At 39.1% G+C, this 144179-nt stretch overlaps 2 protein-coding genes across 4 annotated transcripts; one reads left to right on the top strand and one right to left on the bottom strand.

Moving 5' to 3' along the window:
• Positions 1–25275: 25275 nt before the first annotated feature.
• On the bottom strand, positions 25276–59740 carry KLHL15 (kelch like family member 15). 2 transcript variants are annotated; one of them, XM_082718260.1, is made up of 4 exons: positions 59261–59740; positions 46294–47005; positions 29554–30645; positions 25276–29237 (listed from the first exon to the last, which is right to left on the bottom strand). In XM_082718260.1, the coding sequence occupies exons 2-4, from the start codon at positions 46996–46998 to the stop codon at positions 29226–29228; spliced, it is 1809 nt and encodes a 602-aa protein (XP_082574386.1). In that variant the 5' UTR covers positions 46999–47005; positions 59261–59740; the 3' UTR covers positions 25276–29225. The 2 variants fall into 2 exon arrangements, with proteins under 2 accessions (XP_082574386.1, XP_082574385.1); XM_082718259.1 differs by having other exon boundaries at positions 25276–30645; positions 59261–59397.
• Positions 59741–59826: 86 nt separating this feature from the next.
• EIF2S3 (eukaryotic translation initiation factor 2 subunit gamma) lies at positions 59827–89981 on the top strand. 2 transcript variants are annotated; one of them, XM_082718262.1, is made up of 12 exons: positions 59827–59916; positions 72649–72712; positions 73662–73789; positions 73874–73995; positions 75827–75921; positions 77418–77576; positions 79701–79835; positions 81807–81901; positions 82434–82578; positions 83970–84139; positions 84414–84586; positions 89560–89981. In XM_082718262.1, exons 5-12 carry the CDS (start codon positions 75867–75869, stop codon positions 89621–89623), a joined length of 996 nt encoding a protein of 331 aa, XP_082574388.1. In that variant the 5' UTR covers positions 59827–59916; positions 72649–72712; positions 73662–73789; positions 73874–73995; positions 75827–75866; the 3' UTR covers positions 89624–89981. The 2 variants fall into 2 exon arrangements, with proteins under 2 accessions (XP_082574388.1, XP_082574387.1); XM_082718261.1 differs by lacking the exon at positions 59827–59916 and adding an exon at positions 71840–72098.
• The last annotated feature ends 54198 nt before the right edge of the window (positions 89982–144179 follow it).

Raw genomic sequence — 144179 nt, 5'->3', positions numbered from 1 at the left:
TGGCTTATTCTTTCCTCCAAATTTGGACTCCGTTGTCATGTCCTGATTTTATAGGGCAGTGGAGAGAGCAAATGTCAACTTAGTTAGGAAATGACTCTTCCACTCCTTCTGACCAACCGGTTTTCTTTTTACACACGTCATGGATAGTCAATGTAATTCCTTTGCTCCAGGGTATAGATCTCTACAATTGAATTTGGCGGGGGGGGGGGGGGGGGGGGGGCGGGGGGGGCGGGGGGGCGGTTGTGTTGTTCTCTATAGTCAAATCAATGTCCCAGTCAGGACTTGGTGATTTCATGAGTGTCTTCCACATTTAAAATTCTGTGAGTTTTGGCACCAATTCTATGGAAACTATTTCAGAAAATTGAAAAGGAGGGAATACTTCCCAACTCATTTTGAGTACAATATAGTACCCAAACCAGACAAAAGGAGTACAAAAAAGAAAACTACACAAAAGTATCACTCCTGAGTTTAGACACAAAAAATCCACAAGAAAAATTCAGCAAATCAAATCCAGTAATATATAAAAAGAAGTATCTACCATGACCAAGTGGAGTTTATTCCAGGATGTAAAGGTTCAATATTTAAAAATCAACTAGTGTAGGGTGCCTGGATGGCTCAGTTGTTAAGCATCTGCCTTTGGCTCAGGTCATGATCCCAGTGTCATGGGATCAAGTCCCACATCAGGCTCTGCTCAGCAGGGAGCCTGCTTCTCCCTCTCCCTCTGCCGCTCCCACTGTGTGTGCTCCCTCACTCTCTCTCTGTCAAATAAATAAATAGAATCTTTAAAAAATCAGTTAGTATAATCATCATATCAACATGCTGAAGTACAATAATCACGTGATGATATAAGTGATGCAGAAAAAGCATTTAGCAAAGTTAAACACTCATAATAAACACTCTCAGCAAATTGGGAATTAGGGGAACTTCCTCAATTTGATAAAGAGCATCTAAAAAAAAATTCTATAGCTAACCTCAGACATAATGGTAAAAGACCAAATGCTTTCCTCCTAAGATTAGGGAGAAGGCAAGAATGTCCACTTTCACTACTATTTTTTTTTTTAGTTTTTATTTAAATTTCATTTAGTTAACAAACCGTGTCATATTAGTTTCAGGTGTACAATCTAGTGATTCAGCACTTCCGTACATCAGCTGGTGCTCATCAGGACAAGTGCCCTCCTTCATCCCCATCACCTGTCTCACCCATCCCCCACCCCCACCCACCTCCACTCTGGTAACCGTAAGTGTGCTCGCTATCATTAAGAGTCTGTTTTTTGGTTTCTCTCTCTCTCTCTCTCTCTCTCTCTCTTGTTTTCCCCTTTGTTTATTTTGTTTCTTAAATTCCACATATGAGTAGAATCATATTTATCTTTCTCTGACTGACTTATTACACTTAGTGTAATCCTCTAGTTTCATCCATGTCACTGCAAATGACAAGATTTCATTTTATTTTACAACTGAATAATATTCCATTATATATATATGCCACATCTTTATTCATTCATCAATCGATGGACACTTGGGTTGCTTGCATATCTTGTCTATTGTAAATAATGCTATAAATATAGAAGTACATGTATCACTTTGCATTAGTGTTTTTGTATTCTTTGGGTAAATACCTAGGAGTATGATTGCTAGATCATAGGGTAGTTCTATTTTGAACTTCTTGAGGAACTCCATACTGTTTTCCACAGTGGCTGCACCCGTTTGCATTCCCACTGACAGTGTCCAAGTGTTCCTTTGTTCTCTCCAGCACCTGTTGTTTCTTGTGTTGTTGATTTTAGCCATTCTGACAGGTGTGAGGTGATATCTCATTCTGGGTTTGATTTGCGTTTCCCTGTGGTAAGTGATGTTGAACATCTTTCCATATGTCTGATGACCATCTGAATGTCTTGTTTGGAGAAATGTCTGTTCATGTTTTCTGCTCAATTTTTTGGGATTATTTGTTTTTTGAGTGTTGACTTGTGTAAGTTCTTTATATATTTTGGATACTAGCCCTTTATCCAATGTGTTATTTGCAAATACCTTCTCCCATTCTGTAGGCTGCCTTTAGTTTTGTTGATTGTTTCCTTTCCTGTGCAGAAGCTTTTTATTTTGATGTAGTCCCAGTGGTTTATTTTTGTTTTTGTTTCCCTTGACTCAGGAGACATATCTGGACAAATGTTGCTATGGCCAATGTCAGAGAAGTTGCTGCCTATGTTCTCTTCTAGAATTTTTATAATTTCAGGTCTCACCTTTAGGTCTTTCATCCATTTTGAGTTTATTTTTGTGAAGGGTGTGAAAAAGTGGTCCAGTTTCTTTCTTTTGCATGTTGCTGTTCAGTTTTCCCAACATCGTTTATTGAAGAGACTGTTGTTTTTCCATTGGATATTCTTTCTTCCTTTGTCAAAGATTAATTGACCATATAGTTGGGAGCTTATGTCTGGATTTTCTATTCCGTACTTTTGATCTATGTTTCTATTTTTGTGCTAGTGCCATACTGTTTTGATAACTGCTGCTTTGATATATAACCCGAAGTTCGAAATTGTGATGCCTCCAGCTTTGCTTTGCTTTTTCAAGATTTCTTTGGCTATTTGAGGTCTTTTGTGGTTCCATACAAATTTTAGGATTATCTGTCCTAGTTCTGTGAAAAATGCTGTTGGTATTTTGATAGGGATTGCATGAAATATGTAGCCTGCTCTGGGTATTACAGACATTTTAACAATGTTTGTTCTTCCAATCCATGAGCATGGAATGTCTTTCCATGTCTCTGTGTCCTCTTCAGTTTCTTTCATCAGAGCTTTATAGTTCTCAGAGTACAGGTCTCTCAGCTCTTTGGTTAGGTTTATTCCTAGGTATCCTATTATTTTGATACATTTATAAATGGGATTGTTTTCTTAATTTGTCTTTCTGCTGCTTCATTTTTTGGTGTATAGAAATGCAACAGATTTCTGTACACTGAGTTTGTATCCTGCGACTTTACTAAATTTGTTTATCAGTTATAGCAGTTTTTTTGTGGAGTCTTTAGCGTTTTCTATACATATGGTATCATGTCATCTGCAAATAGTGAAAATCTTACTTCTTTCTTACCAGTTTGGATGGCTTTTATTTCTTTTTCTTGTCTGACTGCTGTGGATGGGACCTCCAGTACTATGTTGAGTAGAAGTAATGGGAATAGACATCCTTGTCTTGTTCCTGTCCATAGGGGGAAATCTCAGTTTTTCCCCAGTAAGGATGACGTTAGCTGTGAGTTTTTCATAGATGGGCTTTATTATGTTGAGGTATGGTCCCTCTAAACCTACTTTGTTGTGGATTTTTATCACGAATGGATTACTTTCAACACTCTTATTCAGCATAGTACTGCAAGTCTTAGCCAGTGCTTTATTGAAAAAAAAAGAAAAGAAAAAGAAAAGGGGGGAAAAAGGAAATAAGATCAGAAAGAAAGATTGTATACTAACCCTATTTGCAGATGGCATTATTGTCTACATAAAACATCCCAAGGAATCTACCAAAAAAAAAAACCCACAAAACTTGTAGCACTAGTAAGTTCAGCAAGGATGCGGAGTACAAGATAAATACACAAAAATCCATCAATTCCTGTAAACAGCAATAAACATGTGGAAACTGAAATTTAAAACAATACCATTTAAAATCATTACCTCCCCCAAAGAAACCCAAAACTAGGTAGGAATCTAAAAAAACACATAAAGGATCTGTATGCTGAAAAAATTTTAATGTTGCTGAAGGAAACCAAAGATTTAAATAAATGGAGAACCATACTGTGTTCATGAATTGGCAGACAATATAGTAAAGATGTCAGCTCTCTCCAAATTGATATACAGGTTTAACACAATTCCTATCAAAATCCCAGCAAGACTTTTTTTTAGAGATATAGACAGGCTTATGCTAAAAGTTATATGGAAAGGCAAAGGAATTCAAATTGCTAACACAATTTTGAAAAAGAGGAATAAAGTGGGAACTCTCACTCTATCAGATGTTGGTACACTCTGTGGCTGCAGTCTAAATGGCACTGTGATATTGGTGGAGAAAGAGACACAGAGCTCAACAGAACAGGATGGAACCCAGAAATAGACCAAAACAAATACACCAAATTGATCTTCAACAAACATGCATAAGCAATTCAGTAGAGGAAGAATAGTTTTTTTCAACAAATGGTGCTTCAATAATTGGACATCCATAGACAAAAGAAGAAGGAGAAGGAAGGAAGAAGGAGAAGGGGGGAAGGAAAGGGAGAAGCAGATTTAATCTCACACCAATGTTTCTCATCTTTGGAACTTACCTCATTTTGGTTAATTTTTTTTAATACTACGTTATGTTAGTGACCAGTGGTTAATTTTTCATATGCCATTAACAGTGTTTCCCGTTATCTTTTCTGAAAGGGCCATGACTACCTTAAATATCTGAAAATATTTGCCCTTGCACACGATGAAGAGCTGGAACAGAGGCTGAATTACAGATTCGCATTCCTTTTCGGACAGAACTGCATTTTTTTCTCTCCTTTGGTTCCAGACTTGAGGTTCTATGCTGGTGAAATTAATAATATTTAATAGCATTTTGGTCAGATTGAAATGAGAGATCAACAATGATAACAGGCAAAGCAGCATGAACAGATTTTTTAAATTCAAGTTTTATGTTTTCTTGCCTTTTATTTACATCCTCCCTGACTTGACTAAAATAGTTCACATTTTAGCCAAATGTTTAAATGCATTGATTGAAGAATTTTAACTCTGCAAGTAAAAAGATGAATAATTTTCAAAGAAGAGAAACATAACAGCCTTCTTAATCCCTGTTTTTTTGCTTCTGATAACTAATATACGGTAGGTGCCTTGTCAAGCATGACCATGATTACAATCTTCACATAGAAAATTGGGGCAGGGAAAAATATTCTCAACACACAATACACAAAACACAAATCTTAATTTAAAAAATTTTGACTGCTTTGTCAAGGTATGATTGACATATAGTGAATTGCACATATTGAAAGGACCATTTGATAAGTTTTAACATATATACATACCCATAAAACCATCACCACAATCAAAATAGTGAACATATCCTTCATCATCCAAAGAAGTGTGTGTCCCTGTGCCACTTTAGTCCCTCCCTTCTGCCTTACCCAGCCCCCATCTCCAAGCAACCACTGATCTGCTTTCTGTCAGGATAAATGAGTTTGCATTTTCTAGAGTTCTGTAATAAATGGAATCAAATACCATGTGCTCTCTTTTGGTCTGGCTTCTTTCACTCAGCGTAATTATTTGGAAACTCATCATGTTGTCGCATGTATCACTAGTTCATGTGAGTAGCATTCCATTGTTTGGATAGACCACATTTTATTTATCCATTCGTCAGTTGATGGACGTTTGGATAGTTTTTACTTTTTGACTCTTAAGAATAATGCTGCTAGGAATATTTGTGTGCAACCTTTACTCCCTACCTCTGGAAACCACTGATTTCTATTTTGCCTTTATAATTTTGCCTTTTTCCAGACTGCCGTATAAATGGAATCACACAGTACGTAGCTTTTTGAGACTTGCTTCTTTCACTTATCATAATGCATTTGACATTCTTCCATGTTGTTGCATGCATCAGTAACTCATTCCTTTGAAGTTTTTTTTAAAGAGAGAGAGAAGGGACAAGAGCCAGGTGGGGGTGGGGAGGCAGAGGGAGAGAGAGAATCTTAAGCAGACTCCACACCATCTCAGGGCTTGATCTCACTACCCTGAGATCATAAACCGAGCACAAATCAAGAGTTGGATACTTAACCAATTGAGCCACCCAGGCACCTGGAATTCATTCTTTCTGAATGGTAATATTCCATCTTATTGATGTGCCACCGTTTGCTTACCCACTCTCCAGCTGAAGGATATCTGGGTTGTGTCCCATTTTTTACAATTCTGAATAAAGCTCCCATATACATTAGCATGCAGAGTTTTGTCTAAATGGATGTTTTCACTTCTCTTGGGTAAACAGGAGTGGGATCGCTGAGTGGTATGGCAAGTTGTACCAGTTTCCTATTGCTGCTAAAACAAATTTCCACAAACTTAGTGGCTTAAAACAACACAAATGTATTCTCTTATAGTTCTGGAGGTCAGATGTCCAGCATGACTCTTAAGTGGCTAAAATCAAGGTGCCACTAGGGCTGATTCCTTCTGGAAGCTCTGAGTAGAGAACCCTTTTCCTTGCCTTTTTCAGCTTCTAGTGGCCCCTTGTATTCCTTCTTCAGGTGGAATACAGGAGGATGGATGGAGGCCTTTTCTTCCATCTTCAAAGTGTATCACTCCAATCTCTACTTCCATCATCACATCACCTTCCCCTCTTACTCTGAATCCTTGCGTCCCTCTTAGAAGGACCATTGTGATTACATCAGTCCCACTCAGATAATTCAAAATAACGCTCTCATTTCAGTATTCTTAATTGAATCACATCTGCAGTTTGTTCTTTTTGCCATATAAAGGACCTTTAACAATGACAAGGACTGTGATGCGGGCATTTGGCGGGGGGGGGGGGCTACTATTTAGCCTATGTATATTTAACTTTTCAAGAAACTGCCCAACTGATTTCCAAAGTGGCTATAACGTTTTACATTCCCACCAGCAACTATGAAAGTTCTAGTTGCCCCATGCTTGCTTTGCCCTTGATACTATCAGTCTTTCTAATCTTAGCCATTTTAGAGGGAATAGAGTGGTATTTCATTATGGTTTTAATTTGCATTTCCCTAATGACTAATGATGTCGAGCAACTTTCCTTGTGCTTTTGTTGTTGTTGTTGCCCATACCTCTTATTCAGTGAAGTGTCTGTTAAAATTTTTTTACTATTTTCTTTTTAGTTGGGTTGTTTGTGTTCTTATTATTGAGCTTTGAGAGTTCATCATGTATTCTGCTTACAATATTTTTTATCAGATGTGTGTTGCAAAGATTTTTCTCAGGCTGTGATTTGTCTCTTACCTTTTCTTATGTTTTTCTTTTTCCTTTTCCTAACAGTGTTTTTCCAAGAGCAGAATTTTGATGAAGTCCAATTAATCGATTTTCTATGGATTGTCCTTATAGTGTCAGAGATAAGAAACCCTTGTCCAACCCAGGTCACAAAGATTTTCTTCTGTGTTTTCATCTAAAAGTTTTATTGTCTTAGGTTTTACATCTAGGTCTATGATCTATACTTAGTTCATTTTTGTATGTGATGTGAGGTATCCAGTGAGGTTTTTTTGTTTGTTTTGCACATGAACAGTGAGTGGTTCCAGCAACATCTGTTGAAGATATTATATTTCTAAAAATTGCTTTTTCACCTTTGTCAAAATTCAGTTCATATGTGGGTTTTTCTCTGGACTCTCTGTTCTAGTCCACATACCTATGAGTCTACCTTTTTGCCAATACCACAATGTCTTGATTACTCTAGCTTTGTATCAAGTCTTAAAATCAGTCTTCCAGTCTTCCAGCTTTGTTCCTTTTCAAAATTGTTTTGACTATTCTAGTTCCTCTGCTTTACCATATAAATTTCAGAGTCCACTTGACAATTTCTACAAAAAAAAAGTCTTCCTGGGATTTGGGCTGGGATTGCATGGAATCTGCCTGTCAAATTAGGGAGGATTAACATTGTGTTATCTATTACTGCATAGCAAATTAACCCCCCATTAAACAGTCAACAACACCGAATACTTTTCATCTCACAGATTCTGTGGGTCAGGAATCAGGATGTGGCTTAGCTGGGGTACCTCTGCCTGAAGACTTTTCACAAGGTTGTGATCAAGTTATCATCCCGGATTGAGGTGAAGGCTCAACTAGGGGAAGTTCTGCTTCTGAACTCACGTGGTTATTGGCAAGGCTACTGGCTGGAATCCTACATTAGTTCCTTGACCTATGGGCCTCTCTATAGAGCCGCTCACAACATGGCAGCTAGTTTTCCTCAGAGCAGGAGAGTGAGAGACTGCTCAAGACCAGAGCCACAGACTCTTTACCGTCTCCTCTGGGAAGTAACATCATTTTTGCCATTTTTTTTTAAATTAAAGGTGCATGACTAGGTATTGCCCACACTCAAGAGAAGGGAGTTATGCAAGGCTGTGAATACCAGAAGTTGGGAACCATTAAGGGCCATCTTGAAGGCTGCCTGCCACAGGCATCTTATCAACGAGTTTTCCAATTTATGAAGATATTATTTATCGGGGCGCCTGGGTGGCTCAGTGGGTTGAGCCTCTGCCTTCGGCTAGGGTCATGGTCTCAGGGTCCTGGGATCGAGCCCCGCATCAGGCTCTCTGCTCAGCGGGAACCTGTTTCCCTTCCTCTCTCTCTCTCTGCCTGCTTCTCTGTGATCTCTATCTGTCAAATAAATAAGTAAAATCTTTAAAAAAAAAGATTCTTTAAAAAAAAAGATATTATTTATCTAGGTCTTCTTTTTTTTCACTGAGGTTTTGTAAATCTCAACATACACATCTTGCACACATTTTATAAGAATCATACCTAAGGATCTCATGTTTCTGGTGCTTTGGTAAATAGCAGTATTTAAAACTTTAAATTTCAGGGGTGCCTGGGTGGCTCAGTGGATTAAAGCCTCTGCCTTCGGCTCAGGTCATGATCTCAGGGTCCTGGGATCGAGCCCTGCATCAGGCTGTCTGCTCAGCAGGCAGCCTGCTTCCCCCCTACCCCACTCTCTCTCTGCCTGCCTCTCTGCTTACTTGTGATCTCTGTCAAATAAATAAATAAAATCTTTCTTAAAAGATTAAAAAAATAAAATAAAAATTTAAATTTCAAATTGTTTATTGCTGGTATACAGAAATACAGTTGTATATGTATATTGTATATTGACCTCATGTTCTATGACCTCGGTAAAGCCACTTATTAGTTCTAGTAGTTTTTGGTAGGCTCCTCAGGTTTTTCTACATAGGCAAGTTGTTTTATTTTTCCTTTCCTGATATGCGTGCCTTTCTTTCCCTGGCCTTTTTCACTGGCTAGGACTTCCAATACAAGGTTGAATACTGCTCCCTATTCTTTCTTACATCCCAGATGTTCTTCTTAGAATCATTTTTGTCCTTCTGGGATATATTTTTTAAAAGTTCCCTTAATGATATCTGTTAATGTCTGAAAATACCTTTATTTCACCCTCATTCATAAAAGTTTATTTGCTGGGTATAAAATTCTAGGTTGACAGTTATTTCTCTTGCCACTTCAGAGGTATTATTCCACTGCCTTCTGGCTACTGTTATTGGAAAGTCTTCTGCTTGTCTTTGTTATCCTGCAGTTTTATTACTATGTGCTTAAGTGTGGATTTATTTTAATTACTCTGCTTGGAATTCTTGGGTTTCTGCATCAGAAGATTGGTGTCTTTCATAATTTCTGAAACCTTATCTCTTTGTATATTGTCTTTCCTCTATTATTGTTCTTAACTCCTGGAGCATACATTGGACCTTCTCTAGGCTGTATTTCCCTTAACCCTTAGTTAATACTTTCTATCATTCTGTCCTTTTGTCCTATATTGGTTATTTATTAGATCTACCTTCTAATTCTTTAATTCTGCCCTTAGTTCTATCTGCTATTTATAGCATCCTTTGAGTTTCTAATAAATTATTACTTTTTATTGTATAAACTCCTATTTGATTTTCTTCCAAATCTGTCCAGTCTGTTGTCACACTGTGTGCACCCTTATCCTAGCACTGCTATCTTTAATTCTTTATACACAATTAACATCATAGTTTTATACTCTGTATTTGAACATCCCACAATCTGTAGTTTGGGGTGGGTGTGTGTGTGCAAGGCACACAAACATGCCTGATCTTGAAGTTTGATGTGTATGCTGATCCTTGGGGATTTAGTGATTTTTTAAAAAATTCTGAATTTGTAACTTTATGGTAATTCTTTGAAGTCTATAAACATATTCCTCCAAAGAAAAATTTTTGTTTTCTTCAAGCAGTTTTCTATGGGTACTACCGAGGTCTGCTTTGAACTCTATTTTTGGCACAGGGTTTATTTTGAGTCACAGAGATTCAGGTTTAGATCTGGCCCACACTCACGCGAATTTGCTTGTACTTTGCCATTCCCAGGGAGTTCACTTCTTCCAGCCCTGTCTGCAGGGTGGGCCTTTTCTAGTTGAACTTCTTGAGGCTGTTGCTCTTGGGCCCTCCTGCCTTTATAAAAGGGTCCAAGCTGACCTCTCACTCTGCTTGGGCTCTAAGCTTTGTCTCCTGTCCCGCACAGCAAGGGCTGATTAGAACCTGGCTCTAGGCTGTCAGGAGCCAGCAGATACCTCCACAGAAAATATGATTTCTAGCTCATGTAGATTTGTGCTTTCCTATCATTTCTGCCCCTCACCCCATTACTTACCTACCACTTCTCTACATATCAAAATATTAAAACCTCTTTCTTGGCCATTTACTGCTTTCTGAACTAGAGGGAGTTTCTCTAGACATCTAGCCAGCATATTCTTGGAAACACAAGTCCTGCTGTTAAAATATTAGTGTTTTTCCTTTGCAGAAATTTTTCCTATGCAGATGTATAATCTGTGTAATAGGAAAACACCATGCATAGTGCTTTCTAACCTGTCGTTATCATTTAGCAACATATTTGGAACCACTTTTTACGTGAATAAATGTAACAGGGATGCTGTGGGTGTAGGAAACAGACACCAAGACCAAGATTTGAGTGCAGGAAGTTCATTAGGGAGTGCTTTGAAGATCAACACCATTGTGGAATGGAGTTAAGTAGGTTTAGGCAGAAGGGGGACATTTGGCAGAGTGCAGTTGTTAGTCACCTGTGGAGTTTGATGTGGGCTGCCTTTGGGAAGGAGATGTGACATTGGGCAAGTCAGCCAACTTGAAGTGAGTGCAATTCCTAGAGCTAGCTGGCAGTTGAAGACTGTCAGCCTATTGCATTCCCAATATCTGCAAGTCCTGAAGGGGGATTGTGGGAAGTGAATCACAGTATCCACCATAGTGAGGGACATTTGGGGCTCCAACTAACAGAAGTCCAACCAACTCTTTTTTTTTTTAAATACGGAATGCTTCACGAATTTGCATATCATCCATGCACAGGGGCCATGCTAATCTTCTCTGTATTGTTCCAATTTTAGTATATGTGTTGCTGAAGCGAGCCCCAACCAACTCTTGCTTAACGAATGGTTAATTCATGGTTAATGGTTAATATAAGGTCTGCAGTAGATGATTTTTTTTCCATCAACAGCATCTTTCCCTTTTATTAGGACAGCAAAACAAAAACAAAACAAAAAAACAAAAACCGCTTTCTCAAAGCCTCCAGTAGACTTTTCCTGATATTTCATGGACTGGAACCAGATCCTGTGGCCTCTTCTAGGTATAAGAGAAGCTGGGGAAATGAGAACTAGATATTCATGATTTTGTGCCTGGAGCAGTGAACACTGATGCCCCGAACAGTATCTGGATTCTGTTAGCAGAGAAAAAGGGAGAAAGGATTTTAGACATGCATCTCACACAGCCTGCCACAAATAGACCTCTACAAGATTATTTTGAATAATATATGGATATAACTTACTGAAATAGACCCCGTATTGCTGGAAATTTTGAATGTTGCCAACCTTTTGCTATTATCCACTGTGCTGCAATAAACATCCATGTTTGCCCAAATCCTCAATTCTTTGCTCAGGATGAAGAGACAAATATGTAATTTCTGGGCCAAAAAAATGTACCTTTTTAAGGATTTTGATACAGATTACCATGATATACCAGGAATAGTTCTCTAAATGTATGTTTACAGGAGCAGTGAATGAAGAGGCCTACTTCCCCTAGATCCTTGCTGGCACTGGATATTAACATTCTTATTAATTTTCATCAGACTTATATTCTCTAAAAAGTAGCTTGCTTTAATTTGCATTTTGATTACGTTGTATTCACCACATTGATTCATTTTTTGAATTGTGGTCCAAAAATAGGATTTGTGTGGTTTCAGCATTTTGAAAATTATTGAAATATACTTAGGGTTTTGTTACTGTGCTATAAAGGTTAATCACAGCAGGTCTGTAATTAGCTTGAGCTGTTTGCTTGAATTAAAACTCCTGCTGGAGGGCGCCTGGGTGGCTCAGTGGGTTAAGCCGCTGCCTTCGGCTCGGGTCATGGTCTCAGGGTCCTGGGATCCAGTCCCGTATTGGGCTCTCTGCTCAGCGGGGAGCCTGCTTCTCTCTCTCTCTCTCTCTCTCTACCTGCCTCTCCGTCTACTTGTGATTTCTCTCTGTCAAGTAAATAAATAAAATCTTTAAAAAACAAAACAAAACAAAACTCCTGCTTGACACTGACTCCTGGTCAAAGCATGAAACACTGATATATAATGTCTCTGTAATCATGAGTCCAAAGGGTCTCAGAGCAGTTTGACCCAGCTCGTCGGCACTGTTTACTAATAACCATGAGATTAAAGACTCACACCTGTATCACTTGGGGTGATAACCCCCAGGCCTCGCCCCCACAGTTCTGTTGGTTCTGCACCCGGGATATGCGTAAGTGACCACTAAAATATGTACAACTTCTGCAAACAGGTCATTTTAGTCTCCCTGATTCGGAAGGCTGCACTGTGCGCACGCCGGTGGTTCTGGATCCAGGAGCCATCTGGGCTGGCCCTTACAGAAACGGGACATCAGGGGGCACCTGGGTGGCTCAGTAGGTTAAGCCTCTGCCTTTGGCTCAGGGTCCTGAGATCGAGCCCCGAATAGGGCTCTCTGCTCAGCAGGGAGTCTGCTTTCCTTCCTCTCTTTCTGCCTGCCTCTCTGCCTACTTGTGAACTCTCCCTGTCAGATAAATAAATAAATAAATAAATCTTTAAAGAAAAAAAAAAAAAACAAAAAAGAAACAGGACATTAGGAGCCTGCCCCTGGCTTCCGCAGACACCTACCGCAAGTCATAGGCTGTGATGTATATTTGGACGTTTGGGCTCTTACAGTAGGTGTCACTTCCCTGTGACAAACGGTACATTGGTAGGCTTTGTCATTCAGGGCCCTGTGAGTCTTCTTCAGCAGTGGATCCCTGATTATATGGCACTCTTAGTGCAGCCCAAAGTCAAGATTTGTAAGGGTTCTGTGGGCACTAGGAAAAAAGCCAGACTGTCTATAATACATCTACATGTTTCTTTCCAGGAAGCTATTAGGTAAGACATTAATTATATCATTAAGGGAACCTCTGTCCTTCATATTTTGATTGTACATATTTCAGCGCCATTTTGTTTCATTTTCTTGTCTCAAATTCTACTCACTTAAGCATTTTGATCTTTGGTTTTCCTTCATTTCTGTCTGCTTCTTGTATTTCTTGCCATTCTCTTTATTGATTTTTTGTGCAATTGTGGGGTTGTTTTTAATTAACACAGAATTGATTTTTAAAAACCCAGTCTGGGAAATTTTATTTGTAAATAAGGGAATACGTTCCATTTATATTTCTCATTATAATGAATGCATTTAATATACTGTGGTTCATCTTCTATGCTATTTTTAAATGCTTCTTTGCCATTTCCTTTGTTTTATGATTTCTCTCTTACGAGTATTCGTTTTTATCTTCTTCATTGCTTTGGAGGGCATATGTACTCCTTTTACTCCTTTTAGGACTGGTATGTATGAATGGCCTTCAGGCATTCTGTGGGTCTTGTTTTGATAGCAATATATCTAATGAGACACATTAGGACATGACAAAAGGACTCAGGGGCCAACTCAAAGCTCCCCCTGCCCACAGCTGGGATAATTTGATGTGAACGTAAACATAATTGCAGGGGCTTGAAACATGTCAAGTAAGTGTGAATCTGAGTTCATATTACAAAAACACTCTTACTATTTACCCTTTTTTAAAAAAAAAGATAAAAATCTTTTTGTTGTCCTTTAGAGGAGTTTATGGCACCATCTGTTTTTGGGAAACTGCTAAATAAAATATTGAAGCAGGACAACCATAAAAAGCATTCTGTGGCCTGTATTTTTTAAATGATCAGAATTTTTTAAATGAAATGGTAATCTTTTAGTACCTCCTGATTTGGCCAAGTTGAATTTACTTTTAGTATCCTCCCTCTTCTTTGCTACTAAAATCTAAGATTTAGAGAGAGAGTCATCATTTAAACTTTTAAAAACTGATTTTCACAGTTTTCTCATTTTTGAACTCCTTTTTATCTCTCGTTATTATGGCGTATATTGAATTTTTTTCAGGAAGTGTGTGTTGACGATATGGATTTGAGCCCTGAAAGTCTGGAAGAACAGTTCACAGCAAGGCTCAGAAAATCCAGTCGCCTTGGCCCCATCCTACCTCTTAGAGAAGTTACCTAAACTCTCGGTTTCTCTCATCTTTAAAATGGGGGGGGGGGGTAGAGTGAATGAGTCAGTCCATACAAAGCATTTAGAACTGTTCCTGTCACACCGTGTGTGCTTACTATTTGTTAGCTATTATTGTAAAAGACGATTTGGCAGAGCTTATAAGTCTTCAGTTAGCAATCCTTTTCTCTAAAAAACTCTTGCTGTTGCTTCATTTTGTTCTGAAAGCTGATGTTGCAGAGAAGTCTGAACTCAGACCGACTCTGTTGTCTTATAGCACAGTGGTCAAGAGCTCTAGGTGTGTGACTTTGGGCGACTTGGTTGACCTCTCCAGTCCTTGCTGTCATCATCTGTAAAGTGGGGCAACTCATAGACCTCCCTGTGTTGGACCCACGATATTTGCTGGCCAAGCCCCCCTCCTCTCTTTCATTTGTTTATTTTTTTCTCACTCCAACCTTTTAATTCTGCCAGGCCTTATAATCATAGTACCCTCTTTCCTGAGCGCCTCTCTGGGCTGGGAGCAGCGGGTACCTGTCCCCCTCGGCGCCGGCCGTCCGATCTCTGCGGGCCCCGTCCCTCTCCTCCACCTGCGCACGTTGGGTCCCGGGGTGGGGGGGCGCGGGCGCGGGGGCCGGTCCTCCCCTCCCCTCCCCCGCGGTTGCCCCCCTGCCCTTCCCTCAGCCCTCCTGGGCCGCGTGTGAGGCTCGGAGGGAATAAAGGACTCTGAGCCCCCGGCTGCCCCCCGCCCGGCGGCGCAGGCCGTGGGTTCCCGCCCCTTCCCGCTGCCACCGTCCTTCTAGCGGCAGCGCGGGCGGCTGCGTGCGTGTGCTGCGTGGCTTGCGGGCCACCGGCTGGAAGCCGAGCCCGCGGGAGGAGCCCCCGCGCGGCCCCGGGATCCCGGGAACCCCCGCTGCTCGGCGCCGAGGCCTGGCCCGGGAGCTGGTTGGAAATGCAGAGTCTCGGGCCGTCCTGGCCCCGCCGCTGCCGCAGAAGAGCCTGTTCACAGCACCCCCGGGGGGCGGGGGGCGGGGGGCGGGGGTTGTGCGCGCATGAAGTTCCAGAAGCTCTGCTCCAGAGCCCGGCCCTGTAGCCCTTGTATAACGAATCCGTCGGTTGTGGCTGCTCACGGCGCCATTCTTTACAGCGAAGAGCGTCCCAGGCTCCTCAGCAGACCACCTCGCGCCAGGCTCCGGCTCGACCTCTCACTTCATCTTCATGTGAATTTTCCTCGACGTCGTGTCTTCACCGTCGAGTGGGGACCGCATTGCCGGCCACCTGAGTTCTTACGCGCACACCTCGGAATTTCACTCGGTCAGATTCCTGCTGTGTCCTTGGCTTACTTCACCTTTGAGAGAATCCCAAACTTGCCATAGTTGTGTCAGCAGCTTCTGTTTTGCTTTTCTCTCCATAAGAGCTCAGTGGTTTCGGTTACCTTTTCCTGAGTTTAGAAACCTGTTTCCACCCAGGAACCTTGCTGTGTTTTGGATCAATATCGCCCACTCAACAATAAAAATATGAATGGCTTACATTGGTTACCACATACTGTTGACATGATTAATCTCTTTTAGTGTCACCAGAACTCCCTGAGGTGGGTTGGAATATTCTCATTTTTCAGATGAGGGAGCAGACTGGAGTAAGCAGTGGGAATTGGGATCTTTCTCTTTCTCCTCAGGGGAATTCCTATTCTCGTGGCAAAATAGTATGGGTACTGTGACGGGTAACGATTCAATATATTATTTAGTCTACTTTCATGTATCTTTGAATATTTCCATAAGGAAAAGCGACATAAAGTCAAAATAATTAAGTACTATCAAAAATATTGAGTACTCAAAAATATTAAGTGCTAAAATAATTAAGTAATGGCAGGTGACTGGCCGATGTATCTCTTTAATTCTGACCTTTCTTCTCCATTTCATCCAGATTGACGTATCTGGCAGACATTTTTGATCTCTTCATCCTTGAACACCTCACAAGCTTCTGAGAGCTAATGGGCCTGGACCTGCGGTCCTGTCATTCCCTCCCCAAATTGCTCTTCCACCGTCTTTCCCATTGGAGCAAAGGACACCATCATATGCCCTGTGTCCAAGATGGACCCAGGAGTCTTTCGGTGGCCATCTCTTCTCCGCTACCTCATAGAACCATTTCATCACCAGGTTGTGTCAGTCGATACCTCCAGAGCTTGTCCACATGCCATTCACTCCTCTGTCTGCACTGTCAGCCATCACCCTTGTCCTAGTGGTCATCACCCTTCGCACTGCCCTGGCCCCTTTGGTGAGCTTTCCAATCCCATGCTTCCCCCTTCCAGGGACCAGACAACCTTTGAAAATGTAAGTCACATCAGCCGCCTAAACTTAGAACCCTTTGATGACTTCCCATTTTCCTTAGAATAAAACACAGATTTCTCACCCAGCCTCTGGAGGCCTCGTGCGATCTGGCCTTAGTATTTGTCCGTCGTGTTCCTCGCCTCCCTCTCCCCAGCCAGACACCCTGGTCTTGTTTCCGTCTTTCTGATGCCCCACATGCTGTCCTGTTGCAGGGCTACACACACCTGCCCACATTGTGTTTCTTGGTTTTCTCTTACTGATCCTTCCTATCTCCAGCTCTAGCTTCCTTCTTTAGAGAGATGCTCCCTAACCACACAGTCAGAACTAGCTTCTCCCAGGCAAGGATTTTAGGATCAGTTTTTAGTTGTAGCACACATCATCGTTCGCAGTTGTATGTTAATTTGTGTTTAAGTGTTTACTGGCTGCCTGTCTCAGTCTGATGATAATGTGAGGGCCTGTAGATCCAATACCTAGAAGTGCTGGGCACGTAGTAGGTGATCATGAAGCCCGTGGTGAAGAACTAACTGTCAGAGTCACCTGCATTCTGGGAAAGTATCTCAAGGATGTCCTTCTTGTCAGCAGGTGAATTTCCTATATAGGCTTTCTATTCTTTACTGACTGCATATGGATTTTAATTCTGTTGTTGCCGTAGGAAATTCCTTACAGTCTTCTTTGCGTCAACTACCTTTTCAACTTTTGCTCATCTGCCTATGCCCTTTTGCTCCTTGTGCAGAGAGGTTATGGTTATTTGCAATCATTTGAAGATACCAAATAGTTTGGGCTTTTTCTTCTGGCTCTGAAAGCCAGTAATTTCCCAGAAGTATTTCCTTTTTTAAAAAAATATTTTATTTATTTATTTGACAGACAGATCACAAGTAGGCAGAGGGGCAGGCAGAGAGAGAGAGAGGAAGGGAAGCAGGCTTCCCGCTGAGCAGGGAGCCAGATGCGGGGCTCGATCCCAGGACCCTGGAGTCATGACCTGAGCCGAAGGCAGAGGCCTTAACCCACTGAGCCACCCAGGCGCCCCAGTATTTCCTTTCTTTGAGTCTTCCAACTATTTCTTTTACACCATAGTCTCTGTTTGTAGACCCCAATTTGTTTTTTCTTTTAACCAAACCTGAACAGGGGAAGACCCTCCCAGACTCAGTGTGTCACCAGAACGTGTGTGTTGCCTTTAACCCCAGCTTGTATGCGTTTGGGTAGTGTTTCCACCTCCTCGACAAATCCACAGCAGGAAAGTGGGATAGTTGTTGGGCATGGCTTCCTGTCCGTGTTCCAGCTTCTAACAGGCATTCGCTTATTGTACCTCTTTGTGCTCTCGTGGTTATCACCTTCCTCTTGTCATCTTTGTCTTTGGTACTGGAAGCCAATGACAGTAAGTGAAACAGTTCTCCCTACGTCTGTGGTCGCCTACAGTGAGTGAATAATGGGAGAACATACATTTGATACCCCGGCCAGTCTGCCCTTACTTCCTGCCTCCTTGATTAACAGGGCTGTTCTCTTTCAGTGTAAATATGTAAAAAGGCAGTGGGGAGCCTAGAAGGGGGGGGCTGGGAGGCTAGAGTGGGCAGAGGGGATGGGGACTAGAGAGGGGCAGAGGACACAGATGCGTTTCAAGCAAGGGCAAAACTCAGGAATAAAACCTCCTGCTTCACAGTATAGCTTCTTGGGATCAAGAGCTATGAATGCCCAGTCTTCTGGCTAGTAAGGGCCTGAATTTCCACACCAGAACGCAGTTGGTGTAGCAAGAACAATGTCTCTTAAAAAAAAAAAAAAAAAAAGTTCTTTCTACGGATGCTCTCTTTCGTGAAGGGAAGCCTGAGTATTCCATAGGAGGTGAAGTATACATCTGTTTTTCTCAGTCTAACTCTATTTGCCTCAAAATTATTTCCAAGGCTATTCACAAGTTGATACTATGTTGTCTGTCAATCTCTCATTTTAATGAATTTTTATTATTTTTCTATAAGGTCATGGGACGTTTTAATGAAAAGTTGTGAGGAGTTTTACTGGCAGACTGTAAGATCCAATTTTTCTCTTATCCTCCTTCAACAAAGAAATCTGCAGATCCTCAGAATATTCATGAATATGATTTTTTTTTTTTTGCTTAACATCTGCTCCCATAGCTCTGTCAGTAAGGAATTCATCATTCCCAAAGCATTCCATATGCTTTTCCACTCTGCATTTACCCATGCAATTTCCCCTGGCACAAAACCTCTTCATTTTTTGGCCTCTAGTAGCTCAAGAACAGGATGTTTCGATCCTCTTCTTGTTTTGAGCCCGAGGACACTGTGACTCCATGTTTGTTAGTACAAACATTCTAATCAGAATCATGCCAACATTGAAGAAATTTTATGAAGAACATATTTTCCCAAGCAAACTCAAATCATTTTAATTCCTTGATATCAATTTTCTATATAAGGCAGATAAAATGTTTCTAGTACTTTCATTTGTATTTGAATGCAATTATTTTCATCTGGAAAATTCTTATTCATAAAAATGTCATAATGATTTGTTTTAAAATTTGTCCAAATAAAAATTTTTATGTTTTAACCTCTTATAAGTGAGTTTACTTTTATGGCAATTAGGTCTGCCGGTTTCCTGTGTTGCAGATTCTGTGGGCCTAAATTTTGTCAAGAAAATGTGATTTTTTCAATTGTTTTCAATCACTAATAAACATAGTAGAGTAGTGGTGACCCACCAATACACCCCAGCGCTCACCCTTCAGTACTCAAGAATGGTAATTGGCGGGGCGCCTGGGTGGCTCAGTGGGTTAAGCCGCTGCCTTCGGCTCAGGTCATGATCTCAGAGTCCTGGGATCGAGTCCCACATCGGGCTCTCTGCTCAGCAGGGGGCCTGCTTCCCTTCCTCTCTATCTGCCTGCCTCTGTCTACTTGTGTTCTCTGTCTGTCAAGTAAATAAATAAAATCTTAAAAAAAAAAAAAAAAAGAATGGTAGTTGGCTCCTGAGTGCAAATACCTGCAACTCCCCACAATTCTAAGCCAATGAAGTTGGAGGGTAAATACCCCAGCTTCCATAGCATCTGGTGGGATGACTCTCGGCTGTGTTCTACATGGTTTTACTTAGTTCCCTGGGCTGTGCGGGGGAGGATCAAACCCAGTTACTTCCGGTGGAAAACTGCTTGAAGACGTACCCTTTACTAGTTCATCCCCATCCCTGTCTTACTTCCCCTTCCCTAATTGATGATGCTTTCTGGAATGAATGACCTCTTAAGTAAATCACTTGTATTCTCATTCTCCTCTAGGAGTAAGCATCCAGGGACTCCCACCTTAAGGCTACAAATATATAAAGTTTTGCCGTTGCCGTGTGTCATTTTTTGTGGAGTCTGAATTTTCCATGGTCAGTGTCTTTTTTTCTTTATTATTCTCAGAGTTAAAAAATTTTTTAAGGAGTTAAAATAAGTCTTTGGCCTTTTTTTTTCATTCATGACAAATATCCAGTTTTACGTTGATCATTTCTACCAGCACTAGAATCCGCGTGGAGACAGATCGGATCTCGTTGCCTGCTTCATGTGACCTCCTGTGCTTTTTCTGCCCATCCTTTCTTGAAACCCTTATGTGTGTTCTCCACCGACAGAGATCTTAATTGCCATGACCAAGTAGAAATGCCAGTCCCTCCGGGAACCTTTCCTTGATTCTCACCAACAGTAATTGTAACTTGGAGCTCCCACAGCATCCTGCTTTTCCCTCTGTTTAGCACCTTTTCTTGCCTTCAGTGATTTTGAATCGTTTTCCTACTAGACTGAGAGCAGAGTGGATCTTGTTTGTTTTCACTTCCACCTAACTACGCTCCCACTAGCACACATTCAATAAAAGTTTGAAAGTAGGGATGCCTGGGTGGCTCAGTCAGTCAAGTGTCTGCCTTCGGCCTAAGTCGTGATCCCAGGGTCCTAGGATGGAGTCCTGCATCGGTCTCCTTGCTCAGCAGGGACTCTGCCTCTCCCTCTCTCTCTGCAGCTCCCCCTGCTTGTGCTCTGTCAAATACATAAACAAAATCTTTTTTAAAAGGTTTGAATGTATATCTCTATTACAGAAGATGGAACCCTAACTAAGAAACCTCTCATACTCCACATCTAAGAATGCTGTTAACTTTTGAATAGGTTTTTTTTAAAATCTGTAATGTATACCATGCCTTTCTTTTTCGCCTCTATCTCTTAAATGTATTCAATTGTTAATCTTTTTGCTCTGTCAATTAACTCCCATATTTTCTCTAAATTGTTTTGCTTTTCACATTCACTGACATTTGATTATATAGTTTTTTTAAATTGTTCCAGTATTTAAAGATACTGGTCATCATTTGGAATAGCATGCTCAAGCGTGGCAAAGCATAGCTGATGAGGAATCCTTCCAAATCCATAATGAAACACCGAAATACCATTGAAAGCTACATAAACACCATGTACAGGAATTCACAGGACACACATAGCAAACAGATGTGAAAAATTAATCAATGTTCTAGAACCAAAGAAACTAAAAATACAATTTTCACCTAAATTGCTTATGATTGAATGCTTTTAGTACAGGGTGTAATAAACTCATATTCACTGCAGATGTGAGTGGGGCGCCTGGGTGGCTCAGTGGGTTAAGCCGCTGCCTTCGGCTCAGGTCATGATCTCAGGGTCCTGGGATCGAGTCCCGCATCGGGCTCTCTGCTCAGCGGGGAGCCTGCTTCCTCCTCTCTCTCTCTCTCTCTCTGCCTGCCTCTCTGCCTGCTTGTGATTTCTGTCAAATAAATAAATAAAATCTTTAAAAAAAAAAAAAAGATGTGAGTGGGCTATGTTGTACAACTTTCCTGGAACTTAATCTAGTACTATTTCTCAGGGACTTTAAATAGTTCATTTTTAAGTTTCATCCTTAGGAAATTACAGCAAGGAAATAATCAGAAATTGGGACACTCTATATGCATGTGCAAGCGTGCATACATGCGTGTGTATAATCAAAGAACTTTAAAAATGTAGTTACGTCTCACAATAGAGGCATGGTTAGATAAGTTATGGTATAGCCATATTATAGAACACTAAACAATCACTAAAAATATTTTCAAAGAAATTTTCATGAGCTTTGAAATTATTCCCAATAAAATTTTATGTGAAATACAGGCTACAGAACTGTGATTGTGCTGATTTCCACGAACACTCTGATCCCCTAGAGCTAGTTTTCCATTGACTCCTTATCTTCCTGGGTATGAGTCACACTCTCTTGTTTCTTTGCAGGTCTCCTAATTTTTTGTTGGAAACTTGATATATTTTAGATAATATATGGTAGCAACTCTGAATTCCATGTGATGTTTTTGCTATTTTCTGGTTTGTAGTGTGTTTTGTGATTTGCCTTGAGGAATTCTGCTGATTCTGTTCCCACCCATTCCCCTCTCCCCAACTAGTACTATACAGCCATTGATGTCTCTGCTCAGTTGTTTGTTTTTTAAAATTTTTTTCTTTTTAAGTTTGGATTTCCGGGGATCACCCAAGTCAGCAAAGCTTGTCATCAGCCAATGATTAATCAGAAGTTACACTTTAACACCTTGAGCCAATAAGGCTTCCACCCTTTGCTAAAGAATGTGTGCAGCCCGGGGAATGCATTCAAAGCCTGAGTAGTTTCCAAGCTTGTTCCAGCTTTTATTCTGTGTTTGCAAGACCTCACATCCATTCAGGGACAAGAAGCTTGCTAGGGTCCTCTAAGGTCTCCCCTTAGGTGCACGCAGCCTTGTCCATGAACACAGCCTTTTGGACCACCAAGGGATAAAGTAGGCTCATTCCCAAGGTCTGTTCAATTTCTGGCTGGTCTGTCTGCCAGTCTATTGCTAAAACCAAGCACTATTGAGACTTCAGGCTGGCTGCGGTGGTGTCAGCAATGACACGGGCTTGTTCATGCTCCAGATAAAGGCAGGCCCCCCTAAGGGCCCCGGGAGAACCTTTGTGCCGTGTAGCTAGGGGAAGGGGAGCGGAGATGGGACTTCCCTGGCTGAAATACCACAGACTCCCATCATAACACCACTTAGAGCAGTTCTGCCCATCTCCTTGAATAAATGCGCCTCCCATTTGTTGTATGCTTTTGACCAATTTCCCAAGTCTCCATTTTTTGGGACAGGTTTGTTTAGTTTTGATTTTTAGGGATAGGATCTGCTGAGCTCCTTAACTGGCCACTCCGGAAGTCCTGCTCTGTAAACCACATAAGTTGTACAGATTAATTATACAAATTCATCTTACTCCTTGGGGGAGACAGTGGGACCTTCCTTGGGCTGTCAAATCCCCAGGGTAATGTCACCTTGGCAAAATGTTGACTTCAGCCTGGAAACTAACTGGATCTGCAGGAAGAAGTCCAATTGTACAGACAAGAGCACCTGAACTAGTGGCCCTCTGTACTTATTTTCTTCCAGTTAGTTTTTAGGCAAGCTTTTTCAAGAATATTCAATGATCATATACATTCCATGAAAAAAAAAAACCACCAAAAAGAGCTCTGTGGCCAACATTTGGTTCACACTAAGCTAAACAAAATCAAAAGAAGTTAACGTCAGGACTTCTCAGAGCTTTTAATATGCTGTTTGTTGAGACTCTCTAGGAAAGAAAAAATATACATAGTGTTTTCTCAACATAATTGTGACCAACGAACACATTTTTCCTCCACAGAGAATTTCAAAGTATTAGTGATCTTTGAGACACCCTTTGGTGTGTTTTACTTGAAAATTTCCACTTGGATCAGACATACTGAGATGTTAAGGGAAGAAGTATGTTCACAACTATGAAAGCTATATGCATTAACCTTCTAAAGGGACCGGTGCTAGTGGAAATGAATGGAGGAAATCCCTCAGGGAGGTCTATTTCAGCAGACAATCAAGCTAATACAGCTGCCCCTCCTCACCAGGAGCATTTCATTGGTAACCTTCCAACTTCGTTTTTGTTTTTGTTTTTTTAAGGAGGCCTTCCCATGTGCCTGGCTTAAGTCAGACTTTTGAAAAATAAAGACACCATCAAGGAGTACAGTTAAGGGTGAGACAGAAAAGAGTTACAAGCCGGATGTGTCAGAAGAGGCAGGCTGGGGGTGTCCACAAGGTGCTGTGGTAAGGCCAATGGCACAGTTAACCTGGACCAGGGTGTACAAGGAGACCTGACAAAGGCCGTGATGTCCAGGCTGGTTCTTGCAGGCCAAAGAAGGCGTGGCCAGGACAGGCAAAGGAGAAGAGCATGTGCAGAGGCAGAGAGCCACAGGGAACAGTGTATTCTGGGGACTCCAAGTTGCTTACGTAGCTAGAATGTGGGGTGTAGAAGACTGGACAGGTACAAAGGTAGCAAAACACGAAGGGTTTTGTGTGGCACCCTGCGGAGTTTGGATCTTATTCTCAGAGTGAAGGGAGATTATGAAAGGCTGTTGAATCTCAGGATGGTCTATGCTTCAGAAGCTCCCTCTGGCAGCAGTGTAGAAAAGGGATCCTGGAGGTAGATCAGAAAGCCAGCTCCAGGCGGCCAGCAAGAATAATGAGGGCCTGAATGAGCCAAGATGCTGGGGCGAAGCGGACAGAGGGAGTGGTAGACCATTCCTAGGCTTCTGACTTGAACAATACCAGGCAATGGTACAGCCACATAACCGAGGGAACACAGGACAAGGGGCAGGTGTTTGGGAAGGAGTTAATGCATTCAGGTTTGCACTTGTTGGGTTTGAAATTCTGACAGAACGTGTACAAGATGTTCAGGAGATGGGTGGGACTCTGGGTTGAGACACAGATTTGACAGGTTTCAGGATAGAAGGTTGTTGAAGCCATAGGTGTGGAGGGCAAGGGCAAGGGCTGCGGAGACTAAGCAACAGACAAAACTGGCGGGAACTGCATCTCCCTCTTCCAAACGCCTACAGCACATGCCTGGAGCTCAGACGGCATCTGTCATGCGCTGCAACATTTATTTAGCTCTGCGCCTGTGGGCCACAGAAAGTGTCACGCTAGATGTGAACGTATGAAGAGAAATAAAAGATCCTTTCGTCCACGGAGGCTATGATGTCATTGGGGGGGAAGGAATTCTACCCAACTATTATGAAAATGAAATGAAGAGTTATGAATATGCTGAGTGTAGAAGAGGCAATTAATCCAATGGAAGATATAACCCAGGCTTCGGGAAAAGAGGAGAGCATCTGAGTTGAGGTGGGAAAAGAAGTGGATTTCACAAGCAGGGAAGGGGAAAGAAGGCAAGTAATTTGAGGCTGGAAACTAACAGATCACAAGAGAATGGAGTGCGGGAAGTGACAGAGAGAAAGAAGCTGGAAGGGTGGCATGAGGCCAGGATCCAGGGAATCCTGCTGAGATTTCTCAGGAGTCCATTTTAAAGAAGGCACACACGGGCCTATGCACACCCAAGGGCCTGTGATGTAGCTCGCTTCGTTTCTGCCTATTCACTAACCTCAGAAACACATTTAAGAACGATCAATCACAAATGCTAAAGGAAACCTACAAAACCACCACACTACATTTCCATTCTGCAAAACCGCGTTAGTGGAACTTTAATTACTTGGCTTCATTATAAAATTTCCACTGCATGTAAGTGTAAATAATTTCACTCTAATGCACTCATTTGAATCTGTGGCTGAAAGCATTGGTAGAAATCCCATTTTTGTGGCACTTCCTTGGCACACTGAAGGAAAACAAAATGTATACTGTTAATCAAGTCCTGAGTGACTCTGAAAGTGATGGGTTGCATAAAGATAGCAAATAATAAGAGAAAAATCTATTTTAAAGATTAAAAATATTTTATTTAAACTTTTCTTCATAAACACTTTTAACATTTTTTTTTTCAATTTAAAAACAGAATGGATAGCATAAACATGTTTGAATAGATTATATTCACGGCTTGGGAAAAATTACCTGACAAAAATGTAAAGGCTTTCAAAACAGGTATAAAAGGCAAACCTTAAATTATTCTAAGATTTTTAAATCGGCCCTAGGATTATTTGACTACTGGCCCAAAATGTACCTAAAGGTCAAAATATTTTTCTATAGACAAAGGATGCCCAAGAGGTAGAGGGCATATACAAGTTAGGTAGAAAATAACCTCTCTGACCACCTCACTGTAACTCTCCTTCAGAAAGCGAACACCTAATCCTTACTGACACACTGATAGATAAGGTTTTTAATGCAGTTGTTCCCAAAGATGTAAAAAGAAAATCCAAGAATATCGAGGGGGAACAAAGCAAGCTGATGGCATTCTCTCGGTGTTGCTCACGTAACACCGAAGTTACACGGGTACATGTACTAAAAGGCTAGGACTTCCACGAGCTTACTGATTCCAGTCTATGTCTATTGAATATTTGACTTTATAAACTCTCAATAAACTAATTTTTCAGGACTTTCATTTTAAAGATAAATCTCTTTTTAGAAGATATTTATTCCCAAACCAACTCTAATCTGATTGAACAAACATATGTTCCCTAAAAATGTTCAGAGTACAAAAAAAAAAAATCAAAAATGTGTAATAGGCAAAAAAGAAAAATGGCACTAGCAGTTTTACTGCCATATAGCCCTCAGTTATATCTAATTTACACTATTATCTATGTTGTGTTTTACTTCAGTCTAAAACTTTAAATTATGTATTCTCAAAAGAGCTAGTCTTTTCTGAGATAGCTTATAAACTGAAATATCAATTTATATTATAAACTGAAATGTTATGACCTACAACCACATATACATATATAAAAATAGTCCCACTGAACGTTTGACATGTTTAGATTATGCAGCTCAAATAATTTGTTATAAAATATTTTAAAGCTTAGTTTCATGTAATTAAGACAAAACTCTCCATTTTTACCACTTCTCCTCACACAAATGTGTGTGTCCTTTACTATGACTCGAGCAGGCTTCCCAGAATGAGGTGTCCAAAGGTGCTGCTTTAGAAAAGATAAGTGAAGGGCTCAGTCAATATTTCACAAATTAGAGTAACACACACACAGAGCAGAGTAATGAGGACACACAGAATGCTGTCTCAAGAAAAGCTAATAGTTCTATTAATTAAGCTTTGCTTTTTTTAAAAACCAGTAGTATTTCTTCCAATATAAAACCTTCAATGTGAGAATCTTGGATTTTATGAAATGGCTGTAGTGCAAGGATTTTCTTTAAGCAGACTAAAATCGAAACTGAGAGGGTCAAAGATATGGAGAACAAACATTTCTAATTAAGATGTAATTAATGAAAATCGGCTATTTTTGTAAAGTCTGCCGTTTAAAATGTAAAGTGAAAACACACAAGGATCACAACAGTTACACTGTATAGTTTCCAATCTGACTGAATTAAAAAAAAAACTATTTTGAGCACATACAATGTAGATTAACAAAAATGGTTCCAAATGAAGCACACAAAAAATAAACTTGAAAAAAATTCTATGGAAAATTTTTCCATAGTTTAGTATAACAAAAATAAATCTCTTTCAACAATTAAACCACAATTTTAAAAGGGAATGTAAGTTAATCATGGATTTAAAATAACCTATATTAGCACTACATATAAACAGGTGAGTTTTCTCAATACATTCAGAACCCAAGCAATAGCAACTATTCTTAAAGCTCAAAACTGATTACAGCTAACATCAGGTCAGACATGACTTATGTGTGAAGCTGAACCCAGAGTTAGTTCAAGTTAAGATTTCAGAAATTTTCTAAAATGTGAACTTTGATCTTGGTCTTGTGTCTTGAGAATGGAGACCAAGAATATGCAACTGTTCGCCCAGACTTTACCCTAACTGGGGCTATGAAGTCATACCTAAGCAATTAAAGAGAACCACCACTGGTGTGTGACGTATAAAAGCCTGATGGGGTACCCTGTCTCGATTTTTTCCAGCAAAAGACAACGATGAGGAAAATAATGAAGACGTTATTATTGTTATTTTCTTTAAAGCAAGACAGCACACACACAAAACATTAAACCAACTAATGTATTAGAAAAAGAATTAAATGGCTAACCTAATGCCTAACTTTCAAAAGTAAAATGATTAAAAATGCTTTTTAAAAGGTAGAAAAAGACTTTTACTCATATTACTATGGCCAACAAGATACTGAATTCCGTTTTAAGAAAGTGAAAGTAAATGACAGAACCACTTAATAAAAATTTAAGTCTCATATACAAAAGAATATCATTAACTTGATTTCTAAAACCAACGCCAATGTTTCTCTTTCTCAAAAACTACTTGTGTACCTGACTGTTTCTTAAACTCAAATGTCTCCGGTTTTGGAGTTTTAAAATCAGGCGTTCTTTTCATAGTTATCTAATTGCAAAAAAACAAAAACAAAAAAAAAAAAACAAAAAAAAACAAAAAAAACAAAAAAAAACAAAAAGTCTTCACATTTCCGTGACTTCACCCTTCCATTTTGTGTTCAGTGGTGGCAGCAGCAAAAAAAAAAAAAAAAAAAAAAAAAAAGAAACTAGAAAATTTATACAACAGCCATAGAAGAAGGCATTGCAATATTGCACCAATATCCTAAGACCTGGCAAGTTTTGCCAGTGTAGAACTAGTCTGTATCAGATATAGACTCTACTCAGGAGAAAATGGCATCCATGTGAATGATCCACTCCCTGGTTATTCTTGCTTAATCTTGTTCTTCCTTCTGAGTTTAAAGAGTTGAAAGGTGCGCGGCTAATCCTACAACACTTACTATAAATGCTTTTAAACAGTTATTCTTGATCTGTTCTGAACTTTGAGGTTACTATCCTTCATGCTAGTAGCTTTCAGTAAATAAAACAAAGGCTGGGGGCTTACATCCCCGGTGCCACTAAGTATTCTGTACTAAATAAACAAGTAGATATGACCAGTAAGATTATAATTCTGTTTCTTACCTCTACATCAAAAATGAGCTCAAATTTTCCACGAGTTGCTACTTTCCATTCAATAACAGACGCAGTGGCCTTACTGAGTGTAAAGAATGGGAGTTGCACTTACTTTTAAGGGGCCTCTATTTAGGAGTCTGGTATGACCTAAATGCTCTTTAAAAGTGCTTGCACGCCGCAAGGCCCGGGCTGCGTCTACCACTCCGACTCTCACTAAAAACAGGGTAACATTAAACAGACTGCAAAGAAAAACATTTTCAAAAAGAAGACATACATTGAATAAGGAACACTAACGTTTACTTTTGAAAAGAAAATATAAAATGTTAGTTTTCAGAAATCCATACATGTTTCAGGAATACACGAGTTCCAGTATTACTGAATCAGTATGGACTGAAGATAGGCTACTTTGATACCAATGAGGACTCCAGTTATTTTAACTTTCTAAAAATGTTAATACACGAAAAGACGTTACATCTAAAATTCAACAAGTATGGCAAACCGTGTGTGCAAGTGCACTAGCTTAAAAATATAGAATCCTAACCACGCATAAAAGGAGATGTGCCTTATATGTTCATAAGATGTATGCAAGTATGGATATGCTTTCACTAACACAATGCAGATAAGAGAAGGCAGCTTAGAAATAGTGTTTTGAATATAAAAAAGTTAATTTTGTAGAAAATTTATATTTTTGCATTTTCAGCAAAAAGCCATGCAAAAAGGTCAAGAGTTTTAAACTTAAATTATAAAACCAAAAGGTCTAACAGACTGTAATACACTGAAACGTTCCAAAAGATTTCAGATCGAGATAGGAACTGAAATTACATCCAGTGACACTTATCAGGTCTTCTCTTAGAAGATGCAGGACTCCTATGCTGACATCTGAAAGAAATGTTTAAAGCACAAAATCAACTTCCCAGATAAGTGGATCACTCTATTAAACTGCTTCTGGAAGTAGTTTCAAGAGCTAGCGCTTAGAATGAACTTATTGCATGAGTCTGAGGCCACTAAAAAGAAAAAAAAAAACGGATGCTAGCACAGAATGAAAATTTTTTTACGATACTAGACCAATGGCTTTGATAGTAAAACTGGTGAGGTTTTTCTTCACTTTTTTTTAATTAACTACTTCGTCACAAACAAATCTTTTGTTTGGCTTTTTTTTAAAGGGAGAAAGATGTCATTAGTTGCAACGCCTGACCTCGTCCAGTATATATTCCGGGAAGTGCAGGTTGCACACTTGTAAACCATCCAGCTTGCAGGGCATCCGCGGGTACTCATCTTCCTTCCACTTGTTTTCTTCTGGATCAAAAGTAAGGATGGAATCGCTGTAATGACCGTTGTAGCAAAGGCCTCCGAGAACCATTATTTGTTTGTCCAGCACAGTCACACCATGGCCACTTCTGCCAATTGGCATGGATGCCAAGATGGTCCACTGATCAGTCTCTGGGTTGTACACTTCTGTGGAAGGGCATCCCTGAGACTCAAAAGAGGCCCTCAAGATCACACAGACACCACCGAAGACATAAAGCTTGCCGTTGTAAGAAATCATCTTGTGAAAGCATCTTGCGTAATTCATTTTGCTCTTATTCTCCCAACAGTTGGTAACCACTTGCGTTCTTCTGGTCCGCTGTTCTATGGTCCCTTCTTTACTGGGGTCGAACACGCACACTTGTTTGGAGGTGGAAGATGAGGTGATCCCACCGGTGATAAACAACTTGTTGTTGAGCACTGTCCCTTCATGTCCGTATTTGTTAACTGGATAAGGATCCACGAATTCCCATTTATCATTGGTGATGTCGTATCTCTCGGTTGAATAGAAAGTCTCATCTCTGGTTCTGCCAGCTACGGCATAAATAAACTTCCCAATAACACCAACTGCAAACTCTGAACGTGGCACTGACATGTCTGCCATCCGGAGCCAAGAGTTCTGCCTCGGGTCATACCTGAACACTTTGGAAGAAGCATGGAATTCGCCATCTGGGCCCAGTTCTTCCCCGCCCAACAAGAACACGAAGTTATTGACGATAGCAAGGCAGTCCGGGCGCAGAGGAACCTGCGGGCCTTCCAGCTCCCACCAGACTCTTGGCTTCTTTAAGAGAAGGATTTTACTGTTAACCATGCTATGTCCAATCATTCCTCGGAATACTGTAGTTTGGGGTTTGGCAGAGCGGATGCGGCTGGATTTCATGTCCAACAAAGGCTGCTGGTGAACGTTCTGAAAGTAATTCAATGCTTGGTCAACTTCATAGCGCAGCTGTCGGGAGTATCTATAAAATTCGGATGTCTTAACCTAAGAATACAAGTAAAATAATTTAACCAAAAGAAAGAACATCAATGGCAAAAAAAAAAAAATATATCAAAGCCAACTAAGGAGACTAGTGTATGATCTAAGGCTTGCTGTACTAAAACTGCTTTTCTTGTTAAGATCACATACTTTTTTTTAAACAAAGCTATTATATATTTGTTTTTATAATCTATGCACAGTCCCAAGCCTTTCAAAGTAAACAAGCTATTTTCCAGGCACAAGCTAAATTCCTCTAGCAAAATATACTGATCATCTATTCTGTATCAGGCCCTGGGATATAAGTGGTGATTATGAGGACAAACAGAGGTTTCACAGTAGAGGGAGTCACGGCCATGGTTTCCTTAACCACAAGGAACACTGTAAGAGCAACCATGACTGAATAACTTGGGCAATCAAGTTAGTGAGTTAGTAGAAATTTTAGAAGATGCAAAATTCTCAGTAGGTTTTTCCTATAAAGACTTGGTCAGATATCAGCAGCTCCTACAACCATCAAGCAGGTGACAAGGTCCAATTTTTTTCCTTTTTGTTTTTGGAGCTGGAACTACCTCATTGTGAGGATTTTCTTTTTTAACCAAAATCTTATGAAGCACTTTTAAGTACTGTGCTAAGTTCCATAGGGAGACAAAAATGTTAAGTATAAGATGGGGTCTGTTTCCTCAAAGAACTTCGAATATGTTTGGGGAAATGAAAACAGACACAGATTTGCCAACAAGCGAACGAGGCGGTTGGCGGCTGGGAACGAGAGCACACAGTCCATCTGTGAGTGCTGCAGATGTGAAGACAGGGAACATACCAAACCGGCCCAAAAGACAGGCTGCCTCGTGGAAGAGGTAGGAAGCTGGACAACCACGAAGAAAAAGCCCGTGTCATAATGACAAGGATGAGGTGAGAGTCTCCCATGTCGACGGGAAAATCAGATATTGAGAGAGGAAACGGGCACAAGTGCATGACTGACGTGAAGTAGGGATAGGTTCCCAAAGCGAGGACTCTGACTGATCGGACTTGAGGTGCTCTGGAGAGTGCGGTCACTAAGGGACACGGGAGAGGCATTCCACCTCACTGGTGATCCATCTGAGCTGCTGAGAGGACACGGACATGGCGAGGTCCAGGCACCCGTGGGGGATCCAGGGGGACTGCTTGGGAGGGAGCCAGCACCAGGCATTTACTTAGAGCTTCCTTTTCCTCCCTCTGCCCTGTCTTTCTCATTCATTCCCCACCTCGGTCCAAAGAAAGTCTGAAACAGAAAGGACCACAAATGTGTTTTAAGTATTTTGGTCACTGCCTTTCAATATAATTGGCTTCCTTTGTAATCCCAATCACTGAACTTTATGGCTTTAGTATCATTATTCTGAGAAGGGGTCCTTCCGTGGGTTTCACCAGGGTAGCGAAAGAGTAAACAGCACAAAAAAAGGTTGAGAATTCCTTGTCTTACTGCGTAAAAGAGACAAAATGGATATCAATACTTCACTGAGGCTTTACATGTAATATCTCAAGTTAAATTATTCCTCCCATAAGAGAGTAACAATCATCACTATTTTTCTAAAAAAATGAGGATCAATTGTAAGATGAAAAAACTGAGGCGTAGACCCTTAAGTGACGTGCCCAAATTGTTCACATGACTAAAACTGATAGAGCAGGGATCCGAAACTTGCACCAGGACAGTCTTGCTCCAAAGCTATTTCCAAGAGGTTACTGCACAGCTTCCACTACTCATTAGAAAACTCTTTAAATGACAAACTCATTTATTAAAACACTTAACATACATGTTCAACAAGTTATCCTAATGACCCTTCTCAAAGAAAAGATAGTATAATGGTTCTTGAAACCAAGAATCAATTGCGTGGATCACAATGACTGGACATCCAACCCAACTCTTCCTAGCAAAACACCTAATGTAGAAGAGATCAAATAATGAATGGTAAAGAAGTAATTTCAATAAACAGTCTAATAATAAAAAATATAGATCTGAAGTCTCATCCTCTACTTTTGCTTCACATATAAAAACGTACAGAACAAAGGAAATGAAGTGAGCTTCAATCACTTATGAGAAACAATGGAAACCTATATCGCCATCATCACCGAGTGTTTATTTACATGGAACGATGTTCACAATAGATTCAGTTTTTTAAAAAAGCAATTGTACACTGGTAGCTCAACTGAATAAGATTTTGTGTATGCCCGCTTGCGTTAATAATGATTATCTCTGAAACTTCACAAACATCTCTGCATTCTTTTTTATGTATCATATTTATAAACAAAAAGAATCTTGCCATTTAAAAACTGGGTCTCTTAAAACCATCAAATACACATTTGCTTAGGAAAAACGAGCATCTTTTTTTGTCTTTCCATTTCTTCTATGAATTGCCTAATGGTGTATCTCACCCATTTTTCCTCACCTTTTTCTTAATTGCAAGAGCTAAAAGGCAATACCCTGGAAATCAACAAGAAACAGAAACCTCAAATTAAATATTTAAGTGCCTACTGTGCACAGCCAGTGGCCTGAGAGCTACACAGGTTTTGAAGTAACAGAATCCCTTCCAGCAATGTAATTAAGCACCACGTCAAGCTGCCCAGGATAGCCGATTAAGAATCCAGTAGAGGAAAATATCCAACCTTGGCACTCAGGAGTTGTGGGATCTTGGGCAAGTAACTCAACATCCTTATAGTCATTTCCTCATCTGTATTACTGGGAAAACAATACTAGTACCTATGGCTCATAACCCTAAGGCAGGAGACAAGCAAGATCATCTATGTGAAAAGGAGACTATGGTACCTGTCATGTGGCAATGTACAATGAACAGCCATTCTTAGCTACCATCACTGACCAGCGGACATCTGTAAAAGTGTCAGCTTAAGTCAGTGCGTCTGATGATGTACTTTTGGTCTGCATAAAAATTCAGTCTTTCCAAAGTAAGAGGAGAAAGGAGAGAAACTGTTACTCTGGACCTAATTCTCCCCAATAAAACATGATTGGTAAGATGCAAGGAGGAGGAAGCTTTATAGAAAGCAGCCATGTCATTTGGAAATCGAGAAGGGAAGGGGAATGTTGCACATATTGGATAGGCAGATTTCAAGTTTTTTAAAGGAAAATTAGGATCAATTCCAAGATCGGAAACTGTGTAAAGAAGCTCAAGAAGGCTTGGAGGCTCTCAAAAGCATAATGCTGACTGCATAATTGCAAAACACACTGATGAGGGGAAGAAAAGGGGAAAGTATCTAAAAAATCTGATGTGCTGCACAGAGAACTTTCTGGAATTCAGATGTTAAAAAACCACTTACAACAGATGGTAAAAAAAAAAAAAAACAACCCACAAAAAACAAGTATTACAAAGGGTGAAATGGAGCTGTAAGCATATTGTAAACGAGGCTAAAGCCTCAGGATGAACTGTGACTTTACAAAGCGCCAGATAATGAATAAACGGCGTCTTAGAGGTTAGAGTAAAAAGAAGTAGAGGTAAAAGGGAAGCCCCTCCTGGATGGGGTGGTTAATGTAATAGTAACAGAGACAAATAGCCTTCTCCTATTTTATTTCCATTCTTGGCTAAGGATGTTTTCTTCTTTCTAATCTGAAGATCAAACACAATGACTAAGAAGAAACTTAAATCCAAGATGGCTGAGGAAAAAAAAAAAGAAAAACTAGATAGATATTCTCATTAAATTCAAGTCATTTGATCTCAAAATCACATCCTGGGATCCTGAGAGGCTTCACAGATAAGGCTGCTTAATTGCTTTTCGTAATCTGTGTGGAATCATGAATGGGAAAGTACTAGAAGCCAGACTTCCAAACTACGGACTGGTTAGCCTGAGGCTGATCTGTATTGTTAAAAAACATCACTTGCGATAAGAAAGCGCTCCACGCTGGGAGGCAGCATGGACTCACCCAGCAATGCCAAACCTTGACCACTTCCAGTTGAATGAGGACGTAACAGAACTGGCAGAGAATGAGAGAACCTATGAATGTGGCAAAGTAATCAACAAGTCCAATGATAAAGAGAAACACCAGGGACCCATGAACCACATAAAACTACAGAAATACTTGTGTTAATGCATTCTAGGAGCAGGGGGTGGGGGCACAGTAAAGTGAGAGGGTGGGAAGTCCACAGCTTTTGTCAAATACTCCAGGGATCCATAAACTCCAATGGAAAGCTATAACTGACTACCCTCAATACAGACTAACAATGCGATAGGGGAGAAGAAAATCATGGACTGAATTAAAACAGACAATCCCACCCTCTCCATTTGGTGAAACCACAGCTAAGAGGGCTGAGTTCCATCACTACAATTTAGACATCACAAAGCGGACCACATCCCGGACAGCAAAGGGATCCAAACCATATGAAAAAATGGTAAAACTGACAAGGAATGTTTAAACTCAAGAGAAAACTTGCGAGAAAGATGGCAACCGTTTTCAGGACCAGTCAGTGGAAGTTAGAAGGAAGATTTGGGGGCCAGCATAGGGAAAAGCTTTCTAACTAGAACTGTCAAGATAATGGATGTTCATTACATTATTTTAGGAGCACAGAAACCAGGACAACTCAAATATCTCACAAATAAGACACTGGTTGGCTGAACTCTCGTATGCAGTCTTTACCATATGCAGTCATTAAAAAGGAGGAGGTTAATCCACACGCATGAACACAGCTGTTCAAATGTCAAGTGACAAAAACTGCAGAAGAGTGTAACATTCTCAAAAAATAAAAATGGACTCTTTTATACAGCTGGCAGTATATTCAGAGGAAAACATATGTATACACATACAAAATGCAGTTGCCCCTTTTCGGGTTCTATATAGGTCTGTACTTGGCTTTTTTTTTCTTTTTTTAACAAGGACTATGGTAAGAAGGGTATGGGTACCTATTCTCCCCAAGTCAGGACTGCCACCTCTGGAGTCAGCATTCCTGCCAGTGGAGGTAGTCCAGGCGGGACCACGTATCAGGAGCGCCACGGAGGGGTCCTGGCGTCACATGAGGATGAGGCACCACGGCCTGTGTGATAGCCTTCCACATTCCAAACCCAGGCTCTTACAGATTCCATCAAACTGAGTCAGCTTAACTACTTCTTATAGTCATTCTCCTGTCTCATTTGCTACCCAACCTTTGGGTCCCTTTGTCCTTTTCTCCCTCCATCCATTCTGTTGTCTTCCTTTGAAACTCCAGCTCCAAAGAATTTAAAACGTCACTTCAACTCTGTTAAAATCCACATCACAGCTCCATATCTTTATCCAGCCTGTTCTACCTGTGGGCCCCCAATAATGGAAGCTGTGTCTTTGAGATAGTAGATTATACCCAAGAACATCTTCTAACCAAAGAAATTTAGCTCCTCCTCTCTGTCACAACTCAAAGTTCTAGATCTACCTTGCCCTTTTCCCAGGGCTACAATTTTCCTCTGAAACCAAATAATACAAATAAGCACAATTATAATTAGTTTCTTCTTTCATCAAAGAAATGGGGAATTAATGCCTCTTTGATAATCCTGGACAAAGTAATTACAGATACTCTGCTTTAAAACAAAAGGTGGAGGGCTGTATGAATGGAGTCATTTGAATGCATTAACAAAGGGAGCTATCAAAAAATAACCACGTGGCTCATCCTTAAGCATTTCTCCCATCATTCACTCCCCACCTAACAGTTTATCTGTAGATCAGGTACTTCCAAAAGCAAGATATGGGGGAAAATGACATTTCTTTCATATTCTAAAGAACTTTCCTTATCCTTTCATAGGATTAAAAAAAGCTGTCTTAATACTTAGAATATATTCAATATTACTTTTCTTACTTTGATACTTTAAAACTGCATTACAAAAAAGCATCTTCTCTTATACTGAATACAAAATTAAATTTGTTACCTCTCAAAAACAGTGATCTGAAAATCCTAAATTGGCCATTTCTTCCTCTGATCTTTTAATGTAATTGTGTATGTGCATATAAAGGAGAAAATGTGAGAAATTATCAAATTGGAATGTGGTTCCTATAAATATATACTCAGGTGAAGAAATAATAGCTAGATATTACCACTGGCCAAAAATTCCATGTTTCTTCCTCCACTATCAAAATGTTACATCATCCATTCATTAAATTTTTATCTTGTAAAGGTAATTCATGTATTTTGAGAATTTTGAGAATTAAAACAGAATTGGTGATATAACTAAAACAGCCATTTCCACAGAGCTTACTACTTTTGTTTGATTAAAAATCTGCAATTTAAAAAATCTACTAAAACTGGCTCAGCCAGTAAAGCATGTGACTCTTGATCTCTGAGTCGTAAGTTCCTGCCCCACACTGAGTGGAGAAATTACTAAAAAATAAAATATTTAAGAAAAAATAGCTGGCTACAGTCTAAAATTATTTTAGGCCTTCAGCCAGCCAATTTAAGATATTATCAGCTATTTCACCTTTCAAAATGTTTTTTTTTTCAAATGCCCAATATACTTAAACAAAACCTCACGCCTTTTATTAGTTTATCAATCAGTGGGGGGTGGGAAGTGCCACTGGGGACCGGAATAATCCCCAAACTAAAGATCCCAGATCTTAGGCTTGACACAGTCCCCAAGTCGCTGTGATTATGGACAAGCCTCTGGTTTAGATATTTTCTCCTTATAAAAACAATCAGTTGCATGAAGATACCTAAGGCCCTTCCTATATCCCAAAATGTTAACCTAATTTTCAGAATGATGAGTATAAGGTGTCATATGGAAGGAAGACAGGCCTGGCTATCAGTTTTATCATCCCCTCTCCATAATTCAATCTGTTCAAAAGAAATATCCAGAAACAAAGCATCTACTAAAACATATTATACCTCTGGGAACCACAGCTACATTTAATATTATTTTGATATTCAGCAAAACATGGAGCAGTCTTTATGTGCTGTATTACAAAAGCATCTACCCTAGTATGAGAAGTCTCTTTATAAAATCATGCTCAGAACTGAAGCTTATACTGATATATGTTAAAATCATCACCAAAAAAGCTAGGTGCAAAATACCTTTAATTAATCCCTTTGTCCTGAAAAACTGAGTTAACGACCAAGGATAAGGCTATAAAAAAATCAGTTCCTGCTAAGCACAAATCCTCTCAGTAATACTGTAATTGCAGTCAAATACCAAGTGGTAAAAAGACAAATTTTAGTAAGGATTTACCTAACTCTTCTTCAAGCAGGCAACCGAACAGAACTTCCGAAGTCAAGAAACCAGCGTAAGTCGGGGGTAAGGGAGAGGCCTCTCCTCAACGTAATACTCCCTCTAATACAAGTTTCAGCACCATTTGGTTAGTGGTCTATCCCTTCAACTTTTCTACAGTGAAAAATATGTAGTTCAAAAATAAGTATGCTCAGAAAGTCTAATTTCCTTCCAATTTCAACGAAGTCATAGAACACCACTAGAAATTAAGTGTGCACAAGCCTAAAAGGTAGAAAATGATTTCCAGAAAGCCCCTTAAGTCCACTGTATTATTTCATTATAGTTATATTTAGATAGTACAACTAAATTCTAAAGTTCTTCCTATTTATGGAAATATTTTCAACTACATAAATACTGTAATTTCATTTAAAAATATGGTAAAACAGAAGGAAAGCCAAAAAGGTTTAATCCTAAAACTAACTTCTAAATGAGCAAGGCTTACCTGTGATACATGCAACATTTTCTGAGTAAATATTAAATCTGAGAATTAAAACTTTAAGGCCTAAAATCTTAGTACTTGCCCTTGTTCCTCTCCTGCTGCTAACCTCGTCTCCATTTTCTAACTTCTCCGATCTTGTTCGATTTCTGCTTATCATTTGGTCTCTCTCCCTCCTTTTTCTTCCGTTCATTAAAAAAACTTTCTCCTTCTACAAGTCAATATAGCTGTCTGTATTCCACCTCTTCCTGCGTGGCTAATTTCCAATTCTAGAACTTTGTTTTCTTCAGCCATTTATTTTATTTAAAAGGAAAACCAGCAAGACTGAATTTGTAAACTCCTGTTTTCACTAGGTTCCTGCCGGCTTCATACACCCCCCACCAAAGTCTCTCTCCCAGGGGAATCCAACAGCAGTGCACACCGTGAATTACCGCACCCTCCAGGAACCTACGAACCTGGGATGAATGCAAGTCAAAGGTAGAAAACAAGAGCACTCTACTCCCCTACATAAAGGGCGTAACACTTGAGGAGAAAAACACCTTGGGTGATTTTTTAAGAACTCTGCCCATGCTAATTACAATCATCCAAGTCCACGGGGCTGGGGAAGAGGGGTAGGTAAAAAGGAGACAGATACAGGAAAAAGACACCAAGTGAACGGTGAAAGTCCGCTTAACCTAATAACCTAGCTTCTACCAGAAAACCCGCTCCTCTCTGTGCTTTCACTCCAAGGGGCAAGTGAGCTAGCTGACTGTCAGTTTAAACAATTTCAAGTTTATAGCTGTGTAAGTACTATTTAATATATGAAGGGGATTTTAAACTTCTTCAAAAACAACTCAAACTTATTAGGAACCCTAACCAAATTTCACATTTGAAATCTAGGTTACTGACTTTGTAAAAACAAACAAACAAACAAACATTTGTATTGTCAAATAAAGCACTGCTTATGTTTCTCATGTACTTCAGTGAGGGTTAAGAAGCAGATTTCTGTTTTTTCCTCTAGATTTGTCTGGCTATAGCTGAAGTTATTAGAAATAAACTTTGAGTTTTCTGCTGAACTGTGGTAACACTACAGATAATGGTCTGGCTGCTGGACAGAAATTTTGGATCGCTCAAGTGTTAGATTAGTCAAAACATTCTGGAGGGCATATAGCACCTACACTTTACATAGATGCAACCGTACCCATACAGTGTCATTACAAGTGGTCCGCGCCTCAATTAACTGGAATATTACACCATCCAAGTGTGACATTAAGGACAATCAATTTACTTATGTGTCACACAGTACACTGTTAATGCCATCTACATCACCTATGCTAACAGAGAAAATATTTGGAAGATTATCAGTGTTTTGTGAAGACCAGTTCTGAGAGCTAACATTCTTCAGTATCCAAGGTATACTGGGACACTTAATTTATAATCCTTGAATTCTTTCCCTCTCAAGGTGAGCACTAGACACCTTACCCCCATTTTAACATGTAGCTTTTAAAGCCACAAATTCTGCACCTTAAGTTAAAGCCTTTTTTAAAAAAGGTATTAGGAAGTTCTTCTGTAGCATGTTTTATTCTGATACTAGGATTAATTTTTACTAATAATGAAGCTGGTTTTTTTTCAGCAGACTATCAAAATTATCTCAAAGTTGTAAAAGTTTCTATAACAAGCTTTCATAAAATGCAGATACAGTTTTTAAATCCAAATATATTCTCAGTAAAAGAGAACTTTTTTCTCACTAAAACATTAGCTTTGCTCTTTAAAAGTTACATAAACCCCAATTTGGGGCCATATGATGAATTACACTTAATACATGAGGAAAAAAGCACACTAGGGAACCTATCACAAGCTAGTTTATAAAACATTAAGAATAAAGCAGAATACATCTTTATAATCTGCTCCCTTACTGAACAGCCAGTGAAAAACCAACTGTAAAAGCCTAATTATAAGCTGAACAAATGTGTTATTTTTAATCTTTACAGGACTGAAAGATTTTCCTTCCTTTTGAAAAACTGGAAGATTTTATGATTAATACAATTTCTAAGGGGAATTACTGGCACACTCTTACCTTATGCATATTTATGATATTGAAGATGCCCTAGGTTCAAAAATATTAAAATGTCACTGTACTAAATAACCAACATATGGGTATGTAAATGAATAATTTAACAATTTTGCTAAGAAGATCTTTTCTATACAAAAAAAGTACAATAGCATTTTGTCAAATATACATTTACTTCATAAAATGTTTTCAATAAAGCAGTAATTGTTTTTTTAAAAACCAAAAAACCAAAGAAAGCAAGGTTTAAACTATTTAAATCTTCCCATCACTGAAATTCAGAATGACAAATGTCAGGCCTTATCTCTGTTAACAGACGCAAAGACCCTCAGAGCTAGTAAAAAACAAAAAACAAAAACGCCACAGACGTTTGTCAGTAAAAACTGAAAATGAAGTCTATTTTAAACACCCACTACAGAGGGGACCTGGGTGGCTCAGTCAGTTAAGCTTCTGCCTTTGGCTCAGGTCATGAGCCCAGGGTCCTGGGATTGAGCTGAGCATCGGGCTCCCTGCTCAGCCAGAGATCCTGCTTCTCCCTCTCCTTGTCACTCCCACTGCCTCTACTCATCCTCTCTGTAAAATAAATAAAATCTTAAAAAAACAATCCACTAGAGATAAAAGGAATCCTAAGACCTCTTCAACAACTATATTAAAAGGACAAGATCCTTAAAATTTATTTCTTCGAAATAAATTGTACATTTAAAATTTCCTTGAAATTCTTAAAATTTCTTTGAAATAAATTTAAAATTTAAAATTTAATTTCTTTGATAATACATCGAAATCCCCAGAATTGGGCTTACACATCTGGAAGCTTCCCACACCTTGTGCTTTTTTCAGTGCCATTAAATTTCTCTGGCTATATTTTGTTCATGCAAACAAACTGAATTTTCATGACTATCTAATAACTTCTAAATGACCCAAGCTGGGCCAGAACACCTTATATATGTCAGATTGTGCCTCAAAAGCTCTACACAAAGGTTGAGGCTACAGGTTAGTTCCCTTTAACAGATTAAAAAACAGGCTCAGAGAAGTGCCTGGGTGGCTCAGTGGGTTAAAGCCTCTGTCTTCGGCTCAGGTCATGATCCCAGGGTCCTGGGATCATGGGGATCCCATGGGGATCTCTGCATGGGGATCTCTGCTCAGCAGGGAGCCTGCCTCCCCCTCTCTCTCTGCCTGCTTCTCTGCCTACTTGTGATCTCTGTCTAATAAATAAATAAAATCTTAAAAAACAACAACAAAAAAAACAGGCTCAGAAAGGTTAGGAATCTTATTCCAGAACAAGTGGCACTGCTCAGAGTGGAACCCAGGTCTGCTCACTTCCTGGTCCAAGGGCTTCCTACGATGGCTGCTAGAGCAGGAAGGGAGAGGACCGTGAGGTGCAGAAGCGTGCGCTTAACCCCGGTGGCTTCTAAGGAACTCAGTGAGGAAATCTGGAAGCCATGATCTCTCTGGTGATGGTCCCACAGAGTACTCAGTACAAAAGTTAAGACCATCTGTTTTCAGCTGGGGAAAAAAGTAGAGGATGAGGGAGAAAGATACTACAGAAGCATCAACTCAAAGATTGCAGCATCGCTGGAGGACAAGACTCAGGTCCCCGCAACGAAAAGGGCTATTCCCTGATGAGAGGCGGAAGGCCCCGTTCCCTCACTACGAAGCTTCTGTTCAGATGTGTTCATTACCACCAAAGAAAGAATTAAAGTCCACACAGGTTCCTTCCACCAAGCTTTGTTCACTTGCTTTTTATTTTCCTAAGGCCAGGGTCGGGATCCTGACAAAGAGATGCTACATTCAAGTTAACCTCATCAGCCACGCTAAAGAATAGGTAGGTAGGTAAGCTCATTCAACATTAGAGTGTGCAGAACATCTTAAAAGGCTGAGAAACCAGGAAAAGGGTCTAATATGTGAGAAAGACTGTTTACCATATTCTTGTTCACAGAGTTTCTGATGAACAACTCACTCCTTGAACTTCTAGAGCAGCGCTTGCAGAAGAAATATAAAGAGCCACAAATGTGAGCCACTGATTACTTGTACACTTTCTGGTAGCCACATTTAAGAAAGTACAAAGGTGAAGTTGATTTTATGAGACTGACGCACTACTTACTGCACTAACGAGGCACCTGAAGTTGATTTTAATAATGTGTTTCATTTTACCCAGTATACCCAAAATATCAGTTCAAGCTATGATCAATATAAAAATGAGTAATGAGGTTATTTACACCCTTTTTGTCATCCTAATAAAATCTCAATTCAGACTTGCCACATCTCAAGTATTCAGTAGCCACAAGCAGTAACCCTACTGAACAATGCAGTTCTAGGGTCATAGCTATACACTAATTTTTTATTAGAAAGCAATCTTTTAATCTTGACTTCAGCTAGTTTTAATCCCATCAAACTGAGTGGAAAGGCTCTCCATTTTTTTTTAAAGGAGGGAAATTTTAAGAATCTAAAAGAAATCTAATAATACTATGAATAAGATTCTTGATTACCTTAGTCATAGGATCAGGCTACTTAGTCTCCTAAGGAAAAAAAAATGGTAAATTCTAAGTTTGATTAGAGCTGCTAAGTGCCAAGACCTCTTTGGCATTACAACAACATTGCCCTGTAACTGTTCCTGAAAAAACACAATGCTGAGAAGTAGATGTGTTAACAGGACACATAAGGAAAAGAGGAACTAAGTTAACACCAACACAAAGAAATAATCTGACAAATCCAGAATGTGGGACAGACTAAGACAATCAGAGATCTGACCTTTCTCAAAAATAAAAAAAAAAGTGCAGGACAGTTTTAGATTAAGATTAGACAGATGTGATAATCAAAAGCAATACATAAATAATGACTAGATTCTAGCGCACTTTGAGAAATGGGAAAATTTGAATATGGACTAGCTATCACATGATATTATTGTTGATTAACCTAAGTGGAATGGCACTGAATTTGGGTAGGGCAGTTCTGGAACCTAGGTGACAGCTACAGAGTTATGTTATACTATTCTTCCATCTTTTTCATGTTTGAACATCCTCATCATAAACAAGAAAAAAGAGAGAGAGTTCCAGATTCAAAGGGAGACACAACAATCCAATATGCTATATGAACCTTGATTAAATCCTTTAAAAAAAAAACAGCTTAAAAAAAAGACATTTAGGGAACAAGTGAGAAAAATCACAAAATGAAGAGCCTATTACATGACATTAAGGAATTATTGTTAATTTCAACAATGGTATTATGGTTATGTCGAATTTCCTCACTCTTGGGAGATGAGCTGCTCGCTCGAGCAGTTAGGGATGAAGTGTCATAATGTCTACAACATTCTCTGAAATGGTTTTACACAGCTAAAGCCAAGGCGGCAAAATGATAACAGTCTTAACCTAAAGGATATGTTTATGGGTGATCATTCCACTATTCTTTCAGACACTTAATGTTTAGAAAGTCATAGGAAGTTTTAATAATTTAAAGCTAAAAATAAAATGTGCCTATCAATATTCTGTTTTTCTAAATTTCAGCAAATAGGATAAAACCACAAATCAAAACTGCCTACGCTTTTCCCTATGTAGATTCTCATACTAAAAAAGGACCAGCACAGATGTAACATGTCTTTATTTCTGTGCCCTTTCTGGCAGTGTGCATATATAATGGATATTAAAATGGCTTTGTTTGAGACCTGCAGCACACTAAGTAAAGGAAAAATGGATGGGCCCTCTTTTCAAGGGAGCTCAAAATAGTATGGTGCAAAATAGTTCAAATTCTTATTTCCCAACCCAATTTTCCATTTAAGTTTGGTTTATGAAGTTTTATTTCTAGAGATAAGCTCTCAAAAATGTTTCTCAACATTCAGAAAGCCAATGTATGTTAACAATGTATGTTAAACTCTATTGGAAGTAAAATAGAAGAGAAAGCCACAGAGTACTATGATAAGCAGTAACTCTCATATATCACTAAGACAAGAATCACTGACTACTTTCCATTGATCTTACCAGTATTACTAAAATAAAACTGAAAGATTTCTAAATTACAAAAAAAACAAAGCTCCCTCTTTGGCCAGGGCCTTATGAAGTTTTCCTTAGAAATTAACTCAAGAAGGAAGCCTTAACATTTTTATTCTGAGGAGATCTACCCAATCCTGGGCCAGTGGTGAATAATCACATCCTATGCTACAGAAGCAAACAAAATCCATCAGAAGGTACATGAGATGTTTCATGTAATTTACAAAACTACCCAATGGTATTAACTTTCATTTCAGCCACTGTCACTACTGACCACCTTGAACTGGTAATTAGAACATAAAAAGGCTCAGCACTCAGCAATTAAAAATCATTTACTGCTAACAATTATCCATTATATTGTCCCACAGAAGGAGAAATTTTATTTCTTATTTCACCAGTACTTCCATCTATGGAATGGGAGAGCATTTGCATTTAGTGCATAAAGACAAAACAGAATTCCCCAGAGAAAGAGAACAATAAAAACATTAGTAAGGAAAAAAATCGTTATCAGAGACAAATGATTGACATAGTTGACGTGGGGCCGATTATCACCCAACAAAAAGTAATTAAGCAATGTATTCTTTAGTTTCAGTTATTTCTGCCAGAACCAGTGCATTCTGAGAATAAAGATAAAATCCCATAAAGTTGGGTTCTCTATTAAAAGTATAAGTTAATGGGGCGCCTGGGTGGCTCAGTGGGTTAAGCCTCTGCCTTCGGCTCAGGTCATGATCCCAGGGGCCTGGGATCGAGTCCCGCATTGGGCTCTCTGCTCAGCAGGGAGCCTGCTTCTCCTCATCTCTCTGTCTGTCTGTCTCTCTGCCTATTTGTGATCTCTCTCTCTGTCAAATAAATAAATAAAATCTTAAAAAAAAAAAAAAAGTATAAGTTAATGATATTTCACAGCATTTCGGGGGGGGGGGGAGCATGCCAGACTGCTGAGTGTTATCTGCAGGGGCAAATCTGTTTATTTTTCAAACGGTGTAAACAACCCTCCTTTGCAAATATTATATTTTTATCACCACGTGTGGTAACTAAAGCTAAAGAACTATTTAACATGAAGGGTGTTGAACCAAAGCTTTAAGTGTGCTTTCTAGAAAGAGGAAAAGATGCAAGAGGTAAACAGAGCCCCAGAGGTAACCGTATGATTAGAAACCAATTAAGTTAAGCAATTACTGAAACTGCTTTCTCTCCTTTTGGCAAGAAAAGATCATAAGTGAAGACTCTGATATAAAAATGAAAGATGCTTGCGTGCAAAAAGGGCAAGGCTGTTTTGGAGAAAGACTATTTTTCAAACAACAGAACTGTTACATGGTAAAATGTGCACAGGGCTGTTTGATCAAGGTTGACAGAGGATTTATAGTCTATTTAGTTAGAAATGCCAAAACAATGGTTTTAGACATAAACATGTTTTCATGGTTAAATTTAGTTAGTATTCATAGTGAAACGGGAAAAACAGAACTACTTAAGCGTAGGGAAGAAACAACTAGGTAAGGGTAGAGAAGCATCACCACTAGGGCCTATTGCTTTTCAAGAACTATTTTATGTTTACTCACTACATTTTAGAGGAATACAAAACTACATTAATGTACATCATTCAAAACTACAAAAACTCCTCTCAACTCTAATTTCTGCATGTTTACTTAAATTAATTTTTAAAAACGGAGCTAACCTGACCCAATTCAGATTTAATTACTTTGTGAAAAGAAAGAAAAGCTAAAGCAAACTCGGAATATTTTGGATTAAATAATTATGCTTCAACTTTAAAAGTACTTTTAAAACAAAACTACTCTACTTACCTACCTGGTTCTTCTTTCCCCCACAAAATGTGTTTTTAAAAACCTAAATGTACAAGCTACAACACATTAGACTGCTTATCCACTAACTATTCTTATAAACTATTCTTTTTAGCTCCTGACCAAGCCTGGGAATCTGACCTATAAAGACATACTGCCTCAACTAAATGGTGAGTCCTGTCTGTTGCTTTCAAATGCACTAACCTTCTCAAAAACACTGGATGGGGTCATCAAACAAAACCTGATGTTCTGAATGATGGTATCGGTATGTCTCCAGCGTCTTCTATCATGCCGCAGCCAAGACTGCACAGCCTCGTACAGCTCTATCTCTGGGAACCTGCTCAGATGATCATTATCCAAATAAGACATGAGCTTCTCAAAGCTCAGATAAGACAGGAAGTCAGGTCTGGACATGAGTGGCACAAAGTTGTCTAGCAGAAAGGCGTCCAACTTCTCCCTGACTCCCTCGATGTTTACACCAAAATCATCTAAGAGTCTCATAATTTCTGCACAATTTTCTAAGCAGATTTTTGCTAATAGAAAAGAGCAGCAGAACTTCACCACTTCTATAAGTTGAACATACATGGCAGCCTGAAGGATCTCATGAACTGTATTCATACTCAGTTCTATAGTTCCATAATACATAAATTGAAGGACGTGGCTGAAACCAGTAGCAGTTAGACCTTTTAAATGAATTTTGTCCTGATCTCGCTCCCTCATGTCTGCAGTAAACATAATTCTGAAGTAATCACTCTGGGTGGCCAAGAGTGCTTTATGGGCCTGGAACTGATGATCTTCAATAACCAGAGTGACATCAAGAAGCAATCCCTCCTCATACAGTGCTCTGAACCCGGCAGAGACACTGGTGTCATGGATGGAGGAACAGAATCCTTCCACGTCCCCTGCCATGAATCACCTGGAAAAAAGGTAATCAAAGAAAACTGTGTTAATCATTTCCATGCATTATTAACTTAAGAGCTTAAACAATTTTTCATAATTATCTCAATTCCACTGCCTAAGTCTTAAATGTACAAGCCCTTTGGGAGAAGACAACCTAAAGGTTTACAGGCTAATGTTTGTGGCTTCCCTACCTGGGGAAAAAGTCTATTACGTATCGATCAAACGATTGTAAATTGTTAACTCACAAATAATATATGCCTAGCCCACTGATTTTACACTGTTCACCAAATATATTTCATTATCTCCCCAAATTATCAACACAAAAAGGATTTGTCAGCCAAATGCTAAATTATGAGAAAAAGCAACAAAAAAGAAATTAACCCAAAAAGTACCACTGTTGACCTTGAAAAAACCTAGGAACTTACCCAAAGGAAATAATCAGATAAATATGCCAAACTGTACACACATGATTTTTCTTTCTAGCCTTACTTATAATAAAAAACTGGAAAATATTCAAAAGCCCAACAACAGAGTATATGAAGTAAATGTGGTATAGTTCTCTAATGGAGTACTGTAACAACTAAAAACGATGGCAGAAATCTACCTATTCTGACAAAGGATGTTTATTAGGTACTGTTACATGAAAAAGCAATGAAGCAGACAACTGCAGTTTACTTGGTGCATTTTCCAAAATTAAATACACACATGTATGTTGAGATAAGAAAACGTCTGGAGGAACAGATACCAAAATGATATCCTCGGGTAGTAAGATTTCAAGAAACTGAGATTTACCCCCTTCTCTTTTTTACTTACTTCATTAACCTTATTGTAAAAAAAACAATGATCACATGTTATTTATATATTTAAAATATAAATATGTAAATTTTTGAAAGGAATGAAAGCACATTTTTGCATATCAGAGAAATGAAGCCAAGAGAATGGAATGATAATTAGATCTTCTAGGGCAGAATAAACTAATTGAGTTTATTAGACAGTTTCTGAAGCAAAGTAATTTTCTCCTTTTCACACGACTACTCTCCTTTCCACCCTGCCGGCCAGGCCAAGGGCCACTTATCTTCTCCTCTCATCCTTCCCAGCTCCGGGGCCTCCTCCCATCCCCAATTCCCTCCCTACCCTTTTCCTCTGTGCCCTGTGGAACCTTGGGTCAGAGTAAACAAACTCCCCTACCAGCTCCTGCTGGTCGCAAAGTTTTCTCCACAGTCTGATTTAAACATACAAAAAAATCCTCTTCTGTAGCTTATTAAGCCTCCCTTCTAAGCCTTCTTTTAGGTTTCTACTGTCCTTTTTCTAAAACATGGCCTTTCGCTCAGATAAAAATCTATCTTCTACTGCTCCTTGTCACTGATCACATACCCACATCCTCACCAATGACTCTCGCCCCCATGTTCATGGACAACCTTGGCATCCGGCTAAGGCTCCTGTTCTCCACCTTTTCAATGCTCACATAAGATCACTCGTACAAAACCCACAAAGTCTAACTTCCCTGGCCACCTCAACTCCTACAACCTCCCCCCTTACTCCATTTTAAAACCGTGTTCCCCTACCTGCTAGAGCGCACCACAATCTAAAACCGGTTACCATCTAAAATCTCAACTGTCAACTTTTCATTCTGGCTTAACCTTCATCTCTTTTCACTTGGCCTATCAATCCCAAACTTTGCTTTCTGTCCTTCTCCTGCATAGACCTTCTAGTATCCGACCCAATCTCCCAAGTGCTTTCCTTTCCGGTCTCCCCCACTCTATCACCATTACCTCCTCCTTTGCTTGCCATAAGAGCGTCTCGGTGTGTGCCAGGCATTGTGGTAGGCATGGAGGTATGTGTCTTTCGGGAATCCCTCCCGCACCCTGGATTTGGCAGAGGCCTCCGATGTGGCAATGAAAAGGCAGCTTCCATGGCCATGCTAAAAGCACTACTTCTCCACCCTAGTGAGTAAGCTATCACTGTATTTTTCTACTTTGTTTCATCAATATGTTATCTGTGACACCCTATGTTTAATTTCTTGACCTATTAACCCATTGATTCAGCAGTTATCCCAGTCTAAAGTCATCTTTAAAAAAATCCTTTGTTACTCAGCAAGAAAAATGTCTGAAAGGATAATAGAACATAATGTTAAAAACAGTTATCTCAGGATGGTAGAATATTAAGCAGTTCTAATTTGTTCCCTTTTGCTAAATTGTGTTTTCTAATCTCCCTGCCACAAAAGTGTACTATTGTTTTTGAAATTTCATTTCTAAAAATCTCATTTTAAAAACTGAAATTTCATTTTAAAAATTAAAGGTTTAAAATAAAATTTTTTTTTTTAAATTGAAGGTTTAAAAAAAACCCTTTAATTGCCAAATCCAATGATTAGATACAGGCCCCTATTTCTCAGAATCCTTCTGCAGTATGACTTCCTCCCTTGGCTCATCACTTGCTCTGTTTCAGGATACTATTTCCCCAATTGTCTTTCTATTCCTGGGCTCCTTACTTCTGAAATCTCCTTCCTGGACTCATGTTTCTGGAATGAACACTGGTGTCCCCCCAGACTTCTGTTCTCAGACCTTTTCTCTTCTCATCTAAACACTGTGTCTCCTTAAATGACTTCATTTAAACCCAGGGTTTCTCCTATTACCCACCTCTACCCATACCTTGACCACCTCTGTCCCAGTGGTGAATGGTCCGCTAGATACTTAGTGCCCCCCCAACTGGGATCTCAAAATCATCATGTCTAAAAATAGTCATAATTCTACCCTCTCCCAATCAGTTCTTTCTTCTGTATTCCCCATCTTACCAAGAGGCATCCTAGGTGCTCTTGTCCCAGTTTGTCCCTAACTTACCTTCAAGTGTTACTGATTAAATGACATAGTATGTTTACTTACCTAAGGCAGCAAAATATGCATAAGGTGAAATTATTATCAAGTTTTTTTTTATTAGTACTCCATTAATTCAAAAGCTATACTTTCATTTCGGAAAGGCAGAACACAAGAGGGCTGTTTATCATTTGGAAAAGAGATATAAAATATTTTAGACTCTGCAAGCAATGCTTGGCAGAACAACTTTACTAATACATTCAAGATTAAAGTAAGCTACTAGGATTTTTTTTCCTGAATTATTTTTTAAAGGTAAAATTAGAATTAGAGCTTAGAATTTTCCAAGTGATATGAGGCATCTGTACACAACTGACCACTGGGAACAAAAGGAACATCATACAGTGTGGTATCTGAATAATCAAACATTATGGTTAATAGAGGACTACTCACATCACATTAACGATCAATTTTCAGAATAACTGGAATTAAAAAAACACAGTAAGTTAAACCGATAAAATATTTGATATTTCATTATCTTTCTCAGGATCACCAATTAGCACTCTAACATCAGTCAAGATATTGGTCACATTTAATGAAGATTCAGCAGTACAAGACTGGACATTAGCATTCATATACTTGAGAGTAGACTACTTTGTCTTTTATTAATCTGTTATTTTGATAGTGCCTAAAATACCATATATTTCACTCCTTGTCAAAGTGACCCTCTCTATTCAACAGCTGTCACTATCAGATTAGGTCTCAAACAGCTTATCATTCACCTTTCTGAAAAAGGTTCCATCTAAAGGAAATTTTTAAAAAGAGATACTATGCTGCAGTAAACATAGAGGTACATAGATCTTTTTGAATTCATGCTTTCAGTTTTCTTTGGGTAAATACCCAGAAGTGGAATTACTGGGTCATATGGTAATTCTATTTTTAATTTTTTGCAAAACCCCCATACTGTTTTCCACAATGGCTGTACCAATCTGCAATAGCCAAAATATGGAAGCAACCTAAGTGTCTAATGACTGATGAATGGATAAAGAATGTGGAGTTATACATAATACATACACAGAACACACACACACACACACACACACACACGGAATAATACTCAGCCATAAAAAAAGAAAAAAAGAAATCTTGCCATTTGCAACAAGATGGATGGACCTAGAGAGTATAATGCCAAGTAAAGTAAGTTAGAAAGACAGATATCATATGATTTCACTAATATGCAGAATTTTAAAAACAAATGAACAAGGAAAAAGAGACAACAGACTCTTAAACACAGAGAACAAACTGGTGGTTGCCAGAGGGGAAGCTGGTGGGGGGAATGGGTGAAAAAAAGAGGATGAAGAGTACACTTCTCTTGATGAACACTGAGAAATGTATAAAATTGTTCAATCACTATATTGTATACCTGAAACCAATATACACCTATATGTTAATGGTACTTGAATTAAAAAAAAATTTTTTTAAAGGAGAAACCATGCTTTCTCAAAAGCAGCAATCTAGGTTCCAGATACTTACTATGGCAGAATCATCACAGGGCAAAGAAGCAAGGGGGGGGGGGGAGGAGAATGACTGGTAAACTGGGAGTCAAAAGATCCTAAAAATACAGCACCCATTCGTATTCCTCTGGGCACCCAGCCCACTAAGGGGGACTCCAAGTAGGCCAGCTTCCCTGCTGTGATCCTGTCCAGTCACATAAGGTCAGATTGGGGTGGGAAACAGGCATCAAGATGAACTCTCTCTTGTCAAGAATTTAGAAAAGGGGAAAAGAGAGGCACACCGACCGTGTATGACTAGGACTAGAAGATGTCGAAGAGCAGCTGTGGGCACCAACTTCTGTTTGCCATGCTGGCTTGGCTATCAGAGAAAGCCAGTGAACTGAGAAAGAAGAATAAAGCGAAGACAAGAGGACAGGGAGTGCTCCCCAACGCCCTCATTTTGCCCGCTGCTATTCCTGTCCCCGGATTCTAAAAGAAATCCTTCCATGCTTAGAATAAATTCCAATTTTACTACCTTAGGTGGGTTTTTTCCTTCGTATTATAATCATGATCCCTGACTAATGTGTTTTAGAACAGAAATTCTATACTTTAAGTTACTCAAACCTTCTTGGTCTTATATGTGTACATCTAAAACTGAGAACATTAAACATGATGAATTCAAAATTTTGTCATAAAACTCTCACTTATTCTCCTCCAGAGGTATAATGCACTTAATGCGGGCATGCAGACTAAATAAACTATAGTTATTTCTCAAGTCTTAGCAATGCGCATTTGTCAAATTTACTTGATCTAAATTGACTCTTAAAACTAATTTGTGGTAGCTGGAACATATCAGTTAACTTTTTTTCTACATGAAAAAGCTTGGTGCATCTATCAATAAGACTAACAGCTTTAGAGCAGCAAAAGTATTTTACATTTTAATGGGAAGCATGTGTATAAGCAGAAAATAGTAAAATACTCAGTGATTAACTGACCAACATTTAATCTCTAAATGGAAGTAGTGAGTTAAGAGTCCAGGTGTGGAGTAAGGTGCCATGTTTGAATCCCGGGTCTGCCTCTTACCAGCTATGACCTTGGGGCAAGTTATTTACTCTCTCTGTGCTCTGATGTCCTGATCTGTAAAAAGCGACATCAATATCAACAGAACCTTCCTTATAGGTGGCTGTGAGGATTACATGAATGACTACACGTAAAGACTTGAGACCAGTATGTGGCCCTTAAGGACACTCTAATGTTAGGGCTTATTATGCCCTTTCTGTTGGTGTTACTGGAACCAGTATAACAGACCTGACCCTTTAAGAGTCCTGTTGTCTCTGGAAAAACCCTTCTCCTTAGCCATAGCATTTCCTTCAAACCCCAACCTGTCTTTATCAACTCTAACTTGATAAAAACACTAGGGCTGAGGGGTGAAATTTTTCAAGGTCATGCAACTAGTTAGATAAAATTGGAATTTGATTTGCAAAAAATACAAAGAAACTTGTATTCTGTTGGAAAGAGCAAAACTTTGGAGATTAAGAGTGCTCACTAGTACTTACCACTGCGTGACCTGGAGAATTTCAGTTAACTTCCTGACTTTAGTTTCCATCCATCCACACATTAGGAATTATCACCACCACCTTATTACTGAGTTGTGGTGGTGATTAAACGAATTTGCTTAAATGCCCAGAGCAAGGCCCTCCACCAGAGGTCACTCAATCTTGGCTTCCACTGTCCAACTCTTACCTATTTATCATTCACAAAACCAAAGGAACTTGATACCCCTCAAAATCACCTCTACAGATCCCACACCTCCCTAGGGTTTATCACAATTTAAGTTTAGAAGAGAGTAGATGTAATGGTAGTTAAAACCCTGGACTTCATTTTGTAATGGCATTATTTTCCATTTTTTCTCATCACACAAGTATAATTTTCTAGCTTTTATGGGCTCTTCAAGTTTTTCTGCCCTAACCAGAGTACCCACTCTCTACATTTGTCCTGTTCAATACACAAGGTCTATGGAGCCCTTGAAATGTGTCTAGTCCAAACTGACATGTGCTGTTAAATATAAAATGGATGCCAGAAAAAAAAATGGATGCCAGATTTTGAAGAGCTAGTACAAAAAAGAAAGGGTTAGTTATCTCATTGTACAAAATGTTGTACTGATCACATATTGAAGTAGTATTTTGGATACAGTGGGTTAAATAAGATATGTTAAAAGTAATCTCATCTATTTTTGACTTAAAAAAAACCCAGTGACTATGAGAAAATTTAAAATTACATTTATCTTGTGTTATATTATATTGGACACCACAAATCAACAAAATCAATGCTTAAGGCATCAAACAACCAAACTTACAAATGAACACTTGAAACAAAACCACCTTGTTCACAATCCATACCCTGGAAGCTACCAAAAAAGAAGAAAAAAAAAGTGAGGCTTAAATTAAAATAAAAACACAAAATACACGTAGAAGCAAATTAAAAATATTAATTAGAAAAAGGAAAGTGTAAGAATAAAAAAACATAAAAACTTATGCATAAGAATATATAAAATCTTAAAAAAAACTTATGCATAAGAATTCTGTAAGAATTACAGCAAATTATGGAATAAGTAAATAATTAAAAAATAAATCACTGTAAAACTAAGCTCAAATAAGAACTATAAATCAATGAGAGCTGGTGAAAAAAACCCATTAAGGGGTTTTGAGAAGAGAGATTTACTAACATACAAAATTTTCAATGTACAAAAATTCTGTATCCTCACTTTTCAGAAACAGATCATCAGATTAAAGGAAATCATGGTTTATAAACCCACATATGTATATATTCTACATTTGGCTTTAGAATGTTAAATGGAAGATTTTTTCCAAAGCAGGACCAACTTAAACTAGTGACAAGACATACACTACTAGGAAAGAAATATTGAAGAGTTTGCCTTGTTTCATCAACTTGGCACTGATTGAAAAAAAAAAAAAGCCTCATATTTTCTATGCATAAGAATGATTAGTATAGGGGCGCCTGTGTGGCTTAGAGGGTTAAGCCTCTGCCCTCAGCTCAGGTCATGATCTCAGGGTCCTGGGATCGAGCCCTGCATCGGGCTCTCTGCTGAGTGGGAAGCCTGCTTCCCCTTCTCTCTCTGCCCACCTCCCTACTTGTGATCTGTCAAATAAATAAATAAAAATAAAAATAATTTTTTAAAAAGAATGATTAGTATAGCACTTTCCAAAGTGTAGTCCAGGGACAAATGGGGTCCTTATCCTCTAAAAGGATTCCACAAAGTCAAAACTATTTTCACAGTAATAATTTTAGAAGTTGTTTTTTTCACTTTCATTCTCTCAGTGTTTTCCAGAAGCTACACATGTGATATGGTAACAGATTAAATGCAGAAGCTGATAAGAAGCCCATTGTCTTCCATTAAGTCAGATATTAATTAGATTTGCAAAAAGGAAAAATTAGATCTTCTCACCAAGTTTTGTATGGTTTGGAAAACATTTTTGTCAAAAATGCTATTTAATGTGTAATGGGTTTAATATTCCAGTTTTAATTTATATTATAATAAATATAAACAGATACAACCCACACAAACAAAAGCTCTTTAGGATCTCCAAAATTTTTAAGAGAATAATGAAGTCTTGAGACCAAAAGGTTTGAGTACTACTGATGGTATGATCAAGAGATCAATGACAACACACACATATACACAAAACATACTCTTCCTACCTCTGCCCTGGAAGCCTATTACTGCTATTTATATCACAGAAATTTCTAACAGTTCAAACTCTCTAGTGACCAGTAAAGAAAGAAGTCTGGTGGGGGTAAAATTGGACAGGAAATTAAAGGCAAAGAAATTAAATGCTTCCTTTTCAGTTAGAAGGCTGCCATTCTGATTTGAAGGCAAAATTCTAGGCAATTAAATAGAAGATATTTCAAAATTAAGGTCCATGTTTATGCCATAAGCATTAATGCTTTCACATTCCTCCCAAAGGTCCTTAAAAACTCATACAAAATCCTAACTCATTTGAAACAAAAGCTAGATTCTCAGAGCTTGAAATACTTATTTTCAATGAAAAGTTTAAATTATTTCATACTACCTTCATGCTTAAACTGGTAGCTTACCAAAGTTGGTGCCTAATGCAGAAAATCCCATACTCACACACTGAAAAGAAAATGCAAGGCTTACTATGGATAAAAATAGAATTAATTTCTGAGTCATAAAGTTTCTCACCATTTCTGTAACTTATAAAGAAAAAAATCTAAGTTCGGCAATCTCAAAGTGGCTAACTTCTCAATCTAAAAGGCAAGAAAATTTTAAAAACAGACTCACTGTATTAGCTATATTAGCAGTCATTTTACTCTTGGATACACTCTTCAGATTGAGAAACAACTCAATTTTAATATGGGAGGAAAGGCTGCACAACTTTAATTTGTTTAATACTGGAAATTCTTTCTTGTCTATCTAAATGTTTTTATAACTCAGTACCAAATTGCAAATGACTGTTTAAGCTTTTAGGAAGGCTCTGGGTTCTCCAGCCCCAGGTTGGCACCTATCATCTAAATTACTTCACTTTTCAGGTATGTTTAGCATTTAATCGTTCTATAATACAAGAAACCTTGCAAGAAAAAAAATCACTCCTGCTTCAATGCTATTTTTTCATCAGAAGATTTTCATTTAATGCTCCTCTGCCTATTCCTCAGTACGAACAGTAGTAGTCCAAGAGTGATGTCATGGAAAACAGCTTCCCTAGCCTTTAGAGATTGGATCCAGTGAGAATTCTAGGAAAAGCCTCTATTGGGGAATAAAACCCCAAATCTTCTAAGTTATATCCTAACAAGAAATCATCAACATTATAATGTTAACATTCTAGTTCTCTCTAAGAATTACACAATCAAACTAAATCTTTCATAAGGTCTTGATGTTCTGATACAGATTTACTGCAAATCTTTAAATGATGTAAAATCATTAACTAAACTCAATGATTTTATCAGAGACAAAGGAATAAATTTTCTATCTGTTCTTATATGTTTCAATGATTCAGCCAGATGAGCCTTATATTAAATACAGAGTACCCTGCCTTTTCCAGCTTCTTCCAAAGTAAAATTTCTAATTCTGAAAATGCCTTCCACTTTTGGACCAGTAGCAGTACAACATATATCCACACCGAGATGAACCACGAGAGCCCCTCCAACGATTCTTAAGATGGTAATAATAATTATCTCCTATTACTCTCCCCCCTCATTCACCATGCCCCAGATACACTGGCCTCTTGAGCTGTTTCTTGAAAACAAGCCACACACCCAACTTAAGGCTTCTACACTTGCTGTTCCCTTTGCCTGGATTACTACATTCCCAGATATATACGGTTCCCTTCAAGTCTACTCCAGTGGCATCTCAAGTGAGGCCTTCCCCAAACCCCATCTTTGAAAACAAAACCAAACCAAAACAAAACAAAACAAAAAAACCAAAAACCTCACCCACCCCCCACAACCAGAAATCCTCACTTTCCCTTTCTGCTTTATTTTTTTCTACAGTATATTGAAATAGAGATAACAGGCTCTTTTTTTCTTAATTAGTTTGCTTTTTATGTTTTTTTTTCAGTTTTGCTTTGACTGTTGTATCCCTCACAACCTAGAAATAACAGCACTTGGCACGTAATAAGTGCTTAATAAATATTTGTTGGATGAAGAGATCAATTTAATCTTCATGACACTCCATGTTCTGTAACCCTCCTTGATTTAAAGATGAGAAGAATCAAAAGCTCACAGAGGTTAAGGAACTTGCCCCAGGCTATGATTCTTAAGTGGTAGAGTTGGGGTCCATTCCACTTCTGATCATGTGTGTTTAACCAGTATCCTACAATGCTTCACCAATGACTCTTTCATTTCTCTTCAATAAAAAACCCCACACCAACTACAGTATTCCAGTTCAGAGGACACATATGCTAATAAATTAATTCAACCCCTCAAACTAAATATTCATTCTTCTCCCAGCTAATGTTATTAACTCTTAAAATATTTACAAGGTGAATGGCAAGCTGACAACAGGCCAACTAATTTTGGGGGCCCAAGCGAAATGAAAGTTTGGGTTCCTTATCCAAAAGCAGGAAAAAAATGTTGTTAAAGGTACTAGAATAAAAAGGTTTCTCCTTTCTTCTGTGGTCTCTCTTGACTTGTCATGTTGTTTTTTTATTTGTGGTTTAATGCATTCTAAGTGAAGAAAAATTAAAAGTTTAAATTAGCATGAATTTTACCATTCACCTTTATATTACACAATGCCAGTTTTAAATGCAGATTATTACACCAACTTCAGGGCCCTTTTGAACACCCATGAAGCCAAGCCAGCCCTGGTTCCAAGATTTTAGACCCAGGTAACCCAAATCAAGGCAGAGAGAAGGTCAAACCTTGAAACTCCCAATAAAGCAGTGATTTGCCAAAATTTTATCTTTAGGACAAACGATAAGCCCATTTTACAAAAGCTAGCACATTAAGATAGGCTCTTCCATTTGCTAATTTAATCGTGCCCGCTTATATTACTCTGCCTTTTTATAAAACACAAAAGCATACTCGAAAAAAAAAACTGGTATTGGGTTATAAATAAAACATTTCAGAAAAAACTCAGAAAACCATTTGCTGGCTAAAATAATAATATACTAAAAAAATGCTTCTTTTTCACTTTTTGTGGACCATTTTTAAGCCAAATCATACTACATTTTTGATGTACCCAGTAGGAATGATTCCATACTGATCTGTTACACACATATATTAGTTCTGACAAATAATAAATCCAATTTCTCAAACCACAAATACTTACTCTTCTATTATTCCTAAGTTACATCAGCAGTAGAGTGCAAATTAACACCAATTCCCACTGAAAAACTGGCTCTAAGCACCTACTAAGTGCTGTGAGGATTTAAAAAGAGAATTATATAAACACTATTACATTGTCGAAAAGTTGAAAATTTCTATGCATTTCTAGATCTGGTAAGAATTACAGAAATCTGAATCCATTTATAAGCTCTTCAAAAACAATTTTCAAATTAGTAGAGATATTCAGGCATCCTGTTCTCTAGACATGAAAAAAAAGCATTAAATTAGAGTATATATCTTAAAAGCATTTTCTAAGTTACCATTAAATCAGATCAACAAAAATAAATATAAATTCGGAAAATATAGAAGACTAGACATTAAATACTCCAAGTGAGAAAAAGAGCATAAGCGGCCTAGAAAAATGAAAAGCAAATAACTACAGTAACGTTAAATTTGAATTAAAGAATACCGTTATTTAAATAAGCAGTTAGCATTTCGTAGGAAGAAGGCCAAGCAACGTGACTATTATATATCCAGTCGATTCGCAGCACTGCTTCGCTATTCCGTACTTATTGCTTATACTTATAATACAGGGGGAAAAAAAAGAGGCAGCAACAGTTAGCCACTACAACATTAACCACTCTGGCAAAGGTTACTTAAAAAATCGCTTTGCATTTTTACAACACTTTACATCTATAGGTTATTTTCACATATATGACCTCATATAGTCCTCTCTACCCTGTGATGTGGCTATTACTGCCTAGATTTCATAGATAAGAAACCGATGTTCGGTAAGCGATTTTCTCAGCGTCACCCAGTCGAACCCAGACCTTCTGATTCCACGTTTTATGCCTCGCATTTCGCATAGTTCTATTTCAGGCATAAACAGAATTTTTAAAGGGGAGGAACGGGTTAGGGAGAAAATAATCATGGTACCTGCAGCTGTGTGCTGCAAAAAATGGCTGAATTATGCTTCTTCCGTTTTTTCCCTCCTCCTTGAAAAAAATTATATTTCAAACAATTTAAGTAAACTCAAATTAGGTCCCGGCGTCTACCAAATGTTTGACTCGGGTCTGTGCAGAAAACGCTACCGAACCCGTGCCCAGCGCGGGGCCGCGGACGAAGCCCGGGCTCCTGCAGGCCGGAGGGCCAGGGGCGGCTACGCACCTCGGGGGTCTGTCCAACCTCTAGTGGACGGCAGTCTGCATCAGGAAGAAGCGGGCCGGCGGGCCGGGCGGTGGGCGGTCGGGCGCCGGGATGGCACTCGGCAGGCTCCTCGAACCTCTACAAGGGGCCGCTCCCGGGCCGGGCCGGGGCACTCCGGCGGGGGGCGAGTCTGGGCGCCTGCGGGCCCCTCGGAACCAGTCCTGGGAAAGAAGACAGTGCTGAGTCGCGAGTCGAGACAGTCGGGCTCGGCGTAAGGCGGCGCGGCGTCGGGGCCGGGCCCGGCCTTGCCAACGCCAGGGGCCTCGCGGCGCCCGGCGGGGCTCGGCCGGAGGGCCGACTCGGGGCCACGGGCGGGGGAAAGGGCTGGGGGGCCGCGGGCAGCGGCAGAAGAACCGGCAGCAGCAGCGTCGACGACGGCGTCTCCGGGCTTCTGCCCCGAAGCGCGCCGAGCCTTAGGATCACCCACGCCGGGGGTGGAGGAAGGCGGGAAAGGGGCGGGCAAGGGGCGGAGCGTGCGAGGCCACGAGCCAGGGGCCGCTCCGGGCCGCGCGCCCCCTGCGGGCCGCGGGAGCCGCCCGGGGCCGGCCCAGGGAGGCGGGGCCCGCCGGCAGGGGGCTCCATGCGCCGTCGTCGCAACGCGGAAACCTGCCACGCGGGTAGGGAGGTCGAAGGGCGGGAAGACGAGAGTTGGAAAGCAGGCCTCGGAGGCGCCCTCGGCCCCCATCGGCGCCTCGAGGGGGCCCGTGCGCGGGCCGCGGCCCGGAGGGTGTTTACCTTCCCCCTGGTCGAGCGCCAATGCCGCCATGTTTCAGCCAGCGCGCGTCACTTCCGGCGCTGGGGGAGCGGGAGCGGGTGTGGGAGTGGGGTGGGGGCAGGGCTGTCCCACGCCCGCGGGGCCCCACGTTCAAGCCGGCCACGCCGGCGGGCCCCACCGAGGGAATAATGCGGCCGGGCGCTGCTCTGCGGGCCCGGCCGAACGCGCTTTCCGTCGTGGCGTCGCCGTCGGGGCTGGGAACGCTCGGCGGTGCTCGTCTCCGCGCTGCGGTCCCGCTTAGTCTACGCGAGCGGTGGGCTAAAGCTATAGCGGTGCGCCCACCCTGGACAAGTTGAGGATTGGGACGCCCGGAAAATGTCATTTTGCATCTTAAACACCGCGGTGGGGTTGGGGTGGAGGAATCTGCGACGACGGGCGGGAAGCCTTGCCATAGCTACCTGTTATAAAATTGACTACATCTGCGCCAAATGACATCATTTTTGTAAGGCAATTTGCAGGGGGTTATTGCGTCATAGTTCCACTTGGCTTATTACACAACGATTACACGTTTCGGAAATGCATTTCCCAGAGGTGGGAAAATTCATAGAAAACGGCATGTCTGCACCACACAGAAATGTCGGATCTAAAAACGCTGTTCTATTTGCGTCAAAATAAGATGGCAAGAACGAACATTCAGAGAGCAGCGATTTGGGGGGTGGCTATTCTTTTTAAGTAAATCAGCTGTAGAATTCTAGCTAATGCTTTTAAAACGCCGCCTTTCTTGATTTAAAAATATTAAAACAACACTATAGGACTGTTCTGTAAATTTGTTATTGTGAAATCTCTTTGTGAGAAAAATGTGAATGACAGAAATACACAGCTGGAGGCCAGTGGTTCTACAGCTAACCTTAAATTAAGCCATCCGTTGCCCATTTCTAATCCTAAACTGAGGAATTTCTCCTACCCCAACCCCCACCCCATCCCCCGCCGCCATTTTCTCTCTAGACCAATATCCTGATGAATTTACAGTGAGGTGTGTGGCTAAAAGCGATCATTATCTCTTTCTAGCAAACTTGAACATGTCATGTTTCCCAAGAGGCCAAGATAGCACACGGTGTACTGTTTTGCTGAAGTAGACTAGTTCGTGGGAAAAAAATAGAGAATCACCTGAATCCTTTGGAAACAGGGAAATAAGCTTAACTTTTCTGACTTAAACTATAAAACGAGCTTTTCCGACTTAAACTATAAAACGAGCTTTAAAAAACTATAAGCCCTAAAATACAGCATACATTCAACTTTGAATATTTGAGTTTTCATACATTATTCTTGAACATTTAAAAGTGGTGAATTTTATTTTTGTGTACTAGCGAACAAGCTTATATTTTGAAGTATATATTTACATAGTGTAGTAGTGACTTATCTAGAGAGAAACTTAGGTTCTTGACTAAAGCAGGAACCAAAATGTGTCTGTGTTCTATGTAGCTGGTATGTACACCTACAGTGAGTGATGTCCTAAACCATTGTGATTAGTACATCCTTATTATGACATTACCAGGCCTCATATGTGGCATTTCAATTTTGTCCAAAAGGCTCTTTTTTTTTTAATGGCCTTTAAAAAAAAGATTTTATTTATTTATTTGACAGAGAGAGATCACAAGTAAACAGAGCAGCAGGCAGAGAGAGCAGGGGAAGCAGGCTGCCTGCGGAGCAATGGGGCTGGATCCCAGGACCCTGAGATCATGACCTGAGCTGAAGGCAGAGGCTTTAACCCACTGAGCCACCCAGGCACCCCAAGGCTCTTTTTAAAAAAATACCATTTCTGAAACTAGGCAGTGTCTTTTCATCAATCCGTATATTTACTATGTAGAGTCCATTCCTGGGCGTGAGTGGGGGGATGGGAGGGGTGAGGGCGTAGGGGTTCTGGGGTTCTGTTTAATCAATGATACCTCTTTCACTCTCATTTTTTTTAGAGTGTTTTATAGAAGGGTCTAGTACAGTAAAGAGCATTCTGCTTCTCTGAGACCAAGCAAAGTTAAACCACGTCATTTAAATAAACTAACTCCTCCAGGTAATTCCTGTATTCAATTACTTTTCCCACCAATTACTGGAAAGTAATGGGAGCTCCCAAATACCTTGAGGGCATCCTTTCACATTGGTAGAGTCCCACAGGGCAAATGGAAGCTGTCTTTTCCTAGCCCTCTAACTTAAGTATTTGAGAATACTCCTCAAATCCGCTGCCTTGTTGTCTGAAATGTCCCGAGGCATGCTGGAGGCTTGGGTCTAAGAATGGCCGTAGAGTGGGAAGGAAGTTGCAACCTGGAGGTTAGGAGGATTTAGGATACTGCACAATCTTACCCTGCCCCCACTTTTTTTTTTTTTTTAAAGCAGTCAAGGCTTTTTAGAAACCTAGAGTCTGCAGTAAGGTAATTGTCTTGGTAATCCCTTTGCATGTAACTGGCTCCCACCTTAACCTCTGGGAATCGGAATTACATCTTCAGTGAACTCTGATAAGGTTACACGTGCATCTCTTTCCTCTTTAACACTGTTTGGACAGGCGCCCTATAGTCAATCAGGGGTTTTAAGGCATCTTGTTGAGGTCCAGTCCATTTCAGCCCCTCAGGGCCCACCAGCATCCCCCTCCCACAAAATCAGTACCAACTTCTGCCAGCGCACACTAAGACCTGTACACTGACACATTCCAAAAGGATGGTGGCTGTTGTCCTAAACATTTTTTGGTGCATATACCACATAGAACCTTCAAAACGCAATCTGAGTGGCTCCTGGCTGGCTCAGTTGGAGGAGCATACAACTCCTAATCTCAGGATCCTAAATTTGAAACCCACATTGAGTGTGGAGATTACTTTTTAAAAAATAAGCTTTTAAAAAATATTAGTAATATTTTAATATTATTTATTCTTGTTAATAAATTTTATTAATTATTTATTAGTTCTATTGAATAATAATTAATATTTCGATATTTATTTAATAATAATAATTATTATTTATTTAAAATTTAAATTTGGGGGCGCCTGGGTGGCTCAGTGGGTTAAAGCCTCTGCCTTCAGCTCAGGTCGTGATCCCAGGGTCCTGGGATCGAGCCCCGCATTGGGCTCTCTGCTCAGCAGGGAGCCTTCTTCCCCCCCATCTCTACCTGCCTCTGCCTACTTGTGATCTCTCTCTCTCTCTCTCTGTCAAATAAATAAATAAAAATCTTTTTAAAATTTTTTAATTTTTAAATTTAAAAAATTTACAAAATTTTTTAATAATAATAATAAGTAATGCAATCTGAGAGTCCCCAAATTTTCCAGCCTTTAAAGGTTGTTGTTTTTACAACCCCATAGAATAATTTGATCCTTGGAGCGCCTGGGTGGTAAAGGTCTGCCTTTGGCTCAGGTCATGATTCCAGAGTCCTGGATCGAGCCCCGCATCGGGGCTCCCTCCTCCACGGGGGTGCCTGCTTCTTCCTCTCTCTCTGCTGCTCCCTGGGTTTGTGCGCTTGCACTCTCTCTCTTCCTCTCTGTCAAATAAAGAAAATGTTTTTAAAAAAATAACGTAAGCCTTTATGTTGCATGACTAACAGGAAATGGGTGTCTTCATGAATGTTGGAGGATTGGGCTAATGCCTACATGCCTTGGTTGTTGCTGGTCACCTGTCACTTGGAATGGCTCCTTGTAGCTTCTTTCCTATTATCTCTAGCCTCTGGTCTGTCACCACCTCTCCACGTTTCTCCAGTATTCCCTGTGTACTTCCCAACTCACAAACCTGACTCTCCCTCCAGTCCTCTAGCAAAGCAGAAACCCAAGGCCATCACAAGGAAACTTCAGTCTCTCTAATTAGCAATAATCACGCTTCAGATAAACCTCATTGGTTTACGATACTGCCACTGCGCAAATCTTTTTAAACAGGACATGGCTTCTCTGGTCATCTCTAAGTCAGATTTGTGGCCATTAGGTGGGAACCCTTTGCTAAGCATAGGAAAGGGTTTGTCCCAGCTCTCTTCCCCAAACTCATGAGCCTTTAAACCCATCCCCTGGGCCCAGCTAGGAGAGTGCCAGGTCCCTAAACAAAAGGAATATGGGCACACACAGAAAAAGCCTTCAGAGAGTACTCCCCCTCCATGAGATAGTGTGTATTTGAAGTATTTATATTTGTGTTCGTTTATCAGCGTGGGGAGTTACCTCAACGTAAAGGAATTAATAACTTATCTCTGTATGGCCGAGAGGACTCAACAATGTGATTCTTTCTGGAACCAAATGCTTCTTCATGTTTCACTTCCATCCATAAAGCCCTAGCAAGCAATTCTCTGCTGGCAGTTGTGAGAATAACTGCTTTGTGCTTGAGGCCAGCAGCTAACAAGGGTTTAGAAACATTCAGGGTTGTTCTCAGAGTCCCCAACACATTGTGACAGGTTTAGACAACATGGGGTGCTCTGTGAGCAAGCACAAAGGTAGGGGGATGTAATCCGGGCTTGAGACGGTCAAGCAAGCCTTCTCAGAGGCAGTAACTTCTAAATTCAATCCAAAGGGAAGAAGTACAGGGGAAAGGGAAGAGAGTAAAGGACCTCCTACAACCCAGTCTGTTTCAGGCCTAGGAGAGGCAGCAAGGCAGCTTTATTTAGAGAGCCGCTGGTAATTTAGTAGGATTCCAGTGTAGGACACAAGAAGGGGAGAGGAAAAAGAAAAAACCCACGAAGGCTGCGGAGTATAGACTGAGGCGGTGAAGGCTTCACCCCGCTTTTGTGGCCTCTCACACCATGCTCTTTTTTTTTTTTTTCCCATAAGATTTTATTTATTTATTTGGTGGAGAGAGAGCACAAGTAGGTAGAGCGGCGTGGCACACAGAGGGAGAGGGAGAAGCAGGCTCCTCACTGAGCAGGGAGCCGGATGCGGGGCTCAATCCCCGGACCCCGGGATCATCAGCTGAGCCAAAGGCAGACTCATAACAGACTGAGCCACCCAGTGCCCCACGCCGTGCTCTATCAACTGTACCATTCCTATTATACTGATGAACATACTAAATGATCTTGGTTTTTACTCCTATATAATTCCATAAATTGTTCAGTTACTATAGTAATCTACTAGTAATCGAATCTCTGCTGATTTACTTGTTCATGCTATCAGTATTTATGAGGGCCTACTCTGTGCCAAGTCTGTACTAAGCACTGGGAATCTGTCAGTGACCAAAACATATAACAATCCTTGCCATCTCAAAGATTAAATAAATGGGGTAATAAAATAAATAAGCAAATTATGGGGCCTATTAGAGTGTGATGAGTGTTACAGGAAAAAACAGAGCAGGATAAAGAGATTAGGAGTGTTGAGGTGAGAGCTATTCCAGTTTTACCTGGGATGGCCAAGTTAGGGAGTTGCATTTCGCTTAAAGGAGGTGAAGGACCAGACTGTGTAAAGCCTTGTAGACCACTGTAAGGGCTTTGGCCATGGAGAGATTGGGAACCATTGGAAGCTCAGCAATATAATTCACACTATAATTCATAATAAGAGTTTAGGCATAATGTAATGTACAACATGATGACTATAGCCAGCACTACTATATGCGGTATTTGTAAGTTGCTAAGCGAGTAAATCGTAAAAGTTCTCATTGCAAGAAAAAAACGTTTTTTTCTCTTCTATCTGTTTGAGATGATGGATGTTAACTTATTATGGTCATCATTTCACAATGTATTTATGCCAAGTCATTACTGAAAGAAAACCAAGCATACACACACACACATACACACACATGAATAATAAAATAGGCTATTTTAAAATGTAAGTGGACAAATGTGGAGGCAGGAAGATGGGTAAGGAGACTTGTCTAACAATGGAATAGAATAGAGGCTAAAGGGGAGACTTGGGGAAGGGGCCAGACTGTAGATATTCTGAAGGTAAAGCCAACAGGGTTTCCTGGATGTAGGGGTAAAGGAAAGAGAGGAGCCAAGGATGTCACCTAGGCTTCCAGCCTGAGTGACTGGAAGGATGGAACTGACATTTCCTGAGATGGGGAAGACCCCAAGAGGAACAGGTTTGAAGGAGTTGTGGAAGAAAGGACAAGGGGGCATGCCAAGGGGAGGTAGCTGTCCCAGAGAACAGGGAGCCGGTGTAGGAGATCAGAGTGTGGATGCTACCAGCAGGAGAGACAGGTACTAGAAGTGGGTCAACGTCCACCATGGATAAAAGGTGCAATGAATGTTGCCATGTTAACTGAGTAGATTCACTTTGAAATGCAGTGTAGACAATGTCCCCTTGCAAATGAAAATGTCAGAAAGAACGAATGTTTAAAAAGTTAATCATTTTTGTCCTCCTTCTGAAACAATGAAAAATAACACTATGCTTCGGAAGCCTCAACAGTGCAAGCCACATATTCATGAGGTGTTTTTGAGATTCCCAGGGGACTGAGTGAAGTAGAGCAAGGACTGGGCCCCGGGGCACTCCTGTTAGGGAGTCATCCAGGGGAAAGATAGAGGAGTAGCCAGTGAGATACTGGTAAAAACAAAGAACGTGGTATGCCAAGCCAGATTAAAAATGAAAGTATTGTAAGTTGTTAAACATCCACTATCTATAAAAGATGAAATGAATGTCACCATTTTAATGGAATATATTTACTTTGAAACACAATGCACACAATGCCCCCTTGTAAATGAAAATGTTAAAAAAGAACAAATTTCCTCCAAAGTTAATCATCTTTATGTTCTTTATGAACCAATGAAAAGCAACACTATACTTTAGACGCCTCAAAGTACAAGCCACATATTCATAAGCACTGCATTTCGGTAGATGTGCATGCAAACTCACACACACACACACACACACACACACACACCCTAAGTGTGAGTGCCAGAGTTGAGGTGAGTGGGAGCAATGAAGAGATGCTATATGGTGTTTGCTCAATGAAAGAAGTGAAAAAAAAATAAAGCCTTCAGTAATAAGTGTTGCCAGAAGCACAGCTTTGGGGTTTGGGGAGTGTGGTTAAGGGTAGAGACGGGATTGAATCCAGGCTCTGAGGTTATTTATTGCTCCGAAAACTAAATTCTTAAAAAAAAAACAGTGATCACATAGCTCTCTGGGGACAAAGTGTCTTTGTCAGTACAGGGCAGAGAGGGACTTCAGGTAAGTCAGTTCTGGCTGCCACAGCTTGGGGGTGGTAGCTGCAGTGGAAGCAGAGGAAGCATTCCTCAAACAACTGGGCCCAGGCGTGGCAGGAAGGCCCGAAGAGCTTCTTGCTCTCCAGTGATGTGAGGGGCGCAGCACTGTTTGGGGAGGGGGGGGCACTGGAATGCTAAATATAGGTAACGCAGGATAGTCCCATGGGATGGAAGCCTCGATGGTGATTCTCCCTAAATTGATCTGCAGATTAAAAACAATCCATATCAAAAACCCAGCAGGCTTTTTTCTTTGCTTTTTCTTTTCTTTCTTTTTTTTTTTTTTGGCAGAAATGGACAGACTGATCCTGAAATTCATATGGAAATGCAAAAGCTCTAAAAGGGCCAAAGTGGTTTTGAAAAAGGACATAGTTAAAAGAGACACTTTCCAGTTTCAAAATGCACTATGAAACTACAGAAATCAAGACAGTGTTGTACTGGCATAAGTATAGACATATAGATCAATGGAACAATATTGAGGGTCCAGAAATAAACCGTTTATTTTTTTAATAAACCCTTTTATGGCCAATTTATTTTCTACAAAGATGCCAAGGCAACGCAATAGGGAAGAGATTGTCTTTTCAACAAATAGTGCTGGGACAATCGGATATCCGCATGTAAAAAGAGTTAAGCCCTTTTGGATGGAGTTAAACCCTTTCTTCACACTTTACATAAAAATGAACTCAAAATAGGTCATAGACCTAAATATAAGAGCTGAAACTATCAACCTTTGAGAAGAAAACCTAAGGGTAAATTTTTGTGAACTTGGGCTAGGCAAAGTGTTCTCTTTTTCTCTTTTTTAATTTTTTATTCTTTTAAAGATTTTATTTACTTATTTGACGCGGGGGCGGGGGGACACAAGCAGCAGGAGTGGGAGAGGAAGAAGCAGCCTTCCTGCTGAGCAAGGAGCAGGATATGGGGCTTGATACCAGGACCCTGGGATCATGACCTGAGCTTAAGGCAGACGCTTAACAACTGAGCCACCCAGGCGCCCCTAGATAAAGTGTTCTTAAGTATGATACCAAAAGCATGATTCATAAATGAAGAAATAACTTGGACTTCATCAAAGCTAAAAACTTTTGCTCTTCAAAGATACCACTAAGAAAAGGAAAAGACAAGCGACCGGCTGGAAGAAAACATTTGCTAATCATGTGTCTGATAGAGACTGGTATCCAGAATCCATAAAGAACTCTTACAACTCAATAATAAGAAAAATAAGCAACCCAATTTAAGAACGGGCTGGAATAATAGAAGAAATATGAATGGCTAATAAGTACGTGAAATGATGCTCAATACATCATTAGTCATTAGAGAAATGCAAATGAAATCTGCATCTACTTGAATATCTATAATAAAAAGAAAAAAACAGTATCAAGCGTTGTTGAGGATGTGGAGAAACTGGAGCCTTCATACATTGCTGGTAGGAATGTAAAATGTGCACCCTCTTTAGAGTTTGTTCAGGGGCGCCTGGGTGGCTCAGTCATTAAGCGTTGCCTTTGGCTTGGGTCATGATTTCAGGAAACTGGGTTCAAGCCCTGAATCCGGCTCCCTGCTCACCAGGAAGCCTGCTTCTCCCTCTCTCATTCCCCCTGCTTGTGTTCCCTCTCTTGTATGTCTCTGTCAAATAAATAAATCTTTTTTTAAAAGATTTTTTAAAAAATTTATTTGATAGAGCGAGAGAGAGCAAGAGAGGGAACACAAGCAGGGGGAGTGGGAGAGGGAGAAGTAGGCTTCCCACAAAGTGGGGAGCCTGATGTGGGGCTTGATCCCAGGACGCTGGGATCATGACCTAATCCGAAAGCAGATGCTTAATGACTGATGCTTTATGCCCCTACATAAAAAAAAATCTTACAAAAAAAAGTTTGACTGTTCCACAAAATGTTAAACATAGATTTGCCATCAGACTCAGCAATTGCACAACTAGATATTTACCAAGAGAAAGAAAACATGTTTTCATAAAAATGTGAACAGCAATGTTCACAGGAGCATTATTCACAACAAAAACTTGTACATCAATGTTCATAGCAGTATTATTCACTATAGCCAACAATCCAAATACCCATCAACTGGTGAAAGAATTAACAAAATGTGGTATGCCCATACATGGAATTAACTCAGGAATAAAAAGGGATGAACTGCTATTTTTTTTTAAAGATTTCATTTATTTATTTGACAGACAGAGATCACAAGCAGGCAGAGAGGCAGGCAGAGAAGCAGGCTCCCTGCTGAGCAGAGAGCCTGATTCCGCTCGATCCTAGGACCCTGAGATCATGACCTGAGCCGAAAGCAGAGGCTTCAGCCCACTGAGCCACCCAGGCGCCCCAGGAATGAACTGCTATTGATAGATACTATGACATGGATGAACCTCAAAACCACTATGCTTAGTGAAAGAAGCCAGATGCAAAAGACTACGTTTTATATGATTCCAATTATGTGAAAGTTCCAGAAATCATCCGTAGAGACAAAGGCCTTTAGTGGCTGCCCCGGGGCCAGAGATGGAAAGGGGGACGGACTGCAGATAGACATGAGGGATCTCTTTGGGGTGACAGAAATATTCAAAATCTGGATTGTGGTTACACAGCTCTGAAAATTTACTAAAAATCACTGAATTGTATACTTGAAGTGGGCGAGTTTCATGGTATGCAATTTTACCTCAAAGCTAACTTTAAAAAAAAAAAAGAGATTTGGGGATTAGTTTTTTTTTTTCTATTTACTTATTTAAGAGAGAGAGAATGAGAGAGAGCGAGAATGAGAGGGGGTAGGGTCAGAGAGAGATGCTAGGCAGGGAGTCTCATGTGGGGCTAGATCACAGGACTCCAGGATTATGACCTGAGCAGAAGGCAGTCACTTAACCAACTGAGCCACCCAGGCACCCACCTCAAAGCTAACTTTTTAAAAAGAGTATTCTTGTAATTGCCTGTGAATTCCAGCTCTGCTACTTACAAGCTATGAGATTGTTGGCGTGTTATGTAATCTTTTAGGGACTCAGTTTCCTCACCTGTAAAAATGGGAATTATACTATCTACTTCATCAGATTGTTGTGCAGGGTAGATAAAATGAATACTTGTTAAGTCAGTGCCAATATTTAACTATAATTTTAAATTAATATTATTTCTTGTGACATTTCTACTTTTAGTATGTTTCTGACAATGGAGCATATTATGTTCTATTTATAATCAATGAATTTTATTTTTCATTGAGATATAATTCACATACCGTAAGATTCCCTCTTTTAAACTATACAGTTCACTGGTTTTTAGTATAGTCACAAAGTTGTGCAAGCATCACTAGTTTGACAATTTTTTAAATGGAAGTATAGTTGACCTACAATATTACATTAATTTCAGGTGTATGACATAATGATTCCACATTTCTACATTTTTATCACCTCAACGGGTTTTTCTTTTTTTTTTAAGATTTTATTTATTTATTTGACAGACAGAGATCACAAGTAGGCAGAGAGGCAGGCAGAGAGAGAGGGGGAAGCAGGCTCCCCACTTGAGCAGGGAGCCTGATGCGGGGCTCAATCCCATGACCCTGGGACCATGACCTGAGCAGAAAGCAGAGGCTTTAACCCACTGAGCCACCCAGGCGCCCCTCAACGGGTTTTTCTGAGTTGGCTGGTGTAACTATTCAGAATCTAAGATTAAATTCTAAATTTATAAGCTTACAGATCTGTAAGTTCCTGAAGTTAGGAACTAAATGCCTCCATTCAAATACAATACAATGTACAGTCTCTACCATCACTTAACCAATGAATGCATTTATTGAAATAGAACTTCCTATTTTAGGTAAACTGTTGTAACCTAAAACTTATGTGATAGGAAACATATTCTTTTTAATCTTACTTCAGTATTCTATGAACACAGGTGATCTAAATTCTTATTCACCCCTCTTTACATTTTTTTGCTGGCTAGAAAAGAACACCTGTTCATGACAGAAAATTTGTAAAGTACAGAAATGCATGGGGAGAAACAAAAATTACTCGACTTCTTTTTGATACACCGTGGGGGAAAAAAAAAAAGGAAATTCCCCGAAGTCTTTAAATTTTAAAACACCGATTTAGTGGTAATCTTTCTATTGAAGAAGTGAATTTTCCTGTATGGGCTTAAAAACAACAAGAGCAACAACAAAAAACACCTCCTTGGGCGCTCTTAAAACGCCTAGCTCCATCCTATGCTAACTCCACGCTGTGCAGTTTAGAGCCACCACGGACCGCCTCCCAGGCCCTAGAAACCTGAGAACAAGTTAGGGACTTTGCTCTTCCGGAATATCCCTGATCCGCTGAGCACTTCATCAAACCTCCGCGCGAGGGCGCCCTCCCGGCCACCCGCCAGGTGACGCGAACGCCGTAAACGCGGCCAACGTGGCCATCACCGCCTAGCCGCACCCCAAGCGATCTCGCCTTATTAAATTATGGAAATCAGCAAAGATGGACAGCCCCCATCGTCTGTCCTCACACCCCCAGAGAACATTCCCAGCTTCCGGGAAACTCTTCCGGCCATACCCACGGGAACCGGAAATGGCTTCTCCCTCGCTGGCGCGCTTGGCGGTTGCATCACCCGCCTAGCGGAGGGGGGGAGGAGGGGGCTTCTTTTGGGGCTGCCCTCAGCGTTGCCTGCACAAAAATCCGTCAGGTGGGCGACGAATGGATTCCAAAACTCTGCCTCCTGTTTTTTTAGTGAGTCGTCCGTCAGACATTGTGTAAACCCAAGCGTAGAGAAGTCCAAACAGCGAGGACCCTGCTGCACTAGCCCGCCTCCTTTCCCAGGCGTGGGTCCTAGTCGGCCTTTCCGCCTCCCCTTCCCCGCCCCACAAAAGGGGACCTGCGTTCGGTCAGGCGGCAGCTTGGGCGACTTCCTTCTTCTCGGAGCAAGATGGCGGGGGGTGAGGCTGGAGTGACTCTGGGGCAGCCGCATCTTTCTCGCCAGGATCTCGCCACCTTGGTAAGGTTTCGTTCTGCAAGGATGCGAAGTGAACTCAGAAGTGGATGATCGAGCCTCCGGGGAGGCGTTGAGACGAGGCAGTGCCGGGCTGTCGGGAGCATGTGTTAGGAGGGAGACTCGTGCCGCCGCCTGCAGCTCGGCAAGTCCGTGAGCTGTACATGGGGTTCTGAGTTTGTGGGACCTCAGGCACCCGGAGGATTCGGCTGGAAAGTCATGGTGTTAAGTGTTACTAAGGCTTTTGCTTCTGAAGGTGTGGAAAGGGCGTATCTACCGTATTCTTAGTGCTTATGCTGACAAGGTTGCCGGGGCGGGTTGGGGGTGGGGGTTCGGTCTCAGGCTTTGACATCTCCCATAGTGAGTGGAGGTGTAGTTCTGTAACGATGCAGGACATTTAGGGCTTCCCAGTTATCAAAGTACAATATTGCTTTTGCAGGAAAAGTGCTTTAGAAGTAGAGGAGAGCTGTTCACATGGTGGCAGGCTATGGGTAGCAAATGTAAAATCAAAGGAAGTCTTACCTCAGCGATTTGAAATAAAAATGTTTCATTGCAGGATGTTACCAAGTTGACACCACTTTCACACGAAGTTATCAGCAGACAAGCCACAATTAATATAGGTAAGATAAGAATAATTTGGCGACATGACTTTTTCTCGACAGGTAATTTTATTATCTTCTCCCTTTGTGTGATTACTTGAATTTTATGAGGACGCAGATATTCAAGAAATAGACTTTGAGCCTGTGTGAGTAAAATCCTGCCGGATTTTGTGGGAAGCATATACTGTTCACGCCTAGCTCATGTCTAGGTGAGAAGTAATGGTACAGACATATGAAAAATTTAGTAGCATAAAGCAAGATGTAGTCATATGCAACAGAAGAGGTGAAAATATGGTACTTGCCACACAGGGTTGTTGCAAGGGCATAATTTTCAAAAGTTTTATTTGGTATATAAGTGATTATTAAGTAGAAGGGGTTTTTTCCTCCCCTAATTGCCACCTAGAACTTTAGAGGAGAAGGTTTGTTGACTGAGTGTAAATTTAGGGTATTTGACAGAAGCAGCACAATTAAATTTAGTTAAAAGTAAAGCTCTACCGTCAGGTTATATTAAGTTATAAGATACATCTTACCCTTGATAGCATTACCATAATTAAACCTGGGTTGTTTTCCTATTATTGCAGTTTCTTTTTGGTTGTGTCAGGACTCATACTTTTTTACTTCACTGTGGTTGTGCTGGAAGTTCTTTAATCTAAGATTTTATCTTATTGAGTGTTTATTTTAAATGAAGGCAGTTTTTTATGTGGTTAGAAACATAAGATGAATAGCTTTTGCTGTACTGGAGTGTAGCTTTTGACGAGATTGTCATTACAGGGGAAGTTCCATTCAGTCCTGTATCAGAATAAGGTTTTGGTAGGAAAGAATATGAAGGAGGAAAAATTGAAGTCACTGTTGGTTTTATGTTGGTATTTATAGTGAGTTTTAGCTTTGGATTTTCTATTCCAGTGCTTTCTGAAATAGTATTCTGTGTAACTGAATGCTCATGAATTAATTTCTTATACTTTGTCTATAGGTACCATTGGTCATGTAGCTCATGGGAAATCCACAGTTGTAAAAGCTATTTCTGGAGTTCACACTGTCAGGTTCAAAAATGAACTAGAAAGAAATATTACAATCAAGCTTGGATATGCTAATGCTAAGGTGAGTTTGTGTTGTAGAACTAGAAAAAGCTTTGTTGAATGTGCAGATAACAAATTCGAATCTTTTTTTTATTGGAATTTTTAGATTTATAAACTTGACGATCCAAGTTGTCCTCGGCCAGAATGTTACAGATCCTGTGGAAGTAGTACACCAGATGAGTTTCCTACAGACATCCCAGGGACCAAAGGGAATTTCAAATTAGTCAGGTGACCTCTTTCAGAAAACACCTTATACTTCATGTTCTATTGTCTTGTGATTGTGCTTTTTTTTTTTTTTTAAAGATTTTATTCATTTATTTGATGGAGAGAGATCACAAGTAGGCAGAGAGACAGGCAGAGAGAGAGAGAGAGGAGGAAGCAGGCTCCCCGCTGAGCAGAGAGCCCGATGCGGGACTCGATCCCAGGACCCTGAGATCATGACCTGAGCTGAAGGCAGTGGCTTAACCCACTGAGCCACCCAGGCGCCCCGTGATTGTGCTTTTTGAAGTATTTAACTGAGATATTAAATTTTGAAACTAATTGCTGAGTATCTTTTTTCTATGTTTTGGTGTTCTTGCTGTCTGTAAGGACAGTAATTTGAAAAGTCTAAATCATCCTCATCCTCAATTTAAATACTTGCATGTAAGTTCTCCAAAGGAAAGGTAATGTGAGCAAATGGAATGGAGGGAAACACAGCTCATTGGATTGAGGGGAAGCTTTTTGCGAGGCTTCCTACATTTCTTTTAAATAGTGTTGTTTCAGTTTTTTAGATAGGGGATTAACAAAGCCATCCTTAATTACTTCTCTTCAGTACATGGGCTTGTTACCACATCAAGTTTCTGAATATGATTTGTATCCTGGTTCTTTATCAGATGTTACAGACTCATATTCCTTAGTGATGTTAATAGGGTTAGGGATGGCCCACAAGGAAATTTTTACATTGGGCCAGGGCTGGGACTGGGGAAAGGTAAGTGAAGCCCTTCCCTTGAACCCCAAATGTAAGGGGGGGAATCCTAAAGAAAAAGAAAAAAAAAAAACCTCAGTGATCAGGATAAACAGTATTTCAAGGCAGTGCTTTTTGAAATTGATGCAAAGAAATCTTAATAGAATATTATTTATTTAAATAAAGACAACTCAAAATAGCACATTTTTCCCATTTGCTTCAGTATCATTTTTGGTTCAGTGTGGCATTATTAGTTACCTTTGATATTTTACTCATCGTGAATTTGTTTGCATTTTGTTTTTAAAAATCTTAAAAATTTAAATGTTATTTATCTTGATTAGTGAGTTTTTTGGCCCTCTCTAAATTTTTTTTTTTAAGATTTTATTTATTTGACAGAGATCACAAGTAGGCAGAGAGAGAGAGGACGCAGTCTCCACACTGAGCAGAGAGCCCAATGTGGGGCTTGATCCCAGGACCCCGGGATCATGACCTGAGCCGAAGGCAGAGGCTTTAACCCACTGAGCCACCCAGGCACCCCATGGCACTCTCTTAAATTTTGCATCTAAGACAAATATCTCACTCAGCCTCACCCTGGTTCTAGTCCTCATCAGAGAACAGGAAACCTTTTTTTATAAGTGGCCAGATCATAAATATTTTTATCTCTGCAGGCCATAGGTTCTCTGGGAAGAAGCTACTCATCTTTGCTCTTGTGTTACGAAAGTGGGTGCAAATAATATGTGCTTGAGTGGGTATGGGCCAGATTTGGCCTAAGGGTCTTAGTTTGCTAACCCCTGTTTTAGATCATGACCATATGAGCATACACTCTTTAAAAATAGTAATTCTCAATGAGTAGCAGTTTTGCTAAAATAGTATTGCCGTCTCTATTTCACATTGGCAGTTCCAGCTTTTCAAGGTGCTGGAGGAATTTTTGGCAAATTATTTTTTTAGGTGGTAGTGCCCATTCTGTTAACAGTTTTAGCTTTCAAATCGATGACATTGCCAGTATACATTTTATATCATGCTCTATACCATATTCGTTTTGATTGGATTTGGGAATTTTCTACCTGTGAAAATATGGATTGTTTTTAGAACTGATTGTTATTTCTTCATCGTTAGACATGTTTCCTTTGTTGACTGTCCTGGCCATGATATCTTGATGGCTACTATGCTAAATGGTGCAGCAGTGATGGATGCAGCTCTTCTGTTGATAGGTAAATATATCAGAATTGGTTTCGACAAATCAGTGTGGAGCAAATCCAAGATAGAATATTAAAGGGGAACTAGGGACATTAAGGGCCGTATCCATTACCTAAGAGTGACACAAATGGGAGCTAAGATGTCATCCAGGATGACACCTCTGCCTACCAGGTATCACAAAATACTAAGATAGATGTGGGGCTGATTAGAGAATTCGTAGGTTAGTGTATATTTTTTTTAATTTAAATTTTTATTTTTTTATAAACATATAATGTATCATTAGCTTCAAGGTTAGTCTATATCTTTAAATTAAAATCACTAGTGCACTTTTCCTACCTAGATGACATGAGATGGTTTATTATTTTAGTTAAATATTTTTATAAGTGTACATGTATTTGTCATCTGCAGCAATGTTGATGTATAGTGGTTTTATTTAGATGCAAATCTTATTCATAATAAGTGCTAAAGTGTAGACCTAATTGGGATTTTCAAAGCTAGGATTGTGCTACCTTCCTTCTGTGAGCTGTCAAGAGATTTCATTGTTATGGGACATTGTTTTTATTTTTTTGAAGATTTTGAGATTGAGAGAGATAGGGCAAGAGCAGAGAGGGAGAAGCAGGCTCCCCACTCAGCAGGGAGCCTGATACTGGGCTTGATCCTAGAACCCTGGGATCATGAACGAAGACAAAGGCAGACACTTAATGTATGGGACATAATTTTTAAAGGGTGCCAAGTAGGTACAGTACAGGACTGCTTAACATCACTGCTTGGGGAAGTTGATTGTTGGAATGCCCAACAAAACATGCCAATGTTTATGATATGCTGTTGGTTGTCTGTGCATTTAGTGTTCTTGTCTCCCTTTGTTAGGGAGTACCCTTTGGTAGTAGTTGAAATTCACAGACTGCATTAAGTGTTTTCCCTTAATTACTCTCTACCTCTTAGGAGCTGAACTGGGCCAAAACATCTCTAAGACTGGATAGAGCCAGAGGGCTATACCTTATACCTGAGCAAAGGGCAGACCCTGGGATGCCAAACTTGTTGATTCCAAGCTTCTTGCATAGCACCAGGGATGAAAGTCAGATGATCTGGAGGCTCCAGTGAATGCAGGCACAAAGGGTGAAACAGGGCAAACGGTGGACGCTTGGCAGTGATATCCAGGACTTTTGCCTGGAGTGAGGCTAGAATATGCAAAAGTTTCCTTCATTAGATGCCAGGTAAATTTGTTTTGGTAGTAAAATACACATAAAATAAAATTTACCATTATAGTTATTTAAAGTGCACAACTCAGTGACATTAAGTACATTAACAGTGTTCTATAAGCATCACAAATTTCTAGTTCCAGACATTCTCATTGCCCCAAAAGGATACCCCATGCCTGTTAAGCAGTCACTCTGTGCCATACCTTCCCTCCAGCTCCTAGCAACCACTAATCTGCTTTCTGTCCCTTTGGATTTGCTTATTCTGGATGTTTTCAGTTAATTCTCATGCATCTTTTTAATTCATCATCTAGCTGGTAATGAGTCTTGTCCTCAACCTCAGACTTCTGAACACCTGGCTGCTATAGAAATCATGAAACTGAAGCATATTTTGATTCTACAAAATAAAATTGATCTGGTAAAAGAAAGTCAGGCTAAAGAACAGTATGAACAGATCCTTGCGTTTGTACAAGGTAAGAAGACGTAATCACTAATAAATCTATGAATCACTTTGAGAGATATTTAATCCAGATACCAGATGTTAAATTTAACTTTTACTATAATAGACTGTCTGAAATAGATAAATTTTTCCATCTTTTTTTTTTAAGATTTTTTAAAAAATTGTTTTATTATTTATCTGTCAGAGAGAGAGATTGATTACAAGTAGGCAGAGAGGCAGGCAGAGAGAGAGAGGAAACAGGCTCCCCACTGAGCAGAGAGCTCAATGTGGGGTGTGATCCCAAGACCCTGAGATCATGACCTGAGCCGAAGGCAGAGGCTTAAACCACTGAGCCACCAAGGCGCCCCAGATTTTTGCATCTTAAAACCTTATTTACCGGGGCTCCTGGGTGGCTCAGTGGGTTAAAGCCTCTGCCTTCAGCTCAGGTCATGGTCCCAGATCCTGGGATCAAGCCCCACATCCAAGTCTCTGGTTGGCCAGGAGCCTGTTTCCTCCTCTCTCTCTGCCTGCCTCTCTGCCTACTTGTGATCTCTCTCTGTCAAATGAATAAATAAAATCTTAAAAAACAAAACAAAACAGAAAACCTTATTTACCTACCTACTACTTGTTAGCTACCTGATAAAATTAGTGAAATCTATGTGAATTTGATAAACTAAAGCACATACATTTTTTTTCATCCATGTGTGTTTCAAATATTTTGCTGAGGTATAGTTGATGTACTATGTTAGTTTCAAGTGTATAATATAGGGATTCAATAGTTCTGATAATTCAGTACATAATGCAGTGTTCCCGACAGTAAATATAGTTACTGTCTGTTACCACACAAAAGTTGTTAAAATACTATTGTCTATATTCACTATGCTACAAATTTCATCTCAGTGACTTCTTTTATTATTAGAAGTTTAAACTGAAGTATATTTTTGCTGGCTGAAAGTTAGAACTGAAGTTGTATTCTGGAAACTGTGAGTCAGTTTAGGAAAAAAAGGCCTCCTTAATGAACAGAAGCTTTTTTTTGTTTTGAACTTGAGTCTTATACTATTCTTACCGAGTACTTTGATCATTGGAACTGACAATGATGTATTTAATCGTTATGAGTTCATTTCTCTGTCCCATTTCTCTGCTGCATAAGGTTTTTCATTTCAGGGAAGACATAATGCATGTTATTGTTGACAATTCCCTCTCAGCGTTGTTTGAAGGATTGATTCCCATGAATCTAGTTCTGTCATGATGAAAAAGAATAAGTCATTTTGATTAAAATCTAATTATGTTTGGTCCATTTCTTTGACCAACCTGTTTGACATATAATTAATAAGGAGCAAATATTTTATGAGCCAGTAGTCTTTGATTAGCAAAGAGTCTGTAATTTTACCTTGACATTTATTTGGAGGTTAATTACATGTTACTAGAAATCTTTAGTAACGTGCTTTTTCCCAGGAGCGTTAATATTTACTCCTTTAGATGGTATTATCGTTTTAGCATAGTAAATACGTGTGTAAATATATTTTAACAAATTTTTTTCCATAAAAGGAGTAGTATTCATTTTTAGGAGTAAAACCCAACAGAATACTGCCATCTTTCTAAACAGAATTATCATTTTGCACCTGTTGGCATTTGTGTGAGGATGTTTAGGCATCTATTTTAGTGTTTCTTGTTTTTGTTTCTAGAGTTTTTATTTATCTATTTGACAGAGATCACAAGTAGGCAGAGAGGCAGGCAGTGTGGAGGGGGGAAGCAGGCTCCCCACTGAGCAGAGAGCCCGATGTGAGTCTCAATCCCAGGACCCTGAGATCATGACCTGAGCCAAAGGCAGAGGCTTAACTCACTGAGCCACCCAGGTGCCCCTGTTTTGTTTTGCTTTTTAAAATTTATTTATTTTAGAGAAGAAGGGGCAGAAGAAGAGGAAGAGAGAGTCTCTCAAGCACACTCCCTGCTGAGCACAGGGCCTGATGTGGGGCTCAGTCACACAATTCCAACCAATATCATGACCTGAGCTGAAACCACGAGCTGGAGGCTCAACTGACTGAGCCACTCAGACACCCCAAGGCGTCTATTTTTGTAATCTTGACTTTTTCATGTAACGTAGAAAGACCAAGTTCTGTAAAACTAAAGGATTTTAATCTTTCTGAATTTTGTATAGGCACAGTAGCAGAAGGAGCTCCTATTATTCCAATTTCTGCTCAGCTGAAATACAACATTGAAGTTGTTTGTGAGTACATAGTGAAGAAAATTCCAGTACCACCAAGAGACTTTACTTCAGAACCCCGACTTATTGGTAAGTGATAGTATTTGTCTTTAACTCTTTTTCTTTTTTTAAAGATTTTATTTTTTTGACACACAGAGAGAGACAGCGAGAGAGGGAATATAAGCAGAGGGAGTAGGAGAGAGAGAAGGAGGCTTCCTGCTGGGCCGGGAGCCCAACGCTGGGCTCCATCCCAAGACCCTGAGTTCACGACCTGAGCCGAAGGCAGAGGCTCAACCCACTGAGCCACCCAGGCACTCCTCTTTAACTCTTAATTTGATCTTTTTCATATTGATGATTCGTCTTGAAGGGTGTTTATTAATACTTCCTCTTTCTGTAGAGATAAAAACAATCTTCGTAAAGTTTTTTGATTCTGGGATTGTATTGTCAATGCTAGATTGCATTACTGGAAGAGGGACAGAGTCCCCATACAGAAGGAACTTTTAACCTTTTTGTGGTCTGTATATGGTATTTCACATGATCAAGATGGAGTTATACAGTATTCTCCATGGAATTAAAATGTTTTGATCAGTAACAGGATATTAGAACTTTCATACAGATGTTTTTATTGTACATTAATGAAGATTTTACTGACGTTCATAGGACCAATATTGGTACTACACTAAGCTTGTGGTTCCTATACAGATGTAGGAGCCTTTTTAAAACAGACATTTGAGCCTCTCTGAGCCTGCACAACTTGATATCATGGGAAGTGTTCTCTTGGGTAATTGTGATGTGTATCCTTGTTTAAAGTCACTGTTCTTTTTCTTTTTCTTCAATATTTTATTTATTTGTTTATTTATTTATTTGAGAGAGTGAGAAAACATGAGAGGGGAGAAGGTCAGAGGGAGAAGCAGACTCCCTGTGGAGCTGGGAGCCCAATGTGGGACTCAGTCCCAAGACTCCGGGTTCAATACCTGAGCCGAAAGCAGTGGCTTAACCAATTGAGCCACCCAGCGCCCCCAAAGTCACTGCTCTTGACCTAAGTTCAGTGCATGTAGTTCGAAAGTTCTTCTGTAGGTTTTTTTTTTTTTTTTTTAAGATTTTATTTGATTTACTTAACAGAGACACAGAGAACACAAGCAGGGGGAGTGGGAGAGAGAGAAGTAGGCCCTCTGCCGAGCAGGGACCCTGGGATCATGACCTGAGCTGAAAGCAGATGCTTAGCGACTGAGCTACCCAGGTGCCCCTGTTTTGTAGTTTTAAAACTAAATTTTAATTTAAGAAGTTACGCAGAGATAGATAAAGGAAAAAAGTCCACAGTCTCCCTGCCTTTCACTTCTAGCCCTTTAGCCCAGAAGCAGCCAAAGTTAATGGTGTGTACTAGTCTCACACCTTCCTCTTCATGCATATCATTATGTATAAACATGTTCGTGTTTCCCATTTCAGTTTTACTTTATGGAAATGGGATCATACTCTCTGTGTTACTTGTGTCTGGTTTTATGTGTGTGTGTGTGATTTTAAATAGAATGTGTGGGTTATTCTTTTAGGTCATTATATTATAGGTTAGACATCCTTTTTTAGGGGTGCCTGGGTGGCATATTTGGTTAGGCATCAAACTCTTGGTTTCAGCTTAAGTCAAGATCTCAGGGTCATGGGATTGAGCCCCATGTCAGGTTCCATGCTCAGTGTGGAGTCTGCTTAAGTTTTTCTGTCCCTCTCCCTCTGTCCATCCCCCCAGCACGCATGTATGCTCTCTATCTCAAATAAATCAGTCTTAAAAAAAAAAAAAAAAAAGCCGAAACGTTCTTTAATACCTGCTGATGTTCCATAGTATGGATGTACCATAGTGTGCCCCCGTCAATTAACTTTTATTTCTACTATTTTCATCATACGTAAACCTGCAATAAGCGTAAGAGTAATGATGATAGATTTTATCACAAAGTTGCCTGTGTGTATAAATATTATGTGGCCTCTATCTTAGAAAAATTATCTTAGTAAAGAATATTTCCTTTAAAATTAAAATGAGCAGATTTGACTTTAATTTGTTTTGTTTTCTTTTAGTTATTAGGTCCTTTGATGTCAACAAACCTGGCTGTGAAGTTGATGACCTTAAGGGTGGTGTAGCTGGTGGCAGTATTCTAAAAGGAGTATTAAAGGTGAACTGGATTTTGATTGTTATATTTTTATTTGTTTATTTTTCCCTGTCTTAATCATAAGGTGAATAGTAGGATACTCCAAATTAAAAGTAAAAATTTTTTCCTAAATATTTTACTTATTTACTTGACAGAGAGAGAGATCACAAGTAGGCAGAGAGGCAGGCAGAGAGAAAGGGGGAAGCAGGCTCCCTGCTGAGCAGAGAGCCCAATGCTGGGCTCAATCCCAGGACCCTGGGGTCATGACCTGAGCTGAAGGCTTAACCCACTGAGCCACCCGGCCGCCCCTGGATCACATTTTATATGGAGAGAGGCTTGTGTGGTAGGTAGTTAGCAACAGTTGGATGGATATTTCTGGTTTTGAAGCTCTCTTCCCCATTATTTTTTTTTTTTTTAATAACAATCCTCAACATAGAGAAATAATGGTCTTTTCAGTTTGGGCATCTTCCTCTTAAGACTTCTGCTATGTAACTGGTAATGGTGTTGTCCCACAGTAAATCTAATTACTAACTTCTATGTTCTTCTATGTTTACAGGTGGGCCAGGAGATAGAAGTCAGACCTGGTATTGTTTCCAAAGATAGTGAAGGAAAACTCATGTGTAAACCAATCTTTTCCAAAATCGTGTCCCTTTTTGCAGAACATAATGATCTTCAATATGCTGCTCCAGGAGGTCTTATCGGTAAGGATTTTTCTCTCATCCCTACATTTTTGTCGTATTTTTCGTGGGAAAAGGATTGCCCAAAAAGATATATTGTAGATTTTTAATTGGGTATTTCAAATAATTGATTGGGGTGGGGAACATTAATGTGGTTAAGTTATTGGTTTTAGTTCATAAGATAGTTTCATGTGTTTGTAAAAACTATTTCTAAGGATAAAGAAGAATGTGTTTTGGTTTAGTATATGAAGTAATTCCTTTTAGCAGTAATAAGTGTTATGATCCAGCATTTAAAATAATTAAGTATACTTCTTTGTCTACACAATTTTGGTGGTAGAGTGGTTGTTTTTTTGCGTGTGTTTTGCAAATGGAAAATTATCCACAAATGTCAGTTGAATCCTTTCAGATCATGTTTACTCTGAGGTGGGAATAAAAAATAACTTTGATTGTGTAGCAATTACTGAGATGATTTTACGGATTTTTCTAGTTTGTTACTACTTAGTGTCTTAGCAGATACCCAGAAAAAGACAAGATTCAAATGAGACTTAGATATGTTGTACCTTTGAATTAAAGAAGTTGTTGTTGGATAAAGAAGGAGTTCGTCTTTTGGTTCTCTGGTTTTTGGGTATATAATTCACTTTTTTATTCTGTCATTAAGAGTTTACCATATATATAATTTAATGATAATACTCATGTAGCCACCACCCAGCTTGAACCAGTTAACCAGTGCTTTACCAGTCTTGGTTCATCCTTTTATCCCCTTCCCTATCCTCATATGCAGCTAAAATATTTTGAAGTGGATCCTCTGAATCATATATGAAGTCCTGAAGTTTTTGTTTGTTTGTTTGTTTTAAAGATTTTATTTATTTATTTGACAGAGAAATCACAAGTAGATGGAGAGGCAGGCAGAAAGAGAGAGAGGGAAGCAGGCTCTCCGCTGAGGAGAGAGCCCGATGCGGGACTCGATCCCAGGACCCTGAGATCATGACCTGAGCCAAAGTCAGCGGCTTAATCCACTGAGCCACCCAGGCGCCCTGAAGTTATTTTTTTAATCAGCCTTTCAGGGGAGAAATGGCAAGCAAATATTCTACAAATTACTCATTATGAATTTTGTATCTTTTCAACCTTTATTAAGTATATTCAGACTCATTTTTTAGTTAGGTTGTCATCTCTGTCCTTTGTTTAGAATTTAAATCAAGAGACTGTTCTCAAATGCCCAACTAATCCGTGGGTTCATGATTCTGTTTCTTCAGGTAAGACAGGTATTTTCTCATGCCCATGAAGCTATTACATGAGTATGAGAATATAAATGTGTATTAAAATGTATAGGTATATGCTGTATTTATTTGACTAAGTGTTGGGTAGACTTACAGGAAATTAAAAGTTAGGCTTTATATATCTTGTTTTTATATCAGGAGTGGGAACAAAAATTGACCCTACTTTGTGCCGGGCTGACAGAATGGTGGGACAGGTACTTGGTGCAGTTGGAGCTTTACCAGAGATCTTCACAGAATTGGAAATCTCCTATTTCCTACTTAGACGGCTGCTAGGTGTACGCACTGAAGGAGACAAGAAAGCAGCAAAGGTAAGTGCTTTCTATAATTCCTGTTTCAGAAAAGTGGCAGTGATGTTAGGACCAGTTTTAAGGTTCATTCTTTTATAGTTAACGTGGGATTAACATAAAGGGTGAGTGAATTTGGCTTTCTACTTTTAGGAACTTGAAAGTCTCATATTAGGTTAGCAGAAATGGAAAATTGCTGGTATGTATTGTTGGCAAGGATATGGGAAAATAAGCTGTCATTTTTGGCAAGCATTTTCTTGATTTTGGGGTTTATCTTTCCTCAATTTTATTTTCCTAGGTGCAAAAACTGTCTAAGAATGAAGTGCTCATGGTCAACATAGGATCCCTGTCAACAGGAGGAAGAGTTAGTGCAGTTAAGGCCGATTTGGGCAAAATTGTTTTGACTAACCCTGTCTGCACAGAAGTAGGAGAAAAAATTGCCCTTAGCCGAAGAGTTGAGAAACACTGGCGGTAAGTTTACTAGCCTTCGTCACTATCTAATAAAAAAGACACAGTTTCCTTAAGTTCTTGGTGGTGGGCAGGCATACTTTACCTTGAACACAACAGTTTTTTAGCTTAACTATTTATTGAGGCTTTAACTCACTATTTATTTGGATGACTTTGAATTTGTATTTCTAGCCTTGATTTGTGATACACACAACCTATGAAAAAACCAGTGAATTTAGGCTTGATCTTTCTCTTTGGCTTTGTAAAACTTTATATTTGGAAATAATTTCAAACTTAACAAGAGAATTGCAAGAATTGCACATAACTCTTTTTCTCTTTTCCCAGATATGCAATTTATTTGAGTGTGTGTGTATTCTATATGTATAAACTTCTTTCTTGACTGTTTAGGTGTGGGTTGTATATATCATATCTCTTGATCTCTTAACATGTTGGTTTATATTTCCTAAAAACAAAGACATTCTCTTAATTAACCACTTCAAGAAGTTAACATTGATAATTACTGAAACCTATAGTTGATAATCCAGTTACACAGCTTGTCCCTATAATGTCCTGTAGTCCCTCTGGTCTCGGCTCATTTAGTTGTCATACGTCTCTTAGATCTCTAATCAGGTACTTGGGTTTTTTTGTTTTGTTTTGTTTTGTTTTTTTGTCTTACTTGACATTGACTATTTTGAAGAACACATTTTTACTCTTTCTCAATCTGAGTTTATCTGATACTTCATAAGATTAGGTTCAGGTTATGTATTCTTGGCTGGAATAGTTACATAGATGGTGATACCTCCTCAGGAAATCACAACCAGAGGCACATGAGATCTGATTGCTCCTCCTTGTGGAAGTTAATTTTGATTATGCAGTTGAAGTGTTGTCCAGTTTTCTACTGTATACTGTTTTTATCTGTGCACCTACTAAGCATTTTATGGGAAGACTCACTGAGATGAAGTGAATAGCTTACTCCTCATCACGTCTTACCACCCTGGATTTCGCATCCGCTGATGATTCTTGTCTGAATTGAACTTGATTATATGATTAGAAAATGGTGACAACCCTCCCCCAACCCGCCACTTCTCATTTATTGTTCTTTCTTCCCTAGTGTTTACTTAACTGATTATAATATAGACTCATAGAGTTTTATTTTATTCAGTAGGTTATGATTCACTACTGTCCTTACTTATTTTCATGCTCAAATTGCTCAGAGGGAAGCAGGGATCAGAGAGCCTGATGCAGGGCCCCACCCCAGGAGATCATGACATGAGATCATGACCTGAGCCGAGGGCAGAGGCTTTAACCCACTGAGCCACCCCGGCACCCTTTGGTTGAATTTTAAGTAAATAATCCTGCTTTGTGGTATTTATGTCATTTGATTTTACTCTTTGGTGTGATTATACCATTTGCTATTACAGACACACTGATTCCCAGGGTATTTTAAAATAGGCTTAAATAATAAACTTTCAGAAACTCTCAACAGGGAATATATTATTCTTACTTAGTTAGAATGGTACATTTCCTAGATCAGAACAGATTTTAGAATAAAAGGATTTTTTTGTGTGTGTCTGCCCACTAATACTGTAAGAGGATTTTATTCACATGAAACTAGATCTTGCTTAAAAATTAGCAAGACTCTACCAGAAAACTGTTAGAACTAATAATAAATGGATTCAAGAAAGTTGCAGGATACAAAATAAATATATAGGAATCTGTTGTCTTCTAAATACTAATAACAGTAGCAGAAAGAGAGATTAAGAAAACTATTTTATTTATGGTTGCTTGGGAAAGAATAAAATACCTAGGAATAAATCTAAGGATGTGGAAGACCTATACTCTGAAAACTATAAGTCTTTGGTGAAAGAAATTGAAGACAACACAAATGGAAAGACATATTATGCTTATGGATTAGAAGAATTGATATTGTTGAAATGGTGTTACTGTCCAAAGCAATCTTCAGAATCAGTGTAATTCCTATCAAAATACCATTTTTCATAGAACTAGAATAAATAATCCTAAAATTTGTGTGGAATCACAAAGGATCCCAGATAGCCACAACAGTTGAGAAAAAGTACAAAGCTGGAGATATCACAGCCCCAGATTTCAAGCTGTCTTACAAACCTGTAGTAGTCGAAACAGTATTGTACTAGCACAAATATAGACTTATAGATCCATGGAACAGGAAAGCCTGGAAAGAAACCCATGCTTATGTGGTCAGTTAATCTGTGACAGAGGAGGCAAGAATATACAGTGGGGGGAAGAGAGTCTCTTCAAAAAATGGTGCTGGGAAAACTGGACAGTTATACACAAAAGAGTGAAACTGGGCCACCTTTTTTTTTTTTTTTAGGATTGATTTATTTATTCAAAACAGAGCATGTGCACAAGCATGGTGGGTTGGGGAGCAGAGGAAGAAGAGAAGCAGACTCCCACTGAGCAGGAAATCTGACTTGGGGCCTTATCATGGGCCCTGAGTCCATGATCTGAGCTAAAGGCAGATGCTTAACTGACTGAGCCACGCAGGCACCCCAAAACTGTACCACTTTTTTACACCATACCCCAAAACAAATTTAAGACCTAAATGTCAGACTTAAAGAGACAAACTCTTAAAACAGGTAGTAATCTTTGACATCAGCTTTAGCAACATATTTATGGATATGTCTCCTCAAGCATGGCAAACAGAAGCAAAAATATACTATTGGGACTACACCAAAATACCAAATTTTTGCATAGCAAAAGAAACCAACAAAGTGAAAAGATAATCTACTGAACAGGAGAAGGTGTTTCTAAATGATACATCCGATAAAGGCTTAGTATCCAAAATAAATAAAGAACTTTCACAACTCTAGGCCAAGTCAGCTAACCAATTCAATTTTATTTTATTTTTAAAAGATTTTTATTTATTTATTTGACAGAGAGAGAGAGAGAGAGAAAGAGATCACAAGTAGGCAGAGAGGCAGGCCTAGAGAGGGGAAAGCAGACTCCCTGCTGAGCAGAGAGCCTGATGCGGGGCTCTATCCCAGGACCCTGAGATCATGACCTGAGCCGAAGGCAGAGGCTTAACTCACTGAGCCACCCAGGCACCCCAAGAATTCAGTTTTTAAAAGGGTAGTGCACCTTAATAGACATTTTTCCAAAGACGTACAGGTGGCCAACAAAGACCTGAAAAAAGGCTCAGTATCACTAATTGTCAGGGAAATACAAATCAAAATCACAGTGAGATACATACCACTCCAAATGGCTAGTGTCCAAAAGACAAGAAAAAGGGGTGCTTGGGTGACTCCTTTGGTTGGACATCTGACTCTTGATTTCACCTCAGGTCGTGATCTCAGGATCGTGAGATTGAGCCCTATATTGGGCTCCGTCTCAGCTGGGGGTCTGCTTGAGATTCTCTTTCTCTCAAATAAGTCTTAAAAAAATAAAAAGGTCAAAAAATAAGTGTCGTTGAGGATGTGGAGGAAAGGGAGCCATCATGCACAGTTTGTGGGAATATAAATTGGTGCAACTACTATGGAAAACAGCATGGAAGTGCCTCAGAAATTTCAAAATACCATATGATCTAGTCATTCTACTATGGGGTATTTCCCCAAAGAAAATGAAAACGCTAATTTGAAAAGATATATATGTGCATATATCTATGTTTATTGCAGTGTTATAATAGCTAAGTGTCCATCCATATATGATTGGAGGAAGGAGATACGCCTACACTGTGTATATATACACAGTGAAATATTACTCAGCCGTAAAATAATAAAGTCTTGCCATTTGTGACAACATGGATGGATCTAGAGGATTTTATGCTAAGTGAAATAAGTTGGAGAAAGACAAATAGCTATATAATTTCACTCACAGGTAGAATCTAAAAAACAGGCTCCTAAATTGAGAGGACAAACTGGTAGTCTCTGGTGGGGGCATGAGGTGGGTAGGGGGACAATTAGAGTCCGTGAAAGGGATTAAGGCTTTCAGTTATACAACAAATAAGTTCTGGGAATGAAAAGTGCACTTTAGGGAGCATAGTCAATAATATTGTAATGTATTGGGGCACCTGGCTGGCTCAGTGGGTTAAGCCTCTGCCTTCAGCTCAGGTGATGATCCCAGGGTCCTGGGATCAAGCCCCACGTCGGGCTTTCTGCTCAGCAGGAAGCCTGCTTTCCTTCCTCTCTCTGCCTGCCTCTGTCTACTTGTGATCTCTGTCAAATAAATAAATAAAATCTTAAAAAAAAATGATATTGTAATGTATGGTGCCAGATGGTGAATACACTTATGGTAAGCATTGAATAATATGTAGAATTGTCAAATCACTATGCTGTATACCTGAAACCTATATAATATTGTATGTCAGTTATACCTCAATAATAAATTGAAGTAAAAAAGAGTCAGACTTCTAAAAATTAGCAAATATGTTAAAACTGTTAAATGAGGGCATCTGAGCGATCTTTACATTGCCTAGGATTATGGTTTTACCTTGTGTTTAGATGAGTTTTTTGTTCTGGAAGCTGTTGTTGAGGTAGCATTCCATCGTGGTCATTGATTAGAGCAAGCATCGAAAGAGGGAGCAGAAGTTCCTCTGCTATTGAGAGTAATCTGCTTAGTTCTTCCCTTAATTTTCTTGGCCAGCCAGGGTCATGTTAAATCCTTTGTGATCTGTTCAGTGCTGTGAATGGTCAAAAAGCATTTTTCAAGGAGAAAAGGTTAGAAAAGGAGATTTTTTAGGAAATCAGACTGTGGTAGATTGTGTATCATCATGATTCCTTAGGTGGACTAGAGGACTCTGGTGGTTCTGGAGGAGTTAGTATATTTCTGTAGAGTGAAGACAAGCATATTTGTAGGTCTGAGGACCTAAGAAGAAAGTGTGAGCTTTCTTAGTGGAACAGCAGGTTTGGGGAACATTCAAATTTAGTAGATCAGCAAGTAAAACCAGTTATGTCATATGATTGTGTAGTAATGATAATGAAATGAGTATAAAATTCATGGTTTTTAAAATTTTCTTTTTGCAGTTTAATTGGTTGGGGTCAAATAAGAAGAGGAGTGACAATCAAGCCAACAGTAGATGATGACTGAAGAATTCCGGTGAAATCATACCTTTGGATGGAGTCAGAATTTCTCTTTACAACCTAGGGGTATATTTTCAAAGCAATACTGGGAAATTAATTTCACAGCTCATTACCTTAGTGGTAGCTGTAAAGTTATTCTCATTTTTTGGTGATGAAAATTTAACCTCTAATGCTAAAATAGGGTCTACAATAAATGTAAAAATTGGCATAATGTTGGATTGAATCTACATTTTAGCAGAAATTAATCATTCCTAAATAATGTCTAATTTATACATCACTGCAGGATTGAAATGAAACTGCTACAGCCAGCCTTTTCTGTAGCACACATACCAAGAAACCTGTTTCAAATAAAGGTTTTCTTCTTACTTTGCATGATTCATCTTTGAGTGGTTCCAGGCTCGAAGGACTATTGTACCAGTAAAAACTTGAAGACACAAGTTCTTGAAAACCAGCTTCCCTTTGCCCCGTATTTTATGTTGCATTATCTTTGAAATTATGAATGAAAAAGAAATTAATAAAAATTAACTTAAGAGCATAGGAGCTCATTCCCATGGACACACCTTTATGTCCCCTTTTTCAATTAGCAATAATCACGCCTCGGATAAACCTCATTGGCTACGATTCCTGAACTGGGACACAGGAAACTAGAGCCAGAAGTTCTCATTTTCTTTTGATGCCCTGCAGTTGTTTCTGCATTGGTTTATACCTGAAACCTGATAGCCTTCCCCCACTGGAAAAACTGTTAAACCTGATGATTCTAGATAAGTAACATAGATCTTTCTAGGTCTTATTTTGTTTTTTTCTTAACTGCTTTATTGATATGGTTATAATGTAGATTCTAATGTTAGTAACCTTTGGATCTTTCAAGAGGTCAGTGATGTTAGAAAGCAAAGGGTGTTCCTTTTGATTTTTACCTTGCCCTCCATTTTACATTTTTCTTGTCCTCTGCTTTATTTTTTATTTTTGGGTTTTGTTTTGTTTTGTTTTGTTTAGATTTTATTTATTCATTCAAGCGAGAGCACGAGTAGGGTGGAGGGGCAGAGGCAGAGGAAGAAGCAGACTCCACTGAGCAGGGAACCTGACGCCGGGCTTGATCCCAGGACCGTGAGAGGCAGGCAGAAGCTGAAGGCAGATGCTTGACTGGCTAAGCCACCCAGGCACCCCTGCTTTATTTTTATTTATTTTTTACTTTGTAAGATTCTCTTAAAGTGGTAGGTCCCAGTTCTAGCTGACATTAGATTTTCTGGAGAACCTTTAAAAAAAGGGGAAAAAAAGAAAAATGTGTCCTGAAGAGATTCTGATTTAATTGAGTAGGGATGGAGCCCTGGAATTGATATTTTTAAAAATTCCCCAGTGTTCCAGTGTTAAGAAGTGAGTATAGAGAGCTGAGAAGTAGGTGTATCAAATAACACAAAATTTACTGAGTTTTGATAGTCTGATAACACAGTCTGATAATATTAAGTCTCTAGTTGCTTTTCTTAAATTGCATTTAATGTGGGACTTGATGCCACAGACTAATAATAAGCCTTTTTAGGAATTGAAACTGTCCTGTAGAAATTTAGAAGGTGTGGCTATGAATTATTACTTAAATTTATAAGTTCTGAAGAAACATATGATGTTGCATACTTGATTGACTTTAAAGAGTTGTGTTGTAACATGAAGGACATTTAAATAAAGCAAGGTCCTAATCCAGACATTATATTTAGCATGTTCCCTTTGTTTTGTAAGCACCTTCCACCAGTAGTTCAGGGATAACAAGACCCAGAGTTTCCATAGTTGACTAAATTTATCTTAAGTAATCTCATGTCAGAATTGAAAGCAAAAGTCTTGTCTCTTGTCTATTTCTAGCATCTACATGAATTTCAACAGATTTATGAAGCACTATGTTTAATGTAAATAGGTGTATACAAACATGAAAACTGTGGGCCTGATTTTCTTAAAACTTGAAGTCAGTGCATTGATTCTTAGCAATAGCTGTACCTGCTTGAGAATATGCCTGTAATGAATGCAGTGTTACTGATGAAAGTACATTGTATGGATACTTCCTCTTGACTCACCTGTCAAGATATTTTTGGACTCTGACCAGTTCTCATCCCTTCTACTGTTAATGATAGAGTTGACACCACCATGGGCTATCACCTACAACAGCAGTGCACACATAACTCTTCTGTGCTTCCACACTTGCCCCACTGCAGTCTCTTGTCAACACAGCCAGTGTTACTCTTTTTATAAGAGAATGCTTTGTGTACCACTGTATGGTAAGTTTTAAAGTCTCACAGAAATGGGGGTTATGAGAGCAATCTAGCTCTGACATGCAAATGATTTCCAGGTTGCCATAGAAAGTTCTCTCTGTTACATAACCTCCAAAAATGATGTGTGTGTGTTTGGGTTTTGCAGAGGAAAAATAATTTTCTTTGATAAGAGTACATATAGCTGCACTCTTAAGATTTTGTTTTTATTTGACAGAGACCACAAGTAGGAAGAGAGGCAGGCAGAGAGAGAGGGAAGCAGTCTCCCCGCTGAGCAGAGAGCCCGATGTGGGGCTCGATCCCAGGACCCTGGGATCATGACCTGAGCCAAAGGCAGAGGCTTTAACCCACTGAGCCACCCAGGTGCCCCCTATAGCTGCACTCTTAATAAAACTTCTGAAATCTTATTTCTAGAAAAATTTAATATGGAGGAGCATTCATTGAAATGGATGCTTTTCTAGAAATACATTAATTTTTTTTTTTTAATATTTTATTTATTTATTTGTCAGAGAGAAGGAGAGCGAGAGAGAGCACACAAACAGGCAGAGAGGCAGGCAGAGGCGGAGAGAGAAGCAGGCTCCCTGCCCATGTGGGACTCAATCCCAGGAGTCTGGGATCATGACCTGAGCCGAAGGCAGCGGCTTAACCCACTGAGCCACACAGGCGTCCCTAGAAATACATTAATTTTTAAGGAATTATAAGAAATGAAGCCAGTACCCTTAATATACTTATAATAAAGAAACTTGGCTTACTAAAAAATTACCCCTGCAAGGATGCCTGGGTGGCTCAGTTGGTTAAGCTTCTGCCTTCAGCTTGGGTCATGATCCCGGGGTCTTAGGATCGAGTCCTGGATCCAGCTCTTTGCTCAGTGGGGAGTCTTTCTACCTCTGCCACTCCTCCCACTCATTCTCTCTGACTCTCTTGCTCTCTTGCACACTCTGTTAGATTAATAAATCAAATTTTTGAAAAAACCATTACCTCTGCAGAAGTTTCCACAAACAATATACATTCTGCCAAATTTCAAAGATTAGGTAATTTCTGTTTAAGCAGTTTCAGAATATGGGAAATGAAAAGACAAAAAAGGAGACCTCATAACTCATTGTTCAAAGTTCTATCCCTGCTGCCAAACTTGGAGAAAATACTACCAAAAGCAAAAAACCAAATCACTGAAACGTATTTTCACCAAGTTACAAAATCCATGCTAAAATAGTAAATGCCAGCAAAATTATATTAAAAGAATAATGCATTCTTTTTTTTTTTTTTTTTTAAGATTTTATTTATTGGGACGCCTGGGTGGCTCAGTTGGTTAAGCAGCTGCCTTCGGCTCAGGTCATGATCCCAGCGTCCTGGGATCGAGTCCCACATCGGGCTCTTTGCTCAGCAGGGAGCCTGCTTCTCCCTCTGCCTCTGCCTGCCATTCTGTCTGCCTGTGCTCTCTCTCTCCCCCCCCTCTCTCTGATAAATAAATAAAATTTTAAAAAAAGATTTTATTTATTTATTTGACAGGCAGAGATCACAAGTAGGCAGAGAGGCAGGCAGAGAGAGGAGGAAGCAGGCTCCCTGCTGAGCAGAGAGCCCAATGCGGGGCTTGATCCCAGGACCCTGGGATCATGACATGAGCCGAAGGCAGAGGATTTAACCCACTGAGCCACCCAGGCGCCTTTGCCATTTTTTTTTTTTTTTGCTATAAATTCAGTGCAATCTGAGTAGGTATCAATAAAACTTAAAAGAACTTGTCCAGCTGATAAAGATTTGGAAAAGTAAATTCACAAGAATAGTAAACTTTTGGAAAAGAGTTACGGGAGAGTCGACTCACCATGTTTTAGATCATGGAGAGCCACAGTATAAGAAGTATGGTATTGATGCAAAAATAGATCATTGGAACAAACATAACCATATATAAAAATTTAATAATAAATGCTATAGGCTGCATTTTATGTCTGTGAAGAAAAGGAAAGACTTTTTTAGTCCAAATGACTAGCCATTTGGAGGTAAAAGATCTTTTATTTAAAGTCTTATTTAACGGGTTCCTGGGTGGCTCAGTCGATTAAGCGTCTGCCTTTGGCTCAGGTCATGGTCCTGGGATTGAGTCCTGTGTTGGATTCCTTGCTCAGTGAGGAGTCTGCTTCTCACTCTCCTCCCCACCCCTGCTCTCTCTCATGATCTCTGTCTCAAGTAAATAGATAAAATCTTTAAAAAAAAAATGTCTTATTTAAGGTTTCATTTTATTGAGACAAAATTTGGAACAAAGAAAAAGACTGGTTTAATAATTTGGGTGAAGAATGCAAAACAAACCCAAAAACTGTAAAGGAGAGGTTGGCAGATCTAATATCTAAAAAGTTCGGAACAGGGCCGAAGATATCACATATGTAAAAGATGATAGATTGGGAGAAAATACTTAAGACTTACATGACATGTGAAAGATTAATATTCCTAAAACAAATCCATAAGATAAAAAACAGAAATGGGACAAAATATTTATTGCAACCCTTTCAGTGAACTAAAGACAGGAAGAGAGGTGGTGTTGACTCGGGAGCATGCTGATTGGACTTGGGCGAAGACCTTTGTTAGTGGCAGTCAAGTGATCAGGAGCAGAATGTGACATCTCCGTGGAGTTTTCTCCATGCCTCAGATTTAACAGGGAGGGGCTCCACTGCTGCCAGTGACCTCCTTGAAAGGTCAGTTCTTGCTGAATCAGAGAAAATGAGTATTGTCCTGAGCCATTGTGCCGTTGTGTTTTTTTCTTTTTTCTTTTTAAGATTTGTTTATTTTAAAGCATGTGAGTACAGGAGGGAGGGGCAGAGGGAAAAAGAGAATCTGAAGTAGACTTCGTGTTGAGCTTGGAGCCCAGTGCAGACCTTGATATGGACCTCAATCTCATGACGCTAAGATCATGACCTGAGCCAAAACCAAAAGTCAGAGGCTTAACCAGCTGAGCCACTCAGGTGCTCCCTGGGCCAGTGTACTTTTATACTCTGGGATTGTATCACTGTTGAGAAGAACTTAGACAAATACTTAATACTTTCATTTAAGGGAATGTTCACAAATACTGGGCTTCAGGGAAATAACTGCATTCTGGGAGATAGAGCACTGCTGTTGAACAGTGTGTCTGACTGAAGCTTTTGGCAACAGGGGAAGTCCATCTTGCAAATGTGTATGGGCTAAATTTATATACAAGAAATAATATAATACCCAATACACGTTTGTAAAGTGCTGAGCCCATCGAGTAATAAGAAACGTGTAAACAATGTGATTCATTTTCACTGATTAAAATTTGCGAAAATTGTGTCACCTATACTCAAAAAAATTGGCAAAAATTGAAAGGATTTATAGCAGTCAGTGTTGGTGAGGATACATTATTGGTGGGAAGTATAAACTGGAATGTTTTTTGAAGAGGACAGTTTGATTATATCCAGATTTAAAATATCTCAGCTTTTAACCCAGAATTCCTTATTTAGGAATGCATCTTAAACAAGTATCTGCTCATGTTCACAAAGATCTACATAGAATGTTTATTCCAGCACTGTTTATTATGGTAACAGTTGTAAGACACCTAAATGTTAGAAGGGAGTGATTAAATACATTTGGTGGTACATTTACTCTATTATGAAAACTATAATAAAACTATAAGCCACCCTTGATTCAGCCTTGGTTAAAATTAAAGGTGAAACTATTGGTCCTACATGTTTCATGAAAGCCCTTGAGAGGAAGTAATGTCTTTGACTTAAAGTGCTTTGAGAATTCATAATGCACTATTGGTTGTTGTTCCCTTCAGCAGAAAGAATGAATGTCAAAGGAATAAGCTCTATGTTAGTGTTAGCGTTGACTCTTAGAATCACAGGGTCTTTTTCTCTTAACAAGTTTATGGGGAGAAAGCCAAGGCCAGCACACACAGTAGTAAAATTACACATTCAAGTTGATTACTGTCATACTGGTATATTTATTACTATCTATATTCCTATATTCCTATAATAAATATTAATAAATATGATTTCCTATTACAATCATACAGTGAGTAATTCTCACAACAAATGTATAAAAATTTACCAGGAATCATAACTTTAAGTATCATACTCCAAAAGAGTCAACAATAAATCCTGTATAGATAATATGTATGTCAAGAATGTCACAGTGGACAGGAACCAGGAACACATTTTAGAGATGGCAAGATACTGAATATAGCTGGAACTCAAGACCTTTATTCCTTGAGAATAAACTTTAACTTTCTCCAAAAGGATTGTAAAACTGCAAGAAAACCCATTAGCCCAGTGGTTTGTATTCTCAAACTCATTCAACAGTCTTTTGCACTATCAGTCTTTTGTCTTAAAGTTTCTCATCAACTACTGTTGTGATTCATAGCCTTTCTTTTTTTTTTTTTTTCAAAAGACCATTTCTTGGGGCGCCTGGGTGGCTCAGTGGGTTAAAGCCTCTGCCTTCAGTTCAGGCCATGATCCCAGGGTCCTGGGATAGAGCCCCGCATCGGGCTCTCTGCTCAGTGGGGAGCCTGCTTCCTCCTCTCTCTCTGCCTACTTGTGATCTCTGTCAAATAAATAAATAAAATCCTAAAAAAAAAAAAAAAAAAAGGCCATATCTTGGCTTTCTGAGTCTCTTGTTTTTATTTCATTGATTTCGTACATTTATTATTTTCTTTATTTTACTTTCTTTGGCTTTATTTTTTTGTTTTGTTTTTACTAAGTGCTTAATTTTCTTTCTGCCTTTCTCATTTCTAATATAAATACTGAAGGCTCCCACTTGGGACTTTAACAGCAGAATCAAACAAGGGGTTACTCATTTATTTAGATATAATCTGCATTCAGCAAAATGCACAAAACTTGTGTGTTCAGTTTGATGAGTTGTAGTTATTCTGTATACCCGTGTATCTATCAGCCCAAATAAGATATAGGACATTCCCATCACTCCAGAAAAGTCCTTCTTGCCCCTATAATACGTAGTCTTTCACCAACTGAATTCTTCCACATAACATGTTTTTGAGATTCATTCATGTTGTAACATGTATCAATGGTTTGTTTTTATTGCTGAATAATAATCTGTAAAGGTACACCACGTTTTGTTTATCCATTCACCAGTTGACAGACATTTGGATTGTTTCTACTTTTTGGCTATTAAGAATAATGGTGCTGTGAACATTAGCATTCGGGTTTGTGTAGACACGTTTTCATTTCTCTCAAGTAGATTCCTAGGAGTGCAATGAATGTTTGGTTGTACAATAAGCCTATGTTCCACTTTTTAAGAACCTTCTACCTGTTTTCCAAAGGGGCTGTGCCATTTTATATTCCCATCAACAATGTGGGAGGATTCCAGTTTTTCCACATCCTTCTCAACACTTGGTACTGTCTCTTTTTATAACAGTCATTTTAGTGGATATAGAGGGCTATCTCATATGGTTTTAATTTGCATTTTCCTAATGACTAATGATGTTGAGCATCTTTTCACATGTTTATTAACCATATTTCTTTGGTGAAATGGTATTCAAGTTTTTTACCCATTTTTTGAACTGGGTTATTTGTTCTATTACTGAGTTGTAGGAGTTCTGTATATATCCTCAGTATAAGCCTCTTAACAGATATATGATTTGCAGATATTTTCTCCTGTTATGTGGCTTGTGTTTTTATTTTCTCAGTGATATCTTTTGAAATGCAATCTTTATGGTAAAGTCCAATCTATCTTTTTTCTTGTTTATGGATTATGCTTTTGGTGTTCTGTCTCAGAACTCTGCCTACTCCAGGGTCACAAAGATTTTCTCCTTTGTTCTAGAAGTTGTATAGTTTTAGCTCCTACATTTAGACCTATGATCTATTTTGAGTTAATAATTTTGTTCCTCGGGACGCCTGGGTGGCTCAGTTGGTTAAGCAGCTGCCTTCGGCTCAGGGCATGATCCCAGCGTCCTGGGATCGAGTCCCACATCGGGCTCCTTGCTCCGCAGGAAGCCTGCTTCTCCCTCTGCCTCTGCCTTCCACTCTGTCTGCCTGTGCTCGATCTCACTCTCTCTCTCTCTGACAAATAAATAAATAAAATCTTTAAAAAAAAATAATTTTGTTCCAGAAACTTTTATTTTTATTTTTTAAAATTTTAATTCCAGTATAGTTAACATATGGTATAATATTAGTTTCAGGGATATAGTACAGTGATTTGACACTTCCAAACATCACCTGGTGCTTATCACAAGTGCTCTCCTTAATCCTCTTCACCTGTTTCACCCCCCCCCCCCCCATCTCCCCTCTGATAGCCATTAATTTGTTCTCAAACCATTTTTGGTTTGCCTCTCTCTCCCTCTTTCCCTTTGCTCATTTGTTTTGTTTCTGATTCCGTATATGAGTGAAATCATATGGTATTTGTCTTTCCTTACCGTATTTCGTGTAGCATAAAACTGTCTAGCTCCATCTGTGGTGTTGCAAATGGTAAGATTTCATTCTTTTTTATGGCTGAATAATATTCCATTTTGTATATACACCACATTTTATCCACTCATCTATCAGTGGACACTTAGACTGCTTCCATAATTTGGCTATTGTAAATAATGCTGCAATAAACATAAGGATGCATGTATCCCTTTAAATTAGTGTTTTTGTATTTTTGGGGTAAGTATCCAGTAGTACGATTACTGGGTTGTAGAGTAGTTCTCCTTTTAGCTTTTTAAGAAATCACCATACTGTTTTCCAGAGTGGCTGCACAATTTTGCCTTCCCACCAATGGTGCAGGAGGGTTCCTTTTTTCCCACATTATCGCCAAAACTTGTTTCTTGTGTTTTTGATTTACCTCTTCTGACCAGTGTGAGGTGATAGCTCATTGTGGCTTTGATTTGCGTTTCTCTGGTGATCAGTGATGTTGAGCATCTTTTCATATGTCTGTTGGCCATTTATCTTCTTTGGAGAAATGTCTATTCATGTCTTCTGCCTGTTTTTGAATTGGATTATTTGGTTTTGGGTTGTATTTTTTTAGTTAATTTTTTATGGTGTAGGTAAAGGCCTAATTTTTTTTCCTATATCGATATCCACTTGTCCCAAACCATTTGTTGAAAAGACTATCCTTTTTCCAGTGAATTGTGTTGGCACTTTTTAAAAAAATTTCATTTATTTAAAAAAAAGATTTATTTATTTGACAGAGAGAGTGAAAGAGCACAAGTTGCGGGGGCAAAGAGAGAGGGAGAAGTAGGCTGGAATATATCTATAACAAGAAATTGAACTAGTATTTTAAAATCTTCCCCCAAAAGATTCCTGGAAGCAGGAATCCAGACGTGGGTCTTGATCCCAGGACCTTGAGATCGTGACCTGAGCTGAAGGCAGATGCCTAAGTGACTGGGCCACCCAGGCACCACCCCTGTCTTGGCATTTTTCTTGAAAATCAGCTGTCACAAGTGTGAAAATTAATGTATCGAATTCTTTCTATTGATCTTTATGCCACACTGTCTTGATTACTGTGGCTTTACAGTACTTTTAAATAGGGAAACAAAATACTCCAACTTTTTTTTCCCTCAAAATTGTTTTGACTGTTCTAAAGTCCTTTGAATTTCCATAAAAGTTTTAGGTTCAGCTTGTCAGTTTCCCCAAAAAAAGCCTACTGAAATTTTGATAGAAATTGTATTTGTAAATGCAGTGTGGAGGAAATAACTTTTTGACAATATTGATGCTTCCAGTTCATAAATATGGAATGTCTTTGCATTTATTTAGATTTTCTTTAATTTCTTTCAGTAATGTTGGTTTTCAGTGTATAAATCTTACCCTTTTTTGTTAATTTTTTTCTAATTATTTAGTTATTTTTGATGCTACTGTGAATAGAATTGTTTTCTTAATTTTAGTTTTGGATTGTTCGTTGCTCCTATGTAAAAGTATAATTGATTTTCATATATTGGTCTTATGTCCTATGGCCTTGACAAACTAATTTATTTCTTCTAGTCATTTTTCTGTGTGTGAATTCCTTGGTATTTTCTTTATATAAGATCATGTCATCTGCAAATAAAGACAGTTTTACATTTGGCTTTCTAATTTGGCTGCCTTTAACTTTTCTATTCTTTTTTTTTAAGATTTTATTTATTTATTTGACAGAGAGAAATCACAAGCAGGCAGAGAGGCAGGCGGGGGGGGGGGAGCAGGCTCCCCGCTGAGCAGAGAGCCCGATGTGGGTCTCGATCCCAGGACTCTGAGATCATGACCTGAGCCGAAGGCTGTGGCTTAACCCACTGAGCCACCCAGGCGCCCCTAACTTTTCTATTCTTTATTGTACTGGATAAAAACCTCCAGAACAGTGGAGACTAGAAGTGGCAATAGCAGACATCTTTGCTTTGTTCCTAATTTTAAGAAAGCATTCAGTCTATTACTATGAAGTATGATGTTAACTTTGGGATTTTTAGGTTGAGTAAGTCCCCTTCAGTTCCTTGTTTGTTGAGAGTTTTTATCATGGGTGGGTGATGGATTTTGTGAAACTTTTTTTCCTGCATCTATAGAAATGAACATGTTTTTTTTTCATTTATTCTTTATAAACACAGTATATTACATTAATTGATTTTGGGGATGTTATATCAACCCTATATTCCCAGGATAAATCATAGCATATGATCCTTTTTAATATATTACTTAATTCAGTTAGTTTATACTTTGTTAAGGATTCCAAGGATATTTATGTTTAGTTTTCTTGTGTTGGCTTTGTCTGGTAGTGGTATGAGATAATACTAGTCTCAAAGAATTATTTGGGCAGTGTTCTATCTTACTTTATTTTCTGAAAGATTTGTGAAGGATTGGTAATATTTCTTTAAGTGTTTGATAGACTTTACCAGTTTACCAATGAAGCCACCTGGACCTGAGCTATTCTTTTGGGGAAGATTTTAAAATACTAGTTCAATTTCTTGTTATAGATATATTCAGATTTTTTGTTGCTTATTGGCTTAATTTTTATAATTTCTGTTTTTTCAGGAATTTGTCCATTTCCGTCTAAATTATCTAATGTGTGGGCATAAAATTGTTAATATAATCCCTTCTAATCCTTTTAATTTCTGTAGCATGGGTAGTAATGTCTTCTCTTTCATTCCTGATTTTGGTTATTTGTAACCTCCCTCTCTCTCTCCCTCTCTCTCTCTCTATCTCTCTCTCTCTTTTTCTTTATGGTCAATCCAGCTAAAGACTTGTCTGTTTTATTGATCTTTTCGAAGAACCAACTTTTACTTTCTTTGATTTTCTCTATTGTTTTTCTGTTTTCTGTTCCATTGATTTCAGTTCTAATTTTTATTATTTCTTTTACTTGCTTTGGGTATAGTTTTCTCTTCTTTTTCTAGTTTCTTAAAGTAGAAGTGTAAGTTATTGATTTTTTTCAATCTTTTTTCTTATATAAATATTTAAAGCTACAAATTTCCTTCCATGCACCATTTTCTCTGTATCCCATCCTGTTTTTTTTTTTTAATTTTAAATGATTTTACTTACTGATTTATTTGGGAAAGAGAGAGTGTGCACCCATGCACAGAAGGAAGGGCAGAGGGGGAGGGAAAGATAGAATTTCAAGTGGACTCTGTGCTGAGCCTGAATGGGGCTCAGTCTCGTGACCCTGGGATCATGGCTTGAGCCAAAGCGAGAGTCAGATGCTTAACTGGCTGAGCCACCCAGGCGCCCGTCCCACCCTGTTTTTAAAATTAAACTTTTTAATTGTCATTTTATTGTTTTTTTAAGATTTTATTTATTTGTCAGAGAGAGAGAGAGTGCGCACAAGCAGGGGGAGTAGCAGGCAGAGGGAGAAGCAGCTCCCAGCTGAGCAAGGAGCCCAATGCAGGACTTGATCCCAGGACCCTGGGATCTTAACCTGAGGCAAAGGCAGACACTTAACACTTAACCAACTGACCCACCAAAGCATCCCCAAACTAAACTTTTTTGAGAAAGATTTATTTAAGGGCGCCTGGGTGGCTCAGTTGGTTGGGCGACTGCCTTTGGCTCAGGTCATAATCCCAGGGTCCTGGGATTGAGCCCCGCATCAGTCTCCCTGCTCAGTGGGGAGCCTGCTTCTCCCTCTCCCTCTGCTGCTCTGCCTGCTTGTGCTCTCTCGCTCTCTCTGTCACATAAATAAATAAAAATCTTCTAAAAATTTTTAAAAAGACTTATTTATTTATTACAGAGAGCACAAGCAAGGGGGGTGGGCAGGAGGAGAGAGAGAGAGAAAGTCCCAAGCAGATCTGTACTGAGCACAGAGCCCTGTGTGGGGCTTGATCTCAATCCTGAGATCATGACCTGAGCTGAAACCCAGAGTCGAATGCTTAACCAACTTCACCACCCAGGCACTGCAAAATTAAACTTTTATTATGAGATAATTGTGAATTCACACACTGTCATTCCTAGGAAATGACACACAGAAATCCCATGTATCCTTTATGCAGTGTCCCCCACTAGTAATATCTTATAAAACTATAGTAGCATGTCACAACCAAGATACTGACATTGATACAGTCGAGATACAGGACTTTCCCATCACCAAGGATCCCTTTTGTTGCCCTCATACAGCTACATCTGCTTCCCTCCTGCCCACCCTCACCCTCGCTTCCCCTCAGTCTTTAACCCCTAGCAACTGCCAATCTGTTCTCCATTTCCATAATTGTGTCATTTCAAGAATATTATATAAATGAATCAATTTTGGGCCTATGAATATTCAATTGACCCAGCATCATTTGACAGAAAGTCTCTCCTTCCTCCATTGAATTACGTTTTGCACCTTTGTCAGAAGTCAGTTGGGCATATTTGTGTGAGTCTGTTTCTGGGTTCTCTAATCTCTTCATTAATCTACATAGATTTCCCTGCAAATATCACATAATCTGATGTACTATAGCTATATAATTAATCATGAAATCAGGTGCAGTGATTCTTTGCACTTTATTCTTTTTTTCAAAATTACTTTAGAAAATCTAGTTCCTTTTTCTTTCCATATAAATTTTAGGATAAGCTTATCTATATCTGTAAAAAATATTGCTGGGATTTTGATAGGAATTTGATTAAACCTATATTTGAATTGGAGGAGAATTGATATCTTTTTATGTTGAGTCTTCCAGTTAATGAGCACAGAATATCTCTCCATTTATTTAGAAATTCTTGTATTTCTTTCATCATTGTTTTGGAGTTTCTAGCAAATAAGTCCTATACATGTTTTGTTAGATTTACGTTTAAGTATTACTCTCTTTTTTTAAGATTATTTATTTATTTATTTGACAGAGAGAGATGACAAGCAGGCAGAGAGGCAGGCAGAGAGAGGAGGAAGCAGGCTCCCTGCTGAGCAGAGAGCCCGATGTGGGGCTTGATCCCACAACCCTGGGATCATGACCCGAGCCAAAGGCAGCGGCTTAACCCACTAAGCCACCCAGGCGCCCCTAGTATTTCTCTTTTTTTGACTGATAGTAAATGGTATTGTATTTTAAAATTTGATGTCCTCATGCTCGCTTCAGCAGCACATATACTAATATTGGAACAATAAAATTTGATGTCCTTGTGTTCACACAGTCGATTGCATATGTTTATCTTATATCCTGCAGCCTTGCTGAAATAACATAGTAGTTCTAGTTCTTTTATGGATTTTTTACATATACATTCATTTCATTCAAAAATAGGAACATAGGAACAGTTTTATTTCTTTTTTTCCAGTCAAGATACCTTTTATTTCCTTTTTTTTTTTTTTTTTGGCCTTGTTTCACCGGCTATGACATCCACTACCATGTTTATTATTATTTTTTGAAGATTTTATTTATTTATTTTTTGACAGAGACACAGCAAGAAAGGGAACAGAAGTAGGGTGAGTGGGAGAGGGAGAACAGGCTTCCTGCTGAGCAGGGAGCCTGATTCGGGGCTTGATCCCAGGACTCTGGGATCATGACCGGAGCCAAAGGCAGACACTTGATGACTGAGCCACCCAGGTGCCTCTCCCCTACTATGTTTAATAAGGTGATGAGAGTAGACATCATTGCCTTGTTCCTGTTTTTAGGAGGAAAGTACTCTTTCACCAATAAGTATAATGTTGGCTGTAAACTTTTTCTGTAGATTTTATTTATTTTTTATTTTTTTAAAAGATTTTATTTGAGGGGCGCCTAGGTGGCTCAGTGGGTTAAAGCCTCTGCCTTCGGCTTGGGTCATGATCCCGGGGTCTTGGGATCGAGCCCCGCATCGGGCTCTCTGCTCCGCAGGGAGCCTGCTTCCCCCCTCTCTTCTCTCTGCCTGCTTCTCAGCCTCCTTGTGATCTCTGTCTGTGAAATAAATAAATAAATAAAATCTTAAAAAAAAAGATTTTATTTATTTGAGAGAGAGAGAGACAGAGATAGCGAGAGAGAGCACAAATGAGGGAGGAGAGGGGGGAAGCAGACTCTGTGCTGAGCAGGGAGCCTGATGTGAGGCTCAGTCCCAGGACGCCAGGATCATGACCTGAGTAGGAGTCAGATGCTTAACTGACGGAACCACCCAGGCATCTTTTTCTTACAGATTTAAAAAATCAAGTTAAAGTAACCTTCTATCCCTAGTTTTCTGAGAATTTTTATTGGGCATGGGTGTTGAGTTTCGTCAAATGCTTTATCTGCATCTGTTTGATATGATTATGTGATTTTTTTTCTTCTTTAGCTAGTCGATGGGAGTTTTGAATATTTAACTAGATTTTTATCCAGAGGAAAAAACCTCATTTGGCACTGGTGTATGATTCTTTTAAGAAAAATTTATTGTGGTAAAATACACATAGCATAAAATTGACCATTTTAGCCTTTTGAAAATGTACAATTGTCACTAAGTACATTCACAGTGTTGTGCAACCATAACCACTAATTCCAGAACATTTTCATCACCCCAGAAGGGAACCTCATACTCATTAAGCAATCATTCCACATTCCCATTCCCCTCAGCCCCTGTCAACCACTAATCTGTTTTTTGTTTCTTTGGATTTGCCAATTCTGCATATTTCATATAAATGGAATTATACACTGTGTGGCCTTTTGTGTCTGGTTTCTTTCACTTAGCATAATGATTTCAAGGTTCATCCATGTCATAGCATGTGTCAATGCTTCTTTCCTTTCTATGACTAAATAATATGCCATATTTTGTTTATGCATTCATCTGTTGCTAGACATTTGGGTTGTTTCCTCTTTTTTTTTCACGATTGTGAACATACAAGTTTTGGTTTAAGCACCTGTTTTCAATTCTTTTGTGTATATACCTAGAAGTGGAATTAATGGGTCATACGGCAATTCAGTGTTTTAACGTAAAAAAAAAAAATTTTTTTTAAGAGAGGAAGTGGAGAGAGAATGGGGAGCGGAAGAGGGAGAAGGAGAAAGAAAATAAGCAGGCTCCATGCCCCGCGCAGAGCCTGACATGGGGCTCAATCTCACAACCCTGAGATCATAACCTGAGCCAGAATTAAGAATCAGATGCTTAACCTACTGAGCCATTGCAGGCGCCCCGCAGCGTTTTAACTTTTTGAGGAACCGCCAAACTCTTTTCCAAAGTAGCTAAGCCAGCGGGTATAGCTCAGTGGTAAGAGCATTTGACTGCAAAGTAGCTATGCCATTTTACATTCCCACCAGTTTCTTCATATCTTCGTCAATACTTATATTTTACATTTTTTTTTCAGATGCATCTTCTCTCTATTTCCGCAAGTCTACACACTTATATACCCTTACATGACCAATCAGCGAGCATATATTTTACATTTTGTTGATGTTGTTATGGCCATCCAAGTGGGTGTAAAGTGGTATCTCATTGTGGTCTTGATCTGCAAGTCCGTAATGATTGATGATGTTGAGAATTTTTTCATGTGCTTGTTGGCCATCCATATATCTTCTTTGCAGAAAGGTCTATTCATGTCTTTGCTCATTTTTAAAGTGGGTTGTTTGCCTTTTGTTACTGAGTTGTAGACTATAATACACACACACACACACACACACACACACACATATATATATGTAAATAATACTGGAATTCTTTTTACTGAATTTTACTGGAATTCTTTTTAATAATTCTTTTTACATACTGCTGAATTATATTTGCTAAGCATTTTACATTCACTAGGGATATTGGCTGTAATTTTCATTTTTTTCTATTGCCTTTGGTTTTAGTCAGGGAAATGCTAGCTTCAAAATGAATTGGGAAGTATTCCCTCTTCTCTTTTCTGGAAAAGATTGTAATTCTCCACTGGAAGCCTTGTGGACCTGGAGATTTCTTTTTGGGAGAATTTTAAAAACAAAAATTCAATTTCCTTAAGAGTTAGAGGGCTATTCAAATTATGTATTTCATATTGGATGTATTGTGGGAGTTTGTGGCCGAAGGCAGAGGCTTTAAACCCACTGAGCCACCCAGGCGCCCCAAGGGAGTTTGTGTTTTTTAAAGAATTGGTGTATTCATCTTAGTTTCCAAGTTTTCATGTGTAGAGTTGTTTGTAATATTCCTTTATTATCCTTACTATTTCTATAGGGTCCATAGTGATATGTCCTGTTCCATTCCTGGGAGTGGTAGTTTGTGTTCTCTTTCTCCCCACCTCAGTTGATTTCTAGAACACCGACATGGTTGTTTTTGTCACTTTTATCCAAATTTATAATTACTTTTTAGGGACATAATTTGTCTTCCATTTTCCCGGAAAGTCTTGCCTCCTCAGTGTGGTTTTTTTAATGACTCTTTTTTTCAAGGCTAAGGAAGTGTCCCTTTAAGTCTAATTATCTTAAGGGTTTTACTCTTTTGTCTTGTTTTAAATAATGAATAAATGATCATCATCTTTTTCGTATCTTGTGTGATGATTATATTTTTTCCTTTAATCTATAAAATGTTAGATTGCTAGATTTTCTAATGTTGAACTCGGTGCATTCTTCAGAAAGTCCTACTTGGTTGTATCACATTATTCTTTTTAAATACCCTGCTTAAGTTAGGGTTATTATTTTATTTAGAAGATTTGCATGCATATTAATAAGTGAGATTGATCTAAAATGTTACTTTCTTTTACTACTTAGTGAGTTTGTTTTGAAGTTTATATTAGCCCGTAAAATGGGCTGAGTAACTTTTACACTTCTATTTTTTGAAAGATATTGTTTAATAAAGAAAGATTATCTTTCTTTGCAAGATTTGATCAAACTCTTTTTTTTAAAAAAGATTTTACTTATTTATTTGACAGAGAGAGAGAAATCACAAGTAGGCAGAGAGGCAGGCAGAGAGAGAGGGGGAAGCGGGCTCTCTGCTCAGCAGGGACTCGATCCCAGGATCCTGAGATCATGACCTGAGCCGAAGGCAGAGGCTTAATCCACTGAGCCACCCAGGCACCTCTTGATCAAACTCTTTAGTAGACAATGGACTTTTTTTTTTTAATCTTGAGCAACATTTGATTATCAGTTCCTATTTTGGTAATTTGTACTTCACTTGAAATCTTTCCATGTGTTCTCGGTTTTCAGATGTCCTGAAATAAAGTTGTTCATAGTATTCTCACATGTTATTAAAAATTTCTGCTCTTATTGTTTATTATATTTCCTTTTCTGTTTCTAATGTTCTCTTTCTCTGTCTCTCCTGCTTCCTCTCTCTCTCTCTTATGCTCTCTCTTTTTTCCTTTATTTTTCTAACAGACTTGATGGAGTTTTTTTTTTCTGTTTTAATAGTTTTGTCATGGAACACCATTTTGGCTTTGTTGATTATCGTTTTGTTTTGTTTTCTGTCACCAATTTATGTGCTTTTCTATTTTAACACCTGTATTTCTACCTCTTTTGGGTTTACCTTTTTCACCTTAGGGTCCTGAACTGAATATGTAACTCATTTATTTTCAACCTTTCCTATTTTTGTTTTTGCAACTTTTTTTTTTTAATCAAGCCCTTTTTCCAGAAGCAGCTGCTGGGCCCATCTGTTTCTTGAAGCTCAGGATGTTGTTTACTTTATTTTTTATTGAGGTATAATTCATATATTGTTAAGCTCACCAATTTAACATACATGATTCAGTGGGTTTTAGTATATTCATAAAGTTGTGCAACCATCACCCCATCTAATTCCAAAACCTGAAACCCCCATACCCATTAAGCAGTCATTTCCAGCCCCATTTTTAAACATTTAATAGATATGGAATCATACAACATATGGCCTTTTGCCCTTGGCTTCTTTTATTTAGCATGCTTTCAAGGTTCATTGATGTTGTAGCATCTATTAATACTTCATTCCTCTTTATTGCTGAAAAATATTGTATGAATAGACCACATTTTGTTTATTCATTTGTTCCTTGATGGGCATTTATGTTTTCACCTTTTGGTTACTGTGAATAATGCTGTTATAAACATTTGTGTGCAAGTTTTTGTGTGGACATATGTTTCATTTCTCTTCAGTATATATCTAAGAGGAGAATCACTGGATCTTATGTTAACTTTATATTTGATCATTTGAAGAAATGCCAGACTGTGTTTCAAAGTGGCTGTGTCATTTTAATTCCCACCAGCAATATGTTAGGGTCCTGTTTCTTCACATCTCACCAACACCTGTTGCTATGGCTTTTTTTTTGTTTGTTTTAAAGATTTTTTATTTATTTATTTGACAGAGAGAGATCACAAGTAGATGGAGAGGCAGGCAGAGAGAGAGAGAGAGGGAAGCAGGCTCCCTGCTGAGCAGAGAGCCCGATGTGGGACTCCATCCCAGGACCCTGAGATCACGACCCGAGCCGAAGGCAGCAGCCTAACCCACTGAGCCACCCAGGCGCCCTGCTCTGGCTTTTTTTTTTCTCCTTTGGCTATGTTCTTTTTTAGCTGATATTGTTTACAACAGGTGTGTGTTCTTCTTTAAACTAGAGTTCATGATTTACATTAGGATTGACTCTTTATGTTGTACCTTCTCTAGACTTTGATAGTTGTATAATTACATATATTCACCATTACACTATCATACAAAATAGTTTCAATGCCCTAAAAGTCCCCTTGCTCTACCTACTCATATCTTTCTTTCTTCCTACCATTAAACTCCTGACAACCACTATTCTTTTTTACTGTCTCCATAGTTTTGCCTTCCCCAGAATGTCATACCGTTGGAATCACACTATATGTAGCTTTTTCAGGTTGGCTTCTTTCACTCAATGATATGCATTTAAAGTCCCTCAGGGTCTTTCTGGCTTGAGAGCTCATTTATTTTTACCACTGAGTAACATTCCATTTATGAATGTACCACCGTTTGCTTTTCAGGAAAAAAAAACAAAACAAAACAAACCAGTTTGATTGTTTCTAATTCTGGTGGTTAAGAATAAAGCTGTAATAAACATCTGTGTGCAGATTTTCGTGTGGACGTAACTTTTCAATTCATTTGAGTAAACACCAAGGACAGTGATTGTAAGATCATATGGTAAGAGAGTACGTTTAGTTTTGTATGAAACTACCAAACTGTTTTCCAAAGTGGCTGTACATTTTGCATTTTCATCAGTAATGAGTGACAGTTTCTGTTGCTTATTATGATTTTTTGATTCTAGTCATCCTAGTGTGTGTGAAGTGGTGTCTCATTATCCTTTTGATTTGCATTTTCCTGATGGCTAATGGTGCTGAATATTGTTTCATGTGCTTACTGGCTATTTGTACATCTTCCTTGGAGAAATGTGTATTCAGATCCTTTACTCATTTTTACAGCTGGTTTGTCTTTCTATTATTGTGGTGTAAGATTTTTTTGTATATTCTAAATACAAATCTCTTATTGGATTTATGGTTGGCAAATGTGTTCTCCCACTCTGTGGGTCTTCTGTGCTCTTTCTCGGTGTCTTTTGAAGCCCAAGAGTTTTTCATTTTGATGAAATCCAGTATATCTGTTTTCTTTTGTTGTTGGTGCTTTGGGTATCATATTTAAGAATGCTTTGCAAAATCATGATTTGCAAAAAAAAAAAAAATCACGATTTGCTCTTAAATCCATAAGTTATTTAGTAGCATTTTTATTGTTCTTTTTTTTTAAAAAAAGATTTTATTTATTTATTTATTTGTGATAGAAAGAGAGAGAGGGAGAAAGAGAGCGCAAGCAGGCAGAGTGGCAGGCAGAGGCAGAGAGAAACAGGCTCCCTACTGAACAAGGAACCTGATGTGGGACTTGATCCCAGGACCCTGGGATCATGACCTGAGCCGAAGGCAGCAGCTTAACTGACTGAGCCACCCAGGCATCCCTGTTCTTTTCTTTTTCCTTATTAAGAGAGCATGAGCAGTGGGGGTGTGGAGGTGAGGGGAGATGCAGAGGCAGAGGGAGATGGAGAAGCAGACTCCCCACTGAGCAGGGAGCCCAGTGCAGAGCTTGATCCCAGGACCCCAAGATCATGACCTGAGGCAAAGGCAGATGCTTAGCCAACTGAGCCACCCAGGTGCCTTGCATTTTATTGTTCTAAACATTTTTCAGCTTTACTGAAGTATAATTGGCTAAACATTTATTTTTTTAAAAATATTTTTATTCTTTTCTCTCTTAGAGACTGATGTCTGTTTAATACTGATTTTTTAATATTTATTGAAACTGTCACTTATGTTTCGCCAGTTTTTATTATTGCATCATATGTAATTGAGAAGAATGAACAAATTTTTCTTGTTGGTGAGCTTATCTTGTTTTGAGTTTGCTGATCTTGACTATAGAGACATAACTTTCTCCAAATTTGGAAAATTTGCAGTCATGATTTCTTCAAATTTTTTTTCTGCACTACTCTCTGATTTCCTGGGACTCTAATGGCACAAATGGTTGATGTTTTCATATTTTTTCATAGACCTGAGGTTCTGTTAAATTTATTCACTCTCTTTTCTTTCTGTTCTTTAGATTGGATAATTTCCATGGATCTGTCTTCAAGCTTACAGTCTTCTTTCCCTGTCATCTGTGATGGTTACTTTGTCAACTTGGCTTAGGTTATGATCCCTAGTGTTTCATCAAACAGTGGCCTATATATTGCTGTGAAGGTATTTTTTAGATGTGATTAGCATGTGAATCAGTAGATTTTGAGGATCTTCTATAATGTGGGTATGCCTTATTTAATCATTATAGGGCTTAAGAAAAAAAGATTGACCTGCTGTGAGGAAGAAAAATTTCTGCTTCCAGACCGCCTTTAGACTCAAGACTGCAACATCAGTTTTTCCCTGGGTTTCCAGCCCACTGGCCTGCCCTGAGGATTTTAAATTTTCCATCCCCAACAATCACATTAGACAAATCCTTACTCTCTCCCATTCTCCCTGCCTTCCTTTGTATATATATTCTCTTTATCATTGGTAATTTGCAGTTCCATGCCAATGTGTCCCAAAAACGTACACACACGAACTTCCAATATGCTCCCTAGAGGGCACTGTTGTTTCTTTTACACCATAACACTTGAGAGACTATTGCCACCTCTCTTGAGTAAGCTTGCTGTGTGGCCAGAGACTGGCTGTGTTGTGAGACCTGGGGTGTAGATCTCCAACTTCTCATGATCTTCAAGGCTAGACTAATCCCCTTTCTAGAGACAAAATGACATGGATTCCAAAGTTTTAAAGTAGGAGTTGTGACTGCAGTCCTCATAATCCTCATATTTACCTACCATATATGGTTATATATCATATAAAATGATGGCTTTCGATACATTATACATACATGTTACATGTATACTTCTGCTATTGAGCTCCTCTAGTGAATTTTTTATTTCATATATTACAGTTTTATCCTCTAAAATCTCCCATTTGGTTATTTTTTTATAGTTTCTTTTTACTCTGCTGAGAAGTATCTTTTCACTTATTTAAAGGGTATGTTTAACTCACAGGGTGTAATTATAGCAGCCTTGAAGTTTTTGTCTATAAATTTCAGTAGCTGAGTCATCTTGGGTTTGGCATCTGTTGAATGTCTTTTCCCTTGGGAATTAGTCACATTTTCTTGATTCTTTGTATGTCAAGTAATTTTGGATTCTATACTGGATATTTAAAATCTTATGTTGTAAGAATCTGAGTCCTGTCATAAAGTCCTCTGGCGGATGTGATTTTTTAAAAAGCAGGTAGGCCATCAACCTGGTTGGGTTCAGACTATAAATTCCCAGCTCACCTTCTGTATGCATTAGTCCCAATATCAGTTCCCTTTTCAAAGCCTTTGCTCTGATACTTTGAGCTTATCCCACATACTGTCTACTCAGGGGCTAGTTTGAATGGTGTTTTGTATCACCGTTCAGTTCTCAAAGTCTTTGTTTGCTACATTGCTTTGGGTGTGTCCCATGCATGCTCATCAGAGGTGAGCTTGGGATTGTGCTGGTTCATACACGGAATTAAGGGATCGTCTTCTCCAGTTCTCTTCTTTAAAATGTACTCATTCTAATAGCAACATTTTGAACGATTTTTGTAAAAGAAAAATTGCACCAGACCAGTTGAAAAGTCAAGGAAAACTATTCAAAACTACTGCAGGGGTACCTGGGTGGCTCAGTCAGTTGAATATCTGACTTGATTTTGGCTCAGGTCATGAACTCAAGGCTGTGAGACTAAGCTCTGCATCAGACTCTGTGCTCAGTAGGGAGTCTGCTTGAGAGTCTTTCTCTCCCTCTCCTTCTGTCCCTCCCCACACTGGGTTGCATGCTCTCTTTCAAACAAATAAATAATCTTTTTTTTTCCTTAAAATAATCTTTTTAAAAAAAAAATAACTATTGCAATGGGGGAGTGATTGAACTCACCTCTAAAATTTAAGCATTGAGGTAAGCTAGTGCAAAAGTACTGGAGAACTTGGGGCACCTGGGTGGCTCCGTGGGTTAAAGCCTCTGCCTTTGGCTCAGGTCATGATCCCAGGGTCCTGGGATCGAGCCCCGCATCGGGCTCTCTGCTCAGCAGGGAGCCTGCTTCCCCCTCTCTCTCTGCCTTCCTCTCTATTTGTGAACTCTGTCAAATAAATAAATAAAATCTTTAAAAAAAAGTACTGGAGGACATTAGGGGAAGGTTGGTCTATGTGATGAGGCTGGCTGTACTTGCTAATTGGTGCTTATCAAACTTAGGCTTCAACTCTTTCACTGAGACTGGGAAATAAGGGTGATATCTTTCTTGATAGTTACATTTCTTTTCTAGAGCATAAAACACTAAGTTAAGTAAGTCAGAGAGGGACAAATACTATATGATTTCAGTCATATGTCAAATTTAAGAAACAATACAAAGATACAAAGCAAAAAGACAACCCCAAAAGCAGACTCTTAAGTATAGAAAACAAACTGATGGTTACCAGAGGAGTGGCGGTTGGGGAATGGGAGAAATAGGTGATGGGGATTAAGAGGAAACTTATCATGATGAGCACTGGGCAATGCATGGAAGTGTGGAATCACTATAATGTACACCTGAAACTAATGTAACTCTAATTCCAGTAACTATACTGGAATTAAAAATTTTAAAACAGTATTTCTTTTCATAAGGTCTGTGAGTGGGAAACTACTTTTCTTTCTGTGAATGTCCCTATTTTGTTTTACTCTAGAATGGTAATTTAACCTGGGTATAAAATTCTATGTTGCTAATAATTTCTCCTTTTTACTGGAAAATATTATTCCACTGTCTTTTGGTATCAGTTGATGCAAAGTCTGCTGACAGTCTAATTTTCATTTTTTAATGGTAGTGCCTTTTTTTCTTGTGGCCTTAAAGACTCCCTTTATCATTGATGTTTTTTGCAGTTTCACTCCAGCATGTCCAAAAAAGTGCACAAACTTCCAAAGTACTCCATAGAGGACAATTTTGTCCCTATTACTTCAAGGCAATTGCTGTCTATTTTGGCTTGAGGTTGCCCTTTGGCCAAAGCCTGGCAGATTGTGAGGTCTGTGCCATAGCTCTCTAAGGGCAGACTAATTCCACTGCCCCCTACCCTTTTTGTAAAAAGATTTTATTTATTTGAGAGAGAGACAGAGAGCCTGCATGTGTGGATGAGTGGGAGGAGGGGCACAGGGAGAGGGAGGAGCAAACTCTCCAGAGCAGGGAGCCTGGTGTGGGCCTCGATCCCAGAACCCCAAGATCATGACCTAAACTGAAGGCAGATGCTTAACTAACTGAGCCATCTAGGTGCCCCTAAACCCCTTTTTAGACAAAATGACATGGATTCCAAAACTTAAAGTAGGGATTGTACCTGCTATCCACATAATCCTCATTTCTGGGTTTATAGCCTATTAATATGCATTTATTGGATTTTTAAAAATTATTACTATTATTAATTTTTATTTTTAATAGAAGTACAGTTGACATAAAATATATTAATGTTTTAAGTGTACTATATCTTGATTTAACACATAAGTATTACAAAATGCTCACCATAATAACTATAGTTACCGTCTGTTGCCATACTAAGTTATTACACTATTATCAACTCAGGCTGTACTTTTCATCTCCATGACTTATTTATTTTATAATTGTAAGTTTATACCTCTTAATCCCCTGTACTAATTCATCCATCCTCCCAGCCCTCCCCTTTGGCAACCAGCAGTTTGTTCTCTGTATTTATGAATCTCTTTCTGGCTTTGTTTTTTAGATTTCAGTTATAGGTGAAATCATAGTATTTGTCTTTCTCTGTATGACTCATTTCACTTAGCATAATACCTTCTAGGTCCATTCATGTTGTGGTGAGTGGCAAGCTTTCATTCCTTTTCATGGCTGGATATATGGATATAATACATATCCATTGCATATGTATACTATGTCTTCTTGACCCATTCATCTATTGTTGGACACTAAAGTTGCTTTAGTCAATATATTGACTATTATAAATAATGCTGCAGGGCACTTGGGTGGCTCAGTGGGTTAAAACCTCTGCCTTTGGCTCAGGTCATGATCCCAGGGTCCTGGGATCGAGCCCCGCATCAGGCTCTCTGCTCAGCAGGGGGCCTGCTTCCCCCCTCTCTCTCTGCCTGCCTCTCTGCCTACTTGTGATCTCTGTCTGTCAAATAAATAAATAAAAATCTTTAAGAAAAAATTTTTTAAATGCTGCAATAAACACTGGGGTACATACATCTTTTCCGGTTAATGTTTTCTTTTTCTTTGCATAAATACCCCCAAGTGGTATTACTGAATTGTATGGTATTTCTATTTTTAATTTTTTGAGGGACCTCCATACTGTTGCAGCAGTGGTTGCACCAATTTACATTCCCACCAACAGTGCATGAGGGTCCCCTTTTCTCTACATTTTCACCAACACTTAATTCTTTTCTTTTTGATTCTAGCCATTCTGAGTGGTGTGAGGTGATATCTCATTTTCATTTTGATTTGCATTTCCCTGATGATTAGTGATCTGGAACATGTTTTCTTGTGTCTTTTGGCTCTCTGTATGTCTTCTTTTTTTTTAAGATTTTATTTATTTACTTATTTGACAGAGAGAGAGAGAGAATGAGAGAGAGAGCACAGGCAGTCACAGTAACAAACAGAGGCAGAGGGAGAAGCAGGCTCCCTGCGGAGCAAGGAGCCCAACGCAGGACTCAATCCCAGGATGCTGGGATCATGACCCAAGCCGAAGGCAGCTGCTTTACCAACTGAGCCACCCAGGCATCCCTTTGTATGTCTTCTTTGGGAAAGTGTCTATTCACTTGCTCTGTCCATTTTTTATTGGATTTTTGGGTTTTTTTTTATGTTGAGTTGTACAAGTTCTTCATATATTTTGGTTATTAACCCCTTATCAGATATATCATTTATAAATATCTTATCCCACTCAGTAGGTTGCCTTTCCATTTTGTTGATGGTTTCCTTCACTGTCCAAATTTTTTTTAGTTTGGGGTGCCTGACTGGCTCAGTTGGTAGAGCATTCGACTCTTGATCTCGAGGTTTTAAGTTTGAGCTCCATATTGAGTGTAGAGATTACTTAAAACAATTTAAAAAATCTTTAAAAAATTGTTTTTTGGTTGATGTCGTCCCAGTGATTTATTTTTGCTGTTGTTTCTCTTACTTGCAGAGATAGATTAAAAATAATTATTGCTAAGGCTGATATCGAAGAGTTTACTGTCTATATTTTCTTTAGGAGTTTATGGTTTCAGAGCTCAAATTTAGGTCTTTAATCCATTTTGAGTCTATTTTGTGTAGGGTATAAAAGAGTGGTCTACTTTCATTCTTTTGCAAGTAGCTATACAGTTTTCCACACCATTTATTAAAGAGGTTGTCTTTTCCCCATTTTATATGCTTGCTTCCTTTGTCATAAATTAATTAACAATATAAGTGTGAGTTTAATTTTGGGCTCTCTATCCTCTTCTATTGATCTATGTGTCTTTTTTTGTGCCAATACCATACCATTTTGATTACTATAGCTTTGTAGTGTAGTTTGATCCTGAGATTGTGATACCTCCTGCTTTGTTATTCTTTCTCAAGCTTTCGTTGGCTATCCACAGTCTTTGGTGGTTCCATTTTAATTTTAGGATTATTTGTTCTAGTTTTATGAAAAATGTAGTTATTTTGCTAGGGATTGCACTGAATCTATAGATTGCTTTGGTTAGTATGGACATATTGATTCTAACCCATGAGCATGATATATCTTTCCATTTGTTTGTGTCATCTTCAATTCCTTTCATCAATATCTTATAGTTTTCACTGTATAGGTCTTCTACCTCTCTTTTTTTTTTCAATTTTTATTGAAATTCTAGGGGCACCTGGGTGGCTCAGTGGGTTAAGCCTTTGCCTTTGGTTTGAATCATGATCTCAGGGTCCTGGGATGGTAGGGAGGCTGCTTTCCCCTCTCTCTCTGCCTGCCTCTCTGCCTACTTGTGATCTCTCTCTGTCAAATAAATAAATAAAATCTTTTTTAAAAATTATAAATTCTGGGGCACCTGGGTGGCTCAGTGGGTTAAGCCGCTGCCTTCGGCTCAGGTCATGATCTCAGGGTCCTGGGATCGAGTCCCGCATCGGGCTCTCTGCTCAGCAGGGAGCCTGCTTCCCTCTCTCTCTCTCTGCCTGCCTCTCCATCTACTTGTGATTTCTCTCTGTCAAATAAAAAAAAAATTAAAAAAAAAATAAAAAAATAAAAAAAATAAAAAATAAAAATTATAAATTCTAGTTAGTTTACATACAGTGCAATATTTATTTCAGGAGTAGAATTCAGTGGTTCATCACTTACATACAACACCCAGTATTCATCATAACAAGTGCCCTCCTTAATACCCATCACCCATCTAACCCATCCCCCACTCTTCTCCCTCCATCAACCCTCAGTTTGTTATCTGTCCTTAAGTCTCTTATGGTTTGTTTCCCTCTCCCCCCACTAACCATATGTTCATCTGTTCTGTTTCTTAAATTCCACATATGAATGAAATCCTATGGTATTTGTCTTCTCTGACTGACTTATTTCACTTAGCATAATACACTCTAGCTCCATCCACATCATTGCAAATGACAAGATTTCATTCTTTTTGATGGCTGAGTAATATTACATATATATATATATATACACATACATATCAAATCTTTATCCATTCATCAGTCAGTGGACATTTGGGCTCTTACAATAGTTTGGCTGTTGTTCATAATGCTGCTATCAACATCAGAATACATGTACCACTTCGAATCTGTATTTTTATATCCTTTGGGTAAATACCTAGTGGTACAATTGCTGGGTTGTAGGGTAGTTCCATTTTTAACTTTTTGAGAAACCTCCTTATCATTTTGCAGAGTGGCTGCACCAGTTTGCATTCCCCTTTTTGTCATATACTTGCCAACACCTGTTGTTTCTTGTGTTGTTACTTTTAGCTGTTCTGACAGGTGTGAGGTGGTATCTCATTGTGGTTTTGATTTGTATTTCCCTGATGATAAATGATCTTATCTTTCATGTGTCTGTTAGCCATCTGGAAGTCTTCTTTGGGAAAATGTCTATTCATGTCTTCTGCCATTCCTTAACTGGATTATTTGTTTTTTGGGTGTTGAGTTTGATAAGTTATTTGTAAATTTTGGATACTAACCCTTTATCAGTTCTGTCATTTGCAAATATCTTCTCCCTTTCCGTAGGCTGCCTTTTAGTTGTGTTGATTATTTCCTTCGCTGTGCAGAAACTTTTTATTTTGATGAAGTCCCAATAGTTCATTTTTGCTTTTGTTTCCCTTGCCTCCAGAGCCATGTTGAGTAAGAATTTGCCATGGCTGAAGTCAAAGAAGCTGCTGGCTCTGCTCTCCTCTAGGATTTTGATGGTTTCCTGTCTCACATTTAGGTCTTTCATCCATTTTTAATTTATTTTTGTGTATGGTATAAGAAAATGGTCATTTCCTTCTCCTGCATGTTGCTGCCCAGTTTTCCCAACGTCATTTGTTGAAGAGACTGTCATTTTTCCATTGGATATTCTTTCCTGGTTTGTTGATTAGTTGACCATGTAGTTCGGTCCATTTCTGGGTTTTCTGTTCTGTTCCATTGATCTCTATGTCTGTTTTTGTGCCTGTACCATACTGTCTTAATGACTATAGCTTTGTAATGCAGCTCAAAGTCTGGAATAGTGATGCCTCTAGCTTTGCTTTTCTTTTTTAGGGTTGTTTTGGCTATTTTGTGGTTCCATACAAATTTTAGGATTTTGTTTTCTAGCTCTGTGAACAATGTTGTTGATATTTTGATAGGGATTACATTAAATATGTAGATTGCTTTGGGTAGTATAGATGTTTTAACAATGTTTGTGCTTCCAACCCATGAACATGGAATGTTTTTTCATTTCTTTGTGTCCTCTTCAGATTTTTTCATAAGTGTTTTATAGTTCACAAGATATAGATCATTTACCTCTTTGGTTAAGTTTATTCCTAGGTATCTTCCGTTTTTTGGTTCAGTTGTAAATGGGACTGATTCCTTCATTTCTTTTTCAGTTGCTTCATTATTGGTGTCTAGAAATGCAACAGATCTTTCTATGTTGATTTTATATCCCATGCCTTTGCTGAATTCATGTATTAGTTCTGCCGCTTTTTTTGGTGGAGTCTTTAGGGTTTTCTACATAGAGTAACAGGTGGTCTGCAAAGAGTGAAAGTTTGACTTCTTTCTTGCCAATATGTATGCCTTTTATTTCTTGTTGTCTGATTGGTGAGGCTAAGACTTCCAGTACTATGTTAAATAGTAACGGTGGTCTCCCGCCTCTTTGGTTAAATTCATTCATAGGCATTTTATTTTTGTTTTTGTAAGATTTTATTTATTTATTTGACAGGCAGAGATCACAAGTAGGCAGAGAGGCAGGCAGAGAGAGAGGGGGAGGCAGGCTCCCCGCGGAGCAGAGTACCCAGTGCGGGGCTCGATCCTAGGGCCCTGAGATCATGACCTGACTGTAGGCAGAGGCTTTAACCCACTGAGCCACCCAGGCACCCCTCATTTCTTTTTCTTGTCTGATTTCTGTGGCTAGAATTTCCAGTACTATGTTAAATAAAAATGGGGAGAGTGGACAAGCTTGTCTTTTTCCTGATTTTAGAGGAAACACTTTTTGCTTTTCATCATAGAGTATGATGTTAGCTGTGGCTTTGTCATATGTGACCTTTATTTTGTTTAGGTGTGTTCCCTCGATACCTACTTTGTTGAAAGCTTTTATTGGCGTAGATGTTAAATTTTGTCAAATGATTTTTCTACATCTATTGAGTTGGTTATTATTTTTATCCTTAATTTTTTTAAATGTGGTATATCATGTGGATTGAGTTGTAGATATTGAGTCATCCTTGCATCCTGGAATAAACCCCACTGGATCATGGTGAATGATTCTTTTAGTGTATTGTTGAATTTGATTTGCTAATATTTTGTTGAGGATTTTTGCATCTGTGTTCATTAGGGATATTCTTCAATATTTTTCTCTTCTTTTTGTATTGTCTTTGTCCAGTTAGGCTATCAGGGTAATAGTAGCCTCATAGAATGAATTTTGAAATATTCCTTCTTCTGTTTTTTAGAATAGTTTGAGAAGGATAGATATTAATTCTTCTTTAAACTTTTTATAGAATTCACCTGTGAATCTATCTGGTCCTGAACTTTTGTTTGTTGGGAGTTTTCTGATTATTAACCCAATTTCGTTACTAATAATCAGTCTGTTTAGATTTTTCTATTTCTTCCTGATTCAGGTTGTTCAATTTGTTAGTATATAATTTTTCATAGTAGTCTGTTATAATCCTTTGTATTTCTGTAGTATCAGTTGTAACTTTTTCTTTTCTGGCTTGATTTATTTGAGTCCTCTCCCTTTTTTCTTGAGTCTGGCTAATGGTTTATCAATTTTGTTTATCTTTTCAAAGAACCAGGTCTTAATTTCATTGATTTGTTTTTTTTTTTAATTTCTATTTCATTTATTTCCACTCTGATCTTTATTATTTTCTTCTATCAACTTTAGGCTTTGTTTGTTCTTCTTTTTCTAATTCCTTTAGGTGTAAAGTTAGAGTGTGTATTTAAGGTTTTTCTTGTTTCTCGCTTACGGCTATAAATTCTGTTAGAACTGCTTTTGCTATGTCCCGAGATTTTGAACCATTGTGCTTTTGTTTTCATTTGTCTCCAGGTATTCTTATATTTCTTTCATTGACCCATTGGTTGTTAAGTACCGTGTTGTTTAGGCTCCATTTGTTTGTATTTTTTCCAATTTTCTTCTTGTAATTGATTTCTAGTTTCATAGCATTGTAGTTGGAAAAGATGCTTGATATGATTTCATTTTTCTTAAATTTATTGAAACTTATTTTGTGGCCTAATATGCGATCTATCCTGGAAAATGTTCTATGTGCACTTGAAAAGAATGTGAATTCTGCTGTTTTGGGATGGAATGTTCTGTAATATATTTCTTAAGTCTATCTGGTCTGATATGTCATTCAAAGCCACTGTTTACTTACGATTTTCTCCCTGGATGATCTATCCATTGGTGTAAGTGGAGTGTTAAAGTCCCCACTATTATCGTATTACTGTCAGTTTCTCCCTTTGTATCTGTTAATTTTTTTTTTATGTACTTAGGTTGTGCTGTGTTGTGTGTATAGATATTTACAATTGTTAGCCTCTTGTTGGATTGATCCCTTTATCAGTATGTAATAACCTTGTTTGTCTCTTGTTACATTCTGTTTTAATGTCTATTTGCCCTATTTAAGTATTTCTGCCCCAGCCTTTTTTTTTTTTTGCCTTCATTTGCATGGAATGTTTTTCCATCCCTTCATTTTCAGTCTGTATGTCTCTTTAAGTCTGAAGTGAGTTTCTTGTAGGCAGTATATATATATATATATGGGTCTTGTTGTTGTTGTTATTTTTATCCATTCAGTCACTCTCTGTCTTTTAATGGCATCATTTAGTCCACTTACATTTAAAGTAATTATTGATAGAAATGTACTTACTGACCTTTTGTTAATTGTTTTTTGGTTGTTTTGTAGTTCTCTATTCTTCTCTTGTTCATTTCCCTTATGACTATGTAACTTTCTTTAGTATTATGCTTGGCTTTCTTTCTCTTTATTTTTTGTGTATTATAGGTTTTTGATCTGTGGCTTCTATGAGATTCATATATAACATCCAATGTATATAGCAATCTCTATTATTAGGTGGATGGCTGCTTAAATTTGAACACATTCTAAAAGCACAGCATTTCTCCTCCCCCATCCACATTTTAGGTATATAATGTTATATTTCACATCTTTATATTTTGTCTATCTCTTAACAATTTTTGTAGATAGAATTGATTGTACTTATTTTGTCTTTTAACCTTTACATTAACTTTATAACTGATTGATCTACTACCTTTACTATATATTTGCTTTTACCAGTGAAATTGTGTTCTTTCATTAGTCTATCACTTCGTTTTATGGCCTTTTCTTTTCTTCTCTTTTTAAAATTTTTATTTATTTGAGAGAGAGTGAGTGAGAGAGCACAAGCAGGGGAGCGACAGAGGGAGAGGAAGAAACAGGCTCCCCATTGATCAGGGAGCCCACTGCAGGGCTTGTTCCCAGGACCCCAAGATCATGACCTGAGCTGAGGATAGACACTTAACCGGCTGAGCCACTCAGGCACCCCTGACCTTTTCTGCTTTACCGTTTCTTGTAAGGCCAGTTGAATGGTGATGAACTCCTTTAACTTTTATTTATCTAGGAAACTCTTGATCTCTCCTGCATTTCTGAATGATAACCTTGCTGGTTGTATGTTTTTTGCCTTTTAGGACTTTGAATATATCATGCCCCTCCCTTTTGGCCTACAAAGTTTCTGCTGAAAAAAAAAAAAAATCAGCTGATAACCCTATAGGGTTTTTCTGGTACATAACTATTTGCTTTTTTCTTGCTGCTTTTGAGATTATCTTTAATTTTTGAGATATTAATTATGTGTCTTGGTGTGGACCTCCTCGGGTTCAACTTGTTTGGGGTTTTCTGTGCTTCCTGGACCTGGAGGTCTGTTTCCTTTCCCAGGTTAGGGAATTTTTCAGCTATTATTCTTCAAATAATTTTTTTACCTCTGTATCTCTCGTCTTCTGGGGCCCTTGTAATGTGAATGTTAGCACACTTGATGATGTTGTAGAGATCCCTTAATCTATCATCATTTTTAAAAAAGATTTTACTTTTTTATTTGAGACAGAGAGATTGCAAGCACAAGCTGGGGACGGGGCAGAAGGAGAAGGACAAGCAAACACCCTGCTGAGAGCAGACCCTGACTCAAGGTGGAGGCGGATCGATCCTAGGACCCTGAGATCATGACTTGAGCCAAAGTCAGATGCTTAACTGACTGAGCCAATCAGGTGGCATCATTATTAAAAATTACCTCTTCTTTTTGCTATTCAGCTTGGATGCTTTCCATTGCCTTATCTTCCAGAGCACTGATCTGTTCCTCTGCATACCATAATCTGCTGTTGATTCCCTGTACTGTATTTTTCATTTCAGTTACTGTATTCTTCAGTTTTCATTGGTTCTATTTTATATTTCCTATCACTTTTTTGAAGTTCTCACTCTTCTGTCAAGCCCAGTGAATATCTTTATGACCATTACTTTGAACACATTATAAGGTAGCTTGCTTATCTCTATTTTGTTTAGCTCTTTTTCTGAGATTTTTGTCTTGTTCTTTTGTTTGGAAAATATTTCTCTGTCTCCTCATTTTGTCTCACTCTTTGTATTTGTTTCTATGTATTAAGTAAGTCGGTCAGCTACGTCTCCTAGTCTTGAAGGTAGTGGCCTTATTTAGAAGTTGTCCTGTAGGGCCCACTAATCCAGTCTCCCCTGGTTACCAGAACCAGGCTACAACTGCTATGATTGTGCTAGTGGGCAGGACTGACACCCCCTCTCTGACTTCTCAAGGCAGGAGTCATTTTGGAGGGGTGGAGTACCACCAGGGCTGCCTGCCAGGTGTAGTTGGCTGATAGCTGCTTTGGGGGGATTCCAGTCCCAGCTGGGGGTGCCCACCAGATATGGAAGGACAGAAGTTGCCTTGGAGAGGCACCTGTCACGGCAGGTCTGCAGGTGAATGCCATTGTGGGGTAATAGGTGCTTGCAAGGTAGGTGGAGAGTATCAGAACTGACTCCCAAAAGCGTCTTGCTAGCTACACTGAGGGAGGGTAAGACAAATAGTGCCTCCCAAAACTTCCATTTCCAGAGAAATTTCCTAAAGATCCTTTCTCCTCGAAAACATCCCCTAAAATAAATCTTTATGTATAACCCATGTGCTTGTCACACGTTGCATCCTTGCTGGGTCTTGACCAAGTGTTACAGTGTACTGGCTCTTTAAGAGTGGAGACTCAGTTTCCTATAGTCTTCTAACTCTCACAGAGGTAAGCCCTGCTGATTTTCAAAGTCAGACATTCTGGGGGCTCATATTCCCAGTGCAGGTCCCCAGGGCTGGAGGTGCCCAATGTGGGGCTTGGTCCCTTGCTCCTCAGAGATAACTTCTGTGTCTGTAATGTCTCTCGCTCTTGTGGGTCACCATGTCAAATATCTGATTCTCAGTTGTGTCTCTGCCCCTCCTACTCTTCTTGATGTGGTCTTCTTTTTTTGGTCTTTAGTTATGGAAGATCTGTTCTTCCAAACTTCAGGTGATTTTCAGAGTGAGTTGCATTATATGTATTTATGGCTTTGTTGAATCTGTGGGAAGAGGGGAGCTGAGAATCCTACTCTCCCATCTTCCGGGGATCCTCCTACTAATACCTATTTCTTTCATTGATTCATGGAAATCTGCAGCTTTCACTAAGGTTTTGGTTAACTTTTTTCAGTTTTTCATAATTTTATATTTCTTTATTCATTTAAAAACATTTAAATATATTTCACAGTAACTTAAAGGCACTAAGGCCATCTCACTGGATCCTTCACACCCTTTCCTTCCTTCCTCCAATTACTCATTCACTTATTTAACATTAATTGAGTTAATATGCCAGGTTTTATACTAGACCCGAGGACAGAAAAAGAAATAAAACCTAGACCTATTTCTCAAGATTCCTTCAAGCTCTTTAATACTTTACTAATCTAGAAAAAAGAGTTTCATGACATGAAACAGAGTTTTAAAGAATGTGTGAAGCTGTGCCAGAAAAGTCTTTGAATTAAGTAACTTAATTTCTTTTTTAGTGGATATGATAATTTTGGTCAAGAGAACCTACCTATTGTCCTCAAGCTTCTGTAAGGCCAGCCTTGCTGCCTTCTATAAAATACATTATAGTATACTTGTTGACTCATGAGCAGGGTGATTGTAAGAAACATTACAATATTTATTGTCAAGTCTCATTCAAAAGAGAAATTGTTACTGGAAGTAGTACTTTTGAGAAATGGTTTTTGTCTGGCTGAATTATTTGTTCTATAACATCTTGTGCTAAACCTGAAAGTAATAGATTAGTATTCAAAGTGAATCTAAGTATTTTTTTCTTTTATCAATATTAATGACATTACTCCCTATGGGTATTTGAAAACATTTAACTTTTTACCATAAATAATAGAAATATAGATTTATTTATATAATTTAAAAAACTGTGGGGTGCCTGGGTGGCTCAGTGGGTTAAAGCCTCTGCCTTCAGCTCAGGTCATGATCTCAGGGTCCTGGGATCAAGTCCCATGTCTGGCTTTCTGCTCAGTGGGGAGCCTGCTTCCTCCTCTCTCTCTGCCTGCCTCTCTGTCTACTTATGATCTCTGTCTGTCAAATAAATAAATAAATAAAATAAAAAATAAAAAACTAGATAAATGTTTGTTACTAAATATTAAAAGAAGGAAGTAGTTATTTTAATTAGGGACATCTTTGTTCACCATAAGTGTTTGTCCAGAGCTTGCACTTTGAATTTCTATTTCATATGTTTCTTAAAAATATGAAGAAGGAAACTATGTATTCTTTTCAAAAAAACATTTAAAAAGCATAGATATGCCTTGTTCAGGGAAATAAGCATAGTTAGTGAAAAGCAAGTAATTTGTGTGATAATTGTGTCTAAACTTCTGTTAATTGAACTCCATTCCAAAATTTATTAGAGAAACTTTGACATGAAAAAAATTAGTTTTAAATCATGGAGTACTATATTAATAGGAAATGTTATACTTTACAATAACAATTTAAGGAATTTTAGGGCTAAAATTATTATAAAGTGATTTCCTGACTTAGTTAACTTAAATGAGCAAGACTGTAAATGAAAAAATATGAATGAATAAATGCTGTCCTTCAAAGAGAGGAAGAATGGAAAAACAGAAAGAAAAGATCCCTCATTTTCAGTTTTTTGCTTACCATTTGGTGTGCAGTCCTCCAGGGGCTAGGATCAATAGTCCCATTATTTTAATGAGATTATTAATATAAAATTCTGAGAAATTAAGAAAAACACTGTAATGTTAAAACTGAATTTAAAAATTCATATATGCCCATGATTAAATAGTGTATTAGTTATCTATTGCTACATGATATTACCACCTAGTTAGAGGCTTAATACAGGACACATTTATTATTTCACATTTTCTGTGGGTCGGGAGTCTGGGCGTGGCTTAGCTAAATGCTCTGCTTTAGGGACTCACAGAGGTTCAATCAATGTGTCATTCAAGGCTGTGCTCGCATCTGTTCCCAAGCGCTGTGGTTATTGGCAGTTTTTCATTCCTTGCAGGCTGCTGGACTGAGGGTCTCAGTTTCTTGCTGGCTATTAGCCAGAGGCTGCCCTTAGTTCTTTTTCAAGTGGCTCTCTCCAAAAGTGGTTCCCAGCCTGGCAGCTGGCTTTTTTAGAGCTAGCAAGGGTGCTACTCTAAGACCGGCATCAGTCATACATACATATGCATCCTGTTGTCTTTGCCATACACTACTGACTAGAAGCATGTCATAATTCCTTCCACTTTCAGGGGGGGAGCACACAGGGACATGAACACCAGGAGGTAAGGATCATGGGGGCCACCCTAGAGCCTGTCTGCCTCAATATGTATATTTTTATAGCTCTATCCATTGAAATGGCCTAAAAGCAGTGTCACCTCAGTTATGATGAATGCCCCTGAGTGCTCAGGTCGTGGTCTCTGGAAACCATTCCCCATTAAAGCGCAACTGGGCCTTTTGGAGAAATAGCTTATTCCAAGGCTGGAACAGGGAAAATACAAGGAAAGCCGGGGATATTTTGTTGTGCTGGAAATAATGAAGTTTTAAAGATTACTGGGGTTACATTCCACTGGCCATTGTCATGACATTTAGAGCATTATAAAGACTATGGTGACAATGAGTTCAAACAGATGGCACCATTTGAGAAAACTGTTGAATCAACTACTTACTATGAAAATTGGTAATTATGGGGCACCTTGGTAGCTCAGTTGTTAAGTGTCTGCCTTGGGCTCAGGTCATGATCCTGGGGTTCTGGGATCGAGCCCTGCATTGGGCTCCTTCCTGGACGGGAAGCCTGCTTTTCCTTCTTCCACTCCCCCTGCTTATGTTCCCTCTCTCGCTCTCTCTGTCAAAATAAATAAATAAAATCTTTTAAAACAGGAAATTGGTAATTAGTGGTAAAAAAAAAAAGCATTTTATCCTGCCTTTCCAGTAGAATTTGTATTTCATGTAACCAAATATCTCCCCAAATGAAGGAAAGATTTACTTCACAGGTGAATGCTAATTAGTGAGTGTAGAAGAGGTGATAGATTTTGAAAAGTATCATAATCTTGAATGAAATTACCGTGATACTTATAATGATCATAACACCATACCTATAGGTATTAAAATGATTAATGGGAACTGGATTTTTTTTAAACAGATTTTATTTTTAAGTAATCTCTATACCTAGTGTAGGACTTGAACTTACATCCCCAACATCAAAAGTCACATACTCTACCAACTGAATCAGCCAAGTACCCTGGAACTGGATATTTTTTAAATGCAAAAAGAACAATGGTCACTTCTAGTTTCAGGGCAAAAATATAACTGTAAAACGGAATGAATAGGCAATCATCACCTTAATCCTTTGGTCAGTCTTAACATCATTAATGAATTAACCATATATTACATGTTTTCTGATATGATTCGGCCTGAATGCCCATCACCTACAGAGAATTCTAGCCAAAAATGTTTAGGAAAAATGTTACAGCAAATACAGGGATAAAAGGACAAACTAAAAAGCACCAGAGGTAGAAACTAAATGAACCAAAAGGTGGCACATTCTTCAAAGCAGCTGTAGAACTGTCTCTTTAATAGTCAACATCGTAACAAAAGGGACCTAAAAATCAGATGCTATGTGTGGTCCTCAAACAGATCCTGTTATGGACCAAACAACTGTTCAGGGCATTTTGTGTCATTTGGGAAATTTTTAATGTAGTCTAGAGATTTGATGAAATGGACATATGGAGTTTGTAGACTTAAAAAGCAGGTTATAAAATAGCGTGTGATCCAACTGTAATTCATTTTTGTAAGAAGTACGCACACATGCACAGACACATATAACGGTATAGGAAAAGATCCCGACGTACAGGTACCAAGGTGTTAACAATGGTGGATATCTCAGTGGGAGCAGGGGTAGGAATGTTTATGAGCTTCCTATTGTTGTAACAAATTACGACAAATGTGGTGCCCTAAAACACCACCAATTTGTTCTCTTACAGTTTTGAAGGTCAGAAATAGGAAGAGGCTTGTGGGACTAAAATCAAGGCATCTTCAGGGTTGGTTCCTTTTGGAAGTTCTAAGAGAGAATGCATTGCTTGTGTCTTCCGTTTTTTGAAGCTGAGGCTGCTTTAATTCCTTGACTCTGGTTGCATTACTCCAATATATGTTCTTATTGTCACATCACTCTCTCTGTCTTCTGACCCTTCTGTTTCCCTTTCCTAAGGACTCCTGTGATTATATTGGGCCCACTTGGATAATCCAGGATAATCTACCCATTTCAAGACCCTTCAGTTAGTCACATCTGCAAAGTCCCTTTTGCCGTGTAAGTTAACATTCCCAGGTTCCAGGAAATCAGGTCGTGGACATATCTGAGGGGAGTCATTATTCTGTCTACTATAGAATGTGATGTTTTTATTCTTTACTTTTGTTTATATTTTTAAATATATTTTGTTTTTATGTATTTTATTTTATATATATTTTGTTTATATTTTATATTTAGTATTTTTATGTCATGTGGATGTATTACTTAAAATATATTAGTTAAAAGTAAAAAAAGTTATAGTTTAGTATCAGGTGATATGAAATGTGGTTATTTATAAACTTTAATCTGGCTCCATGTGAAGTTTGAGCTTCATGTTCAGTTATTTTCTTAGTTTGTATTTATACAAAATCAGAAAATTTAAATTCACAAGTATACATTGCCAGAAATGGCAGCAAGTCTTTGGTAACTGGGTGAGAGACTTTTGTATGTTGGATTGAACAAGAATCCATAAATTGAGAAGTAATTTCTTCTGTTGAATGTTGCCTCCAGATGCTAAGTGGATGAAATATCAAACTCAAATTCTACAAGGATGAATGTTTCACCTTAGTAGAGTATCACAAGGGGCAGTACCATCCAAGGGTATGCTTTGAAAACACATGGGGCTACTATGGCTGTTGCAGTGATTGATGGGAACCCCCTGGCTGGGGATTAGTTAGTTGGGCAGAAGCCAAGAATGTCATATGTCCTTCAATGCATGTGACTTTCTTACAAGGATGAATTTTCCTACATCTTATGTAATTTTCAAACATCCCCTAGGCATTCATGTATATGAAAAGCTTATTTGTAATTATCTGAACCTAAACCTGACTTTATTTTGCATATAAACTCAATGTACTTTTTTCTCTTTCTGAAATTTATTTTTTGAAAATATGGGGTGCTTTTTACAAATTTGCATGTCATTCCAGTAGTGCAGGGGCCACACTAATCTTCTCTGTATAATTTCAACTTTAGTATATTGCTGCTGAAGTGAGCATAACTCAAAGTATTTTTTGCATGGTTTTAATATCCTGGAATTTTCCAGGAACGGAACTACTGTTAAATTGAAAGGAGCGTGCTGTTTCATTTGGAACTTTCCCAAGAATGGCTTAATGTTTTAGAAAATCGTGCCACTGACATCAATGCCATTTATGGGCTGGGCTAGATATCTTCCATTTGCCCTTCCAGATTCACTCCACCCTCTCTACCTGCTCTGTGCCATGGGAAGGGGCCGTATCAATTGTTTTCTTTGCACTCCAGCTTCTGGATAGTTTCAATCCATGGAAATCTGGAAGGTTAAAGAGTAAGATGTGCTGCTTGAAATGACCATCAGGAAGTGAGTGTCATCTGATCCATGGAAACACTAAAACTGGATGTGACAACAGTATTCCAGTAGAAAATGGTAACACTGTACATACATGACTGAGTCCAAAAGGGTCAGAAGGCACAAGTAAAGTGCATGAAGCGATGTTTTAAACTCCCATGGTACTGGCTTCTGCTGATTTACATCTCCCTTAACCCACATTTATGACTTCCCAGAGAGTTCTCTATGATTGGTTAACAGAGAAAAAGCACAGGCCTGGTTACCTAAGCACGGTTTGTTGGCACCAGCTTTAAAAATGGTTACATTTTAGTCCCTGAAATATGGTGGTGAAGGAAAATATTCCGGGAGCAAAACTTTGGGCAGGACCTCTTATTTTCCCCTTCATGTGGAAGGATAGATAGCCTGCTTTCTCTATGGGCATGCTGTTGTTGGAAGATGCTGTCCGTCGCAGCCCAGAGCCACACTGCCTGTTCTTCCATGTGCCTGGAACACGAGACCCAGACTGCTCTTTACCTGAGCCCTTTGCCAGGGCTTTGTTTGTAGGGAGCTGCCTTGAAGGATGAAGTGATTATCTCCTTCTGAACAAATAGGAGGCTTGCTCTAAAAGATGTGAATTCCCACAAGGCCAGCGTTCCTTGGCTATAATGCAAAAGTGCATGTACATGTACAAAAGTTTGTCCCCTGGGTCCCTCTGCATGGCCCCTGTGGGACTTGGGTAGGGGGGAACCCACACAAATATACTGCTTACCATGCTGCTGGCATCCAGGAAATGGTCACAGGCTAATTTGTTAGCATGTAAGCAGGAGAAAAAAAAGAATTCTCAAACCCCAGCAAATACTTATTAAACACTTTGCAACTCCGAATTATTCCTGTGTAGTTTGGGTCCCTTAGAGAAAAATTTTGTGACTTTTATGTTTGAATGATTTATTTTTTGTTTCATTCAGGCAAAACTCCCCTGACAGAGGTGTCACAGCATATCTGTTGGAAAAAACAGGTACGTTTTAATGACTTCATGAAATTATTTGAAAAAGTTTCATGGCAACAGTACTAAGGACTAGAGGCAAATGGATTGTCAATATAATAAATCAGAAATTCAGATATTGTCAGTTTTTGCTGTTCACACTGGAGGATGGATAACATTCCATGCAAATATTCCAATTGTTTATAATTCTATTTTGCCCTTTTCCTTTCCATCGTTAAGTGTTAATCTTCCTAGATCTGTCTTTAATTCTTTTCATTTCTAAATAATGGAATTTCAGCATTTGGTCTGGAAAACTGCAGGCTGTCCTAACTGCCAGTATAAGAAATCTCCGCAACAGAATAAGACAATTTTCTGGTTTCTTAATATGTCCTTGAAAATGTTATTACTAACAAAGAGGTCTTGTAAGATATCTGGAACTCAAAACTTCTGGCTTGTTTTGTGAACGTAACTTTGGCCTTAAAAATCCCGTAATTCTTTTTTTTTTTTAAGATTTTATTTATTTATTTGAGAGAAAGAGAGTGAGAGAGAGCATGAGAGGGGAGAGGGTTAGAGGGAGAAGCAGACTCCCCGCCAAGCAGGGAGCCTGATGTGGGGCTCTATCTGAGGACTCCAGGATCACGACCTGAGCTGAAGGGAGTTGCTTAACCACCTGAGCCACCCAGGCACCCGTCTTTTTTTTTGTATTACTTAATAATGTGTTTCCCTGGTAATGACATCTAAATTGCCATCCTCATGTCTGAAGCTCTGAATACCTATGAGTTTTCTTTAATAGCTAAATTAATGGAAAATTTGTGTGCACACACGAACTTGTATGCAAATGTTCATAGCGGCTCTATTCAGAAACTAACAGATGTCCTTCAACAGGTGAATGGATAACAAACTGGCACATACGTACAGTGGAGTATTAGTCAGTGATAAGAAGGAAAAAATCTATTGATTCACTCTACATGAATGAATCTCTTTTCTTAGTGGTGAAATATATATAACATCAACATGGATGGATTGTAAATGCATTTTGCCAAGTGAAGGAAGTCAGGTTCTAAGACCCAAAAGTATTGTATAGTGCCATTCATCGGACATTCTGGAAAAGGCGAAACTATAGGGGGATGTATTCGTTTCCTACTGTTGCTGTAAAACAATAATACAAACTTGGTGGCTGACAACAACACAGATTTATTCTCTTACAGTTCTGGCGGCCAGAAGTAAAAAATTTGTTTCACTATGCTAAAGTCAAGGTGCTACAGGACTGGTTCCTTCAGGAGGCTCTAAGGGAGAATGCATTTCCTTGACTTTCCTGGCTTCTGGAGGGATTACTTAGTTTGTAATCCCTTCCTCACATCACTCCAACCTCTTGCTTCCATCCTTATGGCTCCTACTACCTCCTTTGACTGTCCTGCTGCTCTCCTTTAAGGACCTTTGGGATTCCATTTAGGGCTCACCTGGATAATCCAGGATCATCTCCCCATCACGAAATTCTTAATCCCATCTGCAAAGTCCCTTTTGCCATGTAATGTAACATTCACAGGTTGGAGGGATTAGGACTTGCATATTTTTTCAGGTCGTTATTCAGTCTACCACAGGATGGAAAGCAGAGCAGTGGTTACCAGGGATTGTGAGAGAGGGAAGGGTTGAGTACATCATGGGCTGTACCAGGGCAGGGTGGCTATATATGACTCTACAGTTGTCAAAAACCCATAGACTGTTACACCACCAAGAATGAACTTTACTGTTAGCAAATTTTTAAAAATCCTTCTGAGTGTCAGTGAGCCTAGGATGGAATGCAGCCTGTGACAAAAGAATCTAATTGTATTAAAATTGTAGGGCATAACCTTGCTAAAGAGGGCAAGGGGAAATGTTAAATAACTTTGAAACACTGTTTTTAAGTTTATGGACACAGAGAATAGATTGGTGGTAGCCAAAGGATAGGGGTGAAATGTGGGTAAAAGGGAGTCAAAAAGTGCAAACTTCCAGTTATAAAATAAATAAGTCATGGGGATATCATGTGCAGCATGGTGACTATAGTTAATAAATACTATATTGCATATTTGAATGTTGCCGAGACAGGAAGTCTTTTAAGTTCTCATTACAAGAAATGGGTATATGGGGCACCTGGGTGGCTCAGTGGGTTAAGCCTCTGCCTTCAGCTCAGGTCATGATCTCAGCGTCCTGGGATCAAGCCCCACATCGGGCTCTCTCCTCGGCGGGGAGCCTGCTTCCCCCTCCCCCTCTCCTTCCCCTCTGCCTGCCTCTCGGCCTACTTGTGATCTCTCTCTCTCTCTGTTAAATAAATAAATAAATAAATAAAATCTTTTAAAAAATAAATGGGTATATGGTAATAGATGTTAACTGGACTTATTGGGGTAATCATTTTGCATTATGTACAAATATTGAATTTTATGTTGTACACTGTAACTAAAAAATGTTGTATGTCAACTATACTTCAATTTAAAAAAAGAAAAAAATGGTGTTTTGACTAGATATTGCAAGGCTAACAATAAAAAGAACTGTACATAAGTGTATGTACCAAGTCTAGTTGGTAGATATATACAGAAATATAGACATATACATATAGACATATATATACCTAGGGTAGTATACTTAGATATATTTTCTGGCTCTGGCTTCTGAAATGGTCTAGAAGCCATGTTACCCCAGCAGCAATGAGCACACCTAGCACCCAGATCTGTGTTCCTAAATATCATTCTTCAATAAACGGAACCAAGGCTCCTTAAAGAAATGGCTGATTCTAGGGTTGGGGCAGGGAAGATATAAGATGAGCGCAGAACATCTCTTAGGACCCAAAGAAGAGGACAATAGGAGCCTGCACCTGGCCTCTCCAGACCTCTGCTATGACTCATATGCTGTGATGTATATTCTGACTTTTGTGCTGTTTCTATAGCATTTCCTTTTCCTATAATAGACTACATTTGTAAGCCATGTCCTCTTGGGTCCTGTGTGTCTTCTTTAACATTTGAACCCTACTTACATGCCACTGTTAGTAGAGCTATATATTCAGTTTTTGTAAAGGCTACATGACACTAGGGGGGAAAAAGTATATTATTGGGGCACCTAGGTGGCTCAGTCGGTTAAGCAGCTGCCTTCAGCTCAGGTCATGATCCCAGGGTTCTGGGATGGAGCCCTGCCTTGGGCTCCCTGCTGGGAGAAAAGCCTGCTTCTCCCTCTCCCTGACACTTGCCTACTTGTGCTCTCTCTCTCTCTCCATCTGTCTGTCAAGTAAATAAATACAATTTTTAAAAAAGAAACCCAGCATATTATCTAGTATTCAATACCTGTTTCTTTCCAGGAAGCTGTTAAGGAAGACTTATTAATTGTATTAAGTGATATTATATCCTTCTTCATATTTTGGCTTTATAAATTCCAATGTCATTTTTTTTTAAGATTTTATTTATTTATTTGACAGAGAGAGATCACAAGTAGGCAGAGAGGCAGGCAGAGAGAGAGGAGGAAGCAGGCTCCCTGCTGAGCAGAAAGCCCGATGCAGGGCTCGATCCCAGGACCCTGAGATCATGACCCGAGATGAAGGCAGCGGCTTAACCCACTGAGCCACCCAGGCGCCCCTCCAATGTCATTTTTTAAATGTCAAATTGTGCTAATGTTTTTCATCTTTGATTTCTTTTCATTTGCATTTCTTTTATGTATTTCCTCTTCTTTTACATTAATCTTTTTGCTTCATTTTGTGTTTCATTTAAATAACAAAAAATAGAATTCTTTTTTTAAAAAATTTATTTATTTGACAGATAGAGATCACAAGCAGGCAGGGAGGCAAGCAGAGAGAGAGAGGGGTGGGGAAGCAGGCTCTCCGCTGAGCAGAGAGCCCAATGTGGGGCTCGATCCCAAGACCCTGGGATCATGACCTGAGCCAAAAGCAGAGGCTTTAACCCACTGAGCCACCCGAGTGCCCCCATAAAACAGAATTCTTAATCCAATTTCTGAATCCTAATTTTTTATATTTTTTAAGATTTTATTTTTTAAAAAGATTTTATTTATTTATTTGACAGAGAGAGATCACAAGTAGGCAGAGAGTCAGGCAGAGAGAGGGAGGGGGAAGGGCCCTTAGATCATGACTGCTTAACCCATTGAGCCACACAGGCACCCCAAGATTTTATTTTTAAGTAATTTCTACACCCCATGCAGGGGTTCAACTTATAACCCCAAGACCAAGAGTCACATGCTCTACCAACTTTGTCAGCCAGGCACCCCTGTGAATCTTAATTGTTTTCTTTTTGAATCTTAATTTTTTTTTAAGATTTTATTTATTTATTTGACAGAGAGAGATCACAGTAGGTAGAGAGGCAGGCAGAGAAAGAGAGAGAGAGGGAAGCAGGCTCCCTGCCGAGCAGAGAGCCGGATGCGGGACTCGATCCCAGGACCCTGAGACCACGACCCGAGCCGAAAGCAGCGGCCCAACCCACTGAGCCACCCAGGCGCCCCTTGAATCTTAATTTTTAATAGGGGTGTGGATTCCAATATATTTATCATGATGACTAATACATTTTTTATTATTCATGTCCTATTTTTTATGCTTTCTTTAAAAAAAAAAAAGATTTATTTGAGAGAAAGAGAGCGCATGAGCAGGAGGAACAGAGAGAATCTCAAGCAGACTCCATGCTGAACGTGAAGCCCAACCTGGGACTTGATCTCAGGGCTCTGAGATCACCACCTGAGCCAAAACCCAGTCAGACACTTAACCGACTGGGCCACCCAGGCATCCCTTTTTATTCTATCTTTAATGTTTCCTTATTTTTTAAATTTCTGTACATTACTGAGTACTTATTAAGATAAGTGTACTCTTAATCCCCTTCACCTATTTAACCCATGTCCCTCTCACCTCCCCTCTAGTAGCCATCAGTATGTTCTCTATTGTTAAAAGGCTGGTTTTTGGCTTGTCTCTTTTTTTTCCTTGTTCATTTCTTTCATTTCTTAAGTCTTACACATGAGTGAAATCATACGGCATCTAAAAATATGGAACGCTGCATGAATCTGTGTCATCCTTGCACAGGGACCGTGCTAATCTCTGTATCATTCCAATTTTAGTATTTGTACTGCTGAAGCAAGTAGAATGTACACAGTATTTTAACAGCAAGAAAGCTTTCAACAACTGCTAAGAACATGCCAAAACGACTTAGGAACCAACCTAGAGAAGTTTCCCCTAGTCCCAGTTGGGATAATTTGAACATCAGTAAGAATAACTGCAGTGGATTGAAACACGTGGAGTATGTTTTTGAATCATGAGTTTATAATACTATAAAACAAACTTATTTTTCACCTTTAAAAAAAAAAACCTGATTGAAATATGGACTTCCAAAATGGTGGGGTAAAGTCATTTGAGCCATGACATTTGAGCCATGAACTGCTTCCCACTGCGCAGCTGAGTCTGATGGATTCCATTTCCTCCCGGCACCCAGTCGAGGGCTATGGTTTCACTCCAGGAAGGGCAGGCCATCAGCATCTCTCAGTCCCCCAACTCTGGGTTGCAGAAGCTATACCCAGGTAGGTTCAAGGCAGAGGACTGGAGGTCCCATTCCTGTCCAGCCTCCACTGTGGGACAGAAGTTCTACTGCATGAGCAGTAGGCTGCAGAACAGGGACCTGATCTCTCCTGCTCCAGCTTGCTCACAGGCAGAGGTTCCACGGCTGGAGGAGCAGGACAAGAAGGCTAGGGGCCACTGTCCCCAGAAGAGAGACTCTCTCTTTCTTCCGGAGGGGACTGGGCTGCGATGCCGTGAGTGCAGAGCTTCGTGTGCCCATGTGGAAGGAGGCCGTCCGCTACAGCGTGGGATGGAAGAGAGCTGAGGCCGCCGGAGGGTAAAGGCGGCCTGGCCACATCGATGGAGTTCCTGAACGCAGTCAAGCCCAAGGCCCGCACCATGGCTTTCCCTGGAGCGCCGTGAACTTCAGATGAGAGCGCTCACGGGAAGCACCAAGCAGCGTGCAGAGCACAAGGGGAGCCCTCAAGAATGGACGGGCTTGCTCCTGTCGTCACGACTGCAGGGCTTTCTGCCGTGGAGAGCGGTCGTTGGAAACTGTCGCCCAGCTGTGTCGGTGCCTTGGGAGGTAATTCTCCCCGAGGTGTGGGGAGCTCTTCCAGTTTGCAGGTAGAGATGTGCCTCAGGCTTCAAAACCTTTTCTGCAGAAGCTCCTTCCTGAGCGCCTCTCTGGGCTGGGAGCAGCGGGTACCTGTCCGCCTCGGCCCGATCTCTCCGTTGGGTCCCCGGGGGGCGCGGGCGCGGGGGCCGGTCCTCCCCTCCCCTCCCCCGCGGTTGCCCCCCTGCCCTTCCCTCAGCCCTCCTGGGCCGCGTGTGAGGCTCGGGGGGAATAAAGGACTCTGAGCCCCCGGCTGCCCCCCGCCCGGCGGCGCAGGCCGTGGGTTCCCGCCCCTTCCCGCTGCCACCGTCCTTCTAGCGGCAGCGCGGGCGGCTGCGTGCGTGTGCTGCGTGGCTTGCGGGCCACCGGCTGGAAGCCGAGCCCGCGGGAGGAGCCCCCGCGCGGCCCCGGGATCCCGGGAACCCCCGCTGCTCGGCGCCGAGGCCTGGCCCGGGAGCTGGCTGGAAATGCAGAGTCTCGGGCCGTCCTGGCCCCGCCGCTGCCGCAGAAGAGCCTGTTCACAGCACCCCCGGGGGGCGGGGGTTGTGCGCGCATGAAGTTCCAGAAGCTCTGCTCCAGAGCCCGGCCCTGTAGCCCTTGTATAACGAATCCGTCGGTTGTGGCTGCTCACGGCGCCATTCTTTACAGCGAAGAGCGTCCCAGGCTCCTCAGCAGACCACCTCGCGCCAGGCTCCGGCTCGACCTCTCACTTCATTTTCATGTGAATTTTCCTCGACGTCGTGTCTTCACCGTCGAGTGGGGACCGCATTGCCGGCCACCTGAGTTCTTACGCGCACACCTCACACTTGAAACCTGAATTTCACTCGGTCAGATTCCTGCTGTGTCCTTGGCTTACTTCACCTTTTCAAGAATTACGAAACTTTCCACATTTCTGCCAGCTGCTCCTTCCTGTTTTGTTCTCAATTTGGGGTGTTTGTTTCTATTTGCTTTATGTCTGTGTGCAAAAACAAGCAAAACACATTTGTGGTTCATGTAAACATAGAGCACAATTCAAACTCAATCTCATATGTTCCATATGAGATTCTCTGATGAGAATTTTTTATATTCTGTAATTGGTGAGAATATGTTGCTTTAAACTGTAATGTTGAATTATCACTTCTTTTGTCATATTTATTTAATGTATTTTGAGGTGAAAAGTCATTATGTCGTGAAAAAGGAGTCTTTGTTCAAAATGTGGCAGATTTTTCAAGAGCTGCTTTAGCAAATGTTGCTAACTGAAAGATCATTCTGTAAGGTAGTTAGTTATGTTCTTGGCAAAAGTTAAAAAGTATGAGCACATCAAGAGTTAGCCAAGAAATGAGGATTTGGGAATTCTCTTCTTCTGCTGGAAGGAATATATATTAGCATAGTCATTTTGGAGAGTAATATTGAAAATGTGCCATATCCAGCAATGCCTTTTCCAGCAATTTTACTTCTTTATACTCCAAGAGAAACTCTTATAAATGTGGGCAAAGAGACATTTACCGGAGTGTACTAATGTTTCTTAAAGCGTATTGCTGTGTGGCCGGGTTGTCTATATATCACCTGGGCCTCTGGTTAAACTGCAGATTCCTTAGCTCTAGTGCCTAGCTACTAAAAATGAGAATTTCTCGGAAGTGAGAGCCAGCAGCCTGCCTCTTTAGCAAGATATTCCCTTGCAAATTTGAAAACCATTGCTGTTTTCTTAATCATAAGTGGTCTAGTTTTATTTATTCCATTTTTAATTATGCTAATTCTTTTAAAAATAAGTGCTATTATATTGTTCAGAGGGAAGTGAGAGGGAGGCAATCGAGTGTCTGTAATTCTTGCCCCACTCCAAAGATTCTGGGAAATGTAAAGGTAATGTTTTCTTCGTATGTTTATTTTTGTTTGTTTTTTAAACTTGCTATGGAAAATTTCAAATATATACACAATGAAAATAATGCATCCAACCCCAACGTGCCCATCGTCCAGAATCAATATTTGTCCTTTCATGGCCAATTCTGTTTCATTTATATCCCCCACCCACTTTACCCTCAACCTCCCTCATTAGTTTGAAGGTCATCTCTGACAGCATATCATTCTCTTTATGAAGTATAGTTGACATACAGTATTACACTAGTTTTAGGTGTACAACATAGTGTTTCAGTGGTTCTATACATTACGAAGTGCTCATCACCACAGTAAGCATAGTCTGTACCTGTCACCTTGTCATGTTATTACGTTATTATTGACTATATCCCCTGTGTTGTACTTTTCATCTCTGTGACTTATTTATTTTATAACTGGAAGTTTTACCTCTTAATCCCCTTCACCTACTATGCCTGTGCCCCCACCCACTTTCTTTCTGGCAACTACCAGTTTGTTCTCTGTTACTTATGAGTCTCTTTTTGTTTTTTGTTTGTTCATTTCTTTTGTTTTTTAGATTCCGCCTGTAAGTGAAATCATGTGATATTTATTTCTCTCTGTCTGACTTATTTCACTTAACACAATACCCTCTAGGTCCCATCCATGGTGCTGCAATGGCAAAAATCTCATTCTTTTTTATGGCTGAGTAATATTCCATAATAGATACATACTCTAACTATCTATCTATCTATCTCCTGCATCTTCTTTATACTTTGATCAGTGGACACTTAGGTTGCTTCCATACCTTGACTATTATAAATAATGCTGCAGGGGCTCCTGACTGGCTCAATCAGCAGAGCATGTGACTCTTGATCTCAGGGCCACAAGTTTGCGTCCCCATATTGGGTGTAGAGCTTGCTTAAAATAAATAAACAAAATGTTTTTTAATAAAATAAATAATGCTGCATTAAACATAGAGGTGCATATATCTTTTCAAATTAGTGTTTTTATTTCCTTTAGGTAAATACCCAAAAGTGGTATTACTGGATCATATGCGATTTGTATTTTTAATTTTTTGAGCAACCTCCATACTCTCCGTCACAGGGGTTGCACTAATTCACAGTCCCACCAACAGGGCACAAAAGGGTTCCCTTTTCTTCACGTCCTTGCCAACATTTGTTGTTTTTTGTCTTTTGGGTACTAGCCATTCTGATAGATATAAGGTATCTCATTGTGGTTTTGATTTGCATTTCTCTGATGATCAGTAATGTGGAGCATCTTTTCATGTGGCTGTTGGCCATCTATAAGTCTTCTTTGGGAAAATGTTTGTTCAGGTCCTCTGTTCATTTTTTAATGGGATTGTTTATTTTGTTGGTCTTGAGTTTATATAAGTTCTTTATATAATTTGGATAAGAACCTTTTATCAGATACATCATTTGCATATATCTTCTTCTATTCATTTGGATGCCTTTTTGACTTGTTGAAGGTTTCTTTTGCTGTGCAAAATCTTTTTATTTTGTTGTAGTCCCAATAGTTTATTTTTTTATTTTGCTTCCCTTACCTCAGGAAATACTATCTATAAATATGTTGCTTAGGCTAATGTCAAAGAGATTATTGCCTATATTTTCTTTTAAGAGTTTTATTGGTTTAGGTCTTACGTTTAAGTCTTTGGTCCATTTTGAGTTTATTTTTGTATATGGCATAAAAAAGTGGTCCAGTTTCATTCTTTCACATGTCGCTGTCTAGTTTTCCCAACACCATTTATTGAAGAAATTGTCTTTTTCCCATTATTTATTGTGCTTTTATGTGCTTGCCTCCTTTGTCTTAGATTAATTGACCATGTAAGCACGGGTTTATTTCTGGGCTCTCTATCCTGTTCCATTAATCTATGTGTCTTTTTTGGGTGCCAGTACCATACTGTTTTGATTACTGTAGTTTTGTAGTACAGTCTGAAATCTGGGATTATGATACCTCCAGGTTTGTTCTTTTCAAAATTGGTTTGGCTACTCAGGATATTTTGTTGTTCCATACAAATTTTAGGATTATTTTTTCTGTTCTCTGAAAAATGCTATTGGTATTTTGATTGAGAATGCATTGAATCTGTACATTGCTTTGGGTAGTATCAACATTTTAACAATATTAACTCTTCCAACCCATAAGTACAATATATCTTTCCATTTGTTTGTGTCATCTTCAGTTTCTTTAATCAGTGTCTTACAGCTTTCTGAGTATAGGTCTTTCATCAGTACTATATCATTTTATCGAAAACATTTTGATAATGTATCTCTAAAAGATAAGGTATCTTTTAAGATTTAATCACATCAGAGGCATCTGGGTGTCTCAGTGGGTTAAGCCTCTGCCTTCAGCTCAGGTCATGATCTCAGGGTCCTGGGATCAAGCCCCGCATTGGGCTCTCTGCTCAGCGGGGAGCCTGCTTCCACCCTCTCTCTCTCTCTGCCTGCCTCTCTGCCTACTTGTGATCTCTGTCTGTCAAATAAATAAATAAAATCTTAAAAAAAAAGATTTAATCACATCGTCATTACACCTAAACCAAATTGACAATAAATTGTTTATATCCAGTTCATGTTGACAACAATTCGGTGTTCACATTTCTCTTACTTTTTTTTTACACTTGTTTGTTTGAATCAAGATCGAAATGAAATTCATACAGTGCATTTTATTAATAATGTCTTTTAAGTCTTTTCTTATCTATTGGTTTCCCCTAGAATTTTTTGGTATAGTTTATTTGTTGAAGAAAGCAGGTCCTATAGTGTTTCCCACCATCTGAATTTTGTTGATTGCATCCCTGTGGTTCGTCGGTATGTTTCTCTGTTCCCTGTATTTCCTGTAAATTGGCAGTTAGAGCTAAAGAGTTGACCAGGTTCAGGTTTGATTTTTTTAGTTGATGGCTCTGTGTACTTTTGTCACGAGGTATATGTCTAGTTGTCGTTCTGGTAGCAGCCATTTCTGTTCGTTGCCTAGATCCATTAATTCACTTGGGGTTGCAAAATGGTTCTATTCTAATTCCTCAAGTCTTCTTCATGTATTTATAGAATTATTAAAAGAAAATCACCCCATCAGCTGTTTGTCTAGCCTGAGGAACATATCATACAGGATAGTGCTTCATCTTTCCTTTTACTAGTTTTCAAAACAATAATTTGGTTCTCTACCATTCTGCAAAGGTGATCATTTTTTAAAAATTCAAAATATAATACACATGCTATAAAATTCACTCTTTTAAATTGTACGATTTACCAGTCTCTAGTATATTCACAAAGCCGTGCAATAGATCACTTTTAAAAGTCTCATTATAAACTCACAAACATACTTGATGTGTTTCATTCCACAGCAGTTAATCCTTTGACATCCAAATTTTTTCATCTTTAGCCAACTAGAGCCTCTATAAACTGGTCCCTGAGACTCTCTGACACACCCCTAGTAAGCTTTGACATTTTTTTTCTTGCTTTCTGTTATGAGGAGATATTCCTCGTTTGCTATGTACTTTTCTGCCTCAGCCCAGGAATCCGTCATTTCTTCCAGAAACCCTGGTTCCTTTAGTGGAAAATTGTACATAGAGGCCCAAGGCTGGGGACCTGGCAGGTCATTGTTTCTAGGTCTCACATATCGATTTTCACCTTTTTAGTGGAGGAATTTGTTTGTGTTCTGTGATTTATAATCCATGAGAATTTGGCTATTGGTGACTTTCAGGAACTAAACAGTGTCTTATTCAACTAATGACTTGTGTGAAAAAATACTGTTTGAAAATCACCTAATTGTCAGTCACTGTTTATTTAAAAATTATTTCCCTTGGGGAGGGTGTGTGGCTTAAAGGCTCAGATTAAAAATTCTTACTTGACGTTAATTATAGCCAGCTGAATTCCAACATGATGCAACTTGCTCATGTTAAGATAAGTATAACTTAAGTATCAAGTATCAGATAAATGGTTCATTTTTATAGGGCATGCTTAGTTCAATAAAACTGGGGCCTTTCTAGGGGAAAGTGAATAATTTTCAACCTTACGGATATAAAATAATGAATTACCACAACTTTATTCAAGAAGGTCTCTGTTTTCTAAGGCAATAATTTACTGTTTCCCATTTGGATTTCCATCAGTCAGTGACGTGGAATGAAAATCAACAGCTTCTTTTCTTCTTGTTGTTCTTTTCTTTTCTTTCTTTCTTTTTTTTTTCTAACAGCTTCTTTTCTGACTAATCTTTCTCTGGAAAAGTGATTGAAAGGCCTGGTATTATTTCTGGCTCAAGGACCTATAAACATGTCAGGGATTTTAGTTAAGTTATTAAAACACTGTCAAAACCTTGAGTAGAAGCTTTTAACTATCTGATATACATTAACAGCTCTGAAGGAACAAATAAATTTTAGCACATAACCAAAATCCATTTGACTGCATTGAAAACATCTATTCTGTATTCACAGCATATGCCTCTGAAATATTCCGCTCTCCATGTACCTAAATAAAATTTCCTTTTACTGTGTGCTTATTTAAGCGAGAAAATGAAAGCACTTAAGAATGTTTTTATTCTGCCACACACAGCCTCCTTATTTGCAGTTCCCCAAGGGCAAGCACCACATCTTTTTACTCTCTGTGCCCAGAATTCTATAGGTCCCAAATACCAAAACATTGAACAAAAGCAGCAATGCAAGATAGGCTGTCGTTCAGGGTAAGGTGTCAGGTCCTTAATCACTCACCGCTTGGTTACCAAATGCTTTCATTGATCTTAGGTGTCCTCCAGGTCCCAGTGTGAATATTTTCATAAACTATGTTTTGTGTGTTACTATAAGATTGAACAATTTCTGATCTCCATTGCTTATACTTTCTTTGTTCCTTTATTTTATAATGAGTATTTTATATTGAGTGTACTGCTAGTAAAATGATCTTCATCATACACTGTTGTTTATGGCCTTCCATAAATGGATTTAAAGTACAAATTACTTTCCCTTTCTTGACAACTTATAGTTGAGCTCATCTGTATGATCAGCTATAGAATATTTGTTGTACCGCAAAAAAGTTTTATCTAATATAACCAATAGGACCAGGGGGCATTGTTTCCTTGTTTCCCAACGAAGTTAATAGTCTCTTATGTATGAAAAGTAATGGTAAAGGGCTTTTGAAAAATCTAAAGACCTAAACTACTTCCGGACTTCTAAATGAGGAAACATCTTTTTCTTTTATGATCCCCATACTGTTTTCTGAAGTGCTTTATATCAGTGTACTTAGAAGTATTTGATGGTAATTATGGAGGAACTAACAAGAATGCTGACTTTAGGTTTTTGTATTCATGCTGCTTGTAGCTACATGGTGATGAGGCCCCATTCTTGACATACCATAGCATTAAATGGAGGCCCTTGGAAAGTACTTAAAACACTGGTTATCAGTTTTTGAAGTTATTAGTATGCACACACAAGCTATTTCCCATATTTTACTTGAACAAGTATTAGTTTTATTTACCTTTCTGTGAATACAGTCTGTCTCACAACCTAATGCAATTTTCTAGAAATGTTGAAGACATGTTGTCATTCACCATTTTTGAAAGGAAATTTAATCTCTTGCAAAAAACCAAAGGTAAAGCCTGGAGAGGAAAATTACCCTCCAGTATGTCTTCAGAGATTTCTGGTTATTATACCTTTGTTTTTCCTTCTTGAAAGCATTTTATAATTGTAGAATTTCTGAGGGAAAGGACAACTTGCATTATGGGAGTTTTAAAGTTATGACAGGAACCTAAATACATGGCCTCTGTATTTGAAGAGACTTCACACCGGTATGCTATTTGCTTTATAACCGTTGTGTTCGTTACTGTTTAAAAATCTCTTTTTAACATTTAGTGAACTGAAGAAATAAAACGTCAGATTCTGGATTAATATAAGGATTACATCGCTTAACGTTTAACTAGTAACTTGTAAACATAGTTTGGGTCCCAAGTTCAGTATGGAAAGCATGAAAATTTAAT

Source organism: Mustela nivalis (genome assembly GCF_964662115.1).
Source record: "Mustela nivalis genome assembly, chromosome: X".
Classification (NCBI taxonomy): domain Eukaryota; kingdom Metazoa; phylum Chordata; class Mammalia; order Carnivora; family Mustelidae; genus Mustela; species Mustela nivalis.
Note: the sequence above shows the minus strand (reverse complement) of the source record. Positions and strands in the feature narration are given on the sequence as shown.

What these genes read in the sequence shown, in the direction of transcription:
- KLHL15 (XM_082718259.1), bottom strand. Translation starts at nt 46,998, where the DNA reads ATGGCAGGGGACGTGGAAGGATTCTGTTCCTCCATCCATGACACCAGT. An exon ending in CATCCAGTGTTTTTGAGAAG is followed by an intron (nt 30,646 to 46,293) that starts GTTAGTGCATTT and finishes TTGTATTCTTAG; the next exon opens with GTTAAGACATCCGAATTTTA.
- EIF2S3 (XM_082718261.1), top strand. Translation starts at nt 72,030, where the DNA reads ATGGCGGGGGGTGAGGCTGGAGTGACTCTGGGGCAGCCGCATCTTTCT. An exon ending in GCCAGGATCTCGCCACCTTG is followed by an intron (nt 72,099 to 72,648) that starts GTAAGGTTTCGT and finishes GTTTCATTGCAG; the next exon opens with GATGTTACCAAGTTGACACC. An exon ending in TTCTAAAAGGAGTATTAAAG is followed by an intron (nt 81,902 to 82,433) that starts GTGAACTGGATT and finishes CTATGTTTACAG; the next exon opens with GTGGGCCAGGAGATAGAAGT.